This window comes from Eleutherodactylus coqui, chromosome 7 (genome assembly GCF_035609145.1).
Source record: "Eleutherodactylus coqui strain aEleCoq1 chromosome 7, aEleCoq1.hap1, whole genome shotgun sequence".
Classification (NCBI taxonomy): Eukaryota; Metazoa; Chordata; class Amphibia; order Anura; family Eleutherodactylidae; genus Eleutherodactylus; species Eleutherodactylus coqui.
The window spans coordinates 123,933,499-124,077,677 of NC_089843.1; the positions used below are offsets into that span (position 1 = coordinate 123,933,499).

A 144,179-nucleotide genomic window follows, 5' to 3' on the forward strand; every position below is an offset into this window, starting at 1 on the left:
GCTGGCTCACACTGTGGTAAAACGCACATTAGGCCTCATGGCCACGGCCCGGACAGATTCGTGCAGGGAATCCCGTATGGAATCCAGCGCTGCTGCATTCCCCGGCATCCGCGCCGATCCCTCCCCTTCCGGGTTTGCTGTACTACGCATGGTCCTCACGGCTCACCGGCGGACATTCGCAGTACGTTTTTTTTTGCTTTTTTTTTAATCTCCTGCTTTTCCGCAGATCTGCAGCACAACTGCAGTGTCAGCTGCGGGGAAGCAGCGGATTGGACAGCTTCCATTGACTTCAGCAGAAGTAGTCCGGGCGGGAGCCACACCAAAATGGAGCATGCTGCGATTTGTTTTCCAGACCAAAAGGTCCGCAAATCAAATCCGCATGTTTTAACCCATTTGCGGACGTCCATGCATCTCTATGGCTGGCTTGATTTGCAGGCACCCTGCGTGGATTCCACAAATCAGATTTGCCCGTGGACATTGCGCCTTAGGGCTCTTGCACACTGGCGAACGCGATAGCTCTGCAAAAAAATTGCAGCACAATCATGACTTTTTTCCCGCAATTTTCTTTTTTAAACAATCTCTTTTTATTGAAAAAGAACCGCCGCAGTAGGGAGGGTAACCCCCTCCCTGGAAGCCATCTACATACGTGGACACGCGGGTCCTTGCCGCTTAATTGCAGCACATGAATAACAAAAAGGAAGAGAAACTCTTGTGTCCTGTTAGAGAAATTATTGGGTCAACGGGTTGACATACCCGAGATGAAATTAAAATGTTGTCTTCGTACCTAGTGCAACCTGGCACCATAAAAATAAAGCAACTCGGAGAGCTGGGAGAGATGGGAGGAAGTATGAGCGTCAGCGCTGCTCTTTCTCCCGAAAACGTCACTACTAGAGATGAGCGAGCGTACTCGGAAAAGCACTACTCGCTCGAGTAATTTGCTTTATCCAAGTATCGCTGTGCTCGTCCCTGAAGATTCGGGTGCCGCTGGGGCTGACAGGTGAGTCGCAGCGGGGAGCAGGGGAGAGCGGGCGGGAGAGAGGGAGAGAAAGATCTCCCCTCCGTTCCTCCCCGCTCTCCCCTGCAGCTCCCCGCTCCGTGCCGGCACCCGAATCTTCAGGGACGAGCACAGCGATACTCGGATAAAGCAAATTACTCGAGCGAGTAGTGCTTTTCCGAGTACGCTCGCTCATCTCTAGTCACTACCACTTGCAATTTTCTTAGCGTGATTTTTTAGCACCAAGGTCAATAGGAGGTTCTAATGGTAAAATCGCATTGCATAAAAATCGCAAGATCCTGCTTTGCGATAAGAACGAGGCTCCATAGAGAAACATACGAGATGAAAAAAACCCCAGAAAGATAGGACAGTCCACGATTTTTTTTCTTGCAGCATCACAAGTGAAAGCATCGCAAATGTTAAGGAAACCATTGGAAAGCATGGGTTTCATGATTCTGCATTTTCACTCACTCTCATATCGCCCGAAAAATCGAGCAATTTTATCTCCAGTCTAAAGGCACCCTTAGGCTGGGTTCACACAGGGCGGATTTGTTGCGGTTTTGCTGCGTTTTTTCCGTTGCGGTTTTGCCACAGAAGAACTGCTTCTGCGGCAAAACCGCTTCAAAGGTTATTTTTGTCTTACGGATTTTCTTGCTGAAAAATCTGCAAGCGTTTTTTTTCCGCAGCGCTTTTTTACTTTTACAGCGGATTTTGCTGTGTCCATAGAGGTCTATGGACAAAAAAGCGCTGCGGAAAAGTCAAGGCAATGGACATGCTGCGTCTTGAAAAACCGCACCGCAGTTGCATTTCCGCACTGCAGCAGTGCAGAAAAAATCAGTCCTGTGCCCAAACACATTTGTACTGCAAACGCAACGGTTTTGCCGCAGTGCGGATATGCAACGGCAAAACCGCAGCAAATCCGCCCTGTATGAACCCAGCCTTAGTCTGAAAAGAATAGACGCCTAAGATCCAAAACTCATCACCTCCCTCCACCCCCAGCTCGATAATAAATACATCTAACAGCAGCCATATGACAGGCACCATATCTACAAGATATCTAACAGCGGTACTGGTGCATCTTGTCTCCACCAGAAGTCTGGGTGGAGACATATTGATGCACTGTATCCGCTTTGTTTATGCCCCCAAGGTCGTGATTGGCTGCCCGGAGGGTTAGGGTTGGGTTACTCTAACAGCAGTAGCAGCAGGGGGCCTGAGGTTTGCCATGCCAGCAGGTTAGGGTAGGTTAAAGCAATAGCTATGGCAGTGGTTTGCGGTGGGTGGGTGGAGGGTTAGGGTGAGGGTTAGTGTTAGGCATACTTGTAGAAATTGCCCCCCCCCTCCTGCTGCTGCCACTCACCACCCTACCGCTGTCGCTGACAGTCTCCCCGGCCCTGTGCTCCCGTCCGCTGCTGCAATGACAGTGTCCCCAGTGCTGTGCTCCGATGCACCTGCAGCACCGCTGAAAGCTTTGGCAGCGCTGTCACCATGCCTGCATGGATGTAGGCTGGCATCCCCTCTGTGCTCCTGGGTCACCTCTTACTGGACTCCCCGCTGGTCTCAACCGCTGCTCTGTTGTCCGCGCACTCCCCTGTCCCAAGGGCTTGCCAGCGGGAGCGGGGTCCGAGCAGTGACAGCAACGGAGTATGGCAGGAAACATTTGGGAGGGGGGGGGAGGGAGCTGAGACCTGGAGATGGCAGGGCAGCTGTGGGCGTCACCTGCATCTCAACCCATATCACCCATGTCTCCACCCCTGGCTTGCGGTGGAGACAAGATGCACCAGTACCGACAACGTCTAGAACAGTGTGTTAGATCCAGCGGTTTAGCTCTGTACCTAAACCATACAGGCAGCAGTCATCCGCACCTAAACCATACAGGCAGCAGTCATCCGCACCCGTACCTGAACCATACAGGCAGCAGTCATCCGCACCCGTACCTGAACCATACAGGCAGCAGTCATCCGCACCCATACCTAAACCATACAGGCAGCAGTCATCCGTACCTAAACCATACAGGCAGCAGTCATCCGCACCCCTACCTAAACCATACACCCAGCAGTCATCTTGACCTGTACTCATACCTAAACCATACAAGTATACACACACACCCTATGTTGACAAAATTATCAGGACACTAACCAATCCTGTGCTGTCAGGTGAAGATGAACAGGGGCCTGTAAAAATGGTGTCGCCTGTTTCTGGAGGGCGGATAATGAAACACGTAGAGCTGCTCCTGCTTGTTAGATGATCAGACAATCCTCTCTACTGGTGGTCTGTTGAGGGTGTCCTGAGCCCCGTCGCCTTGTGTGCGTGCCTTCATGCATCTACTGGTCTGAACATCTAACAGTCTGGTCAGAATGGCTCAGATGGCGGGCAATTCGTCCTTACGACCTTCCAGCTTCTCACATTCCAATAATGTGCCCTCCCCTCAAACTTAAAAACGGGGCAATATCACTTTTATTGTGTCGTAGAGGCCAAAGTAGTAGTATATACAGCAGCAAAAAAGAGAGAACCCATGAATTTGGGGAGCTGTGTAGATGCACGGTCACACGTTGATCCAGACTTCACGGATCATTCCAAGTATAGCAAAGACCAATGTAGAGAGCAGCACACAGATGTTTTTCAATAAAATATATCCAGCATCTAGTGAAGCTTCCTTTATTGCATCTCCATAAAGTTACGATGTTTCAGCCATATCCTTGCCTTTGGCGTAGAGGCGTCTAGTGGTCAAAAAGCTCTACACAAGTGGAAAAACAGGTCCCCTACACACAAGTAGCCTCTGAGAACCTTTCTCCAGGCCAAGGGTGGAACCACTTTTAGGGCTTCAGGTGGCAAGACCGTTCATCTAATCATACCTCAACTCTAATTATTTGCATATCTGCCTGAGATGTAACAGCATGCCAGGTTTTGCAGCAAAACGACAACTTCTAGATGCCTTTTTTTAATCCTTTCCCCCAAAAAATCTCTGATAAGAAAATGGATATGAACATTTTGAAGGGCAGTTATGATGGTCTGTACAAGGTCCAGCTCACCTGAACATTGCAAACATGACATTGGCAAGGTTATGGTTCTCATATCAACACACTGCACAGAACTTTTAGGTACAATCCAAATATTTATTGACTGGTTTTGTTATCATACAGGAAATGTAGAAGTGGAGCATTTGTGTTATGGAATGGGAAGTTTTCATCATCCTTATACAAAGTTGTGTAGTATGACGGAGCCATGAAAAACGTCAGGACTATGAAAAACAGTTCTATAAACATGTAACTATATGCGTAATGCTGTATGTGGCGCATCTCAACTATCTAGCATCATTATCTGGAAAAACTAACGTGTAAAGACTACATTTAACATACAAAATTTTTTGCATCATCTAACCCCGATCTTGACATCAGCCTCAATTCGTTCATTTGATGCCAAGTGTGATTATTTGATATAGTCTTTGTGGCATTATGTCCTCTAGTAAACTAGCTGAAAGGCATGCAGTCACTTTATACAAAGTCGGCGATTGTGCTGTAAATAACATACATACAACTGTTTCCTCATACGGATATGGACCCTAAAGTGACCCTCCTGTGCCTGGGTGTTCTGTATGGCCGTACTGCCCTGGATCCGACTATTCCTGGGGTTTCCCAGTGGCCATGGTGCTCCTCTCATGGGCCGATGCATAGTGTGTCTCAGTAGTCAGACACTTCTGCTTCTTTTGGGCTGGTCATGTGAGCAGCACTGGCCAATCAGAGCAGCATGCAGTGTCTTAGAATACCAATACACTATTAGGGCCTAGTGTACATCAGGTAGTCTAAAAAGTTGGCAGCCATCTTGGAACATTGCAGACAGGCCCAGGAAAATGCAGATCCAGGGCAGTATGGCCATAGAGGACTACACTAAGTAATATTACTCCCCATTGCCCTAAATTTCGTACCAAGACCAGTGTATCACTTTAAAGGGAGTTTTCTTAGAAACGTTGTCACCTAAATCATTGGGCGCCCCAACAATTACTGTTACAGGGATCCCATGTTCCCGGTTCCTCCTCATGAGCAGTATTGTGGTGGTCAGGAAGATGTATAAAGTAATGGTCAAGCAAGCACAGTGCAGAGCCATATAAAACTATGTGGGTTAAGGAAAACGTTCTCACCCGGTGGACTTGGGATCCCCATATTAGTGATTGGTGGGCCTCAGTGATAACATTCTTTACCAAGTTTAAAAATGTGGTTGTGGGAAAGTCACACGAACACAGAGTAGCCAATGCAATTGATGCACTAAAAATGCCAGCTGTATCCTTACTAACCGGAAATGGTTTTTATTTTCACCATCTTTCCTCTGTCTACATGTATATCTACTCAGAGTTTTGGCTCACCATACAGTTCGTAGTAGCTCAGGTCTTATTTGTGTATTTAATTTGACATTCTTCTACAGTAGTCTGGGGCGCACACACAGCTATGAATGAAACTATTGGACAATGGAGTATCCCTTTCATTCAAATGATGGCCCCAAAGGAAAGGCAGTATAAATCAATGAATCATCGAATGTTTATAGAAAGCTCATCAATTAGGGTGGGTGAGTTCACATCTGCATTATGACTTTCAGTTCTAATTCATTCTCTCGGTTCTTTTTTGGGGGCAGAGAAATGGAAATAAACCCTTTTTTCCCCAAAATTGATTTTAATAGGTTTTCAAAAAAAATGGAAAGCTTTCAGTTTGCTTTTAATCTCTTAGATTTCCATTTTGTTAACGGAACAAATAGCACAGCAGACGGCCCTATTTGTTCATAAATGGAAACCTAGTGAAACAGTAGCATACTGAAAGCTTTCCGGTTGCTTTCTGGTTTATTGAAAACCCATTTATGTCAATGGGGTAAAAAGAATTAAAATGGAAATAAACTAAATTCAATTTCCTGTTTCTCTGCTATAAAAATGAGAGAGAAGAAATCAGGACTGAAAGCCATAATCCATGTGAACCCATCCTTAAAATGTTAAGCATCACATCTATATATTGCATAAATGAATCTTGGTGGTCTATAATACAACAGGACTTTGCACTAAAGATATCAACCCTCACATTGACCTATTAAGATGAAGTCATTTTGTCTTATGTGGACATCACATGTCACTAATATAGGAAGCTTTACTACATTTTAACATAGGAGATCTTAAAGTGCATCTAAATGTATCTGTAAAAGGACAGTCAGGCACACATTTTACATTGTACATAAATATTTTAAAATATTTGTAAAGGGAACTAGTGCTTTACACCACACTGTATGAGAACCCAGTAATATCTTTGGAATTATAAAGCATTAGGAAATGTTATACTGGAAATATTTCATGCTGTTTGTCCGAAGAAGGAAAAATGATGGCATTTTAGTACATAATTATGTAATTATAGTAGAATATATAAAATTATGGCATTTTGTTATTTCACTAATATGGAAATTTGAATGTGTTAATAGAGGAGTTCACATGCAATTGCATCAAAACAATAATTAATGTACGGTATGTACTTTGAATGACCACTTTATTAGATACTAGCTCTTTCACGGTTAGAGCTTCCCTGTATGGAAATTTGACAAGTGCTAAATTAGACTAAAGTGCAGCATAAAATCAAGTTGCTGTGAATCAGTTTCAGTGTGAGTCCGCATTAGAATAGGAAAAATGTGCGATCCGAGTGACTCTGAACAAAGGATGGTCATCGGTGCTAGACTAGCAGAGGCCAGTATTTCAAATACTGCCAACCTTGTGTGCTTTTGTTGTGCAACAGTAGAGTATACTAAGAGTGGTGTGATTGAGGGAAAACCTCCAACAAAGGGGGATTTTGTGGATGTAAACAACCCGTCAATGAAAGGGGTCTGAGGAGGATGTCAAGAATCATTCTGATGAACAGGCAGTGCAGAGTCAAGCAAATCGCAGCTGAATGCAACACTGGTGCTCCATCTAACATGTCCAGATGAACAACTCATCCGTCATTCCTTACCACAAATGGCCTATAACAGCACATGAACAGTTACAGTACCATTGCTAAGAGAAATAGAAAATTGGATCACTGTGCAGTGGAAAAAACATTACAAGGCCAGATAAATCCAAATTGTTGGGGCACCATGCTGATTAGAGTGTCAGAATTTGGCGTCAGAATTGTTGATTACCGTATATACTCGAGTATAAGCCGAGTTTTTCAGCACAAAAAAATGCACTGAAAAAGCTCCAAACGGCTTATACTTGAGTGAGGTAAAAAAAACAAACAAAAACTCAATACTCACCTATCAGTTGGCGCGATGCTGTCCCCGGCACGATGCTCTCCCCGGCGGTGCGGCCAACTGCTGCAGTTTTTTCTCCGCTGTCTTCTCCCTGGCTTGCTTTTGAAATCCCCGCCGTCAGCGCTGTGACTGGATCAAGCGCCGGCCAATCACAGCCGGCACTCGATAAACCAATCACAGCAATTCAGTGATGTCATTCTGAATGGCTGTGATTGGTTTATCCAATCACAGCGGTGACGGTGGGAATTTCAAAAGCAAGCCAGGGAAAAAACAGCAGGGTGAAGACTGCAGCAGCTGGCCACACCGCCGGGGAGAGCATCATGCCGAGGACACAGACGCCGGCTGATAGGGGAGTACTGCTTTTTTTTTTTCTACCCACTGTATACTCTAGTATAGCAAGGCTTATACTGGAGTCAATAAGCTTAACCAATTTTTTGTGGTAAAACTTATTGACTGGGCTTATAGTCGGGTCGGCTAATACTCGAGTATATACGGTACTTCCTGTCAGGTGTCGACAGTTCAAGTTAGTAGAGTTAGTGTAATGGTGCAAGGTCCTATGATACTTGTGGATGGATGCCATGATGAACTGTGTGCTCCTGAAGACCAAAGCAGGTCCAGCACGCTTAGAAATGACTGTCTTCTAGTGATAGAAACATTTTTTGTTAGGCCCCTTTCTGACAGGTGTATTGTAACAGTGTTTAACTAGCAATAATGTGGAAATAGCACTCAGGTCCTGCACGATTTTCTGAACCAATTTTCAGCATTAGAGATCGATGTTGCTTTATGTTCCTTTCAGTAAAATCTCAGAGGTCCGAGTGTTTCAGCATTACAGTGTCTGTTTGCTAGTGCTTAAACGTGTGATCACATTTCCTAATACCTGTATTCTTCATAAAGCAATAATTCAGGATCATTTTTTAACACATGGTGCTTCTCCTTACAAAGTGACACAGCGTCACAGAGAGGAATACCACAGAGTTCTAAGAATTGTTGCTTTATGGGAAGTTCCTATCCTAAGGCTATGTTCACATCCGCCCCATGGGAGAGTCCGTCATATTTGATGGGAAGCATAGCACATCATGTAGTGATGTTCTTACCATCAAAACTCCTTCAGGCCCCATTATAAATCAGTGGAGTCCCTTGAGTACCATTTATATCGTTGTGTGATGGATCTGGCTCTCCGTCGTACCTTCCATTTATAATGGAAACCACAACTCCGATATGAACCGAGCCTAAAACTGACATGTCATGAGAGCAGATAGCTCCTCTTTCAGTAGAACATCAACTTACTCGTCATTATGAAATATACCAAAAATAAGAAATTGTCATGATGGACAAGCTGCAAAATGTAACTAAATAGATCTAGTTTATGATTGGGCTCTTGTTACATATTTTTCCCTAGGATGTAAATAAATCTAGAATAATTAACATTATATGTAGGACCACAGTATACCATTTTTCTTCATCAACTATAAAAGTATAGGAATAATCTGAGGATAGAAAGCTCAAATAAATTGTTTAAGGATTAGAGCAAAAGAGTGTTTTTTATTTTCTAGAAACAAACATTTTTTTCTAATCCTTGAAACCCTTCCAATACTTTTATTAACCAAATCAGATCTGCACTGGTTATAAATGGTTATGTATTAACAGATGCTGCTTATTGGCAATGGCATCAATTATATATGCATTGCAGAGGTTTAATAAAGTAATTATATATCAAAATTAAAAAAATGTGTTAGCATTCACGGTAAAAAAATTAAAAAACAATCGGCTTTGTGTAGTTGTCATAAGGGACTCATGCAGTTGGATCAATTTGGTGCATCTTTCGACACTTGTCTACATTTTGGTACACAGTGGCACATTTTGAATTACACCCACTGTTCAATAAAAAAAAACAACCTCTTGTTGAGTGAGCCATGTGTCTAAAACACATAGATGTGGTGCAGGGCATGTACAGTTCACCAGAATTCTGACACACTTCGCTTCATAAATCTCCCATTGTGTTTTGGTGACTACAGTATTTTAACATAGCAATCAGTACATTTAAAGTGGTTTTTCAAGCAAAAACTATTTATGACTTATCCTCAGGATAGGTCATCAATAGTTAATTGCCCAGGATCCACCACTCGGAATCCCCGACAATGAGCTGTTCGCCTCTCTCGCTGTTAGTGTGGCAGGGTGGACGTTGTTATAAGGGACGGTAGCAGAAGTGCCCTAGCTGAAGCAGTTGTTACACTTCTCTGGCTGTCCCAGGTGTTGGAGGCCAAAGTGCTTGAAGTGTAATAGACTGCTTCACCTGCCATTGATTTCAGTGGGAGTGAAGATAGCTACGGTAAAGATGGCTATCCTAAAGATAGATCAGCAAAAGTTTCTGCCCGGAAACCCCACTTAAGTTAAGGGTGAAGGGAAATTAAACCAGGCATATGATGCAAGCAGAGACATCCATATTTTTGTCACCTGTAAAAACCTTAATTGCAGAATTTCAAACTGCTCTAGATATAGTTCTTAGAATTCTTCATGGGGAAAAAGAGTGATAAAACAAGCAGCATGTGATACATTTGCGATATTGCAAAGTATACCTCTAGACACTTCTAATCTATGTAATTTAGACTAATATAAGGTGCACATGTAATCCACAGTAGAATCTGATCAGGCCGTGTATATACAAGTTTTAAAACAAACAACAACTTATGTAAATCATACTCTATGTTAGCCATCACTGACTTGATAGATATGAAAGCTGCAATCGGCATTGCTTTTGTGGCACAAGGACATTGTTAGATGGCAAATATGTAAGAGACCTTAGGGTCATTTTACACGAAAAGATTATTGTTCAGATTCTGGCTGGATCGAGCAAATCTGTTCAGTATAAAGGCATCCAGCGACTAACCGATGAATAATAAAAACGAGACAATGATAGGCTTTTGTAAACAGGCAGTCGTTCATCTGCGAAAGACTGCCTGTTTACTCTGCATGGAGGCAGGCGAATGGACACAATCTCTGGCCCACTCCGCCACCATTCACGAGTGAGCATTGCTTCTGTGTGAAAGCCCAGGAATGACTGACACTTAGCTGCCAGACAACCGTCCCATGTGAAAGGACCCTTAGTTTGTCATGACAAATGGCACTTCACTTGCCCCCTAATATTACGGCTTTGTATTCTGTCTGTACAGAGTCACTACAGAATAGCAAGCCTTCATTAATCTATAGCGCTACTCACATTTCTGTTTCTTCCTGCAAGCATATCCATACTCACAGCATTTTTCAGTAGGCTGTATGTTCCATCGGATGCAGTTTCATGGAGCATACTGGTTTTAGAGCTTCTAGGTCAAAATGCAGTACATAATATTCTATGTGTACTAACCATAACATGGTTTCATGTTGTGCACCAATGTTCACATGCTAGCAATGAATCTTGTTTAACAAATTATTGAAATCGACTCCCACTTTGGAAATATGAAAATTCTGCGCCATTTTACCAGCTCCACTATTTGTCCTTTGACAAGCTCCATAGAGCACACTGCACCGTGTGAACCCGTATCAAATATTTTAGCTTTTCTTGTTTTTAGCAAATGTTTTTTACAATTTTATGTACAATTACAATCATTCTTTTTTTTTTCCTTTGTCTATACCGTTAGTACAGGTCAACACACTTATGGCTATTAATCCCACACAAGGTTTCACTTTGCCATTCTACTTTTAGCTAAATAAAGAAAGAAACCTACATGAGGAAGTCTTACACTGGGAAGAAAGCATGTAGTGTTTCCATATTGGATCATTTTTGGTATCTGTGGGCATCTGTCAATAAGCCTAACCATCTGAATTTGACCCATTGAGTGATACACAATCAAAATTCATTTGAAGTTGTACATTTTCGGTTTTGGATTTAAAAAAATGGAAAAAAAGATGCATGAAATGAAACAGCATGTACTTCATGGTGCTTTATCAATGTACCACAGAATAAATAGAAGTGCACATAAACTGAAAATGGCCGTGTAGAGAAGACGTAAGTCATTATTACAAATGTGACAACAGTTGGTAAAGTTTTCCAATACACATGTACATTTAATATGTTACAGTAATGTTATTTAAGACCAAGTTTTTTTTTTCCTATGTTTAAATACAATACCTACCAGGATACACAGAGCTAGAAGACTTCTGGATTTCAGTGTTGGGCAAATGATATATGACAAGTGATTATAGAATGTGGGAGCTCCACTGAGGAGCATCGTGTCCATGAGAACATTTTCTAAGAGGTCAACGACCTAAGTGCACAAGATGAGCGTTTTTTTAAATTGGTGTTTGAAAGTTTCCAGTAACACATTAATGGCATCCTATTTTACACTGGAAAGTTCATTTTTCAGTGTGTAGCGATGAAGCAGTCTGACACAGACACAAGCCATCGCCAAAAAGTAAACATGATCACATGGAGATTAAATAAGAGAAAGTCATTTGGAAATCCCTTCCATCCATTTTGCTAAAAAGTTCCATTGGTTCATATTGAGTGCAGTAAATCCCACGAAAACTGTGGCTATCCAGTTACTGTAAGTACCGGTAAACTTTAAAACAATGATTTCCAGAGTCTGCTACAACAACATGGCCGTCTGAAGTCAGAGCTAGTCCCTGTGGACCATACAGTGGGTCAGCAGAAGTGTTGATGTAAGACAGAAACGATCCACTTCCATCGAAAACCTACAGTCACAAACAAAAAGATTTGTTGGTGGGTAAACATATCTGTAGATGTACATTACACATACATCATCACCAGTTATGAAGAATAAGTCGTTTTGTCTTCTGTTGTAGAGTATGTTCTTCACTCTTAGGCTGGCTTCACACAGATGTCAAAATCGCGCAGGATTTATGCGTTGAGAGATGCACATATCTCGCTCAAATATCAACCCCATTCAAAAGAATGTCATACACATGAGCGATGTTTTCTATCTTGCTACATTGCAGCGCCCATTGCTTTCAAAGGTGCAGGCAGCAGCATCACCGGCCCCATGGAAAGCAATAGGAGAACTCTTTGATCCTCTGCCGTGGCTGCAACAGACGCACCAGAGAGTCCCTGCATCTCCCTGAAGTGATGCAAGGCTGTTTTGCCATGAAAACGCCTTGCCTCCATGGGGATCTCACATGGATGGTGAACACGATACGGCCTCATATTGCGCTCGCACGTGTGAAGTTCGCCTTAGGCCTCGGTCAGACGACCGGTTTTTGCCGCGATTTGCGGATGCGCATGCAATCTGCGCATATGAAGAACCATTGCTTCGCAATGGGATCGGTCACATGTCTGCTTTTTATGCGGATATGCGATAAATTATAGTACACGACGAATCGCAGATCGCGCCTATCTGCGTTCTGCGATTCCTTGTGTTCTATATATATGCGCTCAATGGGGGCGGCAGCAGCACTGACCCCATTGAGAACATATACTATAAAAGATCATTCTCCTCTGCCACAGCTGTAACAGCTGTAGCAGAGAAGAACGATGTTCGCCCATTGAATTCAATGGAGCCGGCAATACAGCCGGCTCCATTGAAAGCAATGGGCTGCCGGCGAGCGCGGCATGAATTTTCGGGAAGGGCTTAAAAATATAAGCCCTTCCTTGAAAACCATCCAAAAATGTGTAAAAATAAAAAAATATATATACTCACCTTGTCCCTGCAGCCGGAGTTCAGCCGCGGCCGGCCGGCAGTTCTCCTGAACTGCTCTGTGTAGTATTCAGCAGGCAGGGATTTAAAATCCCCGCCTGCTGAATGGGCTGCCTCTGATTGGTCACAGCCCTCACCAATCAGAGGCAGCTCTCACTCACCCATTCATGAATTTATGAATGGGTGAGTGAGTGCTGCCTCTGATTTGATCAGCGCAAGGACCAATCAGGGGCAGCTCTCAGCTCTCACTATGTCCATTTTGGGATGGTTTTCAGGGAAGGGCTTATATGTTCAAGCCCCTCCCGAAAATTCATCCTGCGCTCGCCGGCAGCCCATTGCTTTTAATGGAGCCGGCTTTATTGCCGGCTCCATTGAATTTCAATGGGCGGACAGCGCTCCTTTGATCGGACCAGTTTCGCCGAAAACGCTGCTAGCTGCAGATTTTTCGTCGCGAATCGTCGGCCCCGGTCACGCGATTTGCGAATGCGCATCCGTCATGCAATCCGCAAATCGGGGCAAAAACCAGTCGTCTGACCGAGGCCTTAGGGTGTATTTACTGTATTTACAATTTCTGTGCGTTGGGAGATGCACATAAATCACACAAGAGAAAATCCATTATCTTACATGGGTTAATTTACATCTGTGATTTTTCTCTTGGCTATTGCCTTCTATATAACAGTACAAAAAAAAAAAAAACTAAATCGCATAGCACTCGCATGTCATGCAATGTACATACCAGCGCAATGCAATCTTTCTATTTTCTACTACTGAAACATCATGCAATTTTAACGGGTGCAAAAACTACATATGCAATAGTCATGATGCGTTTTGCAAGTGCGATAGTGAGCTGAATTTCTCAGACGTAGATCTCATTCGCTTAAGTATAGCCTTTTACAAATAAAACTAAAATTTTAATTTGCAAACATAATCCTGCTTGTAATAAGTTACAGTACAGAACATCTGTTATGTGGTGATTATAATAAAACTGTGCAAATTTTCATAGCCACTAGGGTCCTAGTACCAGGGCTGTTCATTCTTCAATTCTTGAAGGTGCTCCGTACACTATATATCCTGAATACTGCAGGAAGCAACAAAGCTAGTGAACACTAATGTGCTTTTAGGCCTCATGTCTACGGGAGCCCGCAGCGGAATCCGACCCTGTCCGCGGCAAAGGACCCTGCGTCCTGTCCATGACCGCGAATCGGACGGCTTCCATTGAGATTTAATTGAGCCTTTCTATACTCCCAGTCTCAATTATATATCAAAAGAGGGGTTTACTATGATTTTGCTTGGCAGCTGCTAGGGCGGTCGTACCGCGCCATTGGCAGACCACTCAAGTTCTATGTATGAATAGCAACATGAGATGTCACACCTGTGTCATATGGAGGAATTGTGTGCGGAAAAAGCACGCACACACTTTTTTTTCTCTTCTCCTTCTTCTTTTCTTATATGGGTGAAGATAGGATTTAATCTAATTGCCGGGGCAAGTACCACATGAGGTACTTAATATCCATCCTCATCCGAAGGTATTAGAAGCAATTGGCCCGAATTGTTCTATTTTGTGTTATTCCATGATATGTTAATTTTCTTTTCACAATGTCCTGCGTGACCTTCATGAAATGTTTGTTTTATCTGAAAAATTTCTCGATAAAACTGATTGAACAATAAAACTGCTGTTGGGGGCGAGGAAAACTAGTTAAGGACTTCTAGATGCATCCAGGGAGCATCTGGCAATGGAATTTATGTCTCCTAGACAGAGTTGTTCTTTTACAAGTATTTCTTAAATTATATAGCTGTAATAGTTTGTCGCTAGTTACATATATCTAATGAGTTAGAATTACAGAGATGCAATGCTTCTGGAACAGTTCTTACTTGTATTCTGCTATTTCCCCAGTCAGCTACTATTATATTTCCATTGGAATCTACAGCCACTCCAGTTGGTGCATTAAACTGACCATTGCCTTCTCCATTTGAACCAAACTTCAAGATAAACTCACCATCCTGGTTAAATACCTATATAGGAATAAAAAAAAAAATGCCATGAAATCACATGTCTAATTTTATAAACTTTAATAAAAACTTTAATTTTTTACAATCTCTGAAAAGAACTAAAAGTAAAAAAAAAGTTAGTTTGACCATGTAGCGGAACAACTCATTTTTGTTCTGTGCACAAGCATATTTTATCATTTTCTGACCCCCAGTAGATACATTTAAACACACATTTCACATGCTTTCAGTTTGGATTATAGGGCAGGAAGTAGCGATTTAGTTTAGCACAATTCATCCTACATCGAATAAACATGTCATTAGTTCATTTTTTTAATGCATGAAGATAAAGTGAACACTGAAGGGAAACCATGCTAAATTACGGGTGCCTTTATCATATACAAATGGATGGAAGTGTTCCAGCGACAGGATAAAATCCAATACTTTATTTTAATCCACCAAATTAAAATGATTATTAACCCATAAAATGCCACTCTCAAATTCTATATAATCTAAAGATACATACATCATCCATAAATATTGCATAAAAATACCACACCCCAACAGAACCTCTAGAGAAAATCTATAAAAATATAATAAACCTGGTTTCGAATTCGTACCATTAGAAACTCTGGGGTTACAATATAAGATCCAATATGCCTCATGGGAAAACAGTTTGTGTTGCCAATCACCTCCCATCTGAGGTTTATTAACCCTTTCCAAGCCATAAAATTAAAAAAGATTACGTGTTCTGACATCGATGTCAATAAGATAGCATGCAGCCCTCGAGCATTGTAGCATGTTCCTAGAAATGTAAGATACATACTTAGGATGTACATCCTGCATGTTGAACACTAGAATCTCTATCTGTCTTATGTTGCTCGTTGTACAATAAAAGACAATAGACAACATGGCTTTTTTTTTTTTTAATTGATAAAAGACTTACAGCCCACTGCACCAAAATTCTGATCTGAGATCAAGTAGAAAAATACTGCACCAACACGGCTTAGCCTTTGAACTTAGTTCAAATCTAGGTTCAATTTGATCCTCTGAGGTTGGCGGATCAAACCAGTTGAACTTAGTTAAGCAGACAAAATCCAAGATTGCGGGCTAGGCTGATAACCTGATAGGCTAACCTGTAGTAAGATCATCTGACTACAGTCACTGATCACCATGTGCAATTTATTTCTTCTAGGTTCAGCCTTTGATCGCAGATCAAGTGAACTTGGTTTTGCAAATCTTAGATCAAAAAGTGTTGGTACAACAATTTTTCCTTAAACCAAGTTCAACAAGTAATCCCAGTTTAAGGGCTAATGCCCACGGACGTATTTCTGCCGCTTTCACCACGGCGGAATAATGCAGCTTTTAGGTTCTATTGAACCGAATAGATTTTCTGCCTGTCACATGCATGATTCTGCCGTGGATTTCCACTGCAGGAAAAAAGAAGAAAAAAAATAAATAAATCGCTGCATGTTCTATTTCACCACGTTTTTCCAAAGCAGAGGTCTCCATTAATATAGTATTAATAGAGACCGCAGGAAAACGTGCATTTTTCTGTGATCAACAGCGGGGACTTCTTGTTTACCACCGCTGTACTCCCGCGGCGTAAATCCGCAGGCGTATCCTGCTTCATCCGTGGGCATGAGCCCTAACTAAACCAAGATCAACAGCAGGGTTGGTGCAACCAGCCATTAATAGCTGCATGCTTGCCTGACTGTATGACAATAGATGTAGTGCAGTTCACAGCATGTTTGCATATCACACATTGGGAACCACATCTAATGGTTGATTTAGGCAACGATTATCGCTCAAAATTCGTTCAAAAGGTATCGTCTTAGCGATAATCGTTGTGTCTATCTTGCGCCCGTCGTGCAATTTTCGTTAACGATTGGCTTATCCCATCCTTTCAGTCCGCTTAAAATCCGTCTTTCGGCCATTTGCTTCTCGTTTGGTTAAAATGACATTCGTTCAGCGACTCAATGTAGCGTCCAATGCAAACACTACACAACAATAATACAGCCACTGAAAAGACCTGCCACTACATCCATTTTCTAACAATTTTCGTTAGGTTAAAAACATCAGTCTTTGAAAGCAAAACCATCGCTCACTATTATCGTTATAACGAAAATTGGACGATAATCTATGGGTCTAAATGGGGCATAAAACACCTTCATGCGTCAGCCATGAAATGTTAACAGTTGGTTTTAGAAAGTCACTGGGAAGGGGGGGGGGGGGGGGGGATAGCAGGTGTACAAACGCTAAACCCTGTTTGACAGCCATTTGACAACCTCCGCTGGGAACAGTACACAACTTCTCATTTTCGGCAAATGCTTGAAAAGTTTTTTGTTTTTTTAGTTTTTGAGTAAAATTATTGGTGTGCGATGTTGAAAAACAGGGATATGGGTATCAACGTTCATTTTAATTTGGTGGATTATAATAAAGTATTGGAGTTTATCCTCTGGCTGGAACACATCCTTTTGTTTGTTCATTTTCTCTGTTGGAGCCGGCATTTTTCCAGCAAGGAATATTCAAATAAGGATTGATTGCATTCATACTATATAAGGTGAGAGGTTTACTCTTTCCTTTTTCCACTCCAGGATATTCAGAAATTGAAAACTATTCTTTAACCCTTTCCAATCTGATTTGTATCCTGGTTTTCCTAGGGGGCTTACTCTTTTTCTGCCATTATACAACAGCGCTATCTGCTGGCTAAAGCCAGTACTGCATGAGGTGACACATTGGATAGCCTCCGACAGCAAAGAGGCTGGCAATATACAGTAAGAGAACCCCGACGGACGTCTTCCAACATCAGAGCTGTACAGCCTTGAATCATAATGTCTTTGGAGGTCAGACAGTGGATTGGAAAGGGTTAACAGCAGCTGCTTATATTACAATTTCAGCATTAAAACACAATTTGTTTTAATACAATTATACTTAAAGAGTACGATTTTGTCCACCAATAATTGTTCTAATTCACTTGAAACAAAACCTTAAGGCATTCTCACAAGGCATGTATTTACTCCTAACAATGATCATGCAAATCACTAGATCTAAAAAGCGGTTTGCATGATAACGGTTAGGAGGAAACACGTGCAGTGAAAGAACGATCAGTGATAAACTGTTAATTGAATCTTTCATGCAGAACCAAAAATCATTGTTTTCTGACGCTGCATCAACCTGTCTAAACAGGCAATCTCTCTATGAACAGCGGCCGGTTTACTGTGAATGCAAGCGAGCGTGCTGGATTGACCTCCGTCCCGCTCCAACTCCACTCACTGAACGATTAGCATTGGCACTGGCCAACAGATCTACACAGATTAGCTACTTTGATTCAATGGAGCAAATCAGTAGTGTTTCAGTACAGAAGCCGTGGTGACAATGAACATATAAAAAAAAAAAAAAAATCAGCAAAGAGTTCATTATTTTGCAGAGATATTTTTCTGACTGTGTATATGAGTTATAGAATACCCTATACGCATACACTGCCGACAGAAAGTTAACCTGTTCTGTGAGGGTTTAGGTGTGGAATCTGTGCCATGTAAATCCTGACAGAATCCTTAGCACAAGGTTGTTAACACACTTGTTGCAATATATTTTAGAGTCATAATTAGAGATGAGCGAGCACGCTCGTTTAAGGCAGATACTCGAGCGAGCATCGCTCTTCTCCAGTAACTGCTTACTCGTCCGAGCAAATGCGGGGGAGAGCGGGAAGGGGGGGGGGGGGAGCGAGATCTCTCTCACTATCCCCACCGCTCTCCCCCGCCACCCCCCTGCATTTGCTTGGACGAGTAAGCAGTTACTCGAGAAGAGTGATGCTCGCTCGAGTATCTGCCTTAAACGAGCGTGCTCGCTCATCTCTAGTCACAATATTTTATTAAGAGCAATTGTTAAAGATGCAATACCTTAACTGAATGGTTATGGAAGTCAGTCACAATGATTTCATTATTGCTATTTACAGCAGCAAAGTGGGGTCCTAAAGAAATGGAGAAATAGACACACAGTTAAGATTTTGCAAATAGTGATAAACTGCACACACAGCATTATAGTAATATCCTAATATAAAGTAGGTGGCTTACTAATATATTCACAAGCGTACATGTAATATTTTCAGGAATAGATCAGAAAAAAATTTGCCTATCGCCCCTAGATAATTATAACATAAACACATCTAACTAAATCATATTTTATTGCATGACATGTTATGGAATTTAAAGGAATTTTCCCACTAAAGTAGTATATGCCATTACTTTCTCTTTGGTGGCAACCCTACTGCCAGAACCTCCATGATCCTTGATGAGAGGTCTGCAGCACTGGTTAAAAACTTTGGCTATTATTTCACAGGTTTTTCCAGCACAGTGACTGTGCAAAAAAACTGCCAAAGAGACCCCCGACCCTTAGTTTTCAGGATCAACGGTGGTCCCAAAGGTTGAACTGTCACCAATCTGAATGTAATGCCATGTCCTAGTAATATGCCGAAAACATTGTCAAATGCAAATACCCCAATAATAATGAAATCAAAGATGGAAAATATCAAAATCATAAAAAAGTGTACAGAGCCATGCATAAATATATACAAGATGATCTACATATTATCATATTATATCATTGGTACCTGCAAACTGTTTGTCCCCATTTCCTCGACTTCCAAACCTGGTTACAATTTTACCATTGGGCTGGAAGATGAACACACAACACGCCTTGTTGTCTACCACAATTATGTGTCCATTGCGATCAACTGATACACCTTTAGGACCCATCAGTTTTCCTGATCCAATTTTTGTCTGTTAGGTAAATACATTACCATTAGTATAAACAACATATCCTGCTTCTTCATAAGAGACAAATGTCTTTAGAAGGAGTTTTCCCATTTTCTAAAATGATGGCATATTGCTAGGATATGCCATCACTTTATGATCTCTGGGACTCGCACCATTTATGAGAATGAAGGGCATACAGCATTGGTTTAGTGTTGCGCCCCTTCTAAGTTTTGCCTGCACAGCAGTGCTCTCAGTCATCCGGCTATGCAGGGATCTGCAGCCCAGCTGCATTTAATTTAGAAGATAGGAAAACCCCTTAAACGGCTCAATCACATTAGATGGGGAATCTGTCCCCTGCAAGATGGGTATAATTAACCCATAAATGATGCTCATCATTCCCAGGACATTAAAAGGGTTTTCTGTGATTTTTTAAAATTTGCCATACATTATTCATATTTTAACTGCTCTGCAGCTTCAGCACTGCTGCTTCAGACGTAGCAGCAGCAGTCACATGCTGTTCATCATTCATGTGACTGCTGCAGCCAATCACTGGCCTAAGCAGTCATAATGGAGTTGATGCAAACATGACTCATGAGGTCAATTGGTTGCAGCAGTCATGTAAACAACTGGGGTGACACTGCAGCTGGAGGATATTTAAAAGGGGAGTATTCTTTTCTTTTATACACTTATCTGTCCCCCTGACAAATAAAGAAAAAATCCCTGCAAACGCCTTTTAAAATCGTGACTTTACAGAGGGAACTGAGCTTGACAGCTAGAGACATGCAAATTCATTGAGTCATTATAGGGGTTCCCACAGGGCATTGGTAAGACAAATAAGTATGTTGATTGAAATAATGGAGAAACCATTTACCTTGAACTTTCCATCATTGGAGAATATGCTGACCCACTTATTGTCATAGTCAGCGATAATGATGTCACCACTTGGGTGCACCGCCACTCCCGTTGGTCTCTGCAGCTGTCCTGGCGATCTTCCTCGAATGCCAAACCGGCTCTTGAATTGGCCATCATTTGAAAATATCTGGAATACAACAAACGAGATTGTCTGTGTTTTTACAACAAATACAAATCTATTACTACAGTGAACCTCCAGTCGGCTCATATACAGTATGCTGAGAATCTGTACATTATGAAACATTTCTAAGTTTAGGATTTTAAAGTTTTTACCTAGTTGTAAATAATGTAAGGAGAAAAACACACTTGATACACAATTATTTATGATGAGTGCACTACCACACCATCGGGTTTTCTATCTTGGTAATGAAATTTAACAGCTAACTGTTCCATAAACTGAATAGGATCCATCCACTAATCCGCCATACGTTTACACAAAACCACACTGTAAAAATCACCTTTGAGTGACTAGGCTTTAACCTTACCACACTTTTTGCCTTAATGACCAGGCTAGGCCAGTGATTTTTAGCGATTTTCTGTTCATGCTGGTTAAATGGCTACTATTTTTTTTACATATTTTTTTTTCATGATATCGAAGTAATTTTCACGAAGATGATTTTTTTTGTTTTTTTTTACTTTATTTTATAACTGACAAAGAGGAAAAACATTGGGCCACATTTACTAATACGGTCTATAAGTTAGACAGTGCAAACTAAGACCGACAGTCTGCACACAGCAGAGCCAGATTATACATGCGGGAGCCCTCAGCGGAATCCTGCCCTGACAGCAGCGGTGTCCGTGAGTACCTATCATTTCCCGTATTCTTCTGTACTGCGGATGGACCCAGCAGTTCGCCAACGGCCATGTGCAGTAGAGATTTTTTTTCCACTAGTGATGATGTGGGTTCCGCAACCTGTTCGCAATATTAATTGTGGACTTGCCGCTGGTCCGATGGCTTCCATTGACTTTAATGGAAACTGTCCACGCGGAATTACATTTTTTAAATTTTACAATGCCACCAATGTTTTTTTAATTTGGAAAATACCTTTAAAATAGAAGATATGCTAGGGAAAAAAAAAAGTGGACAGAAATACAAACGTTGATATACAACATGACTTACTAAGTGGAATTTACACATTGTCAGGGTGTAATTATGAAGGGGGTTCAGTTAATAATAAGCTACCCATTAAAAAAAATTTGCTTTAGATTTTTTTTTCTTATCCTATCACTTATCCATTGAGTCATCCCATAGAAGTAAATACCCAAGGTATAAGTGTACCTTGACGCCACCGGAAACTAGGGGTTTGACAGGAGGAACGCCCTTCTCACACCCCCAGCTCCAAATTGGCTCAAGGCAGAAAGGTCCTTAGGCTTCCAGTATTACCTGTAAATGCTGGCATGTTACGGCTGTAGCATGGCAGCATTTAGATGTCATAATGTACGGCAAAGAAGTATAGTAAGTGTCAGCTTAAGGCTGCAGCGCTGGAACAAATAATTGCACAGGCTGCAGGCTCAGTGCTCCGTCCCGGCCACCATTTGTCCCATGCAGCCAACACGGCCTCCCGCTCACCTCTTATTTTGCTGTGGTGCCTCCCTCACGGCTGCCATCAGTAATCTCTGTTTCGTCGGCCAATTCACTGCTGTGTGACGGCACAGCGGTGCACCCATGCGGCCTATGCAACCGGCCGCTCGGCTCTCATTTCTCTGCGGCGCCTCCCTCCTGGGCAGCGGCACTGCTGTCCGTTCTGGCGGCCACATCACAGCTGCCTCACGCCGGCTGCTCACTTCTCAGTTTTCTGCTGCGCCTCCCTCCTGGCCGCCAGCACTACTCAGTTACGCCAGCTCCCGGGAAAGCTATATAATTTGCCGTTTCCCTCCCTTTTGGCAATGCAGCACAGCCTTTCCATTCTCAGGGTGGGGGTTCGTCCTTCTGCCCCCCCTCCTGCCGCCACCGCCGAGTGAGTCACTTACTCTGGGGGCTTAGTGGCTGCAGCGCAGCACACTACTGTATGCTTCATAGCTAAATCTTTACTGGCCTTGCAGGACCTGCCGCTCTACAGCCTGTCCAGCCAATCAGGTACAGGGGGCGTCACCTCCGTGTCAATTTTGGCTCCACCAGGAATACCAGGTGGCGTCAAGATACACTAATACCAATACCCAAAATGTAAAAAAAAAAAACCTTTTGCGGACACCTTTTATTTTTACGCTACATATTTCCCCTGTGGCTAGGGTTCCTCGTAGGGGGAAAAATTATGTGAAAGTGGTCACAATCAGCGTTGTGATTTGACAAGAGGTCCAAGTGATTACGTAATCAGTAAGATCAGTATAGGCAGAGATTATGTTTTTATTGCACAGCAGAATAAAGCCCCTTAAGACAGCCACAGGAAATACGTGTCCATGAGGTTGTTAAACCATCATGTTAATTATTTGCATTACTATCACCTAGTGAATTAAACCTATACTTGACTTTGGTTAACGTATGCCTGCATATGTACACTTCCACATATACATACGTAATAGAGTAAGTATGATAATAATAATAATAATAGCAGATAACGGACACTCACTGCAGTGTACTGCGCTTAGAAACACAATATGAAGCCTGAAGCAACAATCAGCAGGAAGTAATGCGCTAAAATGATTTATGGCATTTAAATCCAAACCATTCCTCTAATGTCAGCAGGCGAATGAACACAGTGGAAATTTCCACTGGATGCTCTGAGATCAGAATCTGTAATGAGTTCATATCCTGTAGTACGAGTGCCGAGCGGCATCTACAATAACAAGTAAACAAAGTACGTCCCGTAGCCCATTATATGAGCAGCTGGATAGGTTTGAAAAACAATGGAAAGACTAACAAGCCGACAGCATTCTCACGCAGCTTTAATCAGCTATTGGACATAGCCCTGTGTGGACGCACGGGCTGCGGAGTGAAACTAGAAACTGCTTACTATCAACTATAGATATATCACAGATACAAGTTAAAAGATCACGTGGTGGAGGTTTGGCATGTAGCTCAATTAAAGGGAACCTATCCGGGCCTTTTTATATGAAACGATTATCATTCAGTTTATCGCTACATTATGCAAAACTGTACAATAAATCGGTCTGTGTAAACACTGCCAGCAACTGAATAATTTGTTCGCTTATCATTGGTCGTTCATCTCTTCTCATCTCTCTGTATGCCTGCATGAACTGATCGGCCTGTGAATACTGTGAATGGAGATGGGCGACCAGAAGAGATCTCCGACCCGCTCTACCTCCATTCACAGAATCATTATTGCTCCTGTGTAAAAGCACAGGAGCGATAATCATTGAGTCGACTAATCAGGCACTCGTCCCATGTAAAAGGACCCTTGCATTTTATTTCTTGTAGAGCGTGACCACTCCTACAAGCGAGGAGCGACTGTATTCATGATATGCAGGTTCCCTATACCCTCCAGCCGCTCATTGGCAGCTTTCTCCGTATTATTGTGCAAAAGAAGAGATCAGTCAACATCAAGTGGGAGGAGAATGCATATCAAACACATTGCATAAATATATAGCATTTACATAGACTCGTCCCCGACAGCACTTGCATCATGCTGCAATAAATAAGATGCAAGGTTTTCCTAAGCACATTAATACTCTTAAAGTAATAAAACACTGAAATCCACGTCTGTCACTACTTTACGATGTCCCATAATGGGTCTGACAGGTTCCCATTAATCCTATTGAGTACTACTGTGAGATTTCCGTTAATGCAAAATCTTGCTAAATCTGACAATGGGCCAGATATACCAATACGGTCTTAAATTTAGACAGGGTAAAACTAGCCCAGACAATGTGCCAAATTTATCACAGCAGCATACACTGCTAGGCATGCTAGACATTTTTCCCTAACTTTAGGTCACCTCTTTGTTTGCCTACTCTAAACCAATTTTTAGCATCAAACGTTTGACATAATTTGTCACATTCCAGTTAGTCCCATTGCATAAAGACACGCTCTTTCCCCTTTAAAGGCCCATTTACACGCAAAGATAATCTTTCAAACTACTGGAAGATTGAAAGATTTTGCAAACTATTTGCATAAAGTGTTTATGGCCATTAACACTTTATCATCTTCATTTGCATGAAAAAGGGCCTCTAGGAGCTGTTTGCGGAAGGCGGAGTGTGATTAATCACATACCCAGCTGTGCACACAGCTGCATTGTTCTGCTCATGGTTGACAGTAGATTACAATCTTATCTGCGGTCTCCCGTGGAGAGGACAGCCTGTGGTCTACTGAAAGATAAAGGTGTGTGCTTTACATTTCAGTTGATGAACGATGGATTTTAAGTTCACCTTAAAAACATCGTTCAACCGGAAGATGCACGATGCCTGCGTTTACATGTAACGATTATTGCTCATTTGAACGAATTGGGAGCGATAATCGTTACATGTAAATGAGCCCCTTATCTAGTGAGACACAAAAAGTGTCTAAATCATATCTGGAGCCAGGCATGAAGCATTCTGGTGCAATTCGCTTAGTAAATCTCTCCCAAAGTCAGATTTCCAGTAACCGTAATCTTTGAGCAGTGCTAGAGAAGTTTAAGCAATCTGTAAAGACCATTCATTGTGGAAGTAAGTAGCACAGTAAGTATAGAAGCATGCACTTCAACAAATGTGATCTTCTGACATCTATAACTTGTCGGGATGTCATACGGACTAAATTTTCCCTATTATATACAGCCTGACAGGAACAATAGTGTTTGAATTGATAAGTGCACCAATTAGATGGCAGTATTTAGAATTCACGAAGATAGGGCAGTCACCTTCTGAGAAATGCACAAATATAATAAGGAATGAGAGATGAAACAACTTTTTTCAACTTTTACTGACAGAGCTCCGAAACAACATAAAATTAGTCAACACTGAAAGGAGCCTCATGCCTGTTTCAGCCCCTTGAGGACAGTCGCTCTTTACCATTAATACTTGTCCACTTAAGAACAGTCATTTCACACAAGCAAAGTAGAAGGCAATCGAATATTGTTCTTCTGAAGAGGCACTCAATTTGTTACACAGGTAGTGCAGTAGGCCACAGGGTGATTGTTTCCATAAAATCCCTCTCTTCAGCTGCACCTATTTCCAGGGGCGTAACTAAAGGCTCAGGGGCCCTGATGCAAAAAGGTGAGCTGCCCCCCCCCCCCTTCTATCTGTATCTGTACCCGTACCCATACCTAAACCATGCTGCACAGAGGCATAACTTGAAGCTTCTGGGCCCCAATGCAAAACCTGTAACAGGGCCCCGAACTATAATGCTTTATTCATAGTACTGGTCTCCCTATATGCAGAAGAGAGGCCTTATGGGCTCCTTAAGGCTCCTGGGCCCAGGTGCAACCGCATCCCCTGCACCCTCTACAGTTACGCCCCTGCCTATTTCCATAGTGGCTGGTCAGTGGCCTCCTCCTATTTCCAATATATCATACTTATTGCCCACTCATTACAATTCTGACAAATTGGGCCTCTCAACTGTCGCAGACTTGCGTCTTTTCCAACCCTTCCCACTCCACACATCTGAGGAAATCATGGTGGCAGAAAGGGCATGTGCACAATGGTTCTGACATCACCTAAGCCTCCTGGTTAACGGCATCACACTCTCGTGTTGTCTTGTCAGCAGGCAAACACTCGCCAACAACCTCAAACTACACTCCGTTGGCAGAAAACTACCTCTTATCTATAGCCTACCCACAAACCCATGGGGGCAACGCAGTACATCTATGCCCTTGCATTCTGACATAGTTGTAGCCAACCACCATCAGGTTCCCCATGAATCATGATGACTGGGGCTGTTATTCTCCATTTCCATAGTGGTTAATGCATGGTTTAACTAAACCCCTAAGAGACGTTGCGAATCACATTACCACAGAACCATTTTATATTCTATGGTAATGTGCAAATACATACCTTACTCAGTTAAATTACTACCTGGAGCTCATGGCATTGTGTAATCTAAAGTTGATGTGACGTTCTAGGTAAACACTACAACGTTTAGGCCCAATGTCCACGGAACGCACAGATTCTGAATGCGGAATCCCGCACAGAATCCACCCGTGCCCACGGCCATGGACAGTTTTCTTACCTGTCCAGATGTGGTGCGGGTCTCTTGTGTCCCGGCCAGATCTTCTTTCTTCCGCAAATCAAATCCGCCTGTGGACATTGGGCCTTAGACCTATATTCTGAGTGTTAAGGCCACGCCCAAGGTGTGACCTAATGCAGGATACTGCAAGTAGGAATGAAAAGGACTGCTCTTCTAAGGAACATAAACATACCTGGACACACTGGTTGTTGCTATCTGCAATCAATATTTTTCCATTGGTGGATGCAGCCACTCCTTGGAGATTAGTAAATTCACCCTTATTTCTTCCTTTTGTACCTAAAATGATTAAAAAAAATGACTACATTTGCTGCAGCAATAGTGAAAAGCTGACTCATAATTAACCCTTCCTATACCTAATTTCATTGCAACAGAAAAACAACAAACGTTTGTATGCCAGGATAGTAATAATTTCATAAAAGGGAAGAGCAGTCAGTTAATCAGCGGTCAGCTTTGTAGGAACTTTCTTTGCCTATGCAATTTGTAACAGACTTGAAGTCCAGTTGAAAAACAAAATATGCACAGGGCATAATGTATGCAGTTGCAATCAGGATTATTCAACCCCAACAGCTTTGCTTCCTCTGCTACTGAAAACCTGCAGCATTTGGAAAGAAAGATGGATTCAATCAAGTACAGTGATGCCTTGGGTTGAGAGTGCCTCAGCTTGTGAGCTTTTTGATTTGCGAGCAGGCTCTCTACCAAATTTTCGCTCTGATCTAAGACCAAAAACTCGGGGTACAAGCCTGCTTCCGCATTGCAGCATACCTTTCAACGGGGCCACCACTGCTGCCGGTAGCCCCATTGAATGCAATGGGCTCCCGGCAACCCCTGCAGTGATTTTCAGGGAAGGGTTTTAAATATAAGCCGTTCCCTGAAAATCATGCCTAGCTGTAGTAAAAAAAAAACAAAAAAAAACATATACTCTCCTGTCCGCCACTGTCGGGGCTCAGGCGCGTCTAGCCACCGCTTGTTCTTCCTGCACTGCTTTGAAGCTTTTCAGCCTGCTGAAAGGGTTGTGTCTGATTGGCTGAGCGCTCAGCCAATCACAGACAGCGCTCAGCTATTCATTGAATGACAGCTGAGCGCTGCCTGTGATTGGTCACAGCGCTCAGCCAATCACAGGCAGTGCTCTGCCATTTATTGAATTCAATGAATGGCAGAGCACTGCCTGTGATTGACTGAGCACCGTGACCAATCACAGTCAGCGCTCAGCTGTCATTCAATGACAGGCGAGTATATATATTTTTTATTACTGCTAGGGATGATTTTCAGGGAAGGGCTTATATTTAAAGCCCTTCCCTGAAAAATCACTACGTGGGTGACGGCATCCTATTGCTTTCCAAGTCCACCAAGGCTTGGTTTGAGAAGAATGCCTGGAAGATTCTGGAGTGGCAATCACAGTCATCTGATTTGAACTCTATAGAAAATCTTTTGTTGCATTTGAAAAGGAGGTTGCAACACGCAAACCCCAAGAATATTAGTTAGCTGGAGGCATTGCCAATGAGCAATGGGTTAAGACACTTAAGGATTTCCTGTCGGAAGCTGAAGTCTGACTATGTATTATGTTTATAGCAGGGCATAACATTAAAAAAAGTTGCTCTACAAAGTACTAAAGACTCTTGTTGTGAAGGGGGTTGAAAAATTATGAGACTGCAGTAGTCATTAAAAGTGTCATTTTGTGTTAAATTTGTTGCATTAGGGTGGTCACATCTGCGTTGCAATTTTTGGTTTAAGGTTCCATCGCAGATCCGACTCAAAATACTGGAAGCATTTTCTATCGTCTAAAAGCCGTGCAGAAATCGTACAAACCCCATTACAGTCAATGGAGTCTGTTCAATTCCAAGCTAAGATGGAGCTGTCCAGCCACAGGGATTCCCCTTTCCCGAATGGAGCAGGAAAGCGGAACCCTGAGAGCAGGTGTGAAAACACCCATAGTTGTTTAAATCGTTTTAGTTTGTCAAATCTACAAACTTTCAGCTCATTATAAACAAGCCTATTTTGCAGAAGGGGTTGAATAATTTAGATTGCAGCTATGCACATCTGATGTAGTCATGTTAGGTCCAGGAATGACACTTTAATAAATGTGTAGGAAATATAGTAGCCAGCTGTTGATTGACTCCAAGGTGGTGAGAAGAGATCTTGAGACCAGAATAGATGTAGATAATAGAAAATGCAGAAATTGGGGCCATACTGGTGCTGTCAGAGTATTGATTGAAATCACTTTATAATGGCCATATGCTACATATTTCAGACATTAGGAAGATACCAGTTTGGTGCCAATGCACATAGCACATTGACAAAAAAGTGGTAATCTCAATCAACAGACACCTTCATTTTCTTCATTTTTAATTTCCAAGGGGCTATCACGTTTTAGTCATCCATTAAGTGTACAAGATTATTATAAATGATCTTTCCAATTTGAAGCCTCATAACGCACGTTTAAATGCCACTCTGATACATAAATTTGATATCAATGGAAACAGGAGCTTGAAAAGTTTTGTTGCACAACATCAAAAATGTTTTTCACATCAGAGGTGTTCAGTGTGAGCCCCTTTGTTACTCAACACACATTGAGCCGGTAATGAAATTCCTGCCATACACGTTGTAACGTATCATGATTGACTGATGCAATAGCTTCGGTGATGTGTATTTGCATGTCATGCATGGTGGGTGGAAAGGGTGATCATGGTAAAACCCGTTCCCCGTGCACTAACATAACAATCGATCACTGAGCTCTGTTATTGGCTGCAGACCCTGTAACGTCCCCTAAAACCGGTCGGGAGTTCAGCTGTGAAAACAGACTCAAGTGTGGGACAAAGTAGTGAGGGGAGAGTATATTACTATTTGTTATACTAGTGCACAGGGAAGAGACAACCCCTTTAATCACTCTATGGTGGTAATATTTAGTCCTGGTACATGATAACTAGAAATGTATATAAATACATTTTTTTTTTGTAAAACGCTAGCAATGCCCCTGGATTTACTAAAGTTCAGCGCTGCACTCTGCACACTGCCTCATGAATATCTTGAATGTGACTGTGTTGTTCATGCAGTATTTCAGTATTTGGGGTCCCATTTCTAACTCTGCCCAGGGCTACATAATCTCTGAAACCAGCCCTGAGAATAGTTTCACTAACACTATAATTTTATCCCCCTGCTGTCAGAGATTGCTATCAGTAGGGCAGAGACCATGTTATCAGAGGGGTTTGGTTTAGGGAATATGGTATGCCTCCCTGAAGAGGTATGTTTTTAGAACATGCCTGAAGTTGTGTGAGTCAGGAATTGCCTGGATAGTTTTGGGTAGTGTGCTCCAGAGGACTGGTGCTGCTCTGGAGAAGTTTAGGAGGCAGGAATTAGAGTTTCAAGTTAAAGAGGCACTTAATCTGATTTCGTTAGCAGAGGGTGCGGGCTTGGTGGTGGATTAAGATTAGGGAAGCAGTAGGGCGATAAGTTGCGGTTGAGAGCTTTGTGTATAAGGGTGGCAAGTTTAAATTGAATTCTGTATTTGATGGGCAGCCAGTGCAGTGAATGGCACAGGACAGAGGCATCCATGTAGCGGCTGGACAGGAAGATGAGCCTGGCTGCAGCATTCAGGATGGATTGGAGAGGAGAGAGCCTGGCGTGGAGGAGGTTGATCAGCAGCGAGTTGCAATAATTAAGCAGACAGTGGATGAAGGCAACTGAGAGCATTTTTAGCATGTCCACGGTGAGAAAATGGCAAATTCTTGCGATGTTCTTGAGGTGTAGGTGACATGTTCGGGCCAGAGATTGGATGTAGGAGGTAAAGGAAAGATCGGAGTTGAATATAACCCCAAGGCAGCGGGTGTGCTGTCTGGTAGTTATGGTGGTGCCTCACTCTTACCAGTCACTGCGTTTGGGAACAAATCATACATTTTCAGGGTATTAATTGAAACAATAAACTGTTTTTATTTAAGCAACTATTTATAAAAGATACCAAAATGTAATTATAGTCTAGAACACAGATGTCACTTACCTACTCTAAATATCAAGTCATCCTCTATGGGGTTTTCTTTCCTCTTCCCTGTACTGTACATACTTGCTGGCCTCTTCACTGCCTTCTGCTTGACGTGTCCACTGCCAGGAGACTTCACTCTCCTCTTGACTCCCTCCGTTGTGGGGGACACATCGGCAGACTTCACCACCTTCAGTTTAAAGGGGCTCCCTTTAATGTGCTGGTCATATAATCTCAGGGATAGAGTAAAGTCCCCCTCCTTTGGAATTGTAAACAAATATTCATAGGTGCCGTTTTTATTGTCTAGAATTTCTCCATCGCTGATGCTACCGTCAGGCGTAAACAGCTCAGCCGAAATGTAGGCACTCCCAGTTTTGCAAAGTTCACCGTCCTTGTCCTTTGTAGTAATTGTAACAGACATAGGCTGACCAACCACACTCTGTCTCAACCCTTCACCAGTAGCCACAGTTTCAGAAGCCACGGCATTTGTGGTCAGTATAGTTCCAAGATTGTGAATAGACTTTTTTAACCCTTCAGTTTCCACAATGAAGTCCAATTGGTCGTTCTCATGAGGATGTAATGGAAAATCTTGTTCTGCCAATTCGTTCAGCTTATCGCTCATCTGTTTCTTCACTAATAAGACCTCTGTCTCTGTCCCATGGTTAAGTGCTTGTGCTGTAAAAGTGCTACAGCTCTTAATACTATCCTGCCCTTCAATTAATGTGTCTAGCTGGGCCTGGAGGACCTAAGATCAAAGTACAACATTCAGTAGTTAGTTATTTAACTGGAAAGAAACACCCTTCCTTAAACATACAACCCTCAGGTTACACTCCTACACACTATTGGCTGCTTTAGATAAGACTTTACAGATTGAATTGTACATACAGAACTTGGAACTAAGGAATTTTACACCCATCCTATACAGCAGGAGGTCCCTAACCTTATCCTTTTTGAGCCATATTCAGCTTTAAGAGATGAGGAGCCATGCTGACCCAACAAAATGTTAAAATGATAAATGTAGAGAAATACAAAACTCATGAAATTTCAATTTGCAGATTGATATTTCAGTTTGAAATGTGACACAATAATATATTATACCACGATCCTGACGCAGGTATTGGTATGGGATATGTCAAGAATACTCTTAAAGGGGTTGTCCCGCGGCAGCAAGTGGGTCTATACACTTCTGTATGGCCATAATAATGCACTTTGTAATGTACATTGTGCATTAATTATGAGCCATACAGAAGTTATAAAAAGTTTTATACTTACCTGCTCCGTTGCTGGCGTCCTCGTTCCCATGGAGCCGACTAATTTTCGCCCTCCGATGGCCAAATTAGCCGCGCTTGCGCAGTCCAGGTCTTCTCCTGTTCTCTATGGGGCTCCGTGTAGCTCCGTGTAGCTCCGCCCCGTCACGTGCCGATTCCAGCCAATCAGGAGGCTGGAATCGGCAATGGACCGCACAGAAGAGCTGCGGTCCACGGAGGAAGAGGATCCCGGCGGCCATCTTCACCGGTAAGTATAGAAGTCACCGGAGCGCGGGGATTAAGGTAAGCGCTCCGGTAAGCTTTCTTTAGGTCCCTGCATCGGGGTTGTCTCGCGCCTAACGGGGGGGGGGGGTTGAAAAAAAAAAAAAAACCCGTTTCGGCGCGGGACAACCCCTTTAATGTAAATGTCTTTGTAGTCAGTACAGGTGGTCAGAACGCAGATCTCCCTTAACGAGCCACTTGTGGCTCCCAAGCAACTGGTTGAGGACCATTGCCTTAAAGTATGTATGCATCTTAATTATTTCACTAAAATAAGTAACTTGCCTTATGTTTCAGCCCATAGTTCACTTCCAGTTCCATGAGTAACACACTCTTCCGAACATTTAGTGTTTTCTGTAGGTCTTCGAAGGTTGAATGAATTTCGTCAACAATGCTGGACTTCTGTGTGGCAAGCTGATTGATGATTTCAGATACGACCTGTAGTGCAGAGTCTATTTCTGGTAATCTGAAATGATACAAAGAAACTTAGTGATGAAATAGAATTACCGTTGTTTTACTAGATACATTATATGTATGTCTAATACAGCAGACATATGTATAAACCATGGAGCAGTAAGCAGAATTCCAGATAGTACATGTATATTTATACCTTTCAGTATATTCCATTGTACAGCCATGGTCTATGGTAAGTGGTTAGTGAAGGAGTTAATTTGTGCATTAGATTCAGTTATTTACAATGTAACGGTAATTGCTTTTGGTAAGAAACATTTATTTGTGGCAAGGAACCAAGATACAATGTTCAATTAATCACATCATGCTGCAGAGCACTACATCAAAAAAACAGATACCTCTTCTTGACGGCATCCAGCTGAGCCTGCAGTGCTGCCTTATGCTGCTCTACTACATCTTTTAGTGGCACAGTGGGGTGCTCGGCATGCTCCCCTCCAGTACAGTCTTGGCACATAGCAGTCTCACATGACTGGCAGTAGAATTCCATCACCTGGATCAAAGAAAAACAAATGGTAAAATATTAACTATTCTTGACCATACATCATGAAAATAGTTCTAGGAACAAAGTATTACCATTAGCAAATTTACATGATGGAACATTCATGTAAAAAAAAGTTGTATTAAAGATGGACTTTTATGACCTATCCTCTGCTGAGACCCACAGCGATCCTGAGATTGGAGGTCATGTGTCCCTCTCTTCTGTCATTGTGGGGATACTTCTTCTACCCACAGTGATTTCAGATTACAGCCATGGCTGCATTGCATTCATTCATTTAAATGGAGCTAACAGAAATACCACAGTGCTTGTACTCTACTATCTCTGGCGGTCCCATTGAATATGGACTGAGCGGCAACACGCATGCATAACCATTGCTCCATTCACTCTCCTCCTCACTGCAGGCACATAGTGAGGACCTCCATTCTTTGGATCGGTGGGGGTCTCAGCAGTGAAACCTGCACTAATCAGACTTTTATCACTTATTCTATCAGTCTATTTTGGTTCAACCCCTGAAACAGGCCACATGTTAGGCACTCGGGTTGCAGGCTAACTTCTTCAACACCCCTTTAATGATGGGAAAATTGACAGTATTTCCTGTTTCAGTACTGCAATACATTTATTATAATGTGCTTTGCCTTGGAACAGGATCCGTGGCTTTTTAGCTCTTTTTTTTTGTTGGTGTCAATGCTGATTAAGGCCAAAGTTTCTTATTTTTCAATCCCTCTGCTGCCTGTGGTAATTACACTTTTTTTGTGAACTTTTGCAGTTTGTTGTGCTTTTATCAGCGCTAAACCACAACCCCACCCCCAAATCTTTTTATCTTTGTATACATTTGTCATATACTGTTTGATACTTTTGTATGATGTTTATACTTAAATAATAGGGGTTAAAAAAATGTATTATAATGTAACATGTCTGCCAAAAAAGTACTGAAATAGTATTTGCCGAATTATTGGTCATCTTTAGCAATTAAATGGGTTGCGCAGGATTAGAAAAACATGGCTGCTTTCTTCCAAAATAGTGATATACCTATCTATATGTTGTGTTTGGTATGGCAGCTCAGACCCTTTCACTTCAATGGAGCCAGTCCCATGTCCTCCTATGCCTGTCACTGCAGAGATTGCTTCTTCCCCCACAGTAACATCAGAATGAATGGAGCGCTGGCAGAGCATGCGCCGTCAGTGCTCCATTCCAGTGGAGCTGACGGAAATACCCGAGCGCCATTGAACATGCCAGAAGCATCAGTGCGCTTGCATAACCATTACTCCATTCATGTGTCCTCCTCACTGTGGGATTACAGTATCCCTTACAGTGAGGAGAAGATACAATGGAGCGCTGGTCATACAAGTGCGCTAACACTCCATTCACTCCTGTGGATAGGGTATACCTTTTTATCCTGGTACAACCCTTTTAAACAAACAGTCTGGCTGATGCTCACAATTATTGAGGAATCCTTTATTATTATGCACAATGACAGATGATTAAATAGTCATCCTAGTGAAGCTTCTTAAGTAAAATACAATACACCTAAGTATACAGAATGTCATCATCTAGTGTTTTCTTCCATCATTGGATTAGAACCTGTCACCATGATGGCTAATATAGCCCACATATCTCCAGCTTTACTAACTTGCATAACCAGTTATGTACTGATGATATTAGGTTTAAAAAGGTCCTTAAAATCCAAACAGATTCTTACTAGATCTTCCCTATAGCAGAAAAGGATAAAGGGACATGCAAGATAAGACTGCTAATGCTGAATAGCATACCATACAGGCATGTTTCTTGTCTGCAATCCGTGTTATTAATGCTGCACTTGCTTTTCTTAATTCTGTAGACACGTCTGAAGAAATTCTAGAGCTGCTGGGACCAGTCCAAGACTCCAACTCTCTAATCACGATTTACTAAGGAATTAGCATTTTGCTTATAATTAAAGGTCAAAAGGATTAGGTAGGTTCAAGTAACAAGATTGTACACATGACAAGCAGCATTACTTGTGATCCTATTTAATCAGCTCCTTTCCCTTCCTTCTGCTCATTGTCCACTCAGATGACACTACAGATACTGTAGGACTCCAGGTATAAAGAACACAAGCTACATTCATACAAGTCACAAAGAAAAAGAACAGTCACTGAGGTAGTAATAGCTACATACTTTAGGTTTCACAATAACATGTAATTGCTAAGAAAATCTGTTCCATTATCTTCAAGTCAGCTAATTGGATCTCATTGTTAAAAGGAACCTGTCACATTGAAAATGCAGTCGATTCTGCAAGCAGCCTATTATAGCACAGGAGGAGTCTACCCAGTATATACAGTAGTATTGTGGAAAAGGATTCAGTATAACTTGTATTTTTTTTCATTTATAAACTTTCTAAGCTAAGAGGTCCAGTGGGCGGTCTCCATCAGCGATTGACAGTTATTTCTGTATGTACAGTCATTCACAGATAGCTGTCAATCACTGTCAGGACCGCCCATTGGACTTTAAAACACAGAATGAGCAGATTGATTGAAATGACTAAAGTAGAAGTTCTAATTAACTTTTCCCACAAAACGACATACTGCCTGCAGTTTTAACATGACAGATTCCCTTTAATATTTACATAATATACTGTACAATACAAAAATTATACCTGTACACAGAAAAGTTACAGGAGTTTCAGTTTACAGGCTGAAAACAGACCCAATAGGTCTCACAGATGAAACATGGATACAGTTCTATCCAGTCTAGACAGCCCTCTGTGAGCTAAGCAGTCCTGACTGATACAATATAAGCTAGGGCAGGAGAGAACTTTTGCTGTGTATTTAGCTCAAAGAAACATTTTTGAGACTGAATACACTTGAATTCATTCCTCAGCCATGAGCCGGACATGTTCCAGATGCAAGCAAGAATAATCTTCATTCACTGACAGAAAAGCTATTGAATCCAGCAGCCAGACTCATCCAGCAGTGAGCTTATTGCTGGGGTTTAGCTGCTGGATTAGAAAGTGGGGGTTTGACTGTACCTGAGATATAAGAGAGAAAATGTATTATCGTCATGATGGTTTACTCTATTGTATAAGCAGCCAATTACAGAATGCAGTTCATGTGTTTTTGCTGGAATATTGATAGTGATAAATAAAGAATAAAAAAAAAAAAAGTGGGGTTTCATCTTCGACAGTATTATATTTTGGGTTCCCAAGCTGTCAGCATCTACATACTTTGTTTCGAAAAACGTTTTGTATTACATAGCACCAGTAAAATCTATGAGCTACTGTGATGGCACTGCAGAGAGTTCTGAGTAGTTCACCCAACCCAAGATGTGCATATACCCTATATAATATATGAACGGGAGTCATGCTGATGGGACAAAACTTTTTTTAAAAGATCTGTGAGCTCTTTTGACTTGTGTTTTCCAATAATAACTATAAAGCATCTTTTTTTAGATTCTGTTCTTTATGGATGGACAGATCTTTCCATGTACAGAAGCACTTACTATAGGTCTATCCATTATTATGCGGAAGACAACTGCACCATATGGGTTCACCTTCCCATCGTGCTGAAGGACATGGTGGCTGCCATATGGAAATTACTGCTCCAGACACTCAACAAGAACACTTGTGCATCATGTGGTTGATGAATTTGTAAATGTATACTATGAATGGTGCTAAAATATCCATTTAAAAGAAGTTTCTTACATTTCCATCATGATTGGGACATGACAAAGGTTTTCCAGCAGCAACAGCATTCACGGTCTCCAGAATGGAAGACTCTTCTATACCATTATCTGGACTCCGCTGCAGCACATCCATCAGGTTAGTAATGAAGAAGTTATTCTGTAGCGCAGACACACCCTTCTCGGGTAGAATTGAGGTCTGGCGGCAGACTGGGCACGAAAGCGTCAAGCTATGAGCTGGAATGTAATTCTGTAAACACCTAAAATGTCACAGAAAAGATGCCACAATAGTTACACATTGTCTAGAATCAGAGCAAATACAAACAGCCTCACTTGGACTTGTCACCAGACTATCTTACTAGTTTCATAGCAAAGTTCACTTTATCAGTTTACGATTTATAATAATAAACCAGAGGATAATTACATTCACCTTGCAAAAGGATAATAACTTGTGAGATCTTGGGTTAGCTAGGATAAAAACGGCTGGTGCATTATACTGACTCTCTTAAAATCAACAATCAGGAATACGGTTTCAATTATTAGACCGTATTTTAGTTATAGACATGCACAAATCCTTGCTGTATGTAAACAGAATCAAGTCATTAGCTATGGCCAGCTCAAAAGGAATTTACAAATTTCATCAATTATTTTTATTGGTGGGGTTCGAGATGATGGACTCAAATCAATGTTGCTTACTGGGGTTCATGTGATATTACCCTTTATAACATCAAAGTAAATATAGTTACATAAATATTCTATATATTGTTAAAATCTCCCAAAAACAAACACTTTTAGCTTTGCTGAACTTGCACGTTGGTTGTGTTAGTGAGAGAGGTCCTATTGTATCTGGTCTCCACCAGAGCAGTGGGTGGAGACAAGGGGTTGTGCTGCTGGAGTGACATGGAACGCCCACAGCTGGCTATTGGTCCCTAACTCCCAGATAATTTCCACCCATTCATCTCACCTCCCCGCTGCTGTCACTGTCCCTGCCGCTTGGATGTATCTGCTCCCCGCTTGAGACAGCCACTCTCTCCCGGTAAGCTCACCTACCCACTGCTGTCACTGTCCCTGCCGCTTGGAGTTATTGGCTCCCTGCTTCGGTGCTGTCTGTTGTGTGTGTTCCTGGGGGCCTTCTATCAGCGCTGATGTGAGTTTGGCACGGAAAATGACAGCGAGGACCGGAAAGCGGTGGAGCAGAGAGGGGAGAAGGCACAGCGACGGGGACATTGACAGATGATGGGAAGGAAGTTTGAATGTGCCGCACATATTTTAGCGCTGATGGCAGGCCGACGGGGAGATTCACTATGGACAGCACCAGAGTGGGGAGCAGATAACTCCAGGCACTAGTGACTGTAGCGGTGAGATTACCGAGGGACAGTGCTTGTCCCGAGCAGGCAGCAGATAAATCCAAGCGGCTGGGAGAGTGACAGCAGCAGGGAGGTGAGATTAGGGGGTGGAAATTACCTGGAAGTCGGGGACTAATAAGCCAGCTGTGGGCGTCCCATTTTACTTCAACAGCCCAACCCTTGTCTCCACCTACAGTTCCGGTGGAGACACGATACAACAGTACCAGTGAGAGATGCAAAGGTCTGTTGCTTTGGATGAGAATTTCATAACCCCGTAAACATTAGATTATAATTGTAGCAAATATCTATGTCTAAGTTGGGAATACCTCTTTTTCGGAAACATGATTTTTATATATTAGTATGACAATTATACTACTATGAAGCATTACCTAATTGACAAGAATGGGGACATTTGAAAAATAAACAGTAGGCAATTTACCTCTCACAAAACGTGTGAAGACAAGGAAGTACTTTTGGATTTTTGTATCGGTCGAGGCATATACTGCAGATTAGAAACTGCTTGTCGATCTGGCGCACCACAGGGCTAGGGATATTGGAACCTTCACTGGCCATCCTAGACCACTAACATGTGGGTTACGTTCCCTTCCACCTTGCACACTAAGGAAAAAAAATAAAAATGTTACACAAAACTAAACAGGATTTTTGGAAAACATCCTGCCAATGTGGAAAATAAGTAGTATTTTAATATAAGTAAAACATGCATTTACAGTATAGCATTTTAAAACCTTTGTTTGAGGGTGGCTTCACACAAGCGTGTGCGTACATAGGTGCGTATACATGTGCGCACCCTGTACGCGCAAAAACACGCGTGTATGTAGGTCCATGCATTGCTTTCAATGGAAGGCAATGGTCTGCCGACACCCCTGAATTGAAATATAAGCTGTTCCTTGAAAAACAAGCCAAACTAGTCTATAAATTTCTTTTAATATAATATATACATACATACATACACATATACATACACACACACACACACACACACACCTGTCCGCCGCTGACATGTCCCCAGCGGAGATGAACACATCTACCACATGCGGCAGATGTTTTCTTCATCCCCGCAGGGAATGAAGAATTCCCAGCTGCATGCACGGATTTCCACAGCGGAAGACCTGTGTGACAGTGCAGAAATTATTTTTAAAATGCTTGCCAGCGATCAAGGATTCAATTTTTTTTCCGTGCTGATGCACTGCGGATCGTCGGCGAGGGAAAAAAAACAACCCACAAGCCCAAAGTGCCTGCCCTCCCCCTCCTCCCTGCTTGGTCTCCAAGCAACAAGAGAGGTATCGGCTAACAAATCTGCAATGCATCCGCAATCGAAGATGTAATTGACCTGTGGATGTCCCAGGCTTCCCTATGGGTGGCTTGAACTGCAGATCGTTCTGCAATTCAAATCTGCCCGTGGACATTGGGCCCTAAGGACCAAGCGCTGTAAATTTACAGTGCTTGGTCTTGGGCTTTAATCCCGCCCGATCCCAGAAATACGGCGCAGGATTAAAGCCCCTGCTTCTGCAATCAAATCAGAAGCAGGTCAGATTGTCAGCTGTTAGTCACAGCTGAGAACCCGGAAAAGAAGGGAGAAGTAGTTTTTAGCCACTTCTGCCTTCCCCTTTCTCTGGTAGATAGCGCTCAATGAGTGCTATGTACTAAAAAGTGAAAGTGGAAGCGTTTCTTCCACTACGCAAGCCGGCAGTCACATGACCACCGGGTACCTCTGTTACAGCAGAGCTGCAGGGTCCTAGCAAACCCTGATCAGCTCTGCCAGTGACTATTGTCACTCCATGGGGATGTTTTCCCCTGTAACTGGGGCTCCTATGGATGCCCCAGCTACAGTGGAAAAGTGTCAAATGAAAAAAAAAACCATGTGAATGTCCCCCAGAGGTCTTATATGGCGTCATGGGGGACATAGATAAGTAAAAGAAAATAATAAAAAAAATACAATAAAATTAAAATATATACATAAAAAAGAAATAACCCAAAGCAGACGCCAACCAAAACAGTCGCCGTATGTGCCCTGTAATCTAAAACCACACATATTATATATCAAAATGTCCGAGACAAAAGGAGGAACCTATTCCCATACTTTATTTTATTTTAAAAAAAACTATAAATGTAAAGAAAAAACATTTTTTTTTAGCTTTTTACCACCAATAAAACTAAATGGGAAAAAAAGTCAGTGAAAAAAAGCTATATAAAAATAGCCCTATAAGGTCATGGAGAAAAAAACACAGCAAAAATAATTTTGATGGCTGAAGAAAAAAAGAGAAAAAAAAAAAAAACACCACATGGGTAAAATCCCTAAAAGGTGTCTGGTCCTTAAGGTACAAAACAGCCTGGTCTTTAAGGAGTTAAAAAAAACCTTAAAATTACACTTTGTCAGCACTGTGAATTTTCAGCCTTAAAAACAAATACTAAATTGCCAATTCAGCAGTTTATTGAGAATGTGGGAAGATTATTCATAGAGCAAGATATGACCATAATCAGATACCAGAAAATCTGCATTTGGGAATATGGTGGTGCAGAAATAAACCAACTCTACATTACTTTACTCCATGTAGAGGTATCAACATTCCTGCATTTCCATTATAGAGATTTATGATATATACTATAACCAAGCAGAATGATGGTTCATTTGACTGGTCTCTTTTATATGTGGGAGCCTCAAGTGTTAATACAACCTGTGCTGTTGGTTTTTCCTCTCCATAATGTGCTGGATGTAGTAACTCATGACATAATGCAAATCGCCATGCATGCAGAATAAGCACAGCTCTTCTGTTAACAAATCACACCATGTTTATTTATGACTACTGCTTATTTTTAGTGCATATTTGCATTAAACAGGAGCACATTACATCCTGACCCAACAGATGCTGCAAAGTAATCTTAGCATCAAGCAGCGCTGAAAAAACAACTGCATGATAAAGCAAAGTCTACTAATCCTGTGCCTAAGCAGGGTCTACGAATGGACATTGGATATAAACAGTCTAAACACCCCTGTGAAAATGCCAGGTTTTTGGCATGTCAAATCATTTCAGATTTATTTCCACCTTTAATGTGACCCGTTATCTGTACAATTCAATTGGAAAACAAACTGAAACCATTTAGGCCTCCTGCACACGGGCAGATTTGCATTGCAATCCAGCCCATAGCATGCTATGGAAAAACGCGATTTCCTACCTACGAGCGGAAAAGGATTACGATTTGCCGCTCGTGGGAAAGAAATCGCAACATACTGTGATTTGCCACGGGATACGTATGACCAGGTTCTGTTGAAGTCACTGGGAGCAGGCCGTGCCATGGCCATTCTGCATTCAACATTGCGGAATGGCTGTAGGAGCTGCGTCATCGCTATGGCAACGGCGTCCTCTCAACTGCGCATGCACCGGCTGGCACATTCGCAACACAGGAGACCACGTCATCGTTATATCGACGATGTGGCACCCCCTGTACTGCGCATGCGCCGCCCAGCACACTGACAGCACAGGACAACACGCCTGACAGGTAAGCAGGCCTGGCACCGGGTCGAACTCAGCTGCGGAAATCCCGCATGCGGGGTCCAATCCGCCCATGTGCAGGCGGTCACGCAGGGGTCACCGGCTGTGCACCAGGTCGAACTTCGCTGCGGGACTCCCACATGCGGGGTCCAACCCACCCGTGAAGGCCTTATGGTGGAAAAAAACTAAAATAATGTGGTTGCATAAGTATAAACACCCTCTTAGATTTGTGAATGTGGTTATGTTTACTATTTAACATGAGTTTACTTGTGATCAGAATTAGCTAGTCAGTACACGGCTGCCATTATTTACAGACATTCTGATTTAGCCCATATAAAGTTCAGATGTTCTAGTAGGATTTTTCTGACATCTCCGTAGTTGGACCATGGTTCATAAAGAGCTTACAGCACATCAAAGGGATCGGATTGTTGAAGGGTATCAGTCAGGAGAAGGTATCAAAACATTTCCTAGGTATGACATATACCATGGAACACAGTGAAGACAGTAAATCAACAAGTGGAGTAAATTTGGCACAACACTGACATTACCAAGAACTGGACGGCCCTCAAAAATTGATGAAAAGGTCAGAAGAAAACTGGTCCAGGAGGCTGCCAAAAGGGCTACAGTAATATTAAAGGAACTGCAGGAAATTCTGGCAAGTACTGGTTGTGTAGTGCATGTGACAACCATCTACCATATTCTTCATATGTCTGGGCTGTAGGTTAGGGTGATAAGATGGAAGCCTTTTCTAACAAAGAAACAGCCAAGCTCGGCTATAATTTGCCAAAACCTACATGAAATCTGCTAAAAGTATGCGAGAGAACCATAATTATCTATATGTTTGACACAAAGCCAAAACTGTGCATCACCAAAAAAACACCATACCCACAATGAAGCATGATAGAGGCAGCATTATGCTTTGGGGCTGTTTTTCTGCTGCTGGAACTGGGCTTTTGCCAAGGTGGAGGAAATTATGAACAGCTCCAAATATCACCCCATTTTGGCACAAAACCTTCAGTCTTGGAAATAAGAGTACTTTCAGCACAGCGACGACCCAAAGCATACCTACAAAAAAAAAAAAATGCCATGATGTCACACCGGACCTGTGGATGCGCCCAATGCTAGTCGGTGCTGGCGACTCTGTGACACCCGGTTGGCACAGTAGGGTTAAACAAGACCCTTAAATTGCCCTTATACATTACACTAAAGTTTATGAAAATGGATAATTTCAACCAAAATGGTCATTTGTCAACGACTGATTGCTTTAGCCAACCAAAAATACTTATCTGAAAAGAAGTTGGCCAGGTTTGTAATTCCCATCTGATAGATTTTTTTTGTTCTTACAAAAGATTGGTGATCCCACTTGTTTGATTGGCTGTATATGCTAACATGGATTAAAATGTATGACGGAATCTGTGAAATGATTTTCCACCAGATGATCATTCGTTAAATGTCTGTTCTGTCATCTTTTGAAACTTCCTCCAAGCCAGCTTGGAGAATCACACTGATGAAAATGTATATTAGGTCCTTGGCCACAAATTTTTAAATCACCCTTATTTATAGATCTCCAAGTACCTGTCACTAAAGTTAAGTGGTAATATACATGAGTGATAGATAGCATTTGTTTTTATGCATAGTTGCTTCTCATTAAACTGTCAGTGAGACTGAACTATCAATACGATTTAGCATATTTACTACGACCTAGTTTTCCACATCAGTTTTGTTGTCATTCCATCAGTCCAATCACCACTAGGGATGAGTAAGACCAGACCATTTCTGGAGTATAACATAACCTGGATATCTGTGTTAGTAACTGGGAATCAAAACAAAACTACAATTTTTTTCTCCATAGTCATCCTTTCTGCTTATATAGCATTCATTCTTTCGTTGGCATGTAGGTCATCATTTCCAGGCACTGCAGCTACGGAAAGTTCAGTATCCTTTTATAATAGAACTAATGAAATTTATTTTCATTCCTCGATTTGTGGGAAAAGCTACATTAAATTTCTCTTATTGATAAGCAATTAAGAAAAAAAATTGGCTAAGGAAACTGTATGCAACTTCTATTTGCTACTTTCCAGCTTGCAGCCCAATGTGAGTGCTCGCTGGTTGCACACCAAGCAGAGAAACTGACACAGAAATTACTTCAAGCCTGGATGCCGCCAAACTGACTTGGAAAGATCAAAAGGCATTTCCATGGAAACACCCTTGAAAAACAATTATGTGAAAAACATAGAACACAAATGGACATTGTTGTCTAAATACCAAATTTCCACAGAGAAATGAAGCCCTCAGCATTTCTTAACAAAGGTATACAAAGTGAGATGTAACTCACGGACTGGTTTTTACTTGTTAATACTTGCTAAGTATAGAAACATTACTACATAAAAGGTAATGACACACTGCAAATATTTTTGTACATATTAGACCAAACATAGTAAAACCAAGAACTAAAATTAGTTGAAATTCAATATTGTGAAATCTTCATAGGCTATGTGTACTTTTACACTGGACAGTCACCCCAGTGATTATCTCTCCTGTGTGCCTAACCTCTTCTGAAACTCATTGGATAGAGTTAAAATAGCTCAGCGTAAACCCTGTTACTTTAAAGACAACCATTTATTTCACCTGACGGGTTTTTTTTAGCAAATACTTGTATTCTTCATGAAATTACAATTCCAGACCATCTTTTCTTAGAACTCTGTGTTGTGCTGTTCCTCTGGTGTTCCTCCTAGAAACCTATGAACAAGTTAACAATTGGATGTCACTAGTTTGGGGAAGGGGGTGTCCCAACGCACGTACGCTGTCCAATCAGTTGCAGACTAGGGACAGACCCCTTTGACAGGCGGAGTGGTATCCAGTTCAGTTGATTAATTGAAAGGGGCATCCAAGAATTTATTATTGATGAACTATCCTCAGATCGACGGGGATCCACCACTCGGGATCTTCGCTGATCAGCTAATCCTCTGGCAACTGCAGAAGAGCCAGTCATCCACATTGGAGTCAGAGCCGGAAGTATAATGGAAGGCATTGCTCTCATTGATTTCAATGGGAGCTATGTCTTCAATTACACGTCTGGCTCCTATTCATAGGGAGTACTTGCATTTGCTGAAAGAGACATGTCAGGAGAACGGATTGCTCCCCTTTAATACCTTCCAGAATAAAACCGGCAGCATGGATCCACTGCTGAGAACTGTATTTACTTAAATATAGAGGTTGCAAAAATAGAGTATAGAAACTCCACCTTATAAAGAGAAGCCAATCTTTTCACCAGGAGTACAAAGCAAACACACAGTGAAGAGAATGATAATCATGCATGCAGTCACAACTAGAGGTGGGCTAGAAGTTCTTTTTGATCTATCACACAGCCAAGTCACTTGCCAAAACATTTCTTTAGCAAAACCTCAAGACTTATAGATACCAGTCATGCAGTAAAATAGAAAAAGGTGATTGGGTGACCAATCTTTAGCGATTGTTATCTGCGACAAGGCTCCCTACTTCAAATAAAACACAGATTCCATGAACATCTATATCATTAGATGCGTGGATAAATAATCTGTCCACTGGACAAAGCTACAGTATAAAATCTACCTAGATGAAGGCTGCATAGTCACATCCCCTTGGTTTAAAGCTCAAAATTGACTTATTTTACAAATGCAGAGGGGGTTGTACCATCTTGTCAGGCCTTCAGTAGCTGTAGAAACCACCTTCTTGTTCACTCCAGTGCTTTAAATTTCCGTTCCATTGACTTCCTCATAGAAACAATGAAAATAACCGAAGTATGGAATCTGGCACAAGAGGAGTAAAAAAAAGCACCTAATGGATGGATGAAATAGTGCAGCATGATATGCCAGAGACTCTAAACATAGATGTGAATAAGGTCTATGCTTGGATGTGTGTGCTCCCCTGTATTTAGTTTCCAAGACTGGAAGTGGCTATCTGAAACACTGTCAGTCACTGTAGATGAATAAATATTCTAAAATTATTTTCTCCGATGATTCTTTGGCATGCAAATCACTCATTTGTTTGGGTGTTTTCACATTGAAGGTTTTGTTTTTTTTAAAGCTAGTTTTTTTTTTATATAGGTTTCCAGATGAACCTAGTAGTGGTCCAGCAGATGTACAGATGTATTCTTACTTAATGGTGAGGCGCCCTAAGTCATTCTCGTAGCATGCCTACACTATTTTGCGAACGCTCAGCATTCTAAGCAATCATCAGCAGTATGCTGAACATTTGTTTTAGAAAGAATACATCTGTGTAAGTCCTCCTATATTTTGATTTTTTTTTAATTAACTTCAGTCTTTTACCCCCTCCTAACCCCCCATAAAAAAGCCCTATGTGAAATTACCCTTTTATATAGATTCTACCATCTCTAGCAACCAGATGAGTTTTCATGGATTTATTTTCTCATCCCCCCCCCAGAGTTCTTCATAGCAGTCAACCACAGACCCAATTTCTAGTACAGGAACATGTGTAATTAGGCTATATTCAAACCTGCGTCCAGTTCTCCAGTCCATTTCCGCTGTCTGGCTCCATCATTGAAGCCAAACAACAAAAATTCCAGGTCCTAAGAGCATCGGATGTACACCACTGACTATAATGGTACTGAAATTCCCGTATGAAATGGTAAGCTTGCTATGCTATTTAGTCCAGGATTTGTTGCCAAATCTGTATCAGAGCCCCAAACAGTGCAGATGTGAATGTAGCCTAAACTTATAACTGTAGAGGGTAAAAACATCAATGATAAATGTTTATTAGTGCATCTGGTATTTTTCAGGATCTTGTTTTCTTCATGTAAAGGGGTTGTCTGGTTACTGGACAATATTTTAGAAGTAGCTCGAACTGGCTTAAAATAACAAATAGCTGTACACAGTGTCCTCAGCTGTGGAGATCCAGCAATGTTGCCCCGCCATCTGCCGTATGTGAAAGATAACTGAGCAAAATCACCTGACCGCTGCAGAGGCTTTAGGGTCACTGCTCGTTCTCCTGGCATCAGCACTCACATCCTGGGTGCCATGATGCCAGGAGTTAAGAAAAAATACACAGCAGCCTCTGATTGGCTGCAGTGTTCAGATGACTTCCACTGAAGTCCTCTTTTACAACGGTATTAGTGTATCTTGACGCCACCAGGAACTCCTTGTAGAGTCAACATTTAACACTGTGGCAACGCCCCCTGTACCCTGATTAGCTCCAGAGGTGCTTAGGCTGCAGGTTCTGGAAGGGCAGTGGAGATGTTAAGAAAAGCAATACAGCATCCCCAGGTGCAGAACACATACAGCGGGCCATCTGTAGCAAGGGCTTCCCCGGCACTGAACCTGAAGCCACAACCCCCGTAATTTTCCAAGCGCAGCGGGTGTTTTAAAGCTGGGAGGTAAATGCGGGCTGAAGCTACTGAAACGCTGCACTAGCTATCCCCCCTATCTCACAGTTAAATCACGGGGCGCTTCAGGGGGTGCAGTGCCCGTTGTGCAGCGATGTGTGGCTGGTGTAAGTGTCCCGTCGCCGCTGTTCTGCCCTCAATGGCTGTTGGCTATGATGTCACCTGTCTTCAGTCCACACTGTACTGTGATGTGCAGCAGTCAGCACTCCAGGGATCACGCTGCTGTAAGTGTGCCGCATGTTCCATGTTTGCATGTGCGCCCCTGCGTGCTCAGCTGCTGTCCACACACCCTTTGTCACAATCACGCGGGAGGGGGGGGGGCCATAGAACTCACCATTCGCCTTCGGAGCGAGCCAGGGATCGCTGGCAGGGAATCACCAATGGGGAACAGTATACAGACCCTGGTAAAGGACCTTCAAGTACCTTGACAAATCCAGCCAATCGGCAGCTAGGGGTGTGAGAGGGGCGTTCCCCCTATCAAACCCTTAGCTGCCTGGTGGCGTCAAGATACACTAATACCTTTCACAACCACCATCGAGTGGATGGTGGGGTAATATCGCTGGATCCCCATGGCTGAGGACAGACGAGTACCGCTCTATTTGTTACTTTAAGCCAGTTGGAGCCGTAGCTGAAATGTTGTCTAGTAACTTGACAACCCCTTTTAATATACTATGGAATGTTATGCAGCACGATAATGACATCAGTGATGGTGGAGTTAACCTGCCCCTCTCTTGGAAGTGCGCTTTGGACCTCTACTCACAGTTCACTGCTTTCCCTGCACTGAATATCTCCAGGAAAGAACACATAAAAAGTCCAAAAGTCCTAAAGATGAAAGCGTAGCAGGAATTTGTATTCAGATGAGTGTCCTTGTACGCTCTATATTCATTTGGGTATAAAAAGGCAGCATAGCAGCTATTTAGTCATGGTAAGACTGGAATCTGGGGCTGAAATACTGCAGATGAGCTCATATTAATACCATGAAAGATTAATCAGTGAATGAATAGTGAAATCTTCTTACTTTAGCAAATTGAAGGGCGTATTATTACAGATATCAGAATACTGGGTCATTCGTACAAGGTAACTCCACCCAAAATATGCTTATTAGCTTGTTAATCTAGTCTTAGTTCACCTAGGCAGCCGTACATCTAGGACCTACTAATAGTACTGTAGGAACCGCTATTTCATTTATTAGCTGCAATGGCCAACCATTTAAGATGAAGACTTCGAGGCAGGCACAGACTTCCTCCCCGATCCTCAGGTTCTTATTTTATAATGTACCTATAAACAGAATGCTTTTTGGTGGAGATGTCCAGCTACTCCAGAATACATTCACTCTTCTTAAACACCAATAATCCACTATTCAGTATTTCGGACCAGTGCTCATCTAGCCTTTGATTAATGCGTATGGAGGGGTATGGAGATCAAGCACCTGCTGCTTGCAACCACCCAAGCTCATTAGGACCAAGCTGGTTAGCAAGAATGACATTTGCAGAAATTAATCATTGGTGGCCTGAAGAGCTTCCTAAGGCTGGGTTCACTTATTGTATATAACAAAGTATAATGTAATGTACATATTTTCTGCTTCCATAGAGAAGAATGGGCGATTGTTCAATAGAATTGCCCAAAAATAAGACATGCCGCAATTTTTTTTTATATCACTTCTTCTTGTAGTGTTGCGAGAAAAATCGCTCATGTAAATGCAACTATAAAAACAATGCGCTCTTTTCCCATGCAACGCACAACGTCCAGAAATCGTGCAAGAAAACACTTGTGTAAATGCTCCCTAAGGCTTACTTCACAAAAGGGGCGAGCTCAATATTGGGTCATGAATCACAGCCCGATATCGCGCTCAGCAAAATGTGATTTTGCCACGGATGTGAAGTGTTTTTGTAACTCTGGCTGCATTGAAAACAATGGGAGATACAATGTGAGAATGCGCACAAAGATGGGACATGCCCCGATTTGCATTGCTTATGTGTATGACCCCATTCAAAAGAATGGGGTTCATATTCATGCAAGATTGGTGCTTCTCACAATGCACAAATACCGTGCGATTTACTCGCCTATGTGAAGCCAGCCTAAGGGCTTATTTAGACGACCGTATATCGGCTTGGTTTTCACGCCAAGCCGATATACGGTGTCCTTGTCTGCAAGGGGGGGGGGGGGGGTAGGATGGAAGAGCCAGAAGCAGGAACTGAGCTCCCGCCCCTTGCCACTATTTGCAATAGGAGGGGGCGAGATGGAGGCGGAGCCAAGTCCTGGCGCTTAGCTCTGCCCCCGTCCCGCCCCTCCCATTGCAAATAGTGGCGAGTGGCGAGGAAGGGGCGGGAGCTCAGTTCCTGCTCCTGGCTCTTCCATCGTCTCCCCCCCCCCTGCAGACAAGGACACTGTATATCGGCTTGGCGTGAAAACCGAGCCGATATACGATCGTCTAAATAAGCCCTAAGGGTGCATTCACACGGGCAAGAAACTCAGGCCAGTATTACGCTTGTAAAATTGCAATGTTCACTGCGAATTTATTGTGCTTTGTGGGGAAAATAAAAATCCCATTGTATCACGCGATTCACACGTGTGAAATTTGCATGTATTTTCAATAGGCAAAAGTAAAAATCATGAGTGCAATGCAACTTTTTCTCATCCAATGGAAACAACGGGTAAAACGGGCAAGATCTCTGTAAAAATCACAGAAAAATAGAACATGCTGCGACTTTTCTATCTCGCAGCATCACTGCGGAAAAAAAAAAAAAAAAAAGCCACATCCGTAAATAGACCCATTGAAAACAATGGGATTTAATTCAGTGCGAGTATTGTGCATCATGCCTGTGTGAATGCACCCTAAAAACTGTATATAACTGCATCCTGCACAGAGCACAGACTGATACACTGTCACAGTATATGGGCTATTCCTGCACATCCTCAACAGATTGCTCTGCAGAAGACAGGGATAAATGGAAGGGACGCACAAATTGCTTTTGCTGGTGTCCACCCACGGATAAAATACAGCTCTGCCAAAGATTCACTGGATAAGAGATAAGAGATCTAATTTTATGAATTACTCAGCCCCATCTGTTACACTTGCTGGGGTCATTTAAAGGTGCATCTCCATCTGGCATCAAAAGCACATGACACTATTCTGTAAATCATTAAATGTATATGAATAGGGATGTATAGTGGTCAGACCATGACCTTTTGCAGCACTGGTGTGTACAATTTTACTATCATGGTCATATGTCTGCCTGTATGCACCCCAAAATTAAGACAGGGTCTTATATTAATTTGTGCTCTAAGAGATGCACTAGGGCTTATTTTTAGGGACGCGTATTCTGAGCAGTAAAAACGCCGACAAAGCCCTTGGCTGCCCAAACAGGATCATAAATCCCGCTTGCACAAAGCGATTGCTGTGAATGGTTCTTTCAGAGCTGCATTGATTGGCTACGACTACTGGAACCGCACGGGTGTTCTGGAGCAATTGCAATTTTACGACCCTTTTCACGCACCTAAAGCTTTCCCATTGACTTTTTTATGAACTGTAACTAGGGCTTTTCAGTGGTAGAGCTTATATTTCAAACCTCCCCAAAAATCCAGAAAAAGAAAATCATGCTAGGGCTTATTTTCAGGGTAGATCTTATTTTAGGAAAAACAGGGTACCATATATATATATTTATTTTGCAGGTGTCATCGTGTAACACTTTTTATAGGGTCCAAAGGAGTGATTGGGATCATAGAGGTAGTTAACACACTTTGAGCACACCCAATGCAACCTAATCAGCCTTCACTGTATACAAATAAATTAATGGTAAAAAACAGTGTTTACATCATCTAACCAACTAGAACATGGAATGTGTGGCCAAGTTTCAACAGCTTTTCTTCTCCAATGTTGGTCACTGTTCTATGAATGTACTGTGCGCAATTCTACACAATCATTGGAAACTCTAAGTGCAAAAAAACCCACACAAACATGCACTTAAGCTACGTTCACGTCACCACTCAGCTTTCCGTTACTCTATTTCAGTTTTTTTCTGGTTTTGAAAATGAAAGATTGCTGTATCCTACGATGGAACCAAGCGAAGCCCATTGACTATTGTCCAACTTCCATTATGTTGCGGGAAATCTGTGCATTATAGGGAACCTGTCACAGGGTTCATGCTGCCCGATACAGGCAAGTCCATTGCCCTGGTTTATGTGGAATTTCAGAATAAACACATTTTGAGTTTATCAGAACAGCTGTATCATATACCTTTTGTGAATCGGGAGAGAGCTGTCCGTCCACATTCTGCGGGTGGCGACAAGCTGGCCCAGTCTACCTCTTTGGCTTGGAGCTCCACTCTGAGTGAAACTTCAAAATGTATTAATTATGAAACACTGCAGTGCTTTAGTATAAAACACAGATACCTGTGGTTAAGGGCAGCATGAACCCGGTGACAGGTTGCCTTTAAACACATTTAATCCACAGTGTTTTTCCACTGTGAGCAAGTGCTCCTGTCCACGGGTGAATTTTCACTGCGTTTCCTGTGTCGATTATCCGGCCGTGGGGAATGCAGTAAGCGCTTTCCATAGCGCTGCTATGGAAAGCGCAGCCCCCCCTATCCACGAGTGGAGTATCATTGCGATTCTCCGCTTGTAGCCAGTAATTCGCAGCATGCTGCGAATTGCCGTGATTCTCTGCGGTGAGCCTATCTGTCCAGTCGGAAGTTCCGTTGCAGATCCAGCTCAAAATAATGAAAGAAAAACAATCACTGAAAAGACTGGCAGCTGGGCGGAAAGTGGACAGACCCCATTATAGTCAATGGGGTCAGTTCGGCGCTGTCCTGTTCCGTTCTGAGACAGAGTTGTTCAGGCACAGGGATTCCCCTTTCTCACTCCCCAAATGCAGTAGCAAAGAGGAACCCTGGGCGCAGATGTGCAACCATCCCAACAAATGCACTATATGCACACATAGCTTTACATTTTTTTCTCTTTGAGGATCCAGGCAATACATCAAAATTGTACTATGTAAGGTGCTGTGCTATGAAAGTATATGGACTTTGTGTGAATCCCTACAATTCCATATATACAGCATCTAGCAGAGCATGGCACCAGTTATTGTATGAAAATGGAGGCGTAGGGAGGTACATCAGATGCCCCATGCACATTCGGATAGCCTTAGGGAAGGCTCACACGAGCATAATATAATGGCATATTACACGCGTATAATACATGGTGAATGGAGTCAATGAAAGTACATTTATTTTCATTGATCTACTCGCACATTGAGTATAAAATGCACGTAAATAAGATTGCAGCAGGTTCTATTCTACCGCATATTATGCGCAATAGAGTCCTATTGTTCTCTATAACATATTGCATATGCGCGCCGTTTATACGCCCCATCGCTAAGCGACAGAGCAGGAAATTTAAACAAAAAAAACAGGAAGACTGCACATGACAGCATGCGTGAGATACACTGCCATGCGCAGTCCAAAATTGCTGCCATATGCAGTTAGACGGCGGCTCACACAGCGGGAAAACGCTGCATTATACTTGCATACACTCATGTGAGCCCGGCCTTATGACCTGTAAAGCTATGCCCATTAATTCACGTGCTATGTTTGATGGCACTGCACGCTTCTGCACACATTAGCTTCTGCACGATTAAGCTGTCACATTGACAACCCGATAATCAGTTCCTCGTCACGAAAAGCCCATAGAACAGTTTTTATATTGTGCACCATGTTCCCTGCACAGAAGTGCTGCTTCTGCATTCAGGGGATTGCTGGGGAACCTCTTGAGATCACTAATGATGTCACAGGTATTCCTTATGCAAAAACAGATTGGAAGTATGCAATGTCTTCCCTGCATATCTGTGTATGCAGATCACTTGTAACTGATCTAATGGGCGGTAATTACATAATACAAGACTAAAAGATTTCCTACACAATTAATTGATATCCAAGCCAATTTTAAAGCCCTATGTGTTCTGCAATAAAAAAAATTTAATATTTTGTGGTAGACTAAATAAGAAAAAAAAAAATCACCTTAATGCCAAGGCCATGCGAGGTGTATATGCTGCAAATTTTCTGCAATGGATTTGCGTGCGGAAAATTTATGCTAAGGCTGCCTGTCCACGGGCGTTGTGAAATTCTGTGGCGGATCTCCGCTGCCTGGGAGCAGGAGAACGGATCTCCGTGGTGAGCCGTGGATTCTCCGCTCATGGACAGGGGGCCTGCACTTTCTATAGCAAAGCTATGGAAAGCATCTACTCCGTTCCCTGCGGGGAACGCAATGCAAAAGCGCCTGTGGACAGGCAGCCTAAGGAAAACCACACCCTGTGCGGCTGTACCCTTAAGACAGGTTCATCTATCGTAGAAATGCTACAGAAAATTTGCAGCATTTTACAGAACCAGCCATGTGGATGACGTTTCAAGAAACCTCGTGCACACAATGTAAAAAATATCCAAAACATAAATTGGCATTATGGATTTTTAGGGCGTATGTATATGTTTCAGTTCCGCTGTAGAAGTCCACAGTAGCAAAATCTGAACTAAATGGTGTGGATTTTACTGTGGAATTTAGTGGGGATTTTCAGAGGATTTTACCTCCTTCATTTAGGGGGTGAAATCCACTGTGAAAAATCTACAACATTAATTGACATGCTACAGCTAACCCATAGCATAAGTCAAGTGTCCAGAGTTTTTCTGTGGTATGTGTATGGGATTTCTTGAAGTCCCACGCACATTCTTGTAGTGTAAAAGTTGCTGATTTTCCCTAGGCAATTCTGCTGTGAAAAACCTGCAGCATTTCTGCAACATATGACCATACAATAAATCTGCAGCAATCAATTTGTGCTGGAGATTTTCACAGCGCAATTTACCTTTTCAAATGAGGTGAGAAATCCGCAGCATTTCCATACCAAATCCACATTTTTTTATGTGGATTATCGGCTGCAGTTTTTTTTTTGCATTTCAAAAAGGTGAAAATTTGCTCTGGAGGGCCCCAAACACCCCTGGAGATTAAAGAGTTAAAGACCACACATATAGAGCAGTATGTAAAACACTAAAATTTCAAACTACTGTTACCTTACAAATCCTATTAATCATCATTAATGCAACATCAATAAAAAAAAATATTATGTAATGCAAACATAACGTGTACCCAAAGACATTCCACTGGCTTCCCAGGGAATGCAGGGGAGCTGCCAAGAGCTTGTAAATTTTGCTATGCCAGCTGCTTCCCACCCAGGCACATCACTGAGTCCGGCAAACCAAGGTCAGGGGGCCGCTATCTCCATTCATGTAACAAGCTATTGTGAATAGGGAGGCTTCCAACAATCCCCTGTGCCTCCTGATTCAAGACAGGCAATTAAAAGAGGGAGGGGTGGCATTCCCTGGTGAATGCCGCTTTTTGTGTGCAGCTTATAATAATAAAAAACACCATATAGAAAATGATCATACTATATATTAATATATTTAATACCTCCACCCATTTCTACACTACTTCATATCCTCTGCGCAAGGCTTTTCCATCATCCCCTCCCATCTACACGCAGCTGTATTAGACCAGACAGGCAGGTGCACTTACAAAAAAACCCTTTATCTTGAAAAATTGCAATGTCACCCAAACCATAATCACCTACCCATCGTCGTAGACAACCAGATTCAGCAGCCAGCCAGTGCAGCAATCCCGTCGTAGATGGAAGGTAGAAAAAATCCCAGTGGATTCAGCATAACTATTGTTTCTACCAGAGATTCCCAGACGCAGAGATGGGAGAGGCAGGGAAAGCGAATCAGAGTATCAAAGCCATTTCCATAGAGGAGGCTGCATTAACGAGAGAGGCTGTATTCCCGGTACAGAAGTGACGTATAAGGAAAACGAAGCAGCTAGAAGACAGACAGCAGATGTGTCGTCATCAGGCGAGGAGGAAAAAAATGAGTTCTGGGGCATCGATTACATTGGAATCACCGATAGGATTCATCGGTCTTGATTCAGCTCATCTTTTACCTTCGTAAGCTGGTACTGAAAGACTGCAGCAGCCTATGCAAAGCATTGTGGGATAGGGATGCAGCAGTGATCAGCGAGGAGATTCGTTGTTGTTTCCCACCCTACCAGCATCAATCAGCTGAGTGAGAGATGAGTGGGCTAGCGAGAGAGGAGGGGGCTATTACAGGATTAACAGAAGGAGCTGAGTCAAGGAACAATAACCACACAAGTTCACCTAAAGGAACCGGAGGCCACACAAAGAAAGACAGTAAAGACTAAAATCATACAGCAGTAATTTACACACAAATATCCGTCTTGAAACCAGTAACCATTTTTATTATGGGCACACCAATGTTGCAAATTAGCAGAGTAACCATAAAAAAAAATAATTCATGGTCGGGGTATGTTCATATATGCAGCGAAAGCAATCTGTGCCAAATTCTTGGCAGAATCCGTATATATTACACCCCGCTAATTGAAAAAGGGTGAAATCTGCAATTACATTTTGTAACAAATTACCATGCTGCAGATTTTGCATCGACACCCCATGCAGCTTCTGCACAGCGTTTTCAGCAACGTGAACAGCTTTGTTACTGTTGTAATACACTGAAGATCGGCCTACTTTTACACGGGCCGATAGTTGCCCAAGTCATAGTTGAAGAGAGTGATTACGGAGCGACTGTCATCCCGTGTAAACTAGGGACCTGACACTGTAAGTGATGAGAATAGATCACTTGTCGGAGCCGCTTAATTTTTAGATCACCTAAAAACCAAGCGACTACTGGCCTAAGGAAACAGGCAGTCGTTTATCAAGGATTGGCAGCCTGTTTATTTTGGATGGAGGCAGGCAGGCCGTCTGTAAGAGATCCTCACTCTGTTTCAGAGCGGGGATGCGTATGAAAACGTCACCCGTATGCAATGTATTGCGTATGGACAACGCTTCATACGCTGCCTATATGAATGTATAGGGCTCACCCTGCGTGGTACTTAGATAAATGGAGTATGCTGCAATCTATTTCTCATGCATAATTAATACGCAGTGTCCGCACGTCGTTGTGCATGGATCAATGAAAGTCCATTGACTTTCATTGACTCCATTCGCCGCGTATCACGCAGCCATGCAATGCACACGAAATACGCAGTGAAAACACGGTCGTGGGCATGAGCCCTTAGAGCAAGAAAAATGCTTTGAGAAACTATTTGCAGAATAAATTCATATATACATAAGAGACCGTGCACCATACACTAAAAACAATGCTTATAGAAGTGAAAACATGTCAGCTTTCTCTTTTACGTGAATTCTCAAGGAAACTGTGTGTGTCTCCATATAAAATCTGATGATTAGTGGTGACCTGTAAAACTGCATGTGCATGAGGCCTAAAACCGACAGACAGCTGTCATAAGATTTTTATATCCGCTAACCCTAAAAGCTAAGGCTGCATGGTGTAGTTGGCCACATGCAGCCAAACGCCGTCCACCAATGATGGCCGAAGGCTGAAAGAGTTTGCACCAAAAAAGTTGTGCAGCCGTTGGTGGCCATAGGTGGGTGTGGTATTGCCGTGTGTCGCCAGACTGTGTGTGCACCCTTATCCTCTCTTGTGGGCGATTAGGTCTTGCTCATACAAAATGAAGTGCGTATTCATACATGTGTAATAAAATAAAAGGTGAATGGCAGACATATGCATCTTATGTCATAGGGTTGAATACTATTCTGGGTTGCACTTAGCTTAGGTTGGGGTGTCAGATGCAACAAACAAGATATATGCCTTAACTATATGACCATAATCATGATGTAAAAAGAAACCTCAATATGCACTCATTTAAAAAAAAAAAAATCACTCCACTAGAAGGAGTTGTCAGAATCAAATTAAACTTTCTATGTGTGATTGAAATGTTGATATAAGAGATTATCAGCAAAAGGATCGTTTACTGGGGAAAGCTAAACACTTGAAGGGAGGCTCTAGACCAGTGTTCCCCAACTCCAGTCCTCGGGGACCACCAACAGGTCAGGTTTTCAGGATTTCCTCAGTGTTTCGCAGGTGATGTAATTATTGTCAGTGCCTCAGACATTGCCACAGGTGTTCTTACCATAGGATATCCTGAAAACATGACCTGTTGGTGGTCCCCGAGGACTGGAGTTGGGGACCCCTGCTCTAGACCATAACACAAGTAGTGGGGGCAGTGTGCCACTCCACAACAAATGGCAGGATTAAGGCATTCACCCCTAGGTCTCCAGACACAAACATGGCAGTCAGCAGTGCCCAAACTAAACCTAGATTCATCATTGTAGACAACCTGGTTCCTCTCTGTAGCAGTCCAGTTTCATTGTTCACAACACTACTGCAATCGGAGGCGACAGTGGGTTGGTGACAAAGGCAGGACATGTAATGGGCGCTGTGGTACCAAATGTCCTTCAGCCAAATGGTGCCAACAGACATTGGGACCTATAACAGTACCACATGTCGTGCTGTTCGGACAGATGATCGTCTCTAATGGTGGTCTGCCGAGGGCATCTGGAGCTCAGTGGCCTTGTGAGAGTGCCCCACACATATACTGGTCCCAACACCTCCTAACAGTCTGGTCAGTACAGCCCAGGTGGTGGCAATTTGTTCATACAATCATCCAGCTTCTGGTGTTCCAATAATGTGCCCCTCTCAAACTCTGCTAACTGGATGAAATCTCTTGGATTGTGTCGTAGCAGTATGTATAATGGTCAACAAATTCTACACAAGGGGAAAAAGAAGGTCTACTACACACAAGTAGCCTCTGAGAGCTTTTTCATTGGTTAAGGGTAGAACCACTTTTAGGGCCTCAGGTGGCAAGACTGTTCATCTAATCACGCCACAACTCTAATCACCTGCATATCTGCCGGAGATGTAACTGCATCCCAAAACGACAACTCCTTCTAGGTGCTTGATTTTATTTTTATTGTTTTACAAAGAGCGTATTTGCAGGTGGCAGAATTAATTGCTGAAACTGAATTGGGACGCTAACAGAAATTTCTGCAACAAATGCCACATGTAAACTTACCAATACACATTGGTACCCATGTTCTGCTGCTAAAGAAAACATAAAATCGCTCACATACACTTCTAATATTATACAGTATAATCAACCAAGTAAATAATGCAAAAACTTGCAATCTGTAGAGAATAATTTCAGCACAATAATTTATACTTGTATAAGTAAAGCCTAAATCGCAGAGTTTGTTACATGATTTATTCATGACTTATCCACTTACAGTCAGTCCTATTAATTAAATTGATAGAGTCAAGATATCAAGCAGAATTAATCCATCAACTATAATCAGACATCCACAATAGTAATGTGTGCTAGGTGCCAAAGCAATACTTTAAGAGGAATCACAGATGAGCTAATATTTCTTGGGTTACAGAAGAGATTAGACTATATGGCATATGGGTGGGAAAGTGAAGGTTTGGCATATAGGTGGGTAAGTGAAGGGGGTTTTGCCTAGGTTTTACTTTTTGAGGCAGTTCTAAACTTATACTCTACAACTGTATATACGAACATGTTTAAATTTGTCCGTGGTTGACTTCTCAGCAATACAGTATAGTGCGGGAAGCTACAATTTACAGTACCTGGGGTACAGATAAATGGGAGACCCATTACAAACCTATCATTGATTATTATTGAAGTCCTGGTGCTACCCGGCAATTAGTGGAGATCTGCATGCTGTTACAATGGATCAACCGCAGTGTGTACGGGCATCCTAAAGGGGTGCTGTGATTCTTTCCGTCATTTCATTTGACAACTCTCTTGTTGGGGCCAACAGCCCAGTAAGCACTCCCTTCTAACTGCAGGCCAATTCATATTTTTAGACTTGTACTGGTATTTGTTTTAGTAATGCAAATTACAATTCCATTCCATAAATTTTTCCTCAAAATTGAATGATTCTATGTTTTTTTTTCTTCTACTTCATCCAGAAACCATATGCTGCTAAAGTAGATCTGTCACAAGGTTTAGTAGCTGGAGTCCTCCTAATGTGTGCACGGGCTCCCTGGAGTCCTCCATACTCATGAGCTGCCAGCTTTCCTACCCTCCTGCCGCTGACAGACAGCTGCCAATCATCTGCAGAGATGGAGCGCACCACTCGTGAATATGAGGACACAGGGCTTGACCCACTTGGCATGATAAATAGTGATCTTTTTTTTCAAATTACAGAAAACAAGTGATTAAAGTGCCAAATCATGTTTTCTCAAGAGTTAATGATGCCCTCCAAATAAGTAACCACAAACCTGGTGACAGATCCACTTTAATCAAAATAATTTAAGGTATGTTCCATCAAGCTAGAACATTTAGATATTAAACATTTTGTATCCTATCTGCAATTTTGTATTTGCAATAAAAGTGAATGATTTCACCCAACTTTTTTTTTTTTTTTTTTTAAGTGTGGCCATTCCTCTCTGCTGGATCGGGAGGGGGTGGGGCTACACGGAGCATCCATCGACGGCTTCAGGCGGCGGCTGCGTGCTGCTGCTGCTATGCTCTGTTGTAGTAATAAGAATATAAATGTGTTTCTTAAAGCAGCCTATGCAAATATATGTATGTATATATTCATATATCCACCTTCATAGAAAATAGCTAGCAGTGAAATGGTTAACTGGTTCATTCTTATGCTGGTATCCTGAAATACACTCCTACACAAGTTCTACAAGGTCCTGAGATGTGCTTCTCATGAGAAACACCTGTGATGCCCGCCGCTCATAAAAGGGGGGCTACTTCTTATCTATGTCTTGGATTCCTTAGTCCAGGCAGAGATATTGATAGTCTATTCTAGTTGTGTTTCCTAGAAATTACGTGTTCACATAGCAACATACACCTGGGGCGTAAACATATGTTAATCAGCAGTGTCGTTACATACTAGGCCAATCATGAGTTGTTATGATGTTGGGAGGGGTAAGCATGTAATTGGTGCGTCATATTTAGTATATCTGTATTGTATTTCCTTACAATAAACCAGAAGGGTATGGGGGCTCAAGGGGAATACCCCTGGGTTCAAATACATATATTCATGCATGAAGCTTCTCATTATAACCAATCTGGAGCAAACCAGTGAAATCTTCTGGAATATGATTTATTCCTACAACAGCTCACACATGCTAATCTCAGTCCACAGCTTTATCAATTTAAGCTGAAGATTTTCACAGTGGATTTCACCCCTGAAAATTAGGTGGTAAAATCTCCAGCAAGATCCTCACCACTTGGTGCATATTTTTTAATGTATCACATACCCTTACTGTTAAAAATAGTCCCTGCAGACTATTCTGCTTGTGCTTTTACAAAGTGACAGAACTCCTCATGTATTGCTTTGTAATGATAAAAGTTATAAGGTGTCACACAAGTGATGAAATTTATCCCCCCCAGTTTAAGAAACACAGTTCATTCAGTGTACGGAGACACTTCTGTGATCCTCAGAAACAAAATGTTCCAAGAGATGTGAAAATTCACGCAGTCTAAATAGGTCACTTTTTAAATTGGCAGCAAACAAGAAGAATAAATCCTGGATGGTCTCCAAGCATTAAAGAGACTCTTAGGAAGTCACACTGTGAAGTGCTTAATTATTTATGGACATTGTTCTTGCAACATTTATTACACCAATTTGCTTTTCTTTCTAGAAGTACAAAAAAGAATATCAGCACATAATAAGGTGTCCCTTTAAGAAACTATGGCTAGGTTCTAGAAAACGTCCTTTACAGTGCTGACTACACAGAAAAATTAGTAGAAGCTCTTCGAATGTATCTTGACTTGTTCTTGATCAGGCACAGAGATAGCTAAAAGAGAGAACTCTGATATTGGTACTCAGAGAGTAAATTACTTCATAATTCAGGACTGGCCAAGGGCCCTCTGGAGCAGCAGATCCTTATCATATCAGCCCCCATACATTCTTGTATTGTCCTTAATGCATAGTGTAAGGTGTTAAAAGTATTATACTGTATATGCTGGTGAAATAGAAAGCGCCAGTGGGTGCGTAAGGCACACCGGAAGAGATAGGTGTACATTACAAAGGAAGTGCATCTAGTGCCATTACCTTCTGTGTGTCACCATCATGCATAATTTGCCACATATCTACTACAATATAAGATAATTTAAGGCTTAGAGACACATTTATGGATTCTACATGACTAAGATTATTGGATGAATTATTTAGTAACTTTCTTGCCTTTTTTACTATACTGTTTAACTTTTTAAAAATGCTTTATACTTCTATTTTTACTTATTCTTTATTATAGCAATGTTATGTTCGTTGCTCCTGCTGTTCCACCAGGTATTAGGGTGTAAAAGTTCGTATGATGAGGTTCCACTTTATGGGCTGTCATTTTATTTTAAGGGTTTGTTCACAGACACTTCGTTACTAGAGGATTCAACAAAAGCCGCAAATCCACTTATATAAATGCGTCCATTTTCTGAAAGAACCCGTTGAAACAGACTATACTGGACTTAGAAAGTCTTTACTCTTACCTTATCTGGCATAGATTTATTTAGTCCAAAATATACAGTAGAGCGCATTCTAATGTAATACTCAGTAAGCAGGTCAATATGGGTTTCTAACTGTACTGCTTTATTTGAAAAAATAATAAACAGATTAAACATAAGATTATTGGCTGAATTTGCTTAGAGAACAATAGTGGTCTACTAATTTATGCTGAGTTTTCTAATGGCAAATTTGGCAATTTTTTTTTTTTTGCAGTTCAAGTTTTAAATATAAAAAGGGTTAAGTAGCGCAGTAAAAACAATGCGCTATAAAAGGTAATTGGCCATAAAACTGACAAGCAAATAATGGATGAAACAACCATTCATATGGTTAAGCAGGTTAGTAGCACAGATGAGATCTGCAGGACATGAATATCATTACGGCCATTACATGAATGAACAAATGTTTAGTAATCTGCATAATACTATAATCATTTATCCATACAATATACTGCAATATACTGCACAACCATAGCTCTTACAAGCAGTCAGACTGTAGTGTGGAGAGATGGGTATGCAATCCAAGGACCAATATATGTATCCAGTGCTGGACAGTTCCCATCTCCAGGTAAATGAGCTGCTAGTAAACTGTTCAAACTAATATGGTTGCAGGTCAGCCTTTATATGTATACTTGGGTAACTTTAGTGAGGTCAGCATGCAGCAATAAATATTCATGGCGATGGACTCAGAATCATTTTAGGAATTTTATATCCATCTGGGTAATGCTACATGGTTTCATTATTCACACTATACAGGGTGGTCCAGAGATGTGGAGACACCTGAATAAATGGAAAATGGTGGTTGGGAATGCCATCCTATGTGTCGCATGCTACTAAGGGGATAAGTCTGTGATGGGCAGTGTCCAACACGGTAAAGGGTGCATGTGACCTATGTATCCGATAGAGAAGTTGATGAGGAATTAACAAAAACTTCCACAGTTTGTTGCACCCATCACATTTTTATTTACCAGCAATACATCGAGAGCCCAACACCAACCTCAGCACTTTCATCACATTCAAAACAAACAACCACCCGGAGCCCGTGTCCTAGTTCCAAGGCGAGTTGGGCCATGCCTGCTCCCTGACTCCTGTGCATACTACAAGATGCACGCTTTATCACCAGCTAAGCAGCTGTCCTAATACCAACAGTAGTTGTCTGCCGCATCGACGGCTTGCCACCGGCTTTGCCATCAGCCCATCAAATGTCGCATCACCAGTGCGTTTACTGCCTTAACATCAGCCTGTTATTGCATTACCAGTCTGTTGCTGGCTTAACTTTGTCCCATTGCCACTCAACGTCAGCTAGAAGAGGGCCTCCCCGAAATTTTGTTTGCCCCCTGCAGGCAATAGCATTATCGCTCAAGTAGGGCTGTTACGCCTATGGGACACCTTGATTTTGCATTGTCCCTGGACAGTTCCATGATTCTGCTGTACATTACCTACTCAAAATAAATGCTAAAGGTTTATAGGATTACAGCAGTATACAAGTGATCATGCAGATTGTGCATAACAAGGCAAAGATAAAACGGGTAAAAATGGGTGGAAAAAGGAAGCCGAATGTAAAAAAGTTCCCCTCCTTTGGCACTGCTTTTTACCTTACCTGGGTCTCTATTCCACTTGTCACCTACAGGCCTACTCTCTTCCTACATGCCGACCCCTTGCCTCGCCTTCCTGGCCCCAAATAAATTGTTGTAAGACTTACACCCTCCTCATTCCTATTTTTTTTTTGTCCCACGTCACTCTTTATGAGTGGAGGAAAAGTGAATTGGACATCAATATAGAAAAAGGCTCTTTACTGTCTTACCCCAAGAGATAGTGATGGTAGACAGAAGGTCAACTCTTTTATTCAGATATGCCTTGATCCACAGCAATTACATAAGCAGTGTAGGAAAGACATATAATTCATAATTGTTGCTCTGCTATTCGCTTTCATTGCTAACTACTGGTGACCGGTTCATAATAATAATAGTCATCTTTATTTATTTATAGCGCCAACATATTCTACAGCTATTTAAATTTAAATCTGATAACCCCCTTCACATGTTCCTATATAGTTGTAGAGTCCCCTATGCCGCTAAATAGTAACACAGCTTCCCTTATGTCCCTATGTAGTGTCCCAGATAGAGATGAGCGAACCTACTCAGACACGCCCCTTTTTCACCCGAGCGCCGCGATTTTCGAGTACTTCCGTACTTGGGTGAAAAGATTCGGGGGGGGGGGGGGGCGCCGTGGGTGAGTGGGGGGTTGCTGTGGGGAGTGGGGGGGGGGGGGGGGGGAGAAGGAGAGAGAGAGCTCCCCCCTGCTACCCTCCGCCACGCCTCCCCCCGCCCCCCGAATCTTTTCACCTGAGTAGGGAAGTACTCGAAAATCGCGGTGCTCGATCGAGTAATTACTCGAAACGAGTATATTCACTCATCTCTAGTCCCAGAACATCATTCTGCACCCCTCCATATTGTCATACATGTCTGTCTTATGTGGATGCACTGTGCAAATTTGTCATACTTATTTTCTGTATGTGTGTTGCACAGCTGCGACGTCTGAAGGGTTAGCCCCCTTAAAATCTTGTCTGTCAGCTCTGCTGCATGCTGAATGTATCTATCTTACAGTGTCATGTGGTAGAAGTGAATTTATAAATGTGAGTGTCAGAGAGCGGGAAGGGGTCTCTCTTTCTGTGTTTGAGCAGGGTTCCTTTTTACCTGCTGCTCGGCGCTAACACAGAGTCGCATGGGAGTGGGTAGATTAGGCATTTATAATATTTGGTTTGCACTTTTGAAAGGAATTTGCTCCTTTTTATCCTCTTGAACAGTTTTAACATTGCCTTAAGGGTATATTCAAACATTGCAGATCCAACTGCCACAATCACCTGGATGAGGTTTGTAGAAGTCCATGCAATTAGCACAGAAACAATCCCATTCAGATGTACTGTATAGAATGGATTTATAGTTGCAGACATTTCTGTAACAAACCTGCTTCATGTGAGTATACCCTTAGAACCATATACAATTAGTGTCTGTTTTTTATTCGTTATATTAAACCAGTGGTTCCCAAACTTTTCAGCCATGGAGCCCTTTTTGAAGCAAACGTTTCTTGTGGAGCCCCAAAGCGGGACAGGGGGTGTGGTCAAGGGAGAGGTTAGGGGTGTGGCTTATTACAACATATGATTTTTACCTCAGTCCTTATAAAAAGGACAGGGCCATTAAAAAAAACAAAAAAAAAAAAAAACAGGAGGAACGCTGGAGCACTGGATGGGCAATTGACATACATTATATTAAAAGTTAAAAAGCCACGGAATTAAATTCCGCACCACATGTCAATATCCAAACTGGTTGAGATTGTCAAAATTGGAGCTACAGCTACTGTAAATTCCACAGCAAATCCTCCGCGTGTAGTAATAGTGCCCCCCTATGTTGGTGGCCCCGATAGTTAGAGCGACCCCCACAGTGGCCCCAGTAAAATAAACGCGACCCCCACGATGGGAGAGGGGGGGGGGAGGGGGAGAGAGAGATATCTCGCCCCCCTGCATAGTGCTCGGAGAAGAAAAGACCGATGCTTGAGCGAGCATCAGCCTTAAACGGGCGTGCTCGCTCATCTCTATTATTAGCCATCATCTTGATAGAGCTGAGATTATGCAGTTACTAATCTCTTTTAGATGTACGACTTGGTACCCAAGTACTGTCCTGAAAGGCACCCAAGGCCCTTAAAAATACACTAAGAAGCAACATAACAAGTGGTTAGCTGAACCTGCAAGATACTATTCCTTAGGCCGGGCTCACTCAGACGGATTTGTATTGCTGATTCCGCGATTGCCATCCGCGCAGGAGATCCATAGTAAAATGTGGGCATTGGAAGTTATGCATTTTCGCTTTTTCGTTCACACTCATGGATACAAATTGCGGATTCCGCGAATGGAAGAAAATAAAATAAAATAAAAACCGCAGCATGTTTCATTTTGCTGTGTAACCCAAGCTAATGGCCTCCATTGATATCAATAGAAATCGTCCGACCCGCAGCCCATATGCAATTCATATTGCATATGCTCTGCGGGTACCCATGTCATCACTAAGCGACAGCGCAGGAAATACAAGTAAACAAACAAAAAAAATAACTACTACGCATGACTGCCTGCGAGCTTCTTTGGTCATGCATAATACAATTAATTGCCGAACACCAGGCTTACAGCCAGAATCCACTACAGGCCTCCAATCCGCCCATGTGAGCCTGATCTTATGCCATATTCAAATGGCCGTATGCAAGCTGCGCTTAAGAAACACCCATTCATTTGCTGTCCAATATTCGTGAATCCTGCACACTGTATGTGCTATTCTCAGCACGGACAAGAAAAGGACTGACACTAGTTCTTTCACATGGACTATTGGTCAGTGTTAAAGGGGTTGTCCCGCGCCGAAACAGGTTTGTTTTTTTTTTGCATAGGCCCCCCGTTCAGCGCAGGACAAACCCAAGGGATGTGTTGAAATTAAAAAAAAATGTTTTACTTACCCGAATCCCCTCTCTGCAACTTCTTCCTTCTTTTCCTCCAAGATGGCCGCCGGGATCTTCACCCACGATGCACCACGGGTCTTCTCCCATGGTGCACCATGGGCTCTGTGCGGTCCATTGCCGATTCCAGCCTCCTGATTGGCTGGAATCGGCACACATGATGGGGCGGAGCTACGTGATGCCGCGTAGAAGGGGGCGGGGCCAGAACGCCGCTTGTGCCCGGACCGACCAGAAGGGAGAAGACCCTTCTGCGCAAGCGCGTCTAATCGGGCGATTAGACGCTGAAATTAGACGGCACCATGGAGACGGGGACGCCAGCGCAGGGAAGCTGAGTATATAACTTCTGTATGGCACATATTTAATGCACGATGTATATTACAAAGTGCATGTATATGGCCATACAGAAGTGTTTAACTTAACTTGTCATCGCGGGACAACCCCTTTAAAGAACATTCATATGACTAGCCTCATAGGCCATTATGGATCCAAGTGCATTCTGTGGAATACACAGATATTACATGGCAAAAATATATGGCCGTCTGAACGGCCACAAGTCTCAATAGTGCATTATTTTCATTGACATTACATGCCTACTGGTTTTTGTGAAATTCAGAATAGGGTGGGAGCAAGATGTTGGTGAGGAGGGGGGAGTGATGCATTTACATGTCACCAATTTTGGGTGCAGATTTCAACCCTTCAATTGAATTCAAGTTGAAGAGGTGTAATCTACCGCAGATCTGCAACAAAACTCTGCAGCACATCAGCTACGTGTGACCGTACTCCTAGGCTGCTTTCAGAAACCGCGTTCCACACCAAAATTCTGCAACTACGTACAGTATAATCCTTGTGAATAGGGTTTGTAAAATCACATACACCGACAGCAGAAAAATTCCACTGCGTATTCGAGTCACATTGCGGATTTGCAGATCCGAAGCATGCTCTATTTATGGCGAATTCACCACAGCTTTCATTTATTTCACTGTAAATCCACACCAAATTCACAACAAAATAATGTGCAGATTTCACTGGCGTGGATTTGGCCTTAGCAGTATAAAGGCTAGTTTATATGCTCCTTCACCTTTGTATTTCTTTTTATTAGGATGACAATATTGTATATTACACTGTGCCTAAGGGCGGTTTCACATCCGTGTCGGCTAAAAATACCGAAAGATAAAGCTTTGCATGCAGTGGTTTTTTTTCCTATACAAAAGCCATCTAGTTGGGCGGAAAGCGGACGGACCGCATCATAGTCGATGGGGTCCGTCCGGCGCTGTTCGGTTCCGTCCAGAGACTGAGCCATTCAGCTGCAGGGATTCCCCTTACCTGCTCTACAAGTGCAGATGTGAAACCACTCTTAGGCCTCCTGCTCACGGGGGAGTATGTGCTGCGTAATCTGCAGCACCGCGAATCTGCAGCAAATACCGCCCATAGCATGCTATGGGAAATTAATTCTTCCTGCACACTTGCAAAGACCAACTGCGGTTTCCGCAAGCGGAGGAAAAATCGTAGCATACTCCATTTTTTTGCGGATTGTGCACAGATGGCTTCCATTGAAGTCAATGGAAGCCATCCAACCCGCAGCCAGTCTGAAGAAAAATTTAGGGTCCATCCGCAGGACAGAAAAAAGCAGGTAAGAGCGGATGCCGCTGCTGCCAGATTCTGCAGCAAGGTTCGGCACGCGGAATCCGACTCTGCCGCGTGCAGGAGGTCTTACCCTTATTTACATGTGTATCACAAACTATGCTTTGGAAAATGTAAACAAACAAACATACATTCTGCCAATTGCTCATGGTGTAAAATAAACATGCAGACACATCTTTTAAATCCTCCAATGCAAACAGTCTTGTGCTCCTCCAATCTCAGTTTGCATTGATGTAGCAATGATGTCAATCACTGCAGCCAATCACTGGTTGTGTTGATGGTTTTTTTCATATGGCACATGAGCACCAGCAATTGGCTGCAGTGGCCACATAGCGGTACTACACTTAAGTGCTGCAGAGATGTAAACAGACCTCACGAAAAGCCAGCTAGCTAAATAGATTATGTGGGGACAAAAAAAAAATAAAAAAAATCACAAGACGGCTAATTTAAGTTTCAGTACTGAAAATACATCACCCTAAAAACAGACAAAAAACTTCTGCACAATATAATAGTACAAGTAAATATAACCAGTGAGATACTAGTACAAAGCCTGCTAACTAATAACTGTCACGTCTGTTCTTTCAGAAGTTGGGCTCATTTCCTGATCCTTATTCCAGCATCACCACCTACACAGCATGGATCGCTTTAATGTAGCAGGAAACGTTACAATACCCTTATCTGCGTCACCTTTGGTTGGTGTACATGTGAAACATATCAACAGCCCTCATAGTACAGCACCACACCCTGCTGCCAGCATCAAAACTTACTATCAACATACTGGGTGTAAAAGCATGTCAAAACTATAGTCAACTTGGAAATCAGAGGCATTCCTAAGTGCACCCACAAAACATGCCCTTACAGGGTTACCGTAGACCTCATATAGCAATCGTTACTATGTTTCCAATCCCTCCCTGTCTAAAGGCTGAGACTTACCTGGGATCACAGCAGTTGTCCCCCCAGGCCGGGGCTGTTTACACACAATGACTGGGATGACAACACTCCTGCCTCTGTTTATCCCAGTCTAGATCTGTCCTCGGTGATGTAGCACATACTCCTTCCAGTGACATGGGAGGCTGAGCGAATATGAAACGCTTGCATATTAAAAATAGCTGACAAATTCCCTCCTACCCTGCCTTCCTGAGTTAACATTTTCACTGCCAGTTTCTTAAGGAAGAGCAAAGAGATGAACTACGCAGTTACCCTTGGCTCGTTACAACTGCAATTAAGTCATGTTTTCTAGGAACGATTGTCTAATCTAAATTATTATTGCAGGCCTTTTTTTTTTTTTTTTTTAAAGCGGAAACATGTGTCGACTGTAACTGAGAAAACTAAGGAAACCAGAAAGGATGCACGTCTCAGTCTGTAGGGGGAAAAAAACCAAAAACTTACAATATAAATTTTTCACCCATACCATAATCTGTCAAAACGTTAGCTCTGTTTGCCCAATTTCTTTTCTGATAAGAAATTAGCAAGTTTTCTTAGAAAACAAAGTTAGCAGGTATCAAAGGAGTCCCAAACATGTATGGCATATCCACGGGGTGTGCAGAATACCTGCTTGTGTCCCCATTCCCCAATCCACGGTCATCAGTCTCCGTAGAAATAAATGGAGAGTAAAGAATCCTTATCTGTTATAGTCTATGGGATTCTGTGAATGGAGGGTCATTGGGTACTTTGGGACCGGACATATCTTGTAGATATGTCGCAAAAGGTTTAGCATGGGAATAGCCTTTTAAAAAGAGAAAAAAAAAAGGTTGTTTGGCTCACCTTCTGTGAAAAAGGCTGGTTTACAGCCGAAACATGTTAATAAAGAGGATTACCCCACGTGAGGCTGACTTTTAAAAGAGGACCTGTCACCTCTTCCAAGAGGCCGTTTTAGTAAATGTTAGTACTCCCTGTAAAATAACAATTCCGGAGCACCTTACCTTAAAAGTTTATGTTGCGCTGTTTCTCCATTATTCCTCCGAGAAGTTTATTCATAAACTGACAAGTGGGTGTTACCAGTTGGGGAGGGGGAGGGTCCCTGCACAGTCTGATATTGTCCAATCAGTGATGACTGTATCAGACCATGTAGGGACAGACCCTTTTGACAAAGGAAACATTAAGGATGTGTTCACACATAACAGAATTTGTTGCAGATTTGCACTAAAATTCACAACACTTGGAACCTGTGTATGATGGACACAAAAATAGGACATTTAGTGTCTTGTCCTGCTGTGCACATGGAGGAAGGGATGGACACCAGGGAAGAAGTGGAAGAGGAGGAGTAGAGGAAGCCAGCAAACAATGTCAATAAAACAAGCTTCTCATATGTGGATGTGTGCGCCTGCTGCTGGGAACTTGTGGAGGGGAAGAGCGGGCTGAAGCAGCTCTACTCGCCAACAGTGGCAGGCTGCCTGTGCTCCGGGCACCGTGGCTCTCCCATGCATGTAGGCAAAGGAGCGCCAGAGAAAAAGTGGGAGACTAATATATGTATGTAATGCAGGCAGGATCCGCAGCAAATTTTACCCTTTTAATTGAAGGCAGGCACATATCTATAGGGGGTGCAGAGGTAGTAGTTGCTAGCCCTGGTACCTTAGGGGCCCGAAGACTCCTCTATTATATAAGAAAGCACTAGTATTACAAATAGCACGTGAATGGTTGAGAAGCCATGTTACAGATCCTGCATTGGAGCCCCCTACATTTAGCCTCTGCCTGATCTTTTAAGATTCTAGCAATGTCCCTGGCTGCTAACGTTGCATTAATGGGCTTTGTAAGAGACCCATCGATGCAGAGGAAAGTTGGAGGGAGGGGGCTGAAGCTGAAATGTTGCATCTGGGCCCCTGAGCATTTAGCTATGCCTCCGATTGAAGGGATGAAGTCGACTGAGAATCCGAGGCAAAATCCACACAAAAATTAATGCATATTTTGGTGCGGATTTTCCTACATGGAAAGGCCGCCTGCACACGGGCGGAAATCCCACCGTGGGATTTCCGCCGCTCAAAGCCTGCATAGGAGTGCATTACAATACGCACTCCTATGCAGACGGCCGTGGTTTGGCCGCGCGACATCTCGCGCGGCAAGCAAACCGCGGCATGTCCTATTTTTGTGCGGGGCTCGCACATGAAAGAGTCAGGGCCGCCGGGCGCGGGTGAGTATGCGCTCATCCCTGCAGGCGCTCGGGTCGGGTCCCGCGGCGAGAATTCTCGCCGCCGGATCCGACCCGCTCGTCTACAGGCGGCCAAAGTCTGCACCAATTCTGCTACATGTAAACGCACTCTAAGGACACTTTCACACACTAGCGTTTGCCGGCACGTACTGCTGCAAATCCAAAACACACTATCTTGGCTCGTAGGCAAATAAACAAGACTGACCTAGGGGCTCTGTTATTAAGCCCCTGTCTGCCATGACAACTGATTAGCAACCCAGAAATAGAAGACAAAACTGCACTATGCATGAAAGAGCCAGGAGCAGGAACTGAGCTCCCGCCCCCTCTCTGCCTCCTCTCCACCCCCTCTCCGCCCCTCTGCACTAGTTGCACTGGAAGGAGGCGGAGCTAAGTGGCGCTAATTAGCCACGCCCCGTCCCACCTCTCCCCATTGCAAATAGTGCAGAGGGGTGGAGAGGAGGCAGAGAGGGGGTGGGAGCTCAGTTCCTGCTCCTGGCTCTTCCATCCTCCCCCCCCCCTGCACATGAGGAAGACGTATATCGGCTCGGCGTGAAAACTGAGCCGATATACATTCATGTGAAACCAGCTTTAAATCATGTCTTCAGACGTTAGACAGTGGATTGGAAAGGGTTAAGCTTGAAAAGCACTAGTAAATTTACAGGAATGTCAAATTGACTATCAAGTAAACCTGGTTACACTTAGTATTCTGGTCGTCTATGTAGGATGACAAGTCCAACCGCATATTTTACTTAGTATATATTAGCCAAAATGTAGCCACATATAAAACAAAAATGCAGATTGAAACAGAAAACAAAGGATGATCAATCTATTAGTCTTTATTCACATGCTTTGTACTGTACTGTACTCTAGTTGTTGGGTCTCAATGAAGATTTTACAAGGATGATCTACTGCATGTGTACGCAGCCTAATAATACTGGAGAATCCATTCAACGCTCGTTAGTCTTCCATAGGTATGCCAACATATCAACCAATATTTGACAGCACTAGCCCATCTTGTAGGTCTATTTAGCCTTTGCAAATACTATACAGACACCACTTGGTATGTTTTATATTGGACAGAAGCAAGAAGAAAGATTGTAACCTAAGAATGTGCTGGATTCCCTTTCTTGCTCAATTGCTCATACACATTATTACTCCTTCAGGTTTAAACAATACACCATAAAACAATGTAGCAACCGTCATTATTCTCTGCAGAGTTCTTGTATTTGATATCAAATCCAATGGCCTCAGATTTTGCCAATTTAAACAAATTAGTCCATACATGATTGAGCCAAACCAGGCATACAAATAGATATTTTAGCAAACCTACTGCAAAGCTGGAAGTATAGAATATCTAATGGTAACGACTGGCTAATAATTAACATGATTGATGCCCCCCCCCTTATAATATAATCATTTGTTCTGGCCAAATGTATATGTTATCTCTATGGAGGGAAAAAGGGTGAATAGCTGTCCATCATCTCCGGAGACACTCACCTGTAGTACAACAATAAGCGATCAGTCAAAAAACACATCTAACCTTCTTTGGATAATATAAAGAGTTTGAATTTGCCAATTAAACTACTTAAAAAAAAAAAGAAGTCAGATTAAGTTGTATAGAGGTTTGACGGCTAAGAGTACAAACTGGCACGGATGAAACACTGGCATCATTCACTTGTTCAGTGACTGTAACAGAGGACAGATTTTCTAGTGTATCCCTCAGATGAATCGCTCTTCTTTTCAGAAATTCCCCAGAGTTATGCGGAATTGTTTCCATGTGAACAATATGTGCAGATTAGTAACCTGGTCTTTCCAAGGAGGAGGGGGAAAAAAAGGCAAGAAAAAGAAATGATTTTCCAATCGGAGTCAGAACACAATAGAGGTAAAAAGCCAAGGATGTTGCTATCACATGCATGAGAGTGATAGCAGTCCTATCTGCTTGGGAGGAGTGCCAAGCTGGTAACTTGGTCTTTGTATGCACCTCTCCCCAAGTTTCATAACTTTCATTAAAATGTAGACACAGGAGGGAAGTAAGAGTTGAGGCACTTTGGATTCATCCCATTTATACAGATATTTAATATACACTCTAATATAAAGGTTATAAAATTGGGTAAAATACAAAATAAAAAGGCATGTGGCCAAAAAAAGCTAAATAAATCCCAAAAGTGTATTTACTGCTTTACAAAGCATTAGTGTTGCCTCATCTGGAATATGTAGATTAGTTCTGGGCAACAGTTCATAGAAAGGATGTACGAGTTGGAAACAATACAGAAGAAGGGCAACTAAACTGATAAAAGGACACGGAGGAATTTTGCTATAAAGACATTAAAAGAATTAAGACTAAATAAAAGTAATTCTTTGAGAAAAGCTGTTCCAAGTAAAAATCCTTCAAAAGACTAGGGAGAACTCCCTTCATCTAAAGAAAAGTGCAACCTCCAGAGACGATAAACCTTCTTTACCATTAGGCTAAGTACAAATATAGTGGAATCTCTGCAGTGGATTAAGTGCATTGTTGCCGTTAGTCGTTTACTCGTCCACGACCCTAAAGGCTCCCTCCCTCCATGTTTTTCGGTTTTGCTCTGTTTCTTTCAGTTGTGTGAGATCTATGCCAGCATCAGCCATCGTGTCCTTTGGCGGCCGGGTTTTCTCTTTTGCCACTGATCTGTCCAAGCATTATAGAGTTTTCTAGCGACTCTGCTCGCATTACATTGCCAAAATATGTGAGTCTGAGCTGGGCCATCTTACCCTACAGTGATATAATCGGGTCTTATACGATTCAGGACTTCTCTGTTTGTTTCTCTTGCCATCTAGGGCATACGCAACAGCTTTCACCAGCACCACAGCTCAAACGCATCAATCCTCCTATTGGCTTTTTTCGCAGTCCAGCTTTCACATCCATACATGACTATGGGGTAAACGATGGTTTGCACTATCCTGCGTTTAGTTACTATACTGATATCCCTACTTTTCCAGATTTTGTCCATGTTTAGCATTGCCCTTCACCGCAATGCTATCCTACATTCTATCTATGGCATAGATTTTCCAGCCTGGTCAATTTTTGAGCCAAGTAAGATGAAGTCTCTCACACATTCTATGACCTCATTGTTGATTTTGATATGAATTTGGACATTTTTTGCAGTCATCATATTTTAGTCTTCTTTAAATTCAGGCAGAGGCCCATTTTTTCACTTGTAGTTTTAATCTTACATATCAGCTGCTTCAGACCTGCTTCTGTTTCTGAAATCAGAGTTGTGTCATCCACATAACGGAGATTGTTGATGTTTTTTTCCACCTATTTTCACCCTAATTTCCAGTTCGTCTAGGTCCATTTCCTACATGATCACTTCCACATATAGGTTAAACAAGAAGGTTGAGAGGATGCAGCCCTGTCGGACGCCTTTACCAATCCCAAACCAATCTGTATCCCCATAGTGTATTCTCAAAGTGGCTTCTTCATTGGTATAAAGTGATTTTATTAGCTTGACTACATGTGCCGATACGCCTAGCTCTTGTAGGGCGTGCCATAGCTTGTCGTGGTCAACACAGTCAAAGGCCTTGATTTAGTCGATGAAGCACATATAAATATTTTGGAATTCTCAAGCTTTTTCCATGGTCAGTCGCAGGTTTGCAATATGGTCGCAGGTATCGCGTCCTCGCCGGATTAAGGGCATACCATAGGTGTATCAAAATCCGCATGGATAACATGGGGGTTTGGTCGTGGATTTGCAGTAGATTTCAGCCTCACATTTTAAGAGGTGAAATCTGCAATCTCCAGTCAGATGAATGGGACATTGCAGAGATTCAACCTTCAAACTACTCTATGAGTATTTGGATTGGGCTACCTATGTAGCTGCTGACATCAGAAACAGTTAAAAGCTTCGAAAAAGCTGCTTATGTACAAAAGGATCCAGGCAGTCTAACTGAGCATGTGCATCACCAACACTGGACACATTAAGTGGACATTCTGAAAGGAAATTCATAGAACAGCAGGGGGCACCATAACAAGCATGAAAAAAGGAAAATCTACACACAGGAACATTTTTTTAAAAATGATTCCAACTGAAAAATGGTTATGCTTTGCATGGTGTAGCAGAGTAAATTCATATTTCTGCATGAGACAACCCCTTCTAATTCTTCTGCTACTATTCCCCAGGTTTTAAAAAATTTATCTCAGGGGAAATTTAGTAAATGACCCAGTGTGATCTCTATGTACAGATGTTTTGGTGACTACCAACAGACATATGACTTTTTTTTTTTTAACTGCCTGAAAAAAATATTGTGAGGAGCGCACCTTAATGTTGTGTGTAAAGTTGGCCTGAGGGCTATTTTGGGAAAGCTGTAACTGCTATATCTGTATCCATATGCCCGAGATGTAGAAGTGGAAATGTGAGGAGAGGGAAAAAAATAAAAAAATAAAAATCAATCACACAAATTGCATTTATAATATAACATGGGGGAATTTTATGCACGTGACTAACGATACCATAGTCAAAGGAAAGTGCATGGACATGCTACTTCATGCAATCTTAGGGCAATGCAAAAATATATTACTGTGAGAATCACAAATTCTTGCCCATTTAGAGCTCTGCCCTTAAGGCTTTATTCACACGAGCGTAGATTAGCCGCCATATTTACAGCTGGCCGATATACGCTACCATCTGATGCATTGGATTCCAATGCATCAGATCAGACGGGCGATTTTCTGCCATGTCAAAGCGCCTGGACGGCCAAGATAGCGCATTTCGGCCAGGCTTTTATACCAGCCAGAAAAGACAGTTCAGAATCTTCCCAGCTGGAATAGGTCGGCCACTGCATAGACTCCTATGGGAGCCTATGACAGCTGCCGGAGAAGGGAGGGAGTTTAGCAGCATAACTCCCATTGCTGGCTGCCGACAAGGGGAGAAGAGGGGGCGGGAGCTTAGCACACTAGCTTCCACCCCATCCCGCCTCCTCCCTTTGCTGAGAGCCAGTGAGGGTGTGGAAAGAGGGATGGCAGTTTAGTTTAGCTAAACTGTCCCCCCCCCCCCCCCGCCTGACGCCAATCCAGAGTCAGTGTATATGTGCCAGGCCCGGGCCATCTGAACGGGCACACAAACGGCAGATTTGTGTACTCGTTGACGTGTTTTTACAGTGCCAGTGGTGCACGTAAAAACACCTACACTCATGTGAAAGAGCCCTTAGTGTGCTAAGCTCCCGCTCTCTCTCCATCCCTTGTCGACAGCCAGCAATGGGAGGGGGCAGGATGTGAGTTTAGCAACTAGCCCCTGCCTCGCCTTGCCCACTCCCATTGCAAACAGTGGCAAGGGGCGCAGAGGAGGAGACAAAGGGAGTTTAGCAGTCACGCTGCTAAACTCTCTCCCACCTCCGTTGTGCTGTTATAGGCTCCCATAGAAGTCTATGCAGTGGCCGATGTATTTCGGCCGGGAAAAATAGTTCCAGGACTATCTTTTCAGCCCAATGTAAAAGCACCTGGCCGAAATGCGCTATTTTGGCTGTCTGGGCGCTTTCACACAGCGGAAAATCACCCATCTGATCTGATGCATTGGAATCCAATGCATCAGATAGTAGTATATATCGGCCGGACGTGAAAATGATATACGCTTGCATGAAACAGTCCCAAGATGAATGATGAGGGAAATTAGAAATCAAGTATATTTTACACACATACCAACCGAAATCACAAGTTCTGCGTTGCCACATAATGCCAATATACAAAACCATAATATCGCCTAGCGCATTATTCTGTAGTATGTCTTGTGATGGGAAATGGCGCAATTTATTTTTTCTCATGTATTACATATGTATAGTACAATATGAACCCATAGCATTGATCTGTTCAAAACAAATCCATAATATGGCTGTGCCCATGAGATCTAAAGTGTAGAGAACTAGTAACGTAAAGGGGTTGTCCCAAGATGTACAACCCCTTTGAAACTGAAGGGCTCAGGGTGATCAACTGGTCACTCCACGTTCCATTGTCAGCATCTCCGGCAAATAGCAAGCCTGACATTCTCCCTGCGGAGTCTACTCTTGGAAAATTTACTATTATTGGATGGCCATGCTTACAGAGGGTCTCGCCCCTGAGACATACAGGGGGAGGTCCAGAGGGGGTAACCCTGATCTATAACGCTCATATGCCAAGTAGGGCATAAGAATAGGGAATGCCACCTTGGTATTTTCCATTTAAATAAGAGCTGTCATCTTAATATGCTGTGGGGAGAAGTAAACTGAAATGCACTCATCATGAATACAGCAGATTCATAACTGTGAGTTGACTGTATTCTTTCTTGGTGGTTTTGACAATTGGTCTCGTCATGACAGACAATATACCGTACTGGTCTTAGGGCCCATTCAGATGGACATATTTTCGGTTTGTCTGCTGGCCAATGATTTTTTGCATCTGAAATTCTCAGACAGCCACAGATGTGCAAATACAGTCATAAATAGCACCACTTCTTAAATTAGCTGTTCTGCAGATTCTTGAACATGTACAGTTCATTGGAATTTGTTTCACTTTCTTCTTTTTTAGGATTTTTCCTGCATAGTGACAGTGGAACTGGGCATCAGTTGATGGGCAAGGACCCCGAGCTACGGACCCCAACAGGTCATTAATGGAAGAAGATACGAAAAGTCTTAGACAAACCCCTTAATACTACATTTATTGCCTTGGGTTGACTACCCTTGAGTTTTGCACCTGTTTTAGGCATCTACCTTGTTTGGCTTTGTTATAGGATTTGGCAAACAAAATTGACAGAGTACTTCCCCATTGACTGTAATGGAGTTCGTTGGGCGTTTGTCATGCTGCCTGTTATTTCACCAAACAAAATAGTGTAGTATGCGGATCTGTGACAGATGCTCCAATGCAGATGTTAACAGATCCTTAGGCTAGTTTCACACAGGCTTATTATGCGCGTATTTATACTTCTGTAAGGGCGGCTTCAGACTGACTTATTTGCATTCGCAAAATATATTTCTTTTTTTGCGTGTAAATGTCTCATACATGCAAAGAAATAGAACCTGCATATTTACACACCAAGGTTCCTCATAGAAGTCTATGGGAGGTGCGTAAATGCACACACAATACGCTGCACACACTCGACGGGAAAAGCAGACACCGGGACCTCATTAAGCTTTATAGCCATTTCAATCAGGGCAGGGGCGTGAACATGCCGTGCCTGCGAAAATCTGCACAGTAAGGTACGCTGGCTTGTGTACAAACAAGCCTCATTCACTGTTCAAATGTGTTGGGCTGAGGCAAGCGTACTTGCGCATATGCTTGTCTGAAGCCACCCTAATAGGAAAGAGTGCCCTGGTACAACTGCAGGTTTACTTACCTGAACTCAGAGAATCATAGGAATCTATAATGTAGACGGAAGGTTTTAATTGCGGATTGCGAACGATCCACGGTAAAACACAGGCATTGAAAGGCATGCATTTTCAAATTTTCCTTCATACTCCTGGAATACGAATTGCACATTCCGCCAGTGGAAGAAAAATCGCAGCTTGCTCTATTTAACCGCGGAATCCGTGCGGATGGCTCCATTGAAGTCAATGGAGGCGTGCGACCTGCAGCTCAGATGCAATTAATATTGTGTCTGGGCTGCAGGTACCTGCGTCATCGATAAGTGATGGGGGGGGGGGGGGGGGGGGGAGAGAAAAAACAGTACTGCACATGTCGCCTGCGAGCCTCCATAGTCATCGGCAACACAGTAAAGTGCCGTATGCAGGGTCCCCGTCTGGGCTCACAGCTGGAATCCGCTGGGGGCCTCCCACATACGGAATCCGACCCGGCCTAACGCAGCCTATAATAACGCTTGCAATAGAAATGAAGGAAACTTGTATAACTATAGTATAATAAACTATGAACGACTGAACTAATTAGAGAATATTTGCTTTTTGAAAAGTCCAGCAGCAAACATTTTCCCACCACTTCTCACCCACAATGAAATCTTTTGTACCCATGGACCATAAATCTTGTGGCCACTTTTTTCTTGATTGGTTGTATTATGCAAACCTTTCATTCTGGGGTTAGATGGTCAGGTTAGAGCTCAGAGATTCATGGAACAATACCAGCATGATTTCTTCCAGGGAATTCTTCCCAAATATTCATTGCAGCAGTGAATAAATAAGCCATTCAAAAGGGGAATGAGAACAGGTGACCTTTAAAATTAAGACTGCCCATGGAAAACTAGAAGCTGACATTTATGGAACAAGCATAGTGGACGCTCAGTAGGACTTCAGTTCTAGCTAATTAGACATGCACATCATTCAGTGTACCTTCAAAAGGACACTGAAAAAGTTTCAACAGTTTCCAATTCATAGAACGCATGTATGAAATGACAAAAGAAAACAGTAATTGGCAGTAAATAGCAGGCCTGAAATGCCGCTTTTTTCCCTTAAAAGTTCTACAGTTTCACACATGTATTAATTACTGGGAAAGATGGATGACAATCAATCCAACCATTACAGCTCCACTGAGGGGAGTTGCCAAGCTTCTTCTGACTTTTTAATGGCAAGCTTGCCAGGTAGGATCAGGGCTCCATAGCAATACATCTCATGCAATATATTACAGTGCAGTCCCACACCAGATTGCAGTGCAACATTGAAGGCTATAAGTACATAGTGGTTTTATGTAATTGCAGCCTTGTTTTTCAATATTATAAATAACCACAATGCCCTATGGTATAAGATTGTGATAATCCCAAAGAATTCAACAGTTTTGAAATCAATGTCATGTGAACTCACGGACATACGTTATAGACAATATCATATTGCGTTCTAATGTGAATGTGCTTGTACCATTAATGAACACAATAAATCATTGTGGAACCCCAGCCTTCGGGCAGCTTCACACAAGCGAATGCGCAATTTATTTGTGCTATGATTGAGACTTTTATGAACATATTGGTGCATTTTGCTGTACATTTTGTGCACGCCAGGCAGGGTTCTTTGCACACAGGAGAGTACCACACCCCGATTTAAAAGGCTAATTAACCTAATGAGGTCCAGATGAATTCTTTTTTTCCTATAGACGTCTATGGGGACCCTTGGTGCGCAAATATACACAAAAATAGAGTATTTTCAATGTTTTTTTCACACGCGCATAGTTCACGCTAAAAGGGGGGAGTGAGAACGAACCCATTAAAATCAATGGGTTATATTCTCTACATATTGCATGCGCAATTTTTGTGCATGCAAATATGTCCATGTGAAGCTGCCCTTAGGCTTTATTTATAAGGGCGGGTGAGAATTGCCCCCCAAGGATCACAGCCGCTACTCGCATTGAATAGCACACAGACAGCTGTCCATGTGCTGTCCGATCCGCATGGACAGTGCACACAGCATGTCCTATTTTCGTGTGTGGATATGGACATACGGATATTTTTTTTTCCCACATAGACCACCAGTCCGTTTGAAAAATCATTCATGTGAATACCCTGATAGGCTATAATGGGCTTGTGTGCTCTCCATGAAATATATAGTTAGCATGTGGACAGAAAATACATCCATGTGAAAAGCCTTGGGCCGGGCTCCCGCAGTATTTCACAGCTGTGAACCCAGCCACAACCTGCGTACGGCGGCGAAATTGTACTGCACATAACCTCATACTCATGCACAGTGCACCTGTTTTTAATTTATATTCCCTGCGCCATATTCCCATATACTTGACATGTATACCCGCAGCCCATACACAATGTAATTGCGTATGGGCTGCAGGCATATACGCAACAAATTGGCTCTATCTTGCGTATATACACAGCAAAATAGAACATTCTGTTTTATTGTGCGCTCATAGATTACGCAATTTCGATACTCTAATGTGAGCAGAACTGCATAAGGCAATGTAAATGATTGCCTGTGAGCTACCGCGTACCACACGGGCGTACAGAGGCCGCGTAATACAGAATTCCTATACAGTTGTTTGAGCCCAGCCTTAAAGAGTACTTACACTTTGGGGTATTTTTGCTCCATTGGCCGTTTTTGGCTCTTTCCGGCAGCTGAAGAAGACCCCATATAGCACTATATAAGCGCTATATAGGGTCGTCTACAGCTCCCGGAAGGAGACGAAAATGTCTGATGGAGCCGAAGCGCTCTGAAGTGGAAGTGCAGGTAGTCTTTAAGGAAGTGATCCCATTCTCTATTTTCTATTGCTATGCAAGTATGCAGACTTGCAGCTTGATACTATTGGAAAGCTGTGTGACCTGTAACGGTGGCCATAGTGGTTGTCACCCAGCTTTTTAGAAAATACATAAGAAGTTGTCATAGTTTGACAATTCAAGGACTCTAAATCTACATTTTTTATTTACCAACAATAAAGTCTAATAATAACACATTTATTGCAACATATATAATTATCAACAGCCACAGCCAATATACAGCACTATAACTGCATAGCATTAATGCATGCTGGTGTATTTGATCACAGCACTCAGGAAGTCCCCCACCCTGCCCCCTGCATCAACAATAATGGCACTGGAGAAAGGCACAGAAATGTGTGATCAGTAGAAATGGTAGGAACAGCCTACAAGTAACGTTGCAACAAAGTAAGCTACAGAATAAGTAAGCAGAAATGATACAATGATATGTAGGAAGTATAGAATTACAAATAGTGCAGTAACAGCTGCTAGGGATAACTCAATGAATGGAAAGTCAGGTCATTATATAACAATGCATTGTGCAAGCTACTCACTGGTACTCCATGGCTTCATCCTATCATGTGCATCTCAAATACCAACTGATGTGAGTTCTGTGAAAGATCAGCCCCAATGTCCTCATTCAGCTGCAGAGTGAAAGGCTCCTCTCAGCACAAACAGCTTGTCAGCTCCAGCCAGGGAGGGAGGGAGGTGCGGAGGATGGGGGGAGTGTCAGCCAATGATCAGATCCTACTCCCTGCCTTGTGCCATGCCATTACACTGCTCATCTTTCTTAGAAAGTGCCTTTGGCGGCAGCACTACTAATATTACAGCCTATCTGGATCCATCACAGTGCTTAGCTTGTACAAAACTGCGCTGATAAATGCTGAATGTGTTATTACGTTGGGATCTTGTTATAATAAACCGAGAGGCGTAAGTTATAGCTCCTGGGCCATGATGCAAAATCTGTAAAAATGGCCTACTATCATGTGCCATTTATAATAATGGCGGGACTTTTGCATCAGACATTAGGGTCTGGCATGACCTCTGCACCCCTTATAGATATGCCGCTGAAAGGTAAAAAAAATATATGGACATTTGTCATCAAATTACTTGCAAAGCCGCTACATCTGTACAGAAATTGTCAGCGATATATGATTTTAATAGACAGATGTTTTGTGGTTGGTACCATTAGGGCATACAGAGTTTGCAGTTGGCCCTGGGACCTGCATGAGGATTGCAATATTATAAGTATGTAATGTAGAGGTATAAAGACGAATTATTATATGCACATGGCTTCATGTTGTAGGTGGCTTCAAATTACTAGCAAATGAGGTCAACACAATTATTACCTAATGCTGCGTCTTTGCTTTGAGATGTCTTTGGCTAATTGCTTGTCTCTCCGGGTTTGGATGAGCTGAGTGCAGTGCACAATTCCACCAGCTCAGCATTTTATCACAGCAAAAAGGAACCAAAGGGGAATTTTTTAATTAGAAGAGGTGCTGCAGCGGCCTGATGATTACACAGGTACTAGTACCACCTCCACACTACACAGCCAGACTGGCTTCTGTAATAAAAGGTTCCCCACCACAGCCAGCCTGCAGCTGCTTTGTGGCCCACCTAAGCCGGAGGTAGAGAGGGGTCTGTAGCAAGTCCACTATCTTGCATTAACCCTAATTCAGCTGCAGTGAGCCCACTGGAGTGCACTGAGTTTGGACATCTTCCCATGTGCTGATGCCAACCCTACCTGACCAGACCAGTCCCTGAGCTGACTGGACTACAGGGATTTCTCCCTGTAGAGTCTACAGTATGGCAATCCACTCCTGTTAAATATAGTATTCTTATGGCAATTACATATTTATTTTGTACGAATCTATCATAGGGTGCCCAAACACTGCTGTTGGCCAATACTGTACCTCCACATGGCTCTGGCTCCATATAGAGTGTTGTTCTTCTTACAACTTCTGTCAGAATCCACAAGAAAAATCATATCCTGCTCTATCACATGCTGTAGGGGAGAATACAGTGCCTCATGGTTCCACCATACGGTAGCATACATAGTAATGCCAAAATTTAAAGAAGAGTACTGACAGCTTAAAGTTAGTTTCACATGAGCATATTACAGTCTCATTTATCCATCCGTAATACAGTTGAGTACCCTGCACTAACCATGGTCTACTAACCCAAACTTAGAACATCATAGTGATCTATGATGCTCTGGGTTCGGTTCAGAAGCCTCTTGATTGGGCCAGGACACTCATCCATATTACAGATGTATAAATGTCCCTGTAATATGCTCATGTGAAACTGGCCTTATAAGAAGTTACAATTTGCAAAAAGTTCCAGAGATTTCTCCAGACCCATGCACGTGTTGGAAATGACAGCAGGAGCGCCTGAGCCCCACAGGTATATAGCTCATATTTTCATGAAATGTTGCTATCATGACAGATCACGTTTACTGTTCATTCTCTTAACAACATTTTCCACTCTTTCTGTGACCAAACCGGTCCTTCGACTTTTTCTGTCTCGTAAAATGGTGTTTGTAAGTCACATTTATCAATAAGTTATCAGAACAGCACTACAAGCCTCATATTCATAACTCTTTGTATTTTGGTTGCTAATACTAGGTACAACGCAGAATCGGAATTGTGGTCCATACTGTTTTGTATAGGATGTTATGTTGCACACTGTATCCCCCTAGAAATACTGAAAACCTGCATGCATCTGTTTTTGGCCGAGTGTGCAGGTTTTCAGTGGGGAGATGGGAATAAGCCGCTGCCAGACTCTTCTGGTAGCCGTTTATGAGCCGCAGGAACAAAGCATGCAGCATGTTACAATCCAACATGCCAGCCCTTCTTTCCATGACATCTGTTGTGGGAAAGAGGTGTTGGGACACCCCTCCTACACATTAGACATTGCCAAAAATGCTGGATTCAGCCAACTGTCGTCTAATGAGCATGGACACCTATTAAAATGGTTCAGATATTTAAATGTCTAAGATGCGAATATTGCTTTAAAAAAAAAGGTAATTTACAACATTTTCCTTATGCCTATTATTTCTCTTCTCTGGAGTATTTCATAAATAAGGGGGCATTCCCACAGTGTTTTTCACTATGTTGTGGGATTCCATCTGGGGGCTCTGTTACAGGTGCCGAAAACAGAATTGTGACGGAGCACCAGAACAGAAACAAATGGAACAATTCACTGTCACGAAGTAAACCGGACAGCACTTTGGTATCTGTTTGGCAAAGGCTTGGTTCCGTTCTGTTATCCCACCCTGCTCGCGGCCAAGGAGACTATTTTATCTGTGTGGTTCCTGTGTTGGTCTTCTGCTTCCTGTCCAGATCTTCTTACTTGTGTGCGGAAGCACCAGCTGGCGCTGCGCACACATGCGCGGTCCTTTTTTTTTTAACTGCTGCATTCCCGTGGTATCCGCCGCCCATCTGCAATATTGAATTGCGGACAGACCGCGGATCGGATGGCTTCCATTGACTTCAGTGGAAGCCGTCCGTGCGGGATCCACAGCAAAATGGAGCATGCTGCAATTTGTTTTCTGGACCAAATAGTCCACAAAACAAATCTGCATGCTTAAATCCATTTGGGGACGCCCATGTTTGACCTGCACAGATTCCACAAATCAGATCTGCCTGTAGACATGAGGCCTAAGGCTTCCTACATACAGCCGAGTGCGATATCGGGCTGTGAAACGCGGCCCCATATCGTGCTCAGTAATATGCAATTTACCCCCAGATGCGAGGCTTTTTCTTTAAAAATCCCACCACTTTAGGTAAAGTAGCGATCCTCCGGCATGGCTTTCAGCCATGACAGATAATAATCAGCACGTGTTTCCCATTGTTTTCAATGGGAAACCTCACCTCGCACGCCGTGCGATGAGTTTTACAGTCCTATTGAAAACAATGGGCGATGTGTTCCGAGGAACGCAAAAAGTTAAAATGTGCCACGATGCAGTGCGGGATAGAATCGCTTATGTATATGACTTCATTCAAAAGAATGGGGTTTATATTTGTGCGTCTCACAACGCACAAATCTCGCACGATTTTCTTGGCCATGTGAAGGCAGCCTAATAACAGTGAATTGTTCCATTAGTTTCCATTCTGGGGTTCACAATGCTGTTTCCACCACCTGTAACAGCACCCCCAAACGGAATCCCTCAGTGTAGGTAAATTCACACTATTAGCATTTGGTGTATCGTCCTCATACGCTCACACTATCTTAGATACCAGAGACAGCAGGAACTGACTGAAGCTTCTTCACCATGTCATTGGAAAATATGCCCACGCAATACAATAAACTGTGTGCAATCTGCCTGTTTCTTCTCTCAGTAGCTGTGTTGTACTTATCAGCCCTGCACATTCAGATCCTGAACCTGTATCAGGCGAGTGCACTCCGCTGAAGCCTATTACATAGACTAGCCCTTTCATTCAAGGCCTGGGAGGTGGTGTTAAAACAATCAATGAATTCTGGAAGATCTTCAGATCATGAGCAACTTTTCAAGCAAAGTGAATTCTTCCTTTATACATGGACGTATGATGTCATTATGTAGGTTTCCAGTGGAGAACAATATATGTATTCTGTCTTCTCTAATATTCTCATGAGGATGCACTGACATTGTAGCAGTGATAAGAAACAAGTTCCTATGGTGTCTTACTGAAAAACTTTGCTTAGGGCAGCTTCACACGGGCATATGCGCTTTTGCGCACAACTCAGCACAACGTATTTGTGCTATGAATGAGTCTTTTTTGCATGCGTATCAGCGTATCTTTCTTTTCAGTACTTTTTACACTAACATGGCATGTTCATATGTGGTCAGCAGACAAATCCTCCGATTTAAATGGCTATTTAGCCTTATGAGTTCCAGATGTGTATTGAACGGAAAGGAGTACACACTCATTGAAATCAATAGATGTTATTCTCTGCATATTGCACACGCAAATACGTCTATGTAAAGCTGCCATAAGTTGTATGATTACCATTTACCTTAGGGCTTATTCACATTATCATATATTGGCTGGGTTTTCATGTCCCGGCCGATATACACTGTCACTCTGATGCATTGGTTTACAATGCATCATTGCACAGGGACGTATCTCCGCAGCGTAAAAGCGCCCAGTTGGGTGGCTTTACGTTGGCAGCTAAACTCCGTCCCCTTTTTCTTCTCCTTTCCACCCCTTGCTGCTATTTGCTATGGGAGGGGCAGGGCTAAGCCCCTCCCATTGAAAACAGCTGAGAGGGGCAGGAGGTCAGAAAAATAGCTCCCGCCCCCTTCCCCTGCAGAGAGTCGGCGAGGGGGAAGGAAGGGGAAGACAGCTTAGCAGTTCTGCTAAGCTGTCTTCCCCTGCCCGATGGCGTATACGCCGCCTCGTGCATCACACAGTAGCATATATCGGCCGTCTGTTTTCATGGCCGGTTGATATACGCTCATGTGAATAAGCCCTGACTCTGACTATATACATGGTGGAGATCACGGAACAAAATATGGAGGTCTAAGAAGAAATAATATCTAAGGTCTAAGGAGGTCTAATATCGCGGTTGGCAACGTGCGTTTTTCACATTCATGGAAGGCGTTTTTCATTCAAAAATGCCTCTCATTACTTCTGTGAAATTGCGATCCTCAGGCACGTGTTTCACACACATCAGAGGATCGCAAGCGTTTCCCATTGAGTTCAATGGGAAGCATCACATCGCACCCGTACGCACATCGTACGGCATGCGAGTGTCATGCTGATGTCTTTCAAGGTCCCATTTGGAACGCCAAGAAATAGTACATGATGTAATTTTTTTTTTTATGCTCATAGTATCGCTGTGAGGGGAAAAAAAAATCACTCATGTGAGCAAGTCTATTCAAAAGAATGGAGTTCATATTTGTGTGAGTTTGGTGCATCTAAAATGCACAAAATTCATCTGAGATTTTCACCCGCGTGAATAAGCCCTAAGGCTGCTTTTAGACAAGCTGATTGTTCGCTCTTGTTTATCCTGTTCAGACAGGCAGACACATCGTTGGCTCGTTCATACACACATCGTTCAGTGTTGTTCAGTCTTTCACATTCACTGTATGAGCAAATGTGAAAAACTGAGCGATTGCTGTTTAAAGCAAACGATAAGTGAACGAGCCAACAACGGTTTTATGCCCGCATAAAATGAATGACGAGTGAAAAGTGAACAAATTATCATTAGTGATGAGCGAGCATACTCGCTAAGGGCAATTGCTCGAGCGAGCATTGCCCTTAGCGAGTAACTGCCCGCTCGAGAGAAAAGGTTCGGCTGCAGGCGCGGATGACAGGTGAGTTGCGGCAGTGAGCATGGGGAGCGGGGGGGGGGGGGGGGAAAGGGATCTCCCAACCCTCCCTGCCTGCCGCCGGCAGCCGAACCTTTTCGCTTGAGCGGGCAGGTACTTGCTAAGGGCAATGCTCGCTCGAGCAATTGCCCTTAGTGAGTATGCTCGCTCATCACTAATTATCATTCATCATTCAGTCGTTGACTTGCATTTAGACAGAATGATTATTGTTCACTTTCACTCATTTGAACCATTTTTTGAACGATAATCATTCTGGCTAGAAGCACCTTTTAGGCAGGAATGATAAGTCATCCTCAGTGGAGAGTCATTCCACAACCTGTCGTTCACTCACTGCAGTAGCGCTAAACAAGCAATACAAGCAGGAACTTCCTGTTAGAGAACTCTGGGAGACAAAACAGTCGCTGGTTTCAGAAACTAAAACAATGGATTTCACTATAAAATACGTCCAATGAGTGTATCCCAACATGTAGCTTATTGGTAGGATTATAGAAGGAGGCTGGAGTGTTTTTTTTTTAAAGGCTTTGATAAAACAGAAAATCAAACTAATATCGGATTACCTGAAGTGTTTCCACGCTTGACATTTTAGGGTCAGTTTAAGCCTAATGTAAAGACAAATAAGAGTTTTAAATTGATAAGCTGCCTAATAGAATTATATGTTGTTGTTTACTGTGTTTTAGCTGCAGAACTCACATCTCCACTGCTCAGTATTGCTATACACTGCCCATCTGTACAATCTTATGTTTGTGTGCAAGGGCACATTCAGAGGACCGTATATCGGCTGCATATTCATGCTGGCCGATATAGGGCGTCTCTCTCTGCAGGGGGAGGAGGCTGGAAGAGCCGGGAGCAGTGCTCTGAGCTCCCGCCCCCTCTCTGCCTCCTCTCCACCCCTCTGCACTATTTGCAATGAGAGGTGGCGGGGCAGGGCTAAGTTCCGAGAATTAGCTCTGCCCCTGCCCCGCTTCTCCTCATTGAAAATAGTGCAGGAGGGTGGAGAGGAGGCAGAGAGGGTGCAGGAGCTCAGAGCACTGCTCCCGGCTCTTCCAGCCTCCTCCCCCTGCAGAGAGGGACGCTGTATATCGGCCAGCGTGAATACCCGGCTGATATACGGTCGTCTGAATGCACCCTTAGGGTGCGGGCAGACGAGCGTAGGCGTATTTACGTTCGCACGAGCGCAACGTATAATCGCCCGAGCGATCGTTTTTCACCGATCACGACCAGAGCTAGAAAGCGTATTTTCGTTTGTTCCTACTTTGCAAACGGTCTTTTCGGCGATCGAATATGCGTTGGCGCGTATTTCGGTCGCATATGTTCCGTTTTTTTTTCGAATTGCCGTTTTTACGCGCCGTAAAATCGCCCATGTGAACGAATACATTCGAAACCATTGCCTCAGATGGTCACGTATATACGTTTGGTCGCAAAAACGCGCCGTTTATGCGCTCGTCTGCCCGCACCCTCACAGATATTTAGAGAGCAATGTCTGAGGTTCTCTATGTACAGTCTATAAAAAACAGCAGATATAGCACAGCAGCCAGGCTCCTCAAACTAGTCCTCTGCCTGCAGCAGTATGCCTTTTTCACAAATTGCTACTATATATATTAGTGTCACTGCATATATTCTCCATTTTTTTTCTTTCAGGCCATTGTACGACCAACCTGCTCCATTCAGGTCAGATTCATACAAACGTAGACGTATTTATGCGCACTATTGCAAAATACCCAAGTGCGTTTTTTTATATACTTTTTGTGTGCGCAAATTGTGGTATTTAAAAAAACACAATACATATTTGCAGACTAAACAAGGCTTTTTTTACGTGTGTATCGGCGCAAATACATAGAAAATCAGAACATGTGTTGAAACCAATGGCTTTTATGTGCTGCATGTTGTGCGCCAAAATGTTTGCGCCTGTATGAAGCTGGCCTAACATGCGTATTTACAGCATATTTAAATCCCCTATAGCCTCTTATTTGCATATTACATGCCAAAATAAAGCACACTACACGTGTGGAAAAAAACACATGTCAGAATGGCCAAATGTAAATTAATGGGCTTTTAAAACTGCGTATTAAGGCTTAAACGTATTGTCCCATTATGTGGCCGTGATGAACGCATAATCACGGCCGAATAACGGGCCAAAACGAAGCTATTGATTTGGCTAATGGTTTCGTCTTCATTAGCCGTATTCTCACCTTTGATAGTACGGGTGAGAAAAGATGGGACTTGCCCTATCTTTGTCACACATAGTTTATACTACATGCCGGAAAGATCGGGCAGGACCTTTCTTCCCATAGTTTTTTTTTTCAAACTCGCACGCACTAGCACGGAGTTGGAAAAGTCCAAGAATGTAAAAAAAACCCTGTTCATGCACAACTACGCTCTGTAGTGACGAGGGTAGTTGCGCATACGCTCATCTGTTTTTGCCCTTAACGCACAAACAGGTCGGATTCCGTGAGCGGATATCCACAGCGGAAGACCTGAGTATGATTGCGGAAGGCATTTGTGCATGGTCGCGTATAGTCCCATATGCATGCGGTTTTCCACACGGATGTACATTTAAGGACAGTGCTTTATCTGTGGGGAAGAACGAAGGCAGGGAATGACATTAGAAAGTAGCCCAAGCCCCTGGAAACACCCTTCTAGCGCCCAGGCGGCATTTTCTTGTGCTGTCGTGGTGAGAGCTGTTCTGAGAGCCTTCATAATAGGATACTGTCCTTCAGGCTCGGCTGGTTTATACTACTTACTTTGGCAGTAGTATAAACCATTTAAAAAAATAACCCTTATTCTTGTGGAAGAAGAGCCCAGAAGAATATGCAGAAGTTGCAGAGAGCAGTCTGAATGGGTGCATTGCCTCTGTCCTGCATTGTCTGCCTACAAATTCCTGCTTTCTTTATATCATTTGTTATCTGGTTTCCTAGCAACATGCATAAAAATTCACATCCATAGGCCCCCTGCACACGAGCGGAAATTCCGTGGCGGGATTTCCGCTGCTGGAAGCCTGTTTGTTAACGCAATCCTATGCAGACAGTGCGGCAAACAAATCGCGGCATGCTCTATTTCTGTGCAAGGCTCGCAGAGCCACGCACAGAAATGTCACTCACCCGCCGCCGGCTCCAGTCTGCGCATGCGCCGGCTGCGTGGCAAGCCGGCACATCAAAGAGCCGGAGCTGGCGGGCGCGAGTGAGTACGAGCTGGTGCCTGCAGGCGCACGGGTCGGGTCCCCCGCCTGTCTGCAGGCGGCCATATGCAATGTAATTGTGTATGTACTGTGCATTGATGCATCCATACAGATCTATGCAGCTCATACATGTGGAAAAATAGAGCATTCTGCAATTTTTCTTCTGCTCGCAGAATCCGCAATTGCTACTAACAGGTGTCAGCGAACCGGCAAAAGTCAAACCATTTCAGTGTTCGCGTATTACCGCATTTTATACACGCAGACGGCGATTGCGAAATCTGCCATTCAAGTCCGTTTGTGTGAGACCGGCCTTATACTGGGATGAGATATGTAGTTACTCGTTTAATAATCTGTATAAAGTCTATAAATAGCAGCTGAAGTCCTTTTTAATAGCTTTTCATTAAAAAGATCTAAGTGAAACCTAAGACTGAGTATTATGATACACAAATTCTACACGTTGTCCTTTGTGCTTTCATACAAAGAATACAATATCCCAGTAGTCCCCTGGGAGCTGCTACTGTCATGTAGAAGTGTCTATGTAGACACTGAGGAAACTGTCAGCGACACAAAAGAACTCATAATGATTGTTAGAAAATAGTCAAATCTGCATGTGACCCTATAAAAGACAGAGCTTCCACTTTGAAAGTTTCCAAAGTCCTACACTTGGCTAATAAGAGGAAATACAGCCAAATAAAGAACTGCACGCTAAAACCTGTAGTACATGGGTGGAAAGAGAGCCCAGTGTGCCCACTATACAGGAAAGGGATGTCAGCCCCTTGATCTCCAACAGCTGAGAGCTAGATGCCTGACATAGATTACCTCCCACCTACATAGGTCCATCCCTCACCGGTGTGCTGATCTCTCTGATGGGCTGTAATCCATCAGTAATTGTGAAGCACGGCAATCCATGGTGGGATTTTTTAATCATTACTTGATGGGATATCTGAGTAAGGACTCCTACCTACTTGCGTTTTTTTTAACGCGAATGTCAATGGGACTTTTTAATGTTAAAAATGCATCGCAAGTTTGTGCTTTGCGATTTTTGTGCGATGCTTTTTTAACATTAGAAAGTCCCATTGACATTTGCATTAAAAAAAATGCAAGTGGGTAAGAGCCATAATGGTAAAAAGTAGTAGGGCTTGCCTGTACACATTGCAGTAGTGATCTGCTAATTTCGAGCTGCGGATCTCCTGCAGAGACACTTCAACAAAATTTACCCCATGTAAACATAGCAGAACTTAGCTCCGCCCCTACCCCGCTCCCTCCTATTGCAAATAGTGGTTAGGGGCAGAGAGGGGGCGGGAGCTCAGTGCACTGCTCCCGACTCTTCCAGCCTCCTCCACCTGCAGAGAGGGACGACCAAAGATACCTGGTTTGCCCTCACTATATGCCTACTAAGTCAATATTCTGCCATTGAAAAAAATAAAGCTACATTTATAGAGAAAAGTTACAGTTCCTGGTATGACACAAGGAAATTCTGTGGTCCTGAACATCAGATTAGGTTGAGCCCTTAAGGGTTAAACAATTATTTTGTCACAGAAAACTAGAAACACATCACTCATATAAAATTACTATAGTATGGGATTCAGAAAAATAGACATAATCCAGAATTGAGATGATACATTGCAGAATGGAGTGTGCAGATTGCAGTTGCTGTCTCTTGGTGTGATTCTGCATTGCAGGTCTTAGAGCACTGGAGTGGAACTTTGAAGTTTGCAATTACTTTCTAGGAGATAGGATTCTGCTGCAGCAGATGGTCCAGCACATATGCACTACTAGTCTAATATACTGTATGCTTACATTTTCACAGCAGCTTCATTATTTACTACAGTGTTTACCTGAAAATAAGACCTACCCCGATAGTAAGTCCTACCCTGATTTTCATGGAGAGGGGGATTTAAATATAAGCCCTGCCCTGAAAATAAGCCCTAGCTACAGTACATGAAAAAAAAAGCTATACTCACCTAGCAGGCGCCGTTTGGGTCCCTCCCGCTGGGCCGCGGCACACCGGCAGGCTTCCGTGTAGTCAATGCTGACGTAACATCTCTTGCTGGTGACGGGATGTGAATACCACACTTCCAGCAAGCAATTGCTCTGATTAGTTGACATCTCCAGACTGCTTTCGGCTGTTCGCCCCACCACCTGCGCTAGCGATTCTCTTCCCTTTCACCTCCTCCGGTCCCTTTCCCCAGCTGTCATTACCCACCTCACCACCATCTGCAATCTCTCCCTAACCTCTGGCACCTTTACCTCCTCATTCAAACACTCTATCATATCCCCTCTGCTAAAAAAAACAACCCTTGACTGATTCTGCCAAAAACCGACCCATCTCAAACCTCCCTTTTATCTCCAAATTACTAGAGCACCTTACACGCTTTCTCTGTGACAACTCCCTCCTCGACCACTTCCAGTCCGGTTTCCGTCCCATACACTCGACTGAAACCGCCCTCACAAAAATATCAAATGACCTGATGACGGCAAAGTTGAGAGGTGACTACTGCCTACTAATCCTCCTTGACCTTTCCGCTGCATTTGACACTGTTGGCCATGATCCCCTTCTCACTATGCTTCATTATATTGGTCTAAAGGATACTGCTCTTTCCTGGTTCTCTTCCTACCTCTCTGACCGCTCTTTCAGCGTCTCCTTTGCTGGTTCTATCTCCTCTCCACTTCCACTTGCTGTTGGGGTCCCCCAGGGCTCGGTCCTCGGTCCCTTTCTCTTCTCTATCTACACAGCTCCAATTTGACAAACCATCAGCAAATTCGGCCTCAAATACCATCTGTACGCTCACGACAGCCAGCTATACACCTCTTCCCCTGACATCTCAGGACAGGCAATAATAATAATAATTGGACAGGCAAGGTGAGGCACTGAACAAATGGTCACTAGTCAGAGTGTAGGGCCTTTTACATGGAACAACCTGTCAGGCACAGATGCCCAACAGGTTGTCCCAGTGATAAACTTCTCTGTGCTTACACAAGAACAATTGCTGCTCAGTGAATGGAGAAGGGGTGCACCATGGATCATTCCGGCCCGCCGGACTCCATTCACAGTAAACAGTCAGTTGTTCATAAATGAATGATTAGCTGTTTACACTTCGTTGTTTTATGTATGGAGAAACTGTGCAACAAACAAGAAATGAATGAATTCTCGATCGTCATTCATTTGGGGTATGCATTTACACTGAGCGATAATTGTTCAGATTTCTGCCATGTATAATGGTTAGAGATGAGCGAGCATGCTCGGTAAGGGCATTTACTTGAGAGAGCATTGCTTTTTTCGAGTAACTGCTGGCTCATCCGTGAAAATTCGGGGGGGCCGTGGGGGTGAGCAGAGGGGATCGGGGGGGGGGGGGAGAGAGAGATCTCTCTCTCCCTTCTGTTCCCCCACCCCCTCACCCCGCCGACCCACGCCGCCCTCCGCCCCCCCCAAATTTTCACGGACGAGCCAGCAGTTACTCGAAAAAAGCGATGCTCTCCGTGTAAATGCCCTTACGGAGCATGCTCGCTCATCTCTAATAATGGTCCTTATCCTGTCTCCAGAGTTATATCTATCCCATATCTTCCTCCACACAAGGCTCTGTTTACACCTGCTTTATGGCTTTCATTTATGGCTTTCATTTATAGCGGAAGCCATGACGCTGTGCTGGATCCATTGTATGATTCCAGTGGCGCCCCACCGATCCCATTGACTTATATCTACGTCCACTGGGGTTCCATTATTTTGTCAACAAGAACAGCACTGCAACAGGGGGTCACATATAAAGTGTATGTTCACCCTCCAACACCATTTTACAGTTTACATAAATTTAATGCCAAATTTTCTTTGAGCGGTTGGACACAAGTGGTTATTCTGCAGATATGGTTGACATCAGGTAACTGGAATGTACAAAGAAGTGAAGATGAAACCATTTTGCAACTACAATGCTGTGCAAAAAACACAAAAGCTAGTCTCCTGCTGATATGCTCCATTTCCGGCTGGTGGTTGGGTAAGGGTCTGCAGACAAGGCAAGGTGGTTTTCAACGTTTTACCTTCTTTCCGCTGAACATCCCAACAAAATCATGATGGAGGCGGGGGGAGAGTTCATGCACAGCTGCACCACAGTAGACAGTACACAGAATTTCTCTCTTTTGTAGATGCCCAATACACCGTTCCGGTGATAAGTGCTTCCTGGACTTTTACATAGGAAGATCATCGCTCAGTGGATGGAGATGGAGCATGCCAGAGATCCTTTTGGCTCAACCGCCTCCATTCATAGTAAACCGGCAGTCGTTCATATATGAAGAAGCTGCAGCCTAGCCATACCCACCCTACCCTTCAGCCAAAAATTGGCAGCTCTCTCTTTATGCCTAGTAATAGGCAGAGAGCAGTCAACTGATGGCTGGAGAGTGTGGTGAGTGTAGCTCGCCTGCAGCTCATGAATATCCAGGACTACTTCAAGTAGTCCTCCATGCATGTGCTGCTACTGATAAAATGCAACTTTCTCCAAAACCTACAGATATATACAGCAGACAGATCACTGTAATCACTGTGGCTATTGGTACCTTGTACTGCCCTTAGAGACGAGTGCAAAAAGACAAAGTTTCTTTAACCCTTTGCAATCCAATTTTGGATTCAGGGTTTCCTAGGGGGTCTTTCTCTTTCTGCCGTTATACAATGGCGCCATCTGCTGGCTAAAGCTAGTACTGCGGTATGAGACATGCTGGAAAGGCCACCGACAACAGAGCGGCCAGTAATCTACAGTAAGAATACCTTGCCGGACGTCTTCCAAAATCGAAGCTGTACAACCTTCAATTAGAATGTCTTTAGACGTCAGACTGTGGATTGGAAAGGGTTAAACTCTACTCTGCATCAGCATATATATATATGCACAACTAGTCAATATCAGGTAAACTGTTGCTGAGGTGAGGATGGGAGTTGTTTCTCATCTACTTCTCTTGGAGGCAGTTTTTGTGCAGATAAAAAATAATGGAAACCCCGACAGTCCGCAGAGCGCTGCCAGCACCACAATGGTAATAAAACTGGTTTATTCAGGCAAATGACCACATTTTTAAATATGACATATTTCTTCATTGGGTTCCTTCTTTTATTTATATTTGGAGATGTAATCTGAATTTCTGTCTCTATTGCTTACAAAGGATCTACCAACAGAAGCTGCTACATTTGGGCATTATTGTAACTGCTACATTTCGAACACGAAATGCAAATGGAAACAATAATAAAAAATGTTCTTTTCTAGCTTCTCTGTATGGTTTATGAGCTTTAGGGGAGATCCACTTTCAGTGAAATTATGAACATTTACTCTATATTTAATCTCAGTGACCTAATTTTTCTTGATGCTCATTCCATTTCTCTGTTGCTTTATTCTCTGTTTCCCACAACATATGTTTCATCCGTCCCTAGTGGTCTTCCTACTGCAGTGCAATCAGACAGCAACAGACAGACAGCTTCAGGGGATGCAGCACAAAAACCCATCTGCTCATTGTTTTTTTTTGCAAAGCCTCTCCAGACTATTGTAACCTTTTCATGGTTACATGTATGTTAAAAAGTAGTCTATAATTAAGAATGTCTCTCTTTCCTGAGGTTCAATTAAATCTTAGAGGGAAAGTATCATTTATGTAAAGGATGTGGCGGCTGCAGTACTCCCAAGAAACAGCTGCATTTTCTGGGGAAAGCTGCCACCAGCAGCCACTGCCAGGTAAATGTAGTATTCTATGGCAGCCATTCACATGAAAAGCCTTTCCTACAATACAAGAAAAGCTAAAATCTGCCAGAACAGGAATCATTGTCATCGAGTGGCTCCCTATGACTAATAGGGGGATCCATACATCCTAATCCACCCTAATATGTTCTTCATGAAATAATGACCCTAATTTAGAGGGGGAAAAAGAGGGTACTATGGGTGAAATTGCGCAGTCTAGTTATTGCCCTAGGTATTGTAGTAGCAAGATCATTACAGCCTTTAAGATCTTTGGATTGGATCTATCACCACACTTTGAAATAGTTTTCTGTTTGGATATCCTCAATAATCACCTATAAATCACATGTACAAATTATACTGTGAGCTGGAAGTTTAAAGGGTTTTCAAGCAATTGGTGGCAGTGGGGGGATGCAGAGTGCGGAAAAAAACACAATACTCTCCTCCCACTATATGAATGAGCTGCTACTCTCTAACCAAGGTTTAGTATAGTTGGTAGAGATGAGCGAACGTACTCGTTAAGGGCGATTTTGCAATTGAGCATCGCTATTTTCGAGTACCTGGCTACTCGGGTGAAAAGATTCGGGGCGCGCCGGGGGGCGGCGTGGTGGAGGGGGGGGGGGGTAGCAGTGGGGAACAGGGGGGATCTCTCCCCCCCCCACTCCCCTCTGCAACCCGCCGCTCACCCCCGGCGCCCCCCGAATCTTTTCACCCGAGTCAGGTACTCGAAAATAGCGATGCTCAATTGCAAAATCGCCCTTAACGAGTACGCTCGCTCATCTCTAATAGTTGGCCTAGATTTGAGACGTGGGGTCATCCTTGTTGGGGTGATTGCCCTACTTTAGGTAGAGTTATTTTCCCCACTTTGGCTAGATTCCCCTTTTTTCCCCCTTGTTTGTGTTGATTGGTGGTTGCAGTGTTTTATGGAGTTCATTTGTCCCCTGTGAACACTGTATGGCATATGTGCTGGGTGTGCTGCGTAAACGCTAAGTATAGACATAACAATTACTTGAAAGCCTTTCTGTATTTCTCAATATACTTAAAAATAACTTTCTATGAACTTCAAGACTCTATTGTATAATTAACAGCCGAAACATGAGAAAAAGAAAAACCAGCTCATCTGCCTGATCCACATTTCAAGTAAACGGCATGGACCACACCTGACCAGATGTATGCAGGAAAACCATAGAGGAAAAGAGGACGGTCCGGCTCTTCCAGTCAATCAAAATGTAAAAACTTCACTTTGCTAATTATAAATAGAAGTCTATTTTATGTTCAAATAGATTTTATTAAACATTTTCAAAGTAAGTATACATTATCGTAAATGCAACCAGATTTTTCAAGGAGGGGGGGGATGAGGGTGGGTCAGGGGGATAAGGAGGGGAAGAGTAGTCGTGGCTTATATTGTCCAATAGAAATGGGTGGATGTGGCTATGGGATTGTCCTTTGAGTCTGTTTCGTTAGTTCTAAATAGAAGTACATTTTGACAGCAATACAAATCCCTGCAACGCAATGCATACAAAATACTAAATTCTGCACAAATAAATTAAGTGTAAAGATACAAAATAAATAATAGTAATATTATAGCTAGGTATCCAGCTTTCTCATTCATGTGGAGCTCTTTTTAGGCCATAGAGAGTTGCCTATAGAGCTATGTACCCATAGCCAATACGCCTGAATATGGTGGATGAGCCCGCACAAATTTGATCAAATTGTGCACTGAGAACCTTGCATGTTTGATGCGGTTACTATAAACAACAGTTGTGCATGTTTATGCAGATATTAAGTGTATATGAGTATTGAAGCATGTTATTTAATGTAAAATCCCTGAAATGCGTCAGAAAAAGTGATTTTGTTTTGGTTTGCTGTCAAAATGCACTTCCACTTATAATAAATAAATTGAAGATTTTAATTTTGGTGCACTGGAAGAGCCGGATTGTCCTCTTTTTCCTCTATAACTCACAGCTGGACAGATGTCACTTGATGTATTTGTACCTACAGCCCTCTTGTGGACAAGAATAATATTGATATTCAAACCATTTGTAAAATATTTTTAATGCAACAGCAATTGGAAATTCACACTTAAGCCTCCTGCACACGGGCAGAAATTCTGCGATGGGATTTCCCGCAGAATTTCCACCCGTGCACGCTGCCATAGGATTGCATTACATAATGCAATCCTATGCAGACAGCCGCGATTTGACTGCGTGAAAACTCATGCGGTAAACAAATCGCGGCATGTCCTGTTTTTGTGCAAGCCTCACAGAGGCCCGCACAGAAACGTCACTGGTGACGAGCCGGCTTTGCTCTGCGGATGAGCCGGCTGGGCGGCAGCCGGCACACGGCAGAGCGGAGAAGATGCCGGGAGCAGGTGAGCCGCAGTGGTCACTGCAGGGGCATGGCTCGCATCCCGCTGCGAGAATTCTCGCAGCGGGATCCCATCCAGCCGTCTGCAGAAGGCCTATATAACAATGCTAGTGCACACTTTTAAGGTGGTCCTACACAATTCTGGATAGCAAAATAGACTCATTTAAACCATTTTCTGCCAACCATTGAGTGTGACAGATGCCGGTTGATAGCAGGTATCTGTCAAAAAGTTGACCTGCTATGTTGAACTTTTTTGGTTATTGCTGGCTGCTGCAATTATAAAATCGTTCATGTAAAATGACAGATCTGCATCTCATCAATAGAAGCATAGACTAGGCCACAGATCACGGCAGAGAACGCTTAGCCTTTTTACCTAATAGCATTGTGGTACAAGATGATGAACTTCAAAGACCAACCATAATCAACAAATCTTTCAAAAAATGGCCATCTGAAATCCCTAATGTATGGCCAGCTTTAGTTACAAATGTATTGTCCTTAGGATGCAGATACAGTTGAAATCGGGATTTATGACATGCCACATGGGACAGTGCCCAAAATCCAGGACTGTCCCGCAGGATCTGGAAAGGTTGAGTGGCATGCTGTTAACGTCTGTATTAAGTTCACTCTAATTATTCCAGTTTACAATTATGAAGTTTATGATCCATATTAAATGGCTCAAATTCATAGTGGTCCTTACCCAGACATATAATTTAGAATATGGAAGCAGTCTTCAAGGGAAATCAACAATCTCTGCTGATTAAATGTGTTAAAAGTATAGCTCTCAAATTTCCCTGATGTAAGAGGAAATTGTACACAGTAATGTTCTGTGAATTCTGAAATAACAGAGTGAGGTAGAATATTAGGAACCCTGAGTGTCTAAAAACTGTATTAATATATGTAAGAAAAAATTAGGATAGCGCTGCCTGAGTGTACCGAGAAAGCATGGCTGGATATAGGTGCATAAATTATATATCACTCACCCGGTGCCTAGCGAGGATCCTGTTTGATAGGGTCCTCACTGACACTCTTTGTCCAAGTTCTCCTATATAAATGTGTGCTCCTGCGCCTTTAAATCCCCTGATGTCCTGCTGGGCCAGTCAGCTGGGGAGCCGCGGTCCTCCTCCGTCTCTCACACAGAGAGCCGCTCAATTCAAGTGTATACACGCTATAACAAAATAGGTCCGCGCTCCGGGAATATGGCACTTCAGTACTTTAATCTCCACAACGCGTTTCATCCCTTAACAGGGACTTTATCAAGTCTTGATAAAGTCCCTGTTAAGGGATGAAACGCGTTGTGGAGATTAAAGTACTGAAGTGCCATATTCCCGGAGCGCGGACCTATTTTGTTATAGCGTGTATACACTTAAAAACTGTATTAGGGATGATGGACATAGACGAGCCCTTTGCACGGAACCAGTATGGCAATGTATAGAGCCTTTATGGCTCCTGGGTGCCATATGGATAAAGCTATTCTCCCTTAGAAGCAATGCTTCTAGTCCAGAATATAGACAGTGTACATACAGAGTCAATTGACCACGCATGAATGTTATTCTGTTGGATTCCTATAGAATCAGACAAAAAAAAATCTCACTATGACTCCATATGAAATTGAAAGTAAACAGAGGTTTCTAATGGCTCTGTACAGGAGCCATAATATGGCCATGTGCATGAGCCTCTAAAGTCACCCTCTCCTATGTTGGGTTAGTCAATGTCCCTTAAAAGGGTTGTACCAAGATAGACTTTTATCATCTATCCATAAAGTAGGTGATAAAAGTCTGATGGGGGTCTCACTGCTGAGGCCCACACTGATCCTGAGAACAGGGGTCCCATGTCACTCTGCCTCCTCATTGTTTGCCGCTCCATTCATTTCTAAGAAGGGATTGCTTGGAGGCATATTTGTTTAGTATAAGTTTGTACCACTTTAGGAGGAATAGAGTTTGGAGGATTTGAGGAGGAGAGAGTATTGCTGTGTGTGGGTACCTCTTCCACCCTTCTTGCAATCTCTGGTTGGTATCTGGCCAGAGAATAGAGCATGGTAGGCAGCCTAAGAGAGGGGCTGCGGACCTGAAGTTCTGCAACTGCAGCCTGGCCCTTACAAGTCACCAGCACCATTTGTCCTGCAGGCACAATCTGTCTGCATTGATAACAGGGTGTGTGCTGCAGATACCATCTTCGCTCTCCTTTTGGCTGTGTATTCTCCTCCATTCTCACAAAGGACAACGCAGCAGAGCATTTATATAGCAGGGGTATCTATCTCTCAGGACGAGACTGCAAGTTCACTGAAAAGTTACCAAGTGACTAACTTTATCTGTGGTTACTGCACTGGATACGACTCATTGCCACAGATCACACAATCGGATAGGCCTTTGAACTGAGCTGTAAATAGTTGTTTACCAAAGATTTAAGGCCGAGTACAGCCTTAGAATCCTAAGACTCTCCTAGTGCTATCGTGCTTAATCTTTGCCTGTTTCTCCACCGGTTATGGGCTTTGTTTTGTAATGAGTGGCCATACTGGCCTAGTTGTTTCATTAACATTTGTCCAGCATCAGTCACGAATGACAGCGTACTTTTCAGTAGTCACAGCCTGCACAGACAGCCGCAGCTTCAACAGCTCCAGCCATGGCCTCATTGGATGCACCCCTGGCAGCCACCCCCCTGATGGATAGGGACATACCCCAACCTCCACCTCAGTCAAACCCATCATCTGGCGTGGTGGTCAGCAGGATCGATTGCCCTGATGAGCTGATGATAGGTAAAATGGTTATCTACACCCGGGTGACCAACCCTCATTGGGTTTGGGGCACAGTTATCAGCCATCCAGACGACTGTAATGCTCCACTACCCCATCCTGGATCTTACAGATGAGACACCATCCTGGTCTGGCAGATCAGCAGTTGCCCCATTTTTGTTTTCCAACCAGGCAGGAGGATGGGAGGTTTAAAATGCTTTTAAAACAAATCTTTAAAAAAAGTGTTTTTAGTGTACAAAAATGGCAAAACATAAAAAAAATATAAACTTGATATTGCTGGAATTGTAGTCATCCAGAGAATAATGTTATCACATTATTTATTCTGCATGCTGAAACCCAAAAAAAATGTAAAATAAAAAGAAAAATGGTGGAATTTTTTTTTTCTGAATCTCAACCCCCCCAAAAAATTAATAAAAGTTAGGGTGCCTGCACACGAGCAGAATTTCAAGCGCGTGATTTTAGGCACATAATCCGCCCCAGACCGCAGCCAATATACTCCTATGAGGATCCGCAGTTGTCCCCAGACGGACGGATGTGTATCGCGTTTTTTCACGCGAGTGAAAAAATCTGCGACCTGTTCTAATTTTGGTCGGATCATGCGCGTGAAGCCTCCAATACAAGTGAATGGGTGCGTTTTTTCACGCAGTACATCCGGAGTGCAGCTGCGGATGGAGTCACTGGTTGCTATGACTACAGGAAGTAGGCATGGTAGGAGTCGTCCCAACACACAGCAGAGCTTCACAGGCACATTTCAACTGCAGATCTGTCCTTTCAGTCCCCTCATCTACCAGAGAGCAGCCAGCAGACACCAGCCAGGGTGCACCCAGTACCTCCTTTTTTTCCTGGGGGGCTCTTCCTCCTCCGTTACCGCAGTACGTCCGAAAAAAGTTACATGGATCAACCATGCCCACAAAGACATCTGCTCACCGGGTGAAAGCATGTTGCCAGAATAATTTAACGGTGCTTGCACAAGCAAGAGGGACAAAACAGAATCTGGGTGTTGGTTTTTAAGCTGTTTTCCAGGGAATGGGCAGTTCTCTAGGGGTTGGGTTTACAATAAGGGTGTCTTCCGGATTTTTCTGCACGTTTTTTTCCGCAACACATCCGCGTATATCCGCGCGTGATTTTTCACGCATCCGCACCTATCCGCAAGCACATTTAGGTACCATACGCGCGTGAAAATCCGCGAGTGGAATCCGGAACGCTCGTGTGCAGGCGGCCTTATACAACATATTTTAAGTACTTGAAAATTATGCCATTAAAAACATGTCCCGCAAAAAGCAAGCCCTTATATGGTTAGGTTGATGTAAAAAATAAAACGTTATGACTCTAGGAATGTGACCACAAAAACTGGTTCATCATTAAGCATAAAAAGAGCCCATCACTAAGGGGTTAATATAGCTTTAGTTACACTACTTTTGGATAAAACACAGTATTGTATCACTATAACAGTAGTTGTGTCCCAGGAAAAGATGTACATATACCCAGACAATACCACTAATAAGTCAGACATGACAATATAATGTACAACTAAGAAGCGTTCATGAAGCCTTATGTTTACAGAATATGATATTCCCTTTGGAACTGGCAAAGCTGTGACAGCATGGGCAGATTTACAAGACATCCAGAAAGAAATGTAATACCACAGTACTGCAGTAATGTACACACAATACAAGTAGATCAATTAAAGCATCGATAGCAGAACATATTATTTACACACATCTATATTAGACATTATCACTGTTCACTCAGAAAATATCTTATGGATTATTTATTAAATAGTCAATGTAAATGGGTATTCCATCCAAAAGCATCTATGACCTATTCACTGAATAGGTGATAAATACTTGATTAGCAGGATCCCAGTAGTTGGGCCTCCACAGCTGCTCGTTCCTCCCAGCCACTTTGGCTAGAAGGAGCTTAAATGGCACATGCACTCTATTTTAAGTCCAGGGCACTGATAGAAATAGTGTAAGTGCTGTGCTTTAGGATATATGCTTTATGTCCTGATCTAAACTCTGCATGACCTGGCACACTACCATTCTTCATCCATCCTACAGCCACCTCAGTCATTGTTACAAGGTTTGTTAAAAGGTCTGACATTGACTTGCAAAAATACTGCCTTCCAATAGGTGGCACTGTATAGGTATTGTTCCATCTTTCATTTGCATAAATTTCCCAGAAGAGCATGCATGGCCTTATAAGTGTCCTCACACCGCTCTCCCTAAGGAGAGAAAAGATACCCTTCGTGACCCACATCATAGGCCTCTAACTAGCCTAGCCAGAAACCTACTGCACAAATACCCCAAAATGCCTGTCTGTATATGGTTTATCGTTTTCTTCTGGAGAAGACTCTAGCTTTGGTTCATATTGCCAGTCATTAGTATAAGCCTTGTTAAAAAGTCTAACATTGACTTGCAGGAATGCTGCCTTTCAATAGGTGGCGCTGTAGAGATATTGTTCCATCTTCCCTTTAACAGCCATCCCACAAACATAGCCACTCAACTACTCCACCTATACCCTCTCTTCCTCTACCCAAACTCAAGGTCAGCAACTATGCTGGGGCACAGTCACTCAAACACTCCAGCTAAGGGCCTGTTTCAGTCTTATGACTCAGTCTTTCGGGAAGAACCAAGCAGCCTCTGCTTCCAGGCATGATAGCAACAGTGTGACCTGCTTCTTGGAGAATAGGCATCTGTATGCAAATGAAGTAACTGTCATACTGAAAACATTGGAAGCTGGATATGATCTAGCACTCGGCCAATAATCAGAACCTTTTTTATTCTCTGCTGTTCCAATTTTTGCATACAATTCTGCAATTTTCTTTTGTTTTTGTTTTTAGTGGGAAGGGGAGTATTTCAAACGTACAGTATGCAAACGTATGGAGATGTATAGTCATATACGTCCATAATAAAATAAACACATTAACACATATGTTTTTAGAGGCTCTCAATGGTAGTATATTCTTCTTAGTACATCCCCATACACACCCAACAGAAGTCTATAAGTGCTACAGTGTATTTTTTACAGAACCACAGTGTGAATAGTTCCTAACTGTATCATAAATGTCTATTGTGTATAAGATTAATCCTGAAATTATTAACTTGGAGCTGTATGACTCCAGACTAAAGAGCAAACGATATCAAATGCAGCACACAAGATTACTTTGAGACACTCCTTATCAGTATCTGGATTTTCACAGCAAATAAAAGTCATCTGCAGTATAGCAAAAGCTGAAGGTTACATGAGGCAACCATGTACGTCTAGACTTCAAAGCAAACCATGTAAACTGCAGCAATAGGAAGCACTAAAAGCCATGCAATACACTGACTACAAGGTCATACACAGACATGTTCAAACCACCTTGAAAACTGGGCTCGATGACTGAGGGCAATGTACATATAGATACAGTAGTCATCACTTGCTTCTTCAGGGTTTGAGCCATGTAGACACTACAACACTTACAAAGCCCCATTCATGGAGAATATCCTTTATAATACATATATGCATTATAGCAGGCTCATTGGGCTTAACTATCATTGCTATACATTTTATCTATCTGTGCACAATACAAGGTATATAAAGCATTGTCATGATCAGATGTAATGTGACAAGCAGAGGAGAACATTCAGTACTCACATTTAAGAGACACGGGGGTCCAGTGCTGCTCCAAGAGAGAAGAGAGAGTTGATTTAGTTGTGGTCTGTCTGTGTGCTAGTGAATGGAAGACTGCAGTATGCTCACTTTCTCTATGCTATGCCCTGCATGCTGCTTGCATCCTCTGCATCTGTCAGATGTGACCTCTCTGCTGCCTCAGGGTTTCACACACACACTCATATTATGTGATGCGCAGCAATGTGCTTCACTACCTCCTGCCAGCAAATAGTGACATCAGGGAGAATAATAATGATGGGTATCTATCAAAGCTTCCCAGCTGCAGGCTACAGAAAGCGCTTCATCAAACAATAAGATTAGTAACATCATGTTGCTTTGAGTGCCTGGTATTTTCCACTTGCTACATTGTATCCTCACATTTGCAGCTGCTTTATGTACAGTAATAAGCCACAAGAGGACATTATGGGCCATAACATTCTTAATTGTGTTTAAATAAGACGGAGAAGTCTTTAATTTACTGTATCTTAATGTCAGCATCAATGTCTTGTAGGTATGTGTCCTAATTTAGATTGTAAGCTTTAAGGAGCAGGACTCCATTGCCTTGTGTCTTGCTGAACACCATTTATCTAGAGCGTGTTCTCAATACGCTTCATAATGCAGTTCTCTAATCTAGGACAGGATGTTATGAATAATGAATTGTTTCTACCATCATTTAATGGAAATCTAAGTATTCTCTTGATGCAGAAAGTACAAGAATGATTGTACTTCTAATTTTATGTAATGTTGTGAAATTTAATTATCATCTTTAGTTATGTTCTTAAAGGTTATCGGACAAGATCCCATCTGCCTGTAGTAAAATTACAAACGGAGTTACAGTACTGTGCAAAAGTTTTAGCCGGGTGTGAAGAAAAATAGAAGATGTCTGACTTCAAGAAGAACAAGGAGTCCTGGAAGTTGGATAAACAGAGCTCTGGTCTCAACATCACCCAGTCTGTCTGGGATTACATGAAGAGACAGAAAGATTTGAGCAAGCCGACATCCACAGAAGATCTGTGGTTAGTTCTACAAGATGTTTGAAACAACTTCCCTGCTGAGTTCCTTCATAAACTGTGTGCAAGTGTACCTAGAAGAATTGATGCTGTTTTGAAGGCAAAGGGCGGGTGGTCACACCAAATATTGATTGGATTTAGATTTCTCTTTTATTCATTCACTTTACATTTTGTTAATTGACAAAACACTATTATCACTTCTAGTTTCGAAAGCATGATTACTTTGCAGCATTTCTTCCTCACCTGCATAAAGTCTTTGCACAGTGCTGTATAATTACCCCTCCGCCAGCGCCAGGATCCAGCGCCGCAGTTCCGCTGTTGCCTTAGTGTTTATTGTGACAGCTGACATCATTAGAAATAAGGTGACCACTGCAACTTCACATACTCAGACTCCTCACATCATGGCGCTCAGCATGTGAGCACCGATGCCAGGAGAACGAACAGTGTCACAACAAACGCCGGATCACAGCAGGGCTGCAACGCTGGATCCCGGCAGTGGTAGCTGGTAAGTATAACTCAGTTTACTATTTTACTACAGGTAGTCCTATTGAAGGGATGCTGTCTGGTAACTGGACAACCCCTTTAAATGATCTGTTATGTTCTGACTATATGAGGTACACATTTGGCTGACACACATAGAAAATCTCCAGATATAACGACAACCACTCTTTTCAATACAGGGGTTCCTGCAAAAAATGTATGCCTGTTTATCCCAATGGAAGTCATTGGGGGTTGTGTATGGAACTGTATGGCATACAGTTACATATGTTGGGGCTATACGTCAGTGTATATGTGGGGGGGATACACCATATGTGAACAGTGTAAAAAGAAACTAAAGATTGTAAAATAATACTTGCAGTAGTATTCTACAATCTTTCATGCAATATGTAATATAACTTCAGCAACATGTTGATTTCACTTGACATGTATTATGTAACTTCAGTCTTGCTACATTTCAGGACCCTGAAGTTAGGCCATGTGAATGTGCGGTGTATATTTTGCAGTGGAGGCGTATGTTCACAAGTGCTGTATGCGCTTTGGATTTTCTGCTGTGGAGTTGCATGTGGAAAATCAGAAGCATATTACAGAACCAGCAAAGTGGGTGAGATTTAAAGAAAAGTCATCCACAGCCTGTGTAGAAAATCCATGGTGTAAGGCCTCCGACGCATTAGCGCTTTTGTCATCTATGTAGTTTGTTAAAAAGACAGACAACACAAACACAGTATGCATACCCATCGACTGCGTAGAAAAGCTCATCACATGAACTATTCTGATCCTTTTTACAGACAAGACTCTCCCATTTAGGTCAATGCGGAAAGAAAAAATACGGACAGCTCATATACGCAATCCATGTGCAGTCCATGTGATGCAGGAAAAAAAGAATTAGGCTTCCTTCAGTTTTTTTTGCAGATGTCAAAAACGCACGGCATACAGAGGAAAAAATGACACACCGGCCGAATACAGAGGCCAAATGGAGCTGCACACATATGAAAAAACGTTCATTCCTTGCATACATAACATAGGCTGTTTGGTTTTTTTAATGCAAGTGTGTACCTAGCCTAAATTTACTTGTGGATATCAAATATGCAGCATATCAATTTATTACAATTTTCTACAGATTTCACCCTTGACAATGTATAGGGTGAATTCTGCAGCAAGTCGGTAGCAAAATTAGTGGCAAATCCACATGTAGCACATGCATTGGAACGATTTAATTCCAAATTTTGCTGCAGAATACAACTACACATGTGACAGTTAGGCCTCATTCACACGAGCGTTTTTATGCAGCTTTTAGCTTTTGTGGAAAATCATGACCATGTAAAGCAAAGGGCGCGTGAAAAAAAAAATCGCAAAACATGAAGTCAGCGACCGTTTTCGGTCGCCGATTTTTCTCACTACATGAAAAGATAGGTCTCGACCCATCTTTTGCCAGCAAATGCTGGATGCCCCCATAGACTCCTAAAAGGTAAGGGGAGGGAGTTTATCTGCATCCGTCGCTCAGAAAAGAAGACAGCTAGCTCTATTTAAGCTATTAGAAGTCATTCCGAGGATTTCTGCTGACTGAAGAAATTCCACGCTGCAGCGTATTTTTTCCGTGGAACTCATGTGTGAATGGACAAGAAAACGCTAATTAAGCTCAGGACTCAATCACAGCTATTCTTCATTAATGTGATTTACAGCCGCCCGCACACATACATTTGTGTGAATGAGCCCTCAAGTATTTGAGAAAAGGAGTCTTACCAGCAGCACTCAAATGCTCCCAACACGGGTAGGACTGGAATAATGCAACAGCCACTAGGGAATTTGAACCATTATTCCCCACTCAGATCCGAAGTACAAACAGAAGTCAGTGGCAGCATACGTATCTGCAGAATAGAAAAATATCTTTATTCCCACATGCCAAGAAATAATCACTACGTTTGAGCAAAGGAGCTTGACAAAGACCTTCATGGTTGAAACATAGCGATTATTTCTTGGCATGGAGGAATAAAGATATTTTTCTATTGTGTACCTACGTATGTTGCCACTGACTTCTTTTTGTACTTCAGATCTGAGCCCTTAGGCCTAAGGCCTCATGTCCACGGGCAAAATATGATTTAAGATCCGCAGCGGATCTCCCGCATGCAGATCCGCACCCCATAGGGATGCATTGACCACCCGCGGGTAGATAAATACCCGCGGATGGTCAATAAAAGGGATTTAAAAAAAAATGGAGCATGAAAAAATCTGGACCATGCTCCATTTTCGTGCGGGTCTCCCGCGGGGACGGCTCCCGCGGGCTTCTATTGAAGCCTATGGAAGCCGTCCAGATCCGCGGGAGACCTAAAATAGGAATTTAAAAGTATTTACCCATCCGGAGCGGACCGGGAAGGTCTTCTCTTCCTCACGGCCGGATCTTTCTTGCTTCGGCTCGGCGGATGTGCCCGGCGCATGCGCGCGGCACGTCGACGACGTGCCGCCGGCGTGACGAATTCATCCGCCGGCCGGAAAAGAAGATCCGGCCGTGAGGAACAGCTGACCTTCCTCGCCCGCTACGGATAGGTGAATCCGTAGCGGGCCTCATTTTCCCCGTGGACATGAGGCCTAATTCCCGCGGCCGGATTTCTGCCGCGCTTTACGTGGCGGAAATCCGCGGTGTTTCACTGCAGCACTTAGGTTCTATTGAACCTAATAGCTCAATGTACATGAAATTACCTGCAGCATGTCCTATTTACCGCGGGAGTACACGCGGACGGCTTCCATTGTAGTCGATGGAAGCGACCCGTCACGCTATACTTCCGCTGTAGCACAGCGAAAGTATAGCGTAAATACGTGCCCCGCCCATCGCTGGCCACGCCATGTGACACTGCCACCGCGTCATGCGCTGTACTGCGTATGCACGCCGGTAGTGACGTGCTGGAGCAACGCTGCGGATCCAGAGGTGAGTATGGGGTCTTTGGGGGGGGCGCCATGACGGAATCCGCTGCGGTATTCCGCTTGCTGAGCCCGTCACGGATGTGGGCATAAGGCCTTAAGTAGATCACCTGTTAATATTTAAGCACAATGCTATAAATGAAATATTTTATTATATTTTATCAACTAATTATAGGAGGCCCTCTTCTGCAGTAATGATTCAGTATGTTCCTAGAAGAACGACGGAGAAAAATGTCTGCAGGCAAGAATACACCGTCACATGATTGGATTGCGGTCACATGCATAAAAATAGACAAGAATATTTTATTTTAGAATTGGCTGTGAAAACGATACAGCTTATGTATTATAAAAAAATCTCTGCAATCTAGATAATTGGTATTCCTTTTTACTTCCTGCCCCAAATATTAGGGCCGCTCCGGTGATTTTTTTATTCATTCATTATGCAGCTATCCTCCCAATATATATAAGTCAGCTAGTCTTACTTTGGTTAGTTATTTCTTTCTATCTGAATCTCCCAGTCTCTTTTTCCTAAAACGGTCATCTGATCTTAATTCAAACCAGCTCCTATTTTCTTGGGGTTATGATTCATTTTCTAGTTAGTTTCACAGTCTGTGTGATGCTGTTACAGAATCCCTACCACAGAAACTTCCTAGAGGGGACACAGGCACACCTGTTACAGTTACTGATGATGATGATCATACAGCTCCTGTCACACAGTTATAATAGAGGAGTTCACAGCTCATCCTCCTGACAGTATACTTATGGTCTGTAGCCTATTTCGGTGAATATAGAAGTTCCTGAGGATAGGTCAAAAATAGTATTTCCATGGAAAACCCCTTTAATGTGTAGTGCATTTATAGAAAGGGGATCATAGATTGCAATATAAAATCTGAAGTGCCTTGCTATGAGAAAAGCTAGCAAGGATGAATTACTTACTAATAATAGGAAGTGTTCCGTAACATAAATATTAATTGTGACGCTGTTTTATTTCCTTATTTACAACCTATTGACTAACAAGATCCTTTTTTACTAAGGTTCATATTAATAAGCAGCTTTAAATATATCTATCAAGGACAGCTGCTCTGCAGCAGAGAAAGCAAATAATTGTTTGAAATCGGATGCAAACTATTTCTCCCGCTGTCTCAATTTTTGTAGATTACTTTCAAACCCTCAGATTCTATATAACCAGTATTGGAACAGACTGAATTACAACACTAGCGCAGGATTTGGACAGTTTTGCTCTTCAGGACAGAGCAGAGCACATTGCTATCATAATGCCAAGAAAAAGGCAATTAACCAAAAAAGACAGAAAGACAATTACACTACCATTTTAAGTGTAGATCTGTCCTACAGAGAAATTGCCAAGAACGTGCAGGCGGTAGGCAGTGCAGTTTCCTATACCAACAAAAGGCACTTGGAAACTGGAGAAAACTCTATCAAGAAGAGGTCCAGCAAACCAAAGACCACTGCAAGATCAGATGACAAGTTTTTGAGAGTCAACAGTTTGTGTGATCGGCGTCTCACAGCACAAAATCTTCAAGCACAACTTAATGCAGCAAAAAATAAACAAGTATCTATTTTAACTGTTAAAAGAAGAATTCTATCAACAGGTTTAATAGGCAGAGGAAGAAAGCCAATGCTAAGACCTCCCTCACACAGGCGTTTGTAGAAACTCAGCATTTTTCAAGGCTGCATTTACTCCAGTTTCAGCAGTGTTGTCATGCATTTTTGACAATGTTTCAGCCAAGCATGCTGAAAAAAAAATCAATACGCACCTGACTGGTGCTGTCTGGAGCTCCCAGCACTTGTTATCGCCAAAAGAGGATCTTTTGCTAGTGAAGGATTTGAAGATCCTGCCTCCAGCAAGAGATTGCTCTGATTGGCTAAGCCTGCTGAGTGCCCACAGTCTCAGCCAATCACAGCCAGTGCTGTATGCACCAATCACAGCCATTCAATGAATTGCTTTGATTGGTGCATCGAGCACCAGCTTTGATTGGTTCAGGAGCGCTGGCTCTGCCAATCAGAGCAATCTCTCACCGGGAGGTGGGGATTTCAATGCCTGTCACTAACAATAGATGCTTTGTCGGCTTGGCAAGTGTCCGGCAGCCTGCCCAGAGCTTAGGAGAGCAGCTGGAGAGTCCCAGATGGCAGCAGCTAGGTGAGTGTCCTTTTTTTTAGGTAGTGCAGCTAGTGCTTGCGTTTAGTGCTGCTAAAAACGTGGTACCAAGTTCAGTGGGCGATGCAGGGTTCAAAACGGCCAAAGATAGAACATGCAATGTGTCAAAGGGCAGCGTTTTGATGCTGCATTTTGGCGCTTGTGTGAGCAGCCCCATTAAAATGAATGAGAGCACTGTACAGCGTTTAGCGCAGCTCTGAAAAGGGGGCGCTAAATGCTATACATAAACGTCTGTGTGAGAGAAGCCTAAGATTGCAAAGTTAAAAAAACTTGCCTGGGCAAAGCAGCTCCTCCAGTGGACTACTGAAAAGTGGAAGAAGGTCTTCTGATCTGACGTATTAAAATATGACATCTGTGTTACATCACGCAGGGTTTCTGTATGCCATCAACTTGATGAAAGGATGGTTTCTGAGTGTGTGAAACCATCTGTCACACATGAGGAGGAAGCATGATGGTCTGGGGCTCTATTGCTGGATTCAGAGTTGGCAACTTGCACAGGGTGGCTGGCACACTGGACAAAAGTGGCTACCACAGTATTTTGATATACCATGCAATATCCTACGGTATAGGCCTAGTTGGTCAGGGGTTCATATTACAGAAAGACAATGATCCAAAACATACATCTAGGTTATGACAGAACTACCTACAAAGACAATAAGAAGTCGGTAGGCTTCAGAGAATAGAGTGGCCTGCACAGTCTCCAGACTTAAACCCCATTGGGCTTGTTTGGGATGAACTGGACAGAAGGGTAAAAGCAAAGTAGCCTACAAGTGCAGCACATTTATGGGACCTTCTGCAACAACATTGGGAAGAAATTTCTGAACAATATCTGAAAGCAACTGTAGAAAGAATGCCTTGATTGTGTGAAGCTGTTATATAAATCAGCTACAGGTGGCTACTGTGAAGAGTCAAAAATCTAGATTTAATTTGGCGAAACAAAGTTCATTCATTATTTGTATTCATTTTTACTTGTTTATTTGTTCTATGCTTTCATTGTAAAGTGCATTTGAGACACCAAACTGTGAAAATATCAATAAAAACTGGAAAAAGTGAGGTGTTCTAAAACGTTTGACTGATAATATATCTGAAGGTGGGATTAAACTTGAAAAAAATGAAGCGTAGACCTGAAAATTTAGTTTTGACTGCAGGTAACTCTAATATCCCCTATGTCATATTCACAGGAAGCTGAGATATGGGGAGTTGTTTGATGGAATCTCCATACTGTAGCAGTGATTTAGCTGTGTGCGGGCAGGGAGAATAACCAAAACAGCCCACAAAGTAAGGGCTCCATTTAGCAATTTTGTGGCTTTCACTTTTTTGTGAATGGACACTTGTATTACCTTGTAGTCCAGGTGTAAGGGTATTGTAACATGACTGTAATATGGATCTATAATACAGACTTCTTACAGATGATATGACAACTGTATGTTGTATATCAATATTGTCATCAGTGTATGATCTGTATGTGCCTCCATATTTGCTGTCATTGGCTATATTTTCTTCTGGGCAAATACTGTTCTGTATTTGCCCAAAAGAAGATAATACCAATGAATGCAAATACAGATGAAATACTGATGATATACAGATGCATCTGTATTTTAATAGCTTTTCATGGACTATAATGGATGTATTTTCCACACAGAACGGACAAAAGTAGAAGTTGCTGCATTTTTATATTGGAAAACATTCCCATGTAAATAGATACATAGTTTTACATTAGCTCCATATTATGCTCTGCAAAATACGGACCAAGTGTAGACGCATGTCCAAAAGTGGCCTAATAGTGTTACAGGTGAATTATAGAAATGACAGCACAATATCACAATATCAGCTCAGCAAATAAATTATGCAAAGATTCCAATATAAGAGCTACATTTGTGGAAATACTTTTCTTCATAAAGACCATTGTGGTAGTAGTGAAGATGTAACAGTACAGTCCGATGATAATAAAAATGTGTTCCATACTGCGTCACTACTATTCTACAGAGTGAAAACCAGTTCATTGCAGATGGCATAAACTTAGAAAGTTCTAGATATATTAGTAGCAGTTATTAAATGTCAATACTTAGAAGATGTATTTTAGGTAAAGAGGTAAGTGGTAAGTGATTTATTGTTGGGGGTCCCATGATAAGTTGTTTTGGGGGGACAAAAATAGCTTTGAATGCTTTCTGCATCTTCCTGTAAATAAGCTACACTGGTGACGAGGACTTTTTGCTTGATTATACTGTATACCGGAAGGACTTTTTCTCCCTTAAATGAGGAAAATTGGCTTCTACCTAATTGTTTTTTTTAAATCTTCTTCTGGATCAACATTGGAAGGGGGTAATAGACTGAACTGGATGGACATATGTATTTTTTTCAGCCTAACATACTATGTTACATACATAAAATGAAGTAGAGAGCTGGCCAACAGAAATTACTGTGAAGCCTAAGCTTTGAGCAATAAGTGTCGTATATCTGCACCGCTGTGTTACATGGATGTGGCGACAGGAGTTGTTGTGTTTTTACTGTAAATCACATTAGCCATTATTTAAAGAATGCAAAATATGCAGAAAGAGAAATAACAACCATTATTCTTCAAGAGTGAGTGTCAGCCATGTGAAACTACTGCAGTCTGGCTTCTTCATCTTGCTGTGCAACAATAATATGACCTCAATTTATTCTTAAACGACTTGGAAAAAGAACTTAAGATCAATGCGGAGTCCAGAATGTAATGAAAAGAGTCTTTCGGTAAATCACAATGATATATATGTATGTGATTGCCACAAAGCACTGATATGCACAAGTAATCTATACCTATATAAAGGCACACATACACACCACGCAGTGTACACACACCATATATACAGAAATCACAGCATGTCCTACTGTACTACTTCATAATATGCAGAAAATGGAACAATATTTACCGTCCGCTACAAAGTAAGCTCTATAAAGTACTATCCAGATGACTGTGTTCTGGAGAGCTCATTCGGATTGGTCTGCTGTCTGGTTCATCTAAAAATGAGGACACAAACTTTCCTTTCAGTGGAGGAGAACATTACATATTCAGTGCTCTGCAGCGAGCGCTCTGCCTCCCTGAAAATGCACCTAATAGGATGCCAGGGCTGCCTTAGTGACATCCAATCCCGCTCATGCTCCTCATCAGACGTTTAGCCACTCTCATTGCCATTCACCTCATTTCCCTCGAAGGCACCTGTCTCAGTGGGGAATTGTTTCCACGGAAACTGCAGATTGAGATTCTCTCCTCCCAGAAACCGTTGCCATGGAAACAGAGTCCAATACATCTAATCCATGTGATCTACACTGCCATATCCTGCACCAATTATAAATATACGTGTTAATAGTTTTTGGGGCAAATAACACAATGCAAAGTGAATGAACAAGAGAGAACTCTAAATCAAATCAATATATGGTGTGACCACCCTTTACTTTCAAAGCAGCATCCATTCCTCTGGGCAGTGGTGTGCAGTCAATGTAGGTAGACCACGCGATTGCTATTGGGCCCGTGGGTCTGGAGGGGTCCAGCTAACCCCTGTCATACTACAGATTCATCTCCCTCTTCTCCTAAAGGGAATCTGTAAGCTCGAACATTCTGTCCAAACTGCAGGCATCATATTATAGAGCAGGAGGAGCTGAGCGGGCTGATATATAGTTTTATGGAGAAACATTCAGGATAACTTGTATTTTATTCATTTATATCTCTGCACATTCTGAGCTGAACAGTCCAGTGGGTGGAGCTATCAGTGGTTGACAGTCCTTCCTGTTAGTGCAGTCATTATCAGATAGCTGTCAATCACTGATAGCTCCGCCCATTGGACTGTTCAGCTCAGAATGTGCAGAGGTATAAATGAATAAAATACAAGTTCTACTGAATCTTTCACCATGAAACTATATATCAATCTGCTCAGCTCCCCCTGCTCTATGACATGATGCCTGCAGTTTGGACAGCGTGTTCAAGCTGACAGATTCCCTTAAATGCCGAGCCATCATCAGTAGCGCACATCTCTCAGTAACTTACATTTTTACTGCCGGGACGCTTCTCTCAGTGCCAAAGGGAGGACACCTGCATTATAACGGGCCACAGGGAGGATGCTTGCACTATGAGGGGTCAGAGGGAGGATTCCTGCACTTCAGGGGCCACAGAGAGGATGCCTGTACTATGATGAGGCCACAGGTGGGGCGCCTGCACTATATGGGAGGTAGTGAAAGGTTCATTGGTGGTAGCAACAGTATGAGGATAGAGTATAGAGACAGGTCATGGCTAGAGGAGGGCTCCATGATAGCGTGGATGCAAATAAAGGACAAAAACGGACATCATCACTCAGAGCAGATGTCACCTGTGATCACTGCACTGTAATCACTATAGCTGTGTAGAGTTGGTTTCTAATGATTATACAGTGACTGCGTTATTTAGAGCTGCTGTATTCAAGTCCACCATGTTATAAATAAGTTGCCTCTAATATAATTTTTTTTTTTGGGGGGAGGGATTCTTAGTTTTGCTATGGGGCCCCATAAGTTCTATACACACCCCTGCTTCTAGTTATACCTGCACAAAGTCAGGAATTTTGTAGGATTGTAGTCAGGTATATGATTTACCAATTATACCAAACAGTTGATAATGATCAGCATTTTCATATGTATCAGTAAATGAAACACAGCTGGGTTGAAGGCTTAAAGCTAGGTCAAAAACAGGCAAATCTGCCAAAAAGATGAGGTTGTTGAAGATCGCTTCATGTTACAGGTCATACGCCATACACTGACAGTTCAACGTGAAGAACTCATTGCATGTCCTAGTCCTGTCCATATCGTAGACAAGACATGGGACATGCTAATGTATGTCATTATGCAGACTATGCATAAATTGGACCACACATGTACAGATGTCTGTGCGCTGTGCGCTGTCCGATGTGAGTCGTGCCTGAGTCTCTCGCGTACAGCTTGCATACATGGGAAGTCTGCTGCAATGTCCTACTATGTGCGCAATATCAATTACTGCATTTTAAAAGCTAAGATACGATATACTCCAAGTCAAATTTCACAGACCTAACTTTAGAACAAAAGATGTCTGCCCCCACACAACTGGAGAACATCCTTTACCTTCCATACACAGAACTAGAAACCATTAGAAGTAACCCCCTGATAGTTGCTGCATGGAGGGCATGGGGAAGACTGCATTGTGACAGCCACACATCTCCCCACATGTTCCCTTATCTGTCTCTTATTAAAAAAAATTCAAAATGACAGTCCATACAGGATTTTTCACAATTGGCACACCTGGGGGACTGATTCAGTAGATAAAGTATTACATAAAAAGGAAAAACATATCCTCGCCTACGAGGAGATGAGGCAAAAATTACCTGATCTGCCAATACCAGCCTTTTCTTATTTATAGGTAAGGCATCATGTCCAACAACTTTTACCAGAATTCCGAGACTTTGATTGGAATTCGACAGGAAACACCTGGATCTCTAGGCTAATGACTACATGGCACTTGGTCTCTAGATTGTACAGATCGATTCACAATATGTGAGAGCTGGATGATGTTGATTTTGGCATTAGAAAGTAGTCTATGGATGCTCCAGATTTAACCCCTGTAATATTTTATTTACTCTTGGCCAAATTCTTAGAAATTAGACTATAAAATACCCATAGATCTTATCTAAATCCTGCGAAAGTACACCACATGGGCATATATGCCACCCCACACTGCTTTAAATGTAAAGCATCAAATGCAAGCTCATACCATTGTTTACGGTCCTGCCCCCCAATGCAGGCCTTTTGGCCATAAATTCACAACTATACCACAACACATCTGACAACTTTTTGCGTACAAAAAGCTCTGTGGGTGATTTTTGGTCATTTTGATCCCAACAAATATTGTTGCTCGGTGGGGGAACACAAACTGTTACACTTCATAGCGGCAGTGGGTCTGACCTGGTTGCAGTCAACAATTGTTGGGGAGTCGCCCCTAAATGTTCGACTGGAGCCGAGGGGAAATTTTTGCATCTACCTACCATATCTCCAGAATAAAGTCTAAAAATTTAACCTTCTTCACTATTTCTGATACAAGCATATCAAGATGGACAGCGAGCACTGCTTCCCCTACGTTTTACGGGAAGGAAGCACACATTAACATTTTGGTTATTATAGCCTTACTTTCTTTTTTTTTCTTGTTTTTATTTCTTTTGAAAATACTTTGCTAAGACTACATCTGAACCTAATCATATTACCGAAGTGACTACAGATATCTCTAGTATCCAACAGCGCAAACCGAACAACAGACATGGATGAATGGTCTTCTTGATTTACTACCACCATCTTGTAGAGTTAATTATCTTAACTTCTCATGTTAGATTGTGATGTATGTTTTGGAAAATTTACAAAAACAACAACAACAAAAAAAGCTAAGATATCTGAACATACACAGCTAGTAGCTTTAGGATGTCAGGACATACAGCTAATGTTAAATGTTGCAGTAAAAACAGGATTGTCTGCAGCCGTCATGAGATGGGCAACTGTGGGAATTTTGAAGACCAGTAGCTGCTGGCTTAATGTAGACAGATCCCAGTCATTGTTATTGTGCACTCACACAACTACATTTTCAGTCTGTGTTAAAGGGGCTGCTATTTTCCTTAACCCCTTATGGACCAAGACTGTTTTTTCCATAAGAAACAAGCAAAATTTTAAAAATCTGGTATGTGTTACTTTAACAGAGAATAACTCTGTACACATTTTGCACATCCAAGTAATTCTGACATTGCTGTTTTTGCCAAGCATTGTATTTCATTTAGGTTGTAAAAGCAGATTGATAAGATTTGCATATATTTATTGAAAATTTGTGGAAAATTTTCTAAAAATTGGTGGTTTTTTTCCTATTTTCAGCAGCAGTATCTTACATATGTATGTGTATATATATATATATATATATATATATATATATATTGTTTGCGTGCGCGCGTGTGTGTGAATGTATACATATATATATATATATTACACTGTACAAATAGCATATATATATATGTATATATATATATATATAACCATCTGTATACATTTGAGTTTTCTTTTTGATTTTCGAGGAAAATAGAAGACTTACAAATCTAACATTAAGGCCGGGCTTACACGAATGGGTTGGAATCCACAAGCAGATAACCACAGCGGAAAACCTGCCTATTATCACAGAAGCAAATTGAGTATGGTCGTATATGCATGTGGTTTTCCGTGCAATTGTACGTTTAAGGACAGCGTATCGTCTGCGCGAAAGAACAACCACAAGCATGGAATGACATCAGAAAGTTCCCCAACTCCCTGGAAATACCCTGCTATCACTCAGGCAACCGCCCAGGTGATTTTCACCTGTGCTGTCATTGTGAGAGCTGTTCTGCAAGCCTTCAGAATGGGATACTGTTCTCTAGGCTTGCCTGGTTTTATACTACTTCTTTTGAAAGTAGTATAAACCACTTAAAAAAAACATTTATTCTTCTGGAGAAGGAAGAGCTCAGAAGAACAAGAGGAGGTTGCTGACAGCAGTCTGGATGGGTATGTTGCTTCCTAGACTCTGTCCTGTATTGTCTGGTCACAAATCCCAGCATTCTCTATACTATTGTTATCTGGTCCCCTAGCAACTTGCGTACGAATTCACGTCCCTATACAATGTAATTCTGTATGCACTGCGGATCAAACACATCCATAGAGATCAGTGGAGCTCATATGCGCAGAATTTGTGGTAAAATAGTGCATGCTATCATTTTCTTCCACTCGTGGAACCCGCAATTCCTAACCGCAAATGTGAGCAAAATGGCAGAAGTCAATGCATTTGATAGACTGTGTATTACCGCATATCATACACGTAGACGACGATCCCGGAATCCACTATTCAAATCTGTTCTTGTGAGACTGGTCTAATTATTAAAATTTGGAAGTACATTTTATTTTTTTTATATCAATGCAAGTTTGCAAAGGCTCATGGGTGTCAGAATCATAGATACCCCCAGATGTGACCCCAATTTGAAAAGTACACCCCTTGAGGTATTCAATGAGGGGTGTTGTTAGTATTTTAAACTTACAATTTTTGCAGGAGTTAATGGAAATCATGTGAAAAAAAATAAAATATTTTTTTCACAAATGGCTCCTTTCAAAGGCAGAATTTTATGTATAGAGTACATGAAAATGGAGATATGCACCCCAAAATTGTTATCTCACTGTTTACTGTGCATGGTGGTGGGGAGCCAGAAGAGATTTCAAGCCCGCTCCACCTCCATTCACTGAGCTTCTGGGTAAAAGCACAGGAGTAATTATTGCTGGGACGGCTGATGGGTGCCTCTGGACCTGACAGGTTTCCATGTATAGGAGGATGTCTGATCAGCAGGTATCCCAAGCAGCAGACCCCTGCTGATCAACTATTGATGCTCTAACTTGAGGTTAGGTCATCAATAGTAAAAGTTCTGGACAGCCCTAATAACCTATTTCGCCCCCTTTTAGATATAATGCCTCCATTTGCCTGCTTTGAAAAATTATGCCCCCAACATCTCCTTCTTTGTAATAAAAAAATAGTCCATGGTCACTTCCTTTGTTGCTTCATGGCAGATGTAATGGGTACGCTGTCCCCCACTGACTTTCACGCTGTGTAATCATGTGATAATCACTGCGGACATTTCTGGTCTCACTAACACGATCACGTGATTGTCACATGACCGAACAGCACAGAACTCGGGGAGCTTATGAGAGGTGAGTATGGATTTTTTTTAGACACCCCCCAAAATGTAACTACCTCTCTGTATTCTCGTAACATGACCGCCGCTGGTGTTTTACCTAGAAATCAAAAATCCTAGTTTCTACCTCGCAATTACATTTTACTGATACCGATTCCTCCTTACTTTAACATGCAGTGCTGGTATTTTTTCAGGTTCTAGATAATAGCAAACAATTATATTACATGGGTTGTACCAGACTAAAGGTTTTCCCTATCAAAAGGATAGGGGACAACTTGTTGATTGGTGAGGATCTCACCACTGAGATCCCCACCAATTTCAAGAAGGGGGATCCAGTGTACTCTGCCTTCCTTACTACAGGCTGAGTGCACCCCCGCAGTGAGGAGGAGACCAAATGGAGCAACAGCTGCTCCATTCACTTTCAACAGGACTGCGCTCAGGTAATGCGGCCAGCCCCATTGAAATGAATGGAGTGCTGACTGCACATGCCCGGCCAGCACTCCATTTACTATCACATCACTGCAGAGGAGAAACATCCTTGTAGTGACGAGAATAAAGGGAACAAAGATCTCCCATTGTTCTTAGTGTGGGTAGGGGTCTCAATGGTAAGACTCCCACTGATTAGCAAGTTATCCCTTACCCTGTGAATAAAGGATAACTTGTGATACCTTTAAGGGGTTGTACCAGGATCACATTTGTTGGCTTTTGGATAATGAGTTTATGGGCAGTTTACATTCAGTACCTGATGAAGAGTCACATAGTAACTTATAGTGAACACAGGTTTCAATTAAGGCTTCAACATAGGTTTCATTCAAGTCCTACTACAGCCATCAATGAGAACATAAGCTTTGAATCAGTAGCCAAAACCTTACTAGTAAAGTGATTTAATCAAAAATCTACAAAGCAGAATCACATCTCGTACTGTTGATTACTTACATCCAGCTGCTACACCACTTTATACCGTGCTCCATGAAGCATGACATTCAAACAAGTCAAGCACTATTAAGCATATTAATATTTTACATTGTCAATGAAAGTCCATTACCTCTAATCAGGCTCTTACTCCAGTTGTATTCATTGCTTCTCATTCACTAAATGCTTTTCCATGTTCAGTCCAGTGAACGTTAAGCAACCACCAAAATTAAAACAGAATTATATGCAGCAGTTTGGGGCCTCCATCTGCTTAATTCAAAGCTATCCCGCTGGGCAGCATCATGAAAAGAGAGACATGACCCAGGAAAGAGGTGGATATGTTAAGGCACACTGTCCTCCTATAGGCACGGCATAGAAGATTTCATGAAGTAGTTCTGAGATTTTTTTCAATGCCCGCAGGATACCGTTCTGCCAACTAGAGTTAAAGACTCAAGACACCTGATAGGATTTCAAGTTAATCTGTGCAGAGAATGAGTCTAGATAGCATGGGGCGGTACACTAATCCAAACATAATATAATCTCGGTGGTGCAGCTTCCAGTTTACAGCCGGTTGTTAACTACAAAAAATAATCACATAGGAAAGCTGGAGTTAAAAGTGTGAGCTCATGTCATCTGGGGACTTTTTTCAGTAATGACTGTGAAGGGTGCATTTTCTTTGATAATTGGGTTATTAGTGTAACTGATTTTGCCTGATCAGAGTCCTAAGGCTAGTTTTTACACGGCTGAGGGCAATGTTGGGCTGTGATTCACGGCCCGATGTTGCACTTTCCACCATGTGAAACCCGGTGGATGCGAGGCATTTTCATATGAACACAGCCTTGCATCACTGCGGGGAATCCCTTCATCCCATTGCTTTCAATGGGGTGGCAGCAGCGCTGGCCACATTGAAAGCAATGGGAGAACTCTGCAATCCTCTGTGACAGCAGTGGCAGGGGATTGTTTCATCCCCACGGGGAATCCCTTCACCGCCGCCGTGTGTGAAGGGCACATAGGAGGATGTCTGATTGGCAGGTATCCCAAGCAGCAGACCCCTGCTGATTAACTATTGATGCTCTATCTTGAGGATAGGTCATCAATAGTAAAAGTCCTGGACAGCCCAAAGTCCTATTTTGTCCCCTTTTAGATATAATGCCTCCATTTGCCTTCTTTGAAAAATTATTCCCCCCACATCTCCTTCTTTGTAATAAAAAAATAGTCCATACTCCCTTCCTGTGTCGCTTCCCGGTAGACGTAATGGGTATGCTGTCACCGCTGACTTCCGCTGGGCACCATCATGAAAAAGAAAGATGATTCAGGAAAGAGTTGGATATGTTAAGGCACACTTTACTCCTGTAGGCATGGCATAGATTTTGCTTGATCAGAACCCTAAGGCTAGTTTTACACAGGCGAGGGCGATATTGGGCTGTGATTCACGGCCCAATTTTGCCCTTTCCACCATGTGAAAGCCCCGTGGAAGCAGGGCGTTTTCATGCGAAAACAGCCTCGCATCACTGCGGGGAATCCTTTCATTACAATGCTTTCAATGGGGCGGCAGCGGCACTGGCCACATTGAAAGCAATGGGAGAACTCTGCAATCTACTGTGACAGCAGTGGCAGGCATTCCTTCATCCTCACGGGCATTCCCTTCACCACTGCCGCATCTGAAGGGATTTTCCCATCGTGTCTGAAGGGATTCCCCAGAGCGATGAAGGAATCTCCTTCTGCTGTCCCCTGCAGCAGTGGCAGAGAATTGCAGAGTTCTCCCATTGCTTTCAATGGGGCTGCCGCTGCTGCCGCAACAAGGTAGTACATGCTGTGATGTGTTTCTCGCATAGCATCGCAACGCATCGTGGTACTGTGCAAGAAAAAAACGCTCATGTGTATGCCCCTCATTCAAACGAATGTGGTTCATATTTATGCAAGATTTGTGCGATTTTGTCGCCTGCGTGAATCCGGCCTAGAGCTCAGAAGTGTTTTCCTGAGCTGCATAGTTCAGTACTGAAAATAAAACTTTTCATAGAGCGTTACAGCTTAAGGGCGCCCACCCACTGGCGTTTGCGATTTTCATGCGTGAAAAACGCGGCGTTTTCGCGGCGGTTTTTGCCGCGTTTTCGCGGCGTTTTTCGCTGCGTTTTCGCGGCTTTTCCATTAATTTCCATTGACTTTCATGGGTGCATTAGGAGAAAAATAAGGACACATATGCAACTGACAGTTCCTATGTTAAAAAACGCAACGCAAAACGCCAGTGGACAGGAGTACATTCAATTCTAATTGCTCTGCAGAAAAAACGCAAAACGCAAAGAAAAAAAAATCGCCAGTGGGTGGGCGCCCTAAGTCTATCCATTTTTCTTAAGAGACGCATAAAAAAAAATTGGCTCTGATTCAGTTTTTTTTGCAGATGTGAAAAACAGCATACAGAAGTGAGAAAAAAAAGGACGCATGGACCTCATACGGAACTACATGGAACTGCATTTGGATGGAAAGACGTCCATTTTTTGCAGGCGTAACATGGATTATTTTTTTATTGTAAATGTGCGCTTAGCCTCAAGGGGCTTTCCAAGTTAAGGAACATTGGTGGCAGTGAGAGGGGGATGACATATATAAAATAAAATGTAGAAGCCACCTCTACACTGAGCCACTGCTCACCCACCACCGCTCTAGACCTCCAGCCAGTCTCTGTTTACATTGGCTGCAGCGGTCACGTGCTATTAGGCTCTAAAATGGGATTCCATCATTGACTTTCCATAAACAGGCCACTGTGTTAAAAGTGACCTGTATATGAGACTTCACCTGGACCAAAAGACTCCTGATTTTACTGAGTGCTGATTTGATGCTCTGGCACTATGGTGTATATACTATAGTTTGGAACAGGGGAGGGGTTAATAGTTTCAAAAGTAATACAACTCTGAAAACCCTTAAATGGCTTAAATGGGTTGTATCAGATCAGAGAAACATGCTGTTTTCTTCCACAAGCATTGTTACTCTTTTCTATATGTTGTATACAGTACTGCAGCTCAGGTCCATTCTGCAGTACCAGATACAGTCTATGGATAGGGGTGGTGCTGTTTTTGGAAGAAAGCAGCCACGATTTGCTAATTTTATACAACTCCTTTAATGGCCTGTTAGAACATGTTGAAACAGTTGTGTACAGATTGGTGTCTAGAGGAGGCATGATCTGGACTGACATACACCAGCAACACAACATGCATGGGTGTATTTCTCCTGGGCACCCTGGGGTAAGAACACATACTGTTGCACTGTTGTATTTTGTAATGTTACTATGTGCCCCAAATGCAGTAGTGAACAGTGTAGGGTTCCTTTTTCACAAACGTGTTCTTACAGCTTGTGCCCAAGCGAGAAATAGCTGTATGTTGCATTTTTTTCCCTTCAGGTTCCTTGCCACCAGGAATTAATTTGCATCCCTGCATTTCGAGTGTCTGTTGGGCATCTCTACGGTAACGGGGATCATCAGGAAGACCCGTGATGCCATTTGACAGTGGCTAAATACATCGGTGATGGCTCTGCCCTCTCGTCCAGACTGGATGGATATCACTGATGTATTCAAAGCTGCAGCATAGTTTCTGAACTCCCTAGAGGCACTGGACAGAAAAAACATCCGTGTAAAGGAGCTGCCAAACTCAAAGTCCTGATACTACGATTGTAAACAGTATTTCTTAGTAGTGCTGTTAGCTTCTGCTGATAGTAACTTTCGGTTTATAATTGTGGATATCTGGGCTTATGGGAGCACTTCGGATGCTCGCATTTTCAGGGCTTTCAAGATGGTTCAGCAACTTCTTTTGAACCATCTGTTCCTGCCACACATTCAATGGCTCTTCAGGTCCACCAGCGTTGTTCATTATTGTGAGAGATGAGGACTTTGGTCTGGCCACCCGCATTATGTGCCCCTTTCCACAGATAGTTGGACGTTAGGAGGTGTATTTTTAAAACCGGCTCACATAGGCCTAGTATTTCTTCGAGTATGCTTTTGGCATTTTCACCAGCAAGTGGCAATTTTACCAGGTCACACTTCAGATGGATACCGAGAACGTGTGTGCCATGATTAGAACTTTTGTGGTTCTGCATAAGTTTTCCTGGGCCAATGGCGCAGGTTGGAATGCATAAGAGAAGTTGCAGTTGACCATACACCGCATGGGCAAGCCTGCATCATCTGGTCTCTGAGTCAGGGACCTTTACGCGGACGATGTTCTAACTCCTCAAGGAGCAATCCTAGGACAAATGGACTTGAGGAAGATGATAATCTGGTCTCTTCAAAGTGCATCATTTTCTTTTTAACCAGCTTACCTGTTTTTGTTTAGTTAAGGACCTTTTATTTAGGTAGGGGTTCGCAAGACAAGAAGGCCCTTGATGGGGGTTGCGAGCTTATATATTTTAGCCAAAATATCCAAAGTTTCGAACATTGCTTTTTTAAATACTCCAGAAAACCTTTAAAAGTTTTGATATGTTGCAGACTTTGGCAAAAATGTAGCCCAATACGTCATTACTAGAGATGAGCGAACGTACTCGTCCGAGCTTGATACTCGTTCGAGTATTAGCGTGTTCGAGATGCTCTTTACTCGTGACGAGTACCACGCGATGTTCGAGTTACTTTCACTTTCATCTCTGAGACGTTAGCGCGCTTTTCTGGCCAATAGAAAGACAGGGAAGGCATTACAACTTCCCCCTGTGACATTCAAGCCCTATACCACCCCCCTGCAGTGAGTGGCTGGCGAGATCAGGTGTCACCCGAGTATAAAAATCGGCCCCTCCCGCGGCTCGCCACAGATTTGTTCTGACATAGCTCAGGGAAAGTGCTGCTGGTGCTGGAGCTGCTATAGGGAGAGTGTTAGGAGTATTTTCGGCTTCAAGAACCCCAACGGTCCTTCTTAGGGCCACATCTAACCGTGTGCAGTACTGTGGAGGCTGCTTTTTGCAGTGTTGCACTTTTTTTTTTTTTGTATATCGGCCGTGCAGAGCATCGCGCCCTGCAGTAATTATTCATACTCCAGGGCCAGAAGTGGTGGTTAGGCAGGGACAGAAGACATATATTGTGAGGCAGGGACAGAAGACATATTTATTGAATATAGGCAGTGGGCCTTAGCAAAAACATTTGGGGAAAAAAATCTATTTGGGCTGCCTGTGACTGTCCTCAGTGTACTGGGTCTGTGCTGGGTGTAGATGTCCTCCTAATTCATACGCAGCCAGCTAAGTGTTACAGCAGGCTTGCGCAAAATTATTTCCTGGCTCTGTGTTGGCTGTTACATCACCGCTGTATTCCAGTCCACAGTGCAACAGTCTGCAGTTATTTGACATACTCCAGGGCCAGTAGTGGTGACGCAGAGAGAGAAGACATATACAGTGTATATAGGCAGTGGGCCTTTCCAAAAACATTTGGGGAAAAAAATCTATTTGGGCTGCCTGTGAGTGTCCTCAGTGTACTGGGTCTGTGCTGGGTGTAGTTGTCCTCCTAATTCATACGCAGCCAGCTAAGTGTTACAGCAGGCTTGCGCAAAATTATTTTCTGGCTCTGTGTTGGCTGTTACATCACCGCTGTATTCCAGTCCACAGTGCAACAGTCTGCAGTTATTTGACATACTCCAGGGCCAGTAGTGGTGACGCAGAGAGAGAAGACATATACAGTGTATATAGGCAGTGGGCCTTTCCAAAAACATTTGGGGAAAAAAATCTATTTGGGCTGCCTGTAACTGTCCTCAGTGTACTGGGTGTAGTTGTCCTCCTAATTCATACGCAGCCAGCTAAGTGTTACAGCAGGCTTGCGCAAAATTAATTCCTGGCGTTCCGTAAGTGGTCAGCCTCCAACCACAGGCCAATAAGCGGCACATTTAATTACAGCGTTCTGTTTCTGCATTACTGGTAATACAGCATGCTGAGGGGTAGGGGTAGGCCTAGAGGACGTGGACGCGGGCGAGGACGCGGAGGCCCAAGTCAGGGTGTGGGCACAGGCCGAGCTCCTGATCCAGGTGTATCGCAGCCGACTGCTGCGGGATTAGGAGAGAGTCACGTTTCTGGCATCCCCACATTCATCTCACAATTAATGGGTCCACGTGGTAGACCTTTATTAGAAAATGAGCAGTGTGAGCAGGTCCTGTCGTGGATGGCAGAAAGTGCATCCAGCAATCTATCGTCCACCCAGAGTTCTGCGCCGTCCACTGCTGCAACTCTGAATCCTCTGGCTGCTGCTCCTCCTTCCTCCCAGCCTCCTCACTCCATTACAATGACACATTCTGAGGAGCGGGCAGACTCCCAGGAACTGTTCTCGGGCCCCTGCTCAGATTGGGCAGCAATGGTTCCTCTCCCACCAGAGGAGTTTATGGTGACTGATGCCCAACCTTTGGAAAGTTCCCGGGGTCCGGGGGATGAGGCTGGGGACTTCCGGCAACTGTCTCAAGACCTTTCAGTGGGTGAGGAGGACGATGACGATGAGACACAGTTGTCTATCAGTGAGGTAATAGTAAGGGCAGTAAGTCCGAGGGAGGAGCGCACAGAGGATTCGGAGGAAGACCAGCAGGACGATGAGGTGACTGACCCCACCTGGTTTGCTACGCCTACTGAGGACAGGTCTTCAGAGGGGGAGGCAAGGGCAGCAGCAGGGCAGGTTGCAAGAGGCAGTGCGGTGTCCAGGGGTAGAGGCAGGGCCAGACCGAATAATCCACCAACTGTTTCCCAAAGCGCACCCTCGCGCCATGCCACCCTGCAGAGGCCGAGGTGCTCAAAGGTCTGGCAGTTTTTCACTGAGAGTGCAGACGACCGACGAACAGTGGTGTGCAACCTTTGTCGTGCCAAGATCAGCCGGGGAGCCACCACCACCAGCCTCACCACCACCAGCATGCGCAGACATATGATGGCCAAGCACCCCACAAGGTGGGACGAAGGCAGTTCACCGCCTCCGGTTTGCACCACTGCCTCTCCCCTTGTGCCCCAACCTGCCACTGAGATCCAACCCCCCTCTCAGGACACAGGCACTACCATCTCCTGGCCTGCACCCACACCCTCACCCCCGCTGTCCTCGGCCCCATCCACCAATGTCTGTCAGCGCACCATCCAGCCGTCGCTAGCGCAAGTGTTGGAGCGCAAGCGCAAGTACGCCGCCATGCACCCGCACGCTCAAGCGTTAAACGTGCATATAGCCAAATTTATCAGCCTGGAGATGCTGCCGTATAGGGTTATGGAAACGGAGTCCTTCAAAAGTATGATGGCGGCGGCGGCCCCGCGCTACTCAGTTCCCAGTCGCCACTGCTTTTCCCGATGTGCTGTCCCAGCCCTGCACGACCACGTCTCCCGCAACATTGTACGAGCCCTCACCAACGCGGTTACTGGCAAGGTCCACTTAACAACGGACACGTGGACAAGCACAGGCGGGCAGGGCCACTATATCTCCCTGACGGCACATTGGGTGAATTTAGTGGAGGCTGGGACAGAGTAAGAGCCTGGGACCGCTCACGTCCTACCCACCCCCAGAATTGCGGGCCCCAGCTCGGTGGTGGTATCTGCGGCGGTGTATGCTTCCTCCACTAAACCACCCTCCTCCTCCTCCTACGCAACCTCTGTCTCGCAATCAAGATGTGTCAGCAGCAGCACGTCGCCAGCAGTCGGTGTCGCGCGGCATGGCAGCACAGCGGTGGGCAAGCGTCAGCAGGCGGTGCTGAAACTACTCAGCTTAGGAGATAAGAGGCACACGGCCCACGAACTGCTGCAGGGTCTGACAGAGCAGACTGACCGCTGGCTTGCGCCGCTGAGCCTCCAACTGGGCATGGTCGTGTGTGACAACGGCCGTAACCTGGTGGCAGCTCTGCAGCTCGGCAGCCTCACGCACGTGCCATGCCTGGCCCACGTCTTTAATTTGGTGGTTCAGCGCTTTCTGAAAAGCTACCCACGCTTGTCAGACCTGCCCGGAAAGGTGCGCCGGCTCTGCGCACATTTCCGCAAGTCCCACACGGACGCTGCCACCCCTGCGCACCCTGCAACATCGGTTTCATCTGCCAGTGCACCGACTGCTGTGCGACGTGCCCACATGGTGGAACTCTACGCTCCACATGTTGGCCAGGCTCTATGAGCAGCGTAGAGCTATAGTGGAATACCAACTCCAACATGGACAGCGCAGTGGGAGTCAGCCTCCTCAATTCTTTACAGAAGAGTGGGCCTGGTTGGCAGACATCTGCCAGGTCCTTGGAAACTTTGAGGAGTCTACCCAGATGGTGAGCGGCGATGCTGCAATCATTAGCGTCACCATTCCTCTGCTATGCCTTTTGAGAAGTTCCCTGCAAAGCATAAAGGCAGACGCTTTGCGCTCGGAAACAGAGGCGGGAGAAGACAGTATGTCGCTGGATAGTCAGAGCACCCTCCTGTCTATATCTCAGCGTGTTGAGGAGGAGCATGAGGAGGATGAGGAGGAGGGGGAAGAGACAGCTTGGCCCACTGCTGAGGGTACACATGTTGCTTGCCTGTCATCCTTTCAGCATGTATAGCCTGAGGAGGAGGAGGAGGAGGATCCTGAAAGTGATCTTCCTAGTGAGGACAGCCATGTGTTGCGTACAGGTACCCTGGCACACATGGCTGACTTTATGTTAGGATGCCTTTCTCGTGACCCTCGCGTTACACGCATTCTGACCACTACGGATTACTGGGTGTACACACTGCTCGACCCACGGTATAAGGAGAACCATTCCACTCTCATACCCGAAGAGGAAAGGGGTTCGAGAGTGATGCTATACCACAGGACCCTGGTGGACAAACTGATGGTAAAATTCCCATCCGACAGCGCTAGTGGCCGAAGGCGCAGTTCCGAGGGCCAGGTAGCAGGGGAGGCGCAGAGATCAGGCAGCATGTACAGCACAGGCAGGGGAACACTCTTTAAGGCCTTTGACAGCTTTCTGGCTCCCCAGCAAGACTGTGTCACCGCTCCCCAGTCAAGGCTGAGTCGGCGGGAGCACTGTAAAAGGATGGTGAGGGAGTACGTAGCCGATCGCACGACCGTCCTCCGTGACGCCTCTGCCCCCTACAACTACTGGGTGTCGAAGCTGGACACATGGCCTGAACTCGCGCTGTATGCCCTGGAGGTGCTTGCTTGTCCTGCGGCTAGCGTCTTGTCAGAGAGGGTGTTTAGTGCGGCTGGGGGAATCATCACAGATAAGCGTACCCGCCTGTCAACCGACACTGCCGACAGGCTTACACTCATCAAGATGAACAAAGCCTGGATTTCCCCAGACTTCTCTTCTCCACCAGCGGACAGCAGCGATACCTAAACAATACGTAGGCTGCACCTGCGGATGGAAGCATCGTTCTCTATCACCATCAAAAACGTGGACCTTTTAGCTTCATCAATCTGTGTATAATATTCATCCCCCTCCTCCTGCTCCTCCTCCTGAAACCTGACGTAATCACGCCGAACGGGCAATTTTTCTTAGGCCCACAAGGCTCAATCATATAATTTTTGTAAACAATTTTTATACGTTTCAATGCTCATTAAAGCGTTGAAACTTTCACCTGAACCAATTTGTATTTTAACTGGGCTGCCTCCAGGCCTAGTTACAAATTAAGCCACATTAACCAAAGCGATTAATGGGTTTCACCTGCCCTCTTGGTTGGGCATGGGCAATTTTTCTGACGTACATTAGTATTGTTGGTACACCAATTTTTTGGGGCCCTCGCCTACAGTGTAATCCAATTAATTTTTTGCCCACCTGCATTAAAGCTGATGTTACATCAGCTGTGTTGGGCACTGCAATGGGATACATTTATGTACAGCCGGTGGGTTCCAGGGAGCCACCCATGCCGTGGGTCCACACGGAGTTGTAACTGCATGTGTCCACTTCTAAAGAACCCCAGTCTGACTGGGGCATGCAGTGTGGGCCGAAGCCCACCTGCAGTAAGCACGACATTACCTCAGCTGTGATGGGCAATGCAATGGGATATATTTATGTACCGCCGGTGGGTTCCAGGAAGCCACCCATGCTGTAGGTGCACACGGAATTCCCATTGCGGAGCTGTACCTGCCTGTGACTATTTATAAAAAACCACGGTCTGACTGGGGCATGCAGACACCTTGACAGAATGAATAGTGTGTGGCACATAGGTTCCCCATTGCTATGCCCACGTGTGCAGCTCCTGATGGAGGTGGCACAGGATTGGATTTCTCATTGCTTCTGTACAGCATTGTGGGCTATCGCCCCACCCCTTTTAAAGAGGGTCGCTGCCTAGCAGTGCCAACCCTCTGCAGTGTGTGCCTGCGGTTCCTCCTCATGGCAGACGCACTTATAAATAGACATGAGTGTGGCGTGGCATGAGGGCAGCTGAAGGCTGCGCAGGGACAGTTTGGTGTGCGCTGTCGACACTGGGTCGTGCGCGGGGTGGGGTGGGGGTTGGGCAGCATGTAACCCAGGAGAAGTGGCAGCGGAGTGTCATGCAGGCAGTGATTGTGCTTTGTTGGAGGTAGTGTGGTGCTTAGCTAAGGTATGCATTGCTAATGAGGGCTTTTCAGAAGTAAAAAATTGTTGGGAGGGGGGGCCCACTCTTGCCGCTATTGTGGCTTAATAGTGGGACTGTTCTGGATTATGGTTTCTCCAGCAGGCTTCAGGGTATTTTGTCGCTTCCGAATTGTATCGTGTGCACACATCGTGGAGCAAATTAGACACAAGCTATCAGCCTCATATCCAAAATGGCTCTCTGCCCAGAAACAGCCAGACAGGGCCTTTTATTGTACAGCATAACATGGGCGGGCAACAGGTTACATCAGTAACATATAGGATTCTCATTTGTCGGATCATATAGAATCCCCCCCCCCTTCCTGCCCACCTTCTCTCAAGTCCAATGTATAAGCAAGTCTTTGTCTCACAAACATGTGCTCGAATCTGAAACTGAAAGTAGATATCTCTTTGTTCAAGAAGATTCTGTGTGGGGGATGGGGAGGACTGGGAGAACACTCAAGCAATAACATATAACACTGTGATTTAACTCTTTCCTTATGCAGCAGAGTTTCACATTAGGCTGAAGTCACAAAACACACATAATACGTCTAGTGCAAATCGATAGACATTTTATACTAATTAATTATCATGTCTACTACAATCCCCCCTTAAAATGTCTATCCTTTAACTCTATCTAATTTTCACAGTTCTCTGCGCGTGAGCCTATAACTGGAGCGCGTTGAAGGTTCGTTTTAGAGTCTTCAAGGGGGTGTAGGACTTGTCCACTCCTTCTGGGGATGCATCCAGGAAACTCATGATGGGAGCGGCTTTTCCAGCATCAGTTTCACAGGTCTCTCTGACACAGGGGATAACACAGCAGACTAGAACAGAAAAGGTAACCATCAGATCACATACAACAGCGACGCCCGTCTGTGCCAGGATCCTTTACCACCCGCTCATCCATGGCGAGTGCTGGTCCCAAAAGTTAGCTCTTTTTAGTTAGTGCGGTCAGCTTCTTAATGGCAACTGCGTCTTTACCCGCGGGTCACGTGTCGTCTAGGATGTAGGTACAACAAGTCTCCCCTATCATCTTACAGACACTCCCCTTTTTAGCTAAAGTCATATCTAAGGCCATTCTATTTTGAAAAGTCAGTCGAGGTAGGTCCTATTGGTCGACTAGTCCCTATAAGGCATCTCTAGTATAATTTATAAACCGCTGCTAATTATAATAAACATAATTAATCCAGTCAACGTTTATTTTCCATAATGACCAGGAAAATGGACTCGAATCTAGTTTTAACTTGGTCTCTAATTTTTTCTAAAACTTGTCAGGTACCCCCCTTGGCTATCCTATGACGTCAATGTATACGTGTAGATCAAAACTACCACCAGGGGTCTCTCTTCTCGCTCTAGTATAATGTTACAATACTAGTAGCGTGCATAGGTACGCACGGCGTGGGACTCCCTAATCTTCACCCACACCAATGTCCCTCCTGGAGATAGTCCTAATGGTGAACACGTCCAGGTCGCCTCACCCTGACCCTACACTACCTAGTGACAAGACTGGAAGGAACCGCCGTACCTATGCGGAAAACAAGGATAGACCAACATGACAGGATAACCACAAAACACAGACTGAGTTGGATCGAGATAAATTAACTATTGGGGGTAACCTCATTATCCTCAATGCTGTCTGACAGGATGTGGAGGAGCATAAGGGCTTTACTAAGGCACACTCCCCTGTCCAATTACCCTCCAGGCGGGTCCTCTACTTCATGTCTCCACAAAGCCAGTAAACGTCTCCTAAGGACTGGACCTGATTCTGCATCCATTCCCCTCCTATCGTACTGTAGGAGGAGCAATACCCGTTTGTGAGTTCCCCAAAAATCTCCCTCCACCCTGCCTATTTGCCTGGCAGGTGTAGTTTCCAGGGTAGTCAGTAATACTCTCTCCGGTGCAAAACACTTAAGTAGTTATAGAGTATTCCTTCTTCCATTTCTCACGGACAGTGTAATTAGCGGAAATGTTCATGAAGAGACTAATAAACCACTCTTCAGCATCTACAGGGAGATTTAGGGGGACCATCCCCGAGTGTAGTCGGGCACTACCGCACACGCAACAGTTAGACTTGTTGCTCCTGTTAGCATTGTACCTCATCAACTCCAACCAGAGATTCTGGTCAGAGTAGCCAGTCGCTACTGTCAAGGTGTCCACAAAAGGTAGGGTCGGCTATGATCATCATGTTCGTCAAGGTCTTTATCTTACGGCGGAGGGGGTTAATTATGGGCACGGGACTAAGTGAAGGCTTCCATTCGGCTGCATCTACCATACCCCTTTTTTAAACTTCCCTAAGGGATCTGTCCTCCCGTACCGGTATGTCCCCAGACTATAAGTCCCTCCGTCCCCCGGGCTTGGATCTCCCATGGTTAGTGTAACAACCGCATTAAAACCAAGCAGCATACTAAGTTCAGCCTTCCAATACCTGCTGTCCTTATTATTCTCAAGGAGGGTTATACGACTAATTAGGGATTTCCCGCTCCTATCTTTCTTATTTAAGGCACTTCGCGGTTTATAGGACCAGTCTGTTCCTGCGTTACATCCCACTAATCCCCAATAACGGCAGTCTTCTCCCCAGACGTTATCAGTGGCGCGAACATATTGTATTCCCCGGGTATATAAGTCATATAACCAGCTGGACTGAGCTAAATCTGGCCTGCGGTGGGATCTTGCGCCTAGACACGGGACCACAGTACAATAGTCGAAGGAATATGCGGCTACTTGAGCATTGGACGAGTTATACTAGAAGGTAACCATACCCCCATATTCTTCCGACTAAGGATTCCAGTTGCCACCCTCCTCTCTCACTAGCCCTAACCAGAGTAATGTCTTTGGCACAACTAAGACTGGTCTCCCGGATCTGAAGCTTTCTTACAGTATGAAGCATAGATCCATGTAAGTCTTTCGGCTAGTTTCACAGCTGTGGCAGTAGTCAGAAGCACCTGGTAGGGGCCATCAAATCGGAGCTCAGGAGGGTGCTTCCTGGGGAACTTCTTGATGCGCACCCAATCCCCAGGCTGCAAGATATGTGTCCCAGTGTCTGCCTCTGAGTCTGGAAGAGAACACCTGTGCATAGGCTTTGGTTAGTTCTTTAACAACGGAAATCACATACTCAGTCAACACATCAGATTGTAATTGTAACTACTGAGGATAGTAACAACCTAGCCTTGGGGCTAGCCCAAACAATCTCATAGGGAGATAATGTATAATCCCCCCTGGGTTCATATCTAACACTCTAACACTGTATAAGGCTATTGGATGACAGTCTTTCCAAAGTGGCGTCATTTTTAAGTATCTTACTTTTTAGCGTGCCACTACGTCTCTCCACCTTTCCACTACTCTAAAAATGGTAGAGTATGTAAAAGGCCTGGGATACACCCAGAGCAGACATGACATGTTACATTCACCTGCGAAGTTTATACCTCTGTCTGACTCTGAGTCACTTCTGGTACCCCATATTCACAGTTTACCTTGTTCATGAGCTTCTTTGCGGTTACCTACTTGTTTGCCTTGGTAACAGGGTCAGCCTCCAACCTGCAAAGACATCAACAACAACAAGCACGTATTCATACTTCCCAACAAGTGGGAGCTGAACGTAGTCAATTTGCAATCCCTGAAATGGGTAGAGTGGTCTAGGCAAGTGTGATGTGGCAAATTTACTTCTGCCCTGTCTCACCCATGGCATAGATCATGCTAAACCGGACAAATGATGCAGCAGCTACAGAGAACCTAGAAGTCGCCCAACCTCTTTCAAGCGTCGTCGTCATTGCTGCTTTACTAGGTGGGTCTTTCCGTCCATCAGCTGGGCCATCATGGGATACAGGAACTGTGGTAGGCAAGTGCTGTTGACTGTTCACCACACACTGTCCTGTTTCTGCTGCTCCCATATTAGTCCATTTATTCTTTTCTTCCTTGCTGGCTTGTAACTGTAAAAGTCTTTAGCATATCAAAGTCCAAATTTTTGTCAATGTCCAAAGTTTTTACCACTGACTCATGCTGTCAGTATCTTTTCTTCTTTCTTCCACGGCTTGAGGGCCACTGCCTTTGCTATGCTGTCAGCGAGGGTGTCGTCTCTCGCCTCTCCAGTGTAGGAATCGGTGCGAACTCTCAACTTTGTCAGGTAGAAGCAGGGCCTCCATGCGACTCTGTACCGCTGCACCATTCTCAATTGGTTGTCCTGCTAAGGTAAAAAAACTGTCTGGCCTTCCATATTGGGCCGTAATCATGAGCTATGCCAAATGCATACCAGGAGTTCAAACCCAATAGCTGATCTACAACACCTAGATCATCTATGGCCCAGATCACCTCTGCCTCCCCCCTTTTGAACCGGAATACTCAATGGAAAAAAAGAGTAATTGCGTTCAAACTAGTAAACCAAGAGGCACAAAAACAAGCACTTTGTAGGTCAAGGTGACATTGTATGCAGCGAAGTCTGAGCGAAAATCTCCTTACAAAAAATTTTTTTTTCCTTTCAGGTCGCAGTTAGCATTTTTTAACACAAGGGGGCGCAACACAAGTCAAATTTTACGTCACCCAGTGTAATAGTATTTCAGGGTATGGCCAGCGTTTAGCTTTTACTCTCCTGTCGGAATATAATTATAGCTTCAGTGTAGACTGACACTAGAATATACAAAAGACTTAAAGAAAAACTAAAGAATACGGATGAATTAACATCCTACTCTGGGCAATTCAGTCCCTCTTTCTTCACATAAAAAGTAAAATTACTTCACCAAATTGCATGAAAAAGTTTGCTGGGTGACTATAGGGAAATTATTCCATCTGTAGGAGCCTTCCATAACATCATCTGTCTGAGCATCCATTGGAGAAGCGGGCAGTGGAAAACAGAGCCCCTGGGAACATGAGAGAGCGTCCCCTGTCATGTATTCCCGGCCTCTGCCCCCCATGCATCAACTCCAATCTTCCATACACTATAAACCAGCTTAGTCATCTACTATGTCCCAAGCTGTATCTCCACAAAGGTTTGTTTCCCTGAACTTATCACACATCCAAAGTGGCCACATCTTGGAGCGTAACAAAGTCTGGTCAAACAAAACCTTACTTCAGACAATCATGATGTTAGCACAGTGGCATTGGGGAATGTAGGCCTCCCAAATACAACAAAATGGCCGCCAGAGGCAGAAGGGGGCGGGGCTACAAATCTCCCAGGTGAGGCAAAATGGCTGCCGGAGGAACGGGCGGGGCCAGGGGCAGCAGCACTCCCAGGTGAGGCAAAATGGCCGCTAGAGGCAGAAAGGGGCGGGGCCAGGTCCTGTCCTGGATGGGGAGGGACCGGAAGTAACATCACACACCCTGAAAGTGAGCACATGGGGGGGGAAGTAACTTCAGGGTGGGGGCAGGCCTCACTACATTTACTGCAGAGTCACACTATGTTGGATTGTAAACATTGCAAGCACGGCCGCCATTACAGGGAGGGGCTGTAGTCAACACAAAGGCATGACATTGTTCATAAGCAATACACATACCCCACTACATGCTTTCCCCTCTTGAATCTCTTAACTACGTTATACCAAAAAACTAGCTAAAAACGCCTTTTTTTCTGCTAGGCTTCCTGCTCATCTTCTGAAAACTTTCTACAATCTATCTTACCATATTCATTTCTGCTTATCTGTCCATGACCTGACATTTCTTTCTGCAACTTTTCCTGGTCCTTTCCCATTGTTCAGTAAACTCTGCTCCCTTCCCTTCAGCAACCAGATCACAAGCTCTATGACCTTTGTCCTTGCTCACTTTGCTCCCCATTCTCTAAACAACCTGCGTCTATGCCTAACCTTCTCAATCTGCTCAACTCTATTCTATTCGAAGTTTCTGGACACAGTAGTGTTTCTCTTGTAAAATCTGCTTTCTTCAAATCCTTCCAATATAACCTCTCTTTCCCACTCAGATTACAATGCACATTAATTCTACAAAACAAAGACAAAGGCAACAGAAAGGGTTAATTGGAAAAAGCTTTCAGTTCACTCTTATCAGCAGCCCTCCCCCCAATAATAAACACTGCACATTCTTTCTATAATACCAGACAGACGGGATTACTGGAGAATACCCACAACGGCTCAAGGTATATATCTCATCTACCTTTTTTAACAACCCACCGTCTAGTAATCCCCAAGAGCACTTCTTGTACACGTTCTAGACAGGACATTTTAGCTATACACAGAGACTGACGATTATTTTAAATGACCAAGAGTTTTCTGGAGACATCAGCCGTCACACCACGGCTATATTCACACGTATATACCTTTTCACATATGAGAACATAACACGCTCAATCATAAGGTAAATATGCGTATCATAAATCTTCCTAACCTCACACTAGATTCCTAGGAGTAAGTGTCACTGGCGTGTTCCCTCAGACCTAAACAGCCGAGTCCGCCCTTCCGACACATTAACCCTCACAGAATTTATCTCTTGGTCTTGTATACACAATTTTTAACCGTCTCAGACACAACAGTCACAGCATACAAAATACCCCTAGACAGGTAACATGGTGATTTTTGGAATGGACAGACCTGTCTTTCAGTGAAGGTCCAGTCTGGATCAGATACAGGCAGATTTAGTAGTCAGAACCCAGATCACATCGGTAGATTTACATAAAGCAATCTTACCGTGTCCTGTAGATTTTCGGGCCCCTGAGTTCTGCGTGCCATCTGCCGATCTCTGTACGTTCCAGGCTGTGACCTCACAGATCCACTCGCCCACCCAAGGACGACACTGTTCTGGATTATGGTTTCTCCAGCAGGCTTCAGGGTATTTTGTCGCTTCCGAATTGTATCGTGTGCACACATCGTGGAGCAAATTAGACACAAGCTATCAGACTCATATCCAAAATGGCTCTCTGCCCAGAAACAGCCAGACAGGGCCTTTTATTGTACAGCATAACATGGGCGGGCAACAGGTTACATCAGTAACATATAGGATTCTCATTTGTCGGATCATATAGAATCCCCCCCCCCTTCCTGCCCACCTTCTCTCAAGTCCAATGTATAAGCAAGTCTTTGTCTCACAAACATGTGCTCGAATCTGAAACTGAAAGTAGATATCTCTTTGTTCAAGAAGATTCTGTGTGGGGGATGGGGAGGACTGGGAGAACACTCAAGCAATAACATATAACACTGTGATTTAACTCTTTCCTTATGCAGCAGAGTTTCACATTAGGCTGAAGTCACAAAACACACATAATACGTCTAGTGCAAATCGATAGACATTTTATACTAATTAATTATCATGTCTACTACAATCCCCCCTTAAAATGTCTATCCTTTAACTCTATCTAATTTTCACAGTTCTCTGCGCGTGAGCCTATAACTGGAGCGCGTTGAAGGTTCGTTTTAGAGTCTTCAAGGGGGTGTAGGACTTGTCCACTCCTTCTGGGGATGCATCCAGGAAACTCATGATGGGAGCGGCTTTTCCAGCATCAGTTTCACAGGTCTCTCTGACACAGGGGATAACACAGCAGACTAGAACAGAAAAGGTAACCATCAGATCACATACAACAGCGACGCCCGTCTGTGCCAGGATCCTTTACCACCCGCTCATCCATGGCGAGTGCTGGTCCCAAAAGTTAGCTCTTTTTAGTTAGTGCGGTCAGCTTCTTAATGGCAACTGCGTCTTTACCCGCGGGTCACGTGTCGTCTAGGATGTAGGTACAACAAGTCTCCCCTATCATCTTACAGACACTCCCCTTTTTAGCTAAAGTCATATCTAAGGCCATTCTATTTTGAAAAGTCAGTCGAGGTAGGTCCTATTGGTCGACTAGTCCCTATAAGGCATCTCTAGTATAATTTATAAACCGCTGCTAATTATAATAAACATAATTAATCCAGTCAACGTTTATTTTCCATAATGACCAGGAAAATGGACTCGAATCTAGTTTTAACTTGGTCTCTAATTTTTTCTAAAACTTGTCAGGTACCCCCCTTGGCTATCCTATGACGTCAATGTATACGTGTAGATCAAAACTACCACCAGGGGTCTCTCTTCTCGCTCTAGTATAATGTTACAATACTAGTAGCGTGCATAGGTACGCACGGCGTGGGACTCCCTAATCTTCACCCACACCAATGTCCCTCCTGGAGATAGTCCTAATGGTGAACACGTCCAGGTCGCCTCACCCTGACCCTACACTACCTAGTGACAAGACTGGAAGGAACCGCCGTACCTATGCGGAAAACAAGGATAGACCAACATGACAGGATAACCACAAAACACAGACTGAGTTGGATCGAGATAAATTAACTATTGGGGGTAACCTCATTATCCTCAATGCTGTCTGACAGGATGTGGAGGAGCATAAGGGCTTTACTAAGGCACACTCCCCTGTCCAATTACCCTCCAGGCGGGTCCTCTACTTCATGTCTCCACAAAGCCAGTAAACGTCTCCTAAGGACTGGACCTGATTCTGCATCCATTCCCCTCCTATCGTACTGTAGGAGGAGCAATACCCGTTTGTGAGTTCCCCAAAAATCTCCCTCCACCCTGCCTATTTGCCTGGCAGGTGTAGTTTCCAGGGTAGTCAGTAATACTCTCTCCGGTGCAAAACACTTAAGTAGTTATAGAGTATTCCTTCTTCCATTTCTCACGGACAGTGTAATTAGCGGAAATGTTCATGAAGAGACTAATAAACCACTCTTCAGCATCTACAGGGAGATTTAGGGGGACCATCCCCGAGTGTAGTCGGGCACTACCGCACACGCAACAGTTAGACTTGTTGCTCCTGTTAGCATTGTACCTCATCAACTCCAACCAGAGATTCTGGTCAGAGTAGCCAGTCGCTACTGTCAAGGTGTCCACAAAAGGTAGGGTCGGCTATGATCATCATGTTCGTCAAGGTCTTTATCTTACGGCGGAGGGGGTTAATTATGGGCACGGGACTAAGTGAAGGCTTCCATTCGGCTGCATCTACCATACCCCTTTTTTAAACTTCCCTAAGGGATCTGTCCTCCCGTACCGGTATGTCCCCAGACTATAAGTCCCTCCGTCCCCCGGGCTTGGATCTCCCATGGTTAGTGTAACAACCGCATTAAAACCAAGCAGCATACTAAGTTCAGCCTTCCAATACCTGCTGTCCTTATTATTCTCAAGGAGGGTTATACGACTAATTAGGGATTTCCCGCTCCTATCTTTCTTATTTAAGGCACTTCGCGGTTTATAGGACCAGTCTGTTCCTGCGTTACATCCCACTAATCCCCAATAACGGCAGTCTTCTCCCCAGACGTTATCAGTGGCGCGAACATATTGTATTCCCCGGGTATATAAGTCATATAACCAGCTGGACTGAGCTAAATCTGGCCTGCGGTGGGATCTTGCGCCTAGACACGGGACCACAGTACAATAGTCGAAGGAATATGCGGCTACTTGAGCATTGGACGAGTTATACTAGAAGGTAACCATACCCCCATATTCTTCCGACTAAGGATTCCAGTTGCCACCCTCCTCTCTCACTAGCCCTAACCAGAGTAATGTCTTTGGCACAACTAAGACTGGTCTCCCGGATCTGAAGCTTTCTTACAGTATGAAGCATAGATCCATGTAAGTCTTTCGGCTAGTTTCACAGCTGTGGCAGTAGTCAGAAGCACCTGGTAGGGGCCATCAAATCGGAGCTCAGAAGGGTGCTTCCTGGGGAACTTCTTGATGCGCACCCAATCCCCAGGCTGCAAGATATGTGTCCCAGTGTCTGCCTCTGAGTCTGGAAGAGAACACCTGTGCATAGGCTTTGGTTAGTTCTTTAACAACGGAAATCACATACTCAGTCAACACATCAGATTGTAATTGTAACTACTGAGGATAGTAACAACCTAGCCTTGGGGCTAGCCCAAACAATCTCATAGGGAGATAATGTATAATCCCCCCTGGGTTCATATCTAACACTCTAACACTGTATAAGGCTATTGGATGACAGTCTTTCCAAAGTGGCGTCATTTTTAAGTATCTTACTTTTTAGCGTGCCACTACGTCTCTCCACCTTTCCACTACTCTAAAAATGGTAGAGTATGTAAAAGGCCTGGGATACACCCAGAGCAGACATGACATGTTACATTCACCTGCAAAGTTTATACCTCTGTCTGACTCTGAGTCACTTCTGGTACCCCATATTCACAGTTTACCTTGTTCATGAGCTTCTTTGCGGTTACCTACTTGTTTGCCTTGGTAACAGGGTCAGCCTCCAACCTGCAAAGACATCAACAACAACAAGCACGTATTCATACTTCCCAACAAGTGGGAGCTGAACGTAGTCAATTTGCAATCCCTGAAATGGGTAGAGTGGTCTAGGCAAGTGTGATGTGGCAAATTTACTTCTGCCCTGTCTCACCCATGGCATAGATCATGCTAAACCGGACAAATGATGCAGCAGCTACAGAGAACCTAGAAGTCGCCCAACCTCTTTCAAGCGTCGTCGTCATTGCTGCTTTACTAGGTGGGTCTTTCCGTCCATCAGCTGGGCCATCATGGGATACAGGAACTGTGGTAGGCAAGTGCTGTTGACTGTTCACCACACACTGTCCTGTTTCTGCTGCTCCCATATTAGTCCATTTATTCTTTTCTTCCTTGCTGGCTTGTAACTGTAAAAGTCTTTAGCATATCAAAGTCCAAATTTTTGTCAATGTCCAAAGTTTTTACCACTGACTCATGCTGTCAGTATCTTTTCTTCTTTCTTCCACGGCTTGAGGGCCACTGCCTTTGCTATGCTGTCAGCGAGGGTGTCGTCTCTCGCCTCTCCAGTGTAGGAATCGGTGCGAACTCTCAACTTTGTCAGGTAGAAGCAGGGCCTCCATGCGACTCTGTACCGCTGCACCATTCTCAATTGGTTGTCCTGCTAAGGTAAAAAAACTGTCTGGCCTTCCATATTGGGCCGTAATCATGAGCTATGCCAAATGCATACCAGGAGTTCAAACCCAATAGCTGATCTACAACACCTAGATCATCTATGGCCCAGATCACCTCTGCCTCCCCCCTTTTGAACCGGAATACTCAATGGAAAAAAAGAGTAATTGCGTTCAAACTAGTAAACCAAGAGGCACAAAAACAAGCACTTTGTAGGTCAAGGTGACATTGTATGCAGCGAAGTCTGAGCGAAAATCTCCTTACAAAAAATTTTTTTTTCCTTTCAGGTCGCAGTTAGCATTTTTTAACACAAGGGGGCGCAACACAAGTCAAATTTTACGTCACCCAGTGTAATAGTATTTCAGGGTATGGCCAGCGTTTAGCTTTTACTCTCCTGTCGGAATATAATTATAGCTTCAGTGTAGACTGACACTAGAATATACAAAAGACTTAAAGAAAAACTAAAGAATACGGATGAATTAACATCCTACTCTGGGCAATTCAGTCCCTCTTTCTTCACATAAAAAGTAAAATTACTTCACCAAATTGCATGAAAAAGTTTGCTGGGTGACTATAGGGAAATTATTCCATCTGTAGGAGCCTTCCATAACATCATCTGTCTGAGCATCCATTGGAGAAGCGGGCAGTGGAAAACAGAGCCCCTGGGAACATGAGAGAGCGTCCCCTGTCATGTATTCCCGGCCTCTGCCCCCCATGCATCAACTCCAATCTTCCATACACTATAAACCAGCTTAGTCATCTACTATGTCCCAAGCTGTATCTCCACAAAGGTTTGTTTCCCTGAACTTATCACACATCCAAAGTGGCCACATCTTGGAGCGTAACAAAGTCTGGTCAAACAAAACCTTACTTCAGACAATCATGATGTTAGCACAGTGGCATTGGGGAATGTAGGCCTCCCAAATACAACAAAATGGCCGCCAGAGGCAGAAGGGGGCGGGGCTACAAATCTCCCAGGTGAGGCAAAATGGCTGCCGGAGGAACGGGCGGGGCCAGGGGCAGCAGCACTCCCAGGTGAGGCAAAATGGCCGCTAGAGGCAGAAAGGGGCGGGGCCAGGTCCTGTCCTGGATGGGGAGGGACCGGAAGTAACATCACACACCCTGAAAGTGAGCACATGGGGGGGGAAGTAACTTCAGGGTGGGGGCAGGCCTCACTACATTTACTGCAGAGTCACACTATGTTGGATTGTAAACATTGCAAGCACGGCCGCCATTACAGGGAGGGGCTGTAGTCAACACAAAGGCATGACATTGTTCATAAGCAATACACATACCCCACTACATGCTTTCCCCTCTTGAATCTCTTAACTACGTTATACCAAAAAACTAGCTAAAAACGCCTTTTTTTCTGCTAGGCTTCCTGCTCATCTTCTGAAAACTTTCTACAATCTATCTTACCATATTCATTTCTGCTTATCTGTCCATGACCTGACATTTCTTTCTGCAACTTTTCCTGGTCCTTTCCCATTGTTCAGTAAACTCTGCTCCCTTCCCTTCAGCAACCAGATCACAAGCTCTATGACCTTTGCCCTTGCTCACTTTGCTCCCCATTCTCTAAACAACCTGCGTCTATGCCTAACCTTCTCAATCTGCTCAACTCTATTCTATTCGAAGTTTCTGGACACAGTAGTGTTTCTCTTGTAAAATCTGCTTTCTTCAAATCCTTCCAATATAACCTCTCTTTCCCACTCAGATTACAATGCACATTAATTCTACAAAACAAAGACAAAGGCAACAGAAAGGGTTAATTGGAAAAAGCTTTCAGTTCA

At 43.4% G+C, this 144,179-nt stretch overlaps 1 protein-coding gene across 4 annotated transcripts; it reads right to left on the reverse strand.

Annotated features, from left to right (window-relative positions):
• Positions 1–11,166: 11,166 nt before the first annotated feature.
• TRIM2 (tripartite motif containing 2) lies at positions 11,167–104,960 on the reverse strand. 4 transcript variants are annotated; one of them, XM_066573633.1, is made up of 12 exons: positions 104,832–104,960; positions 38,570–38,748; positions 36,807–37,044; positions 32,970–33,121; positions 32,446–32,626; positions 30,656–31,379; positions 26,837–26,940; positions 20,506–20,673; positions 19,490–19,658; positions 18,780–18,850; positions 14,764–14,904; positions 11,167–11,932 (listed from the first exon to the last, which is right to left on the reverse strand). In XM_066573633.1, exons 2-12 carry the CDS (start codon positions 38,701–38,703, stop codon positions 11,780–11,782), a joined length of 2,235 nt encoding a protein of 744 aa, XP_066429730.1. In that variant the 5' UTR covers positions 38,704–38,748; positions 104,832–104,960; the 3' UTR covers positions 11,167–11,779. The 4 variants fall into 4 exon arrangements, with proteins under 4 accessions (XP_066429730.1, XP_066429729.1, XP_066429728.1 ...); XM_066573632.1 differs by lacking the exon at positions 104,832–104,960 and adding an exon at positions 81,444–81,569; XM_066573631.1 differs by lacking the exon at positions 104,832–104,960 and adding an exon at positions 68,542–68,672.
• Positions 104,961–144,179: the final 39,219 nt, after the last annotated feature.

What these genes read in the sequence shown, in the direction of transcription:
- TRIM2 (XM_066573633.1), bottom strand. Translation starts at nt 38,703, where the DNA reads ATGGCCAGTGAAGGTTCCAATATCCCTAGCCCTGTGGTGCGCCAGATC. An exon ending in CCAATGATGGAAAGTTCAAG is followed by an intron (nt 19,659 to 20,505) that starts GTAAATGGTTTC and finishes TTTACCTAACAG; the next exon opens with ACAAAAATTGGATCAGGAAA. An exon ending in TCCATAACCATTCAGTTAAG is followed by an intron (nt 14,905 to 18,779) that starts GTATTGCATCTT and finishes ATTCCTATATAG; the next exon opens with GTATTTAACCAGGATGGTGA.